This window comes from Primulina eburnea, chromosome 17 (genome assembly GCF_022965805.1).
Source record: "Primulina eburnea isolate SZY01 chromosome 17, ASM2296580v1, whole genome shotgun sequence".
In the NCBI taxonomy this organism is placed as follows: domain Eukaryota; kingdom Viridiplantae; phylum Streptophyta; class Magnoliopsida; order Lamiales; family Gesneriaceae; genus Primulina; species Primulina eburnea.
Window position 1 is genome coordinate 23,983,894 of NC_133117.1, and position 144,179 is coordinate 24,128,072.

General features: G+C 39.5%; 1 protein-coding gene across 1 annotated transcript; it reads left to right on the forward strand.

Moving 5' to 3' along the window:
- The first annotated feature begins 13,360 nt into the window (after positions 1-13,360).
- On the forward strand, positions 13,361-14,443 carry LOC140817968 (uncharacterized). Its single transcript, XM_073177762.1, has one exon. It carries the CDS (start codon positions 13,361-13,363, stop codon positions 14,441-14,443), a length of 1,083 nt encoding a protein of 360 aa, XP_073033863.1.
- Positions 14,444-144,179: the final 129,736 nt, after the last annotated feature.

Below are 144,179 nucleotides of genomic sequence, written 5' to 3' on the forward strand. Positions count from 1 at the left end.
TTTGGCCGCCCTAGCGAGGTACTTCGAATAAAACTCCTCGGCAAGACTAAAATGCTCGCTGGGGCGGTCACTTTTGGCCGCCCTAGCGAGGTACTTCGAATAAGCTGCTCAATTCCTATCCACTTTTTGGCTCAATTCCTACAAAATGACCACAAAATATACGAGATCAGTCATATGCTACATAATGCTAGAAAAATGCATAATTAAACTAAAATAAACTAATATGATGCATGAATGCGACTCAAAACCAATACTAAAAATACGTAAAATCGAGTCCTATCAAGCGGTTGTTTAGGTTTGTGGTTTTTGGTGAATGATCAACACACAAAATTCTTATATAATTAATAATTTTTTTCGAGTACTGTTAAAATAATATATCTATATTTTTTAGATGTATTCACTAGTAGAAAAATCGCTTTTTACTTCGCGTATTCAATGAAGTAATAAGATAGTTAATTGCCGAAGTATATGGACGTAAAGTAATAGATGTACCTTTTACTTCGTATAATAACCGAAGTTGTATGTTTGAAAAATACTGAAGTCTTTGGCTGATTTTCGAAGGAAAACCGGTCCAGAATTGGACCGGTAGTGAAGTAAGAAATGTGTTTTACGTCATCGATTATTGTAAATAATGAAGTAATATATTATATATAGCTTCATCTTAATTACTATTTAGCGAAGTAGTTTATAATATTTTACTTCATTATTTACAACAATCGACGAAGTAATGCATCTGAAAGACTTCGTAGTTATGTATTTTGAAGAGGTAATAGACACAAACAACTTCACAATTTATCCTATTTGTCGAAGTAAATATTATCTATAACTTCAGCATTTATCCTATTTGTTAAAGTATTTTATATTATGTTACTTCACAATTTGCATTTAGTGACGAAGTAAGTGGTTCGAAAGACTTCAGTAATTTGTGTTTTGGTGAAGTAATTGCGCAAAACAACTTCGTTTTTACAGAAAAATGTTGAAGTAAATTAATTCTATGACTTCGTCTGATTTCTTATTGACGAAGTATTTAATATTATGTTACTTAACAATTTGCAAATAACAACGAAGTAATTTACCTGTTACACTTCATTATTTTTTATTTTGATGAAGTAATTGTTAAAAAAAGACTTTGTAATATATGACTTAATACACTAATATAATTAGCGTATTAATAAATTACACTAATATATGACTTAATACACTAATATAATTAGTGTATTAAAAAAAGACTTCGCAATATATGACTTCGCAATATATGACTTAATACACTAATATGATTAATATCCACGAATCCACAATTACATATTCATCAATCTACAAGTAACCCAAAAAATGTATCCACAAAACCAAAAGTATATCCAAAAATCCACAATGACAAACAAAATATTTATCCCAACACACACCATCCATCTAAGCACCTACATAGGAGTAAACAAATTCACTCCATTCACTTCTGACCTCGTCATATTGACATTGAGTGTAATATTGGTTCTTGATGCATCCTGCAAACTGAAATTTGAAAAAGAAAATACATTAGATTTTTCTATTTCAAATAAAAATTGACAGATATAAAATATATCAGTACTGGTAGAGGCATGTTTCATTTGAAAGTACGAACTTATTTCATTTGCATCTTGTAATAACACCAGATAAAAATTCATTACAGATTACCCCAATTGCATGAAGACAATTGCACTTACTAAACCAAAAACACACCCCATTTCTTGACAAGACAAGCCTTCATTTCTCATGACATTGCACACATCTGTTCCTCATTCAAACCCACCAATATAGCCTTAACCAGAAAAACAAAACAAACACCACCGCATCCAAAGCACACAAAATTTACATTTCCATACAGACGAATCAAAATTAGCTTAACTCAATCAATTCAACAACAAGACACAAGAAAAACAAGATTTTCACAAAATGGGAAGTGCCTGATTAATCTGAAGATCAAAGAACTAAAGCTGAATTTGAGTTTGCTGCTTAATTTGAAGATGATAAAAATGTAAGAGGGAACCAATGTTAAGTACCAGTCAATTCCTTCAAGAGGGTTAGTTGCATTTACATTTGCGTGAGGATAGATATAGACCAAAAAAACAGGAAAAGACAAAACCAGATCACCTTAAACTCCAACAAAATCTGAAGCAACCCAACTTCTTGTTTCAAGAAGCAACATCAACTTAAAAGCAAGAACATATTGAATTTGTGCCACTTGGAAATGATACAAGAATCTTGAAAAAAAGACAACACTTACAGGAACAAAGTTTCCTTTTTTTATCACTAATATAAAATATATCACAATGACAACAATTCATCTCAAGCAATTATCTCAACAATAAAATATATCCCGATGGCAACACATTATCTCAACAATAAAATATATCCCAATGGCAACACATTATCTAAAAAATAAAATATATATTAATGACAACAATTCATCTCAGTCAATCCACAAATTTATCCCAAGAAGAAACTCACCATCTTCTCCAAGTGTGGATCATCGCAATCGACTATCTCTTTCATGTACCTCATGACACAATATCCACACTCAACCGGAAGTACACTGGTCCACATAATCGAACTTCTCGAACAAGATGAACTGTTAAGTGAAGCATGACATCGAAGAAAGAAGGGGGGAAATACTGCTCCAATAAGCAGAGTGTAACAACCAAGTCAGATTGCAGCTTATCTAACTTGGCTACATCTATCACCTTGCAACAAATATCTTGGAAGAAGAAGAATAATCTTATGATGGCATATCTAACATGTTTTGGTAACGCTTCACATATGAGTATTGGCAGGAAATGCTGCATTAGAACATGACAATCATGAGATTTCTAGCCAATCAATTTCAACTCAGACAAGGACACGAGATTTTTCAAGTTCAATGAGAAACCTTCTGGGACTTTTATATCCATTATCGACTGAAAAACTTGTAACTTTTCTTTTTTTGTGAATGAGCATGCATCAGGAGGAAGATATGTTCTTTTTTCACAAAATTTAGGTGCCAATTCAGGCCTAACTCCCATTTGAACCATGTCCAACCTAGCTACCACATTGTCCTTGGTTTTTCCTTTAAAATTCATCAAAGTATTAATGAGAGATTCGAAGACATTTTTCTCTATGTGCATCACATCGAGACAATGCCTAACATGCAGGTGTTTCCAATAAGGAAGATTGAAAAAAATTGATTTCTTCTTCCAAAATTTTCTGAAATCTGTTGATCCGAAATCTTTTTCTTCTTTATTATCTTCCAAATTATTGTCCTTTGCATTCTTTCTCTTTTTACCTTTCACAGTAATCTTCTTTCCGAAAACACACCTTATGTTAGAAATCTTGTCAAACAAAGCAACCCCAGATAATGGTGTAGATGATTCTCCATGTTCTTCCATACCATCAAACTTGTTCATTTGCCTCCGATATGGATGAAACCGTGGTAGGAATCGTCTATGACCAACAAATGACATTTTCTTCGCATTTTCCAAATGCTTTGCACAAGTATCTTCTTTGCATACTGGGCATGCATAATAACCATGTGTAGTACTTCCACTAAGGTTACCATAGGATGGAAAGTCATTGATGGTCCATAGTAAGACTGCTTTAAGAGTGAAAAATTGTCTTCGATAAGCATCATAGACACCATCAACTCCATCCCACAATCGTTGCAAATCTTCAACTAACACATCAAGATAGACATCTATATTGTTTCCTGGCTGTTTAGGCCCTGAAATGAGCATAGTTAGCATGATGAATTTTCTCTTCATACATATGTTTGGAGGCAGATTATAGGTGACCAACATAATTGGCCAGCAAATGTACCGACTACTAAGGTTGCTATAAGGATTAATGCCATCAGCTGCAAGTGCAAGGCAAGATTTCTTGGTTCACTTTCAAATTCGGGCCACATATGATCCACAAACTTCCAAGATGGCGAATCAGCTGGATGACGTAACTGACCGGGAACTCCTGTGGTTTCTGCATGCCATGTTAAATTTTTCGAGGTATGTAGAGATTTAAACATGCGCTTAAATCTTGGTATGGGAGGGAAATACCACAAAACCTTTGCAGGAACACCTTTCTTCTCAATGTTCTTCTTGGTTAGCTTCCACCGTGACAAGCCACATTTTGGGCAGTTTACGCAGTCTTTATATTGCTTCCTATAAAGAATGCAATCATTGGAACAAGCAAGAATCTTTTCATGACTCAACGCCAAACAACTCAATGTCTTTTTTACATCATACATTTTAGTTGGCAGGTTGTGATTATCTGGTAGCATATCCCCAAAATCCATTAGTGGCTCGGAAAATAGAGCGTCAATCATCCCATGCTTTGCTTTGGTGTTGTATAGTTCACAATTGCACTCAACTTTGTGTAACGCTTACATCCATTATACAAAGGTTTCTCTGCTTCCTCCAAAAATTCCATAAACGCTTCTGGATTTTCTGTATAGTTATCATATGCTGCCTCACACATATTAGTGGTTTCAAAGTGTCCGTGATAGTTACCAATTGGCTTCTTGTTCGTGCTCCAATTTACTTTGTCACTTTCAGCAGACTCACCGTGCCAAATCCAATTCACATAATTTTGACTAAAACCATGGAAATAAAGATGCTCTCGAATGGACTTAGCTGGTCTTTTTTTAAGATTTTTACATTTGCAACAAGGACAATGAATTAAATTGGGGAATATGGGGATTCTCTAAACAACCTCTGATAAAAAGTTCCACACCCTCCTCGTACTGTTTTGACCTTCTATACGAGTGAATCCAAGATTTATCCATTTCAATACTGCAAATTACCAGAAATATATAACAATAAATTTGATCTAAACCTGAAAATATTACATTTAAAAATGTCATTTTAAATTTAATTTGTTGAGCGCAAAAAAACGAAAGAATACTACCTATTGACTAACAAACGAAAGAAGACTACACAGATGCATATAAGTTAGAAAAACAAAAAAATTCGACGGAGACAATGACTAACAAACACTGTCATGTCCAGTCCTCAACACACAGTGCATATAAGTTAGAAAAACCGAAAATTAGACAATGCCTAACAAGAAGGGGACAACAAATATTTTAGACAATGTCGAACATTAAGAACCTAGAGACGGACAACCAAGGCCTTAGAAACCAACATGCACCTCCAAAGAAATGGTGTGTATCTCAACCACCAACCTCATCAGAAACTATTGAATCATACAGAAAGGGACTTCTCAACTAGTAGCTCTTGATAATACAAGAAAATAGACTACTGAGTCTTTGAACACAACAATATATCAATTACAGTACCGAAAGACCTACCAATCGCTTGCATTAATTCTGTCAACACGTGAGCCGCATAGAAAACATGCAACCCACTATTCAGGGGAAAAAAGAACACCGAAGAAAAACAAACCATTTTCCGTCAAGCCAGTAAATCTGCAAGTTTTTTGAAAATTTGTAGCATATTTTCGACTAAGATCATAATGCCTCAAATCGAGAAAACAAAAGATCAATGCAGGAGAACATATACGTACCTGTTTCTTGCTAGAGAAAAAAATTCCCAGATACGTATAGAAAATTAGAAATCAACGTGGAAAATGAAAAATGAAAGGGAACGGTGGTGTTTTGCTTCCCTCTCGGTGAGTGGAACGGTGGTGGTGTTAGTGGTTCAAAGCGACCGGCGGTGAGTGGAACGGCGTGGTGTTAGGGTTAATCTTGAAGGAAAATGTGGATCGATCTAATGAGCTCGTCTCTGAAGGATATGTGATATAATGGATATTAATCAGCGATGGTTTCTAAAAACCCGTCGCTAATAGCGACGGTTTTTAAAACCCGTCGCTGATTAAATCGGCGAGGTATAGTTTACTTTCCTTTGTTAATCTGTGCTCTTTATCTTATTACTTCAGCATGAACTTATTTTTCTTATTTTTTACTTCATAAACATTGATATGCCGAAGTAAAATATAATAAAAAAATATAGTGAAGCCCGTGTTTTTAAACATCCGAATTAAAATATATTATTTTACTTCGCTTGTGTTATTACTGAAGTTATTGGTAATGTATTACTTCGTAATTTATAATTGCCGAAGTAAAGCCTGCCGAAGTAAAATCCGATTTTTCTACTAGTGATTTAATAATTAGTTAGTGTCATACACCGAGACATGTTATTAGTATTGTTTAACAATTTAAAATCGTAAAATAATAAGTCTCATAGTACAAATCTTGCAAAAACTAAATATATTATTTCATAATGAAATTTTTTCTTCCATCCCAAAATACAAAACATAAGCTAAGTATATCAACGGAAGCTCAAAATTCATAAACATAATGGTAGCAAAAAATAGATAACAACAATTATTCCGAATTTCTATTGTTGAGAAACCTCAAAACTAGGGATGTTTTTACTTTTCATGCTCCTCTTCATTCTTATCTTATGAGGAGAGTATGAGGTGAATATTTGGGAAATACTCATCAAGTGGGGGGCGTTCAATCACCTACAACATTATTTTCGAAAAAATACAAGGCTTGAGAACATAATCAAATCATCATAACTGTAGCGTATCGAGTGGGGTTAGAGTCTTAGGTTAGAGTCTTAGGAGGTCAACTAGGGTCTGAACCGAGTGGTTAAAGGCTGGAATCGAAATAGCATAGGATTGAATCACACTAGAACTAGGACTCCATGTGTAGAAAAATTCAGTAGCTTCTTAGGCTTGTTCAAGGGTCTTTATTGGCTTGAATTGGATTGAATATGGTTTAGTTATGTGTTAGGAAGCTTTGGTTCAAGTTTGGTAAATTTTGGTTAAGTTTCGAGTCAATACGAGTCAAAACAGCGATGTATGTCTAAGCTTTAAAAACGATTTGAGAAATTAGTCAAGGGGCATAAGTTTACGTCTAAAGAATATTTATGGGAGTGTTTTAAGGTTATGTGTTAAGTTTGGAATGATTTGAGACGTCGTTTCGATGTCTAAGGATAATACGAAAAATTATGCTTCTAGGGGTATAATGGTCATTTTACACTTGAAAAGTGTTAGGCGTCCTGACAGTGCCCTGAATGATATAAATAATTATAATATGCTTATTTTAAATGTTTATGGAATTTTATGATAGAACGTTTAAGCTAAAAGATATGATACATGCTTGGTTTAAAAGGAAAAATGATTATTTTATGCATGAATTTTATAAAGTAATGAAAATATGAAATGTTGAAGTGAATTAATTGTGACTAATACGATGATATGATGATACCATAATACGATGATATGTAAGGCCAATGCTCAGTTGACGGGTGATAGTGTCGTTGATGTCTCTGCCGCCCATTACTGTGGTTACACGTAGAACCATCTACCTTCAGCTAATACGAAAGTCAAAATTAACGATCTGAATTCAACGAAAATGAAAACGTATACGTATATGATGAAATGAAATATGTTTATGATAAAATAAAAATGTTTATGTTTATGCATATTCATGAAATGTTATGTTAAGTAAAAGTATTTTTATTGTTGCATGTGATTGTATACGTATTACTAGTTATTATGGTTTTGATTTGCTGAGTCAATAGACTCACTAGGTGTGATCGATGTAGATGAGCATGATGTAGATGTTGTTGAGGGACTTGATGGTTGATCTTGCTGGACTGAAGGTGCACATAACCCGAGGACCATCGCTATTTTTTCCGCAGTTATGATTTTAAGTATATGTTAAAAAAATTTACGACTTTTGTTATGTTTTTGAGTGGTTTTTGGAGAGGTTGTTAGAGTTAGCTTTATTTTGAAATATTGAGAATTTAGGGTTGGCAAATATTACGATTTTGCTGTTTTAAATTCTTTCCTTTGAATTTTAAAATATATATAGTTAATTTATTTTTAAAATGTGTCAAAAATATTTCAAGTATATGTGTATGTATTTGGCCGAGCTCTAGTGTAGGAGTAAAAAAATTTCTAGTACTTTTAAGAAAAACGAGTAGTGGACGTTTTAGTTGGTATCAGAGCAACGTTCCTGCAAATGGCTGTGTCACCACCAGTTCCAGAAAGCTCAGTCGTTAAGCCTCAAGTCTGTAAATTTAAATGTTTTGAATGTTTTTAATGTTATCACATGCATGTTCACATGGTTCATACGTTCAATTTACATGTTTAAACACTTTTTGAAGTTAAATGACATTTATGTTTAAGTTTGCCCGATAAATGATTTTTATGAATAAACCTGCATTGTCGCATGATTTTTCTCACGCTAAAATATTAGAAGCTTTAGAATTTTTATGTATGTTATGATATAGAATAAGAAATTATATGAATTTCATGCATGTTGGCTTTGTGGTGGAATTGGACATGTTTAAGAATTGGGGTTAACGGTCGTTAGGAAATGTTGAAAATGATTTGAACATATTGATTTTTGGGTTTTAATACCGATGTTCTACTTTTGGGTCATGCATTAAGCATGAAGATTATTAATGCTTTTGGAACATTTAGATTTTCTAAGAAAATATCGATGATTCGTGGTTACAAGTTGAGTTAATTTTTGAGAATTGCATCTAAGGAATAATGATTCGAAGACTGTGGTGATCTTTAGAAGTATAAAAAATGTATAATTTGGGATTTTAGGTTTTGATAGAAAGGTCAGATTGGTTATGAGAATTAATTTTGGGTTTAATAAGTTTAAATTATTGACCGTTCTGTGACGGGAAACCTGTAGAATGGATAGGAATGACAAGAACTTATGCGTTAAATATATAATTTTCAAAATTTAGGACCAATTGGATAATTTTCGAGGAAATCAGGAATTTAATTTTGCAATTTCTAAGAAATTTGGGGACTAGTTTAGCCATAAGCGAAAATTAAATGGTTTAAATGATAGGAGTTTTCGATGATTTAGGCTTGAAGGGATATATAGAACATTTAAATATCTTGGTTATAATGTTATAAGAAATGGTAATCAACGGCATCGTAGGATGAATCAATATTTGGCTTAAAAATTTAAGTGTTAGTAGAATAATGTTGTGGCAAATTAAAATTTAGATTGTGGACAATTTATGGTAAATTTGATCAATTAGTTAAGTTTAGAGTTGAAAAGTTATGTTTAAAATTTTGGGAAGAAAATATTAAGTTTTGAATTTATTTCGGTTAAAAACACTTAATGGTTTAGTCATTAAGTTATTAAATTGAAAGGCTCGGGTTTACGTCTAAGAAAAATATTAGAAGTCAAATTTAAACTTATATGATACTATGGGATAAGCTCGAGTCAATAAAGGTTGGAGGAAGTCAAAATCTGGAATTTTTCTAAAGTCATTAAGAAATTTGAGATTAAGTGGTTATGTGTGTTGAAATATGTTGTGTAAAGACTATTTGGGTTGTGTAATTATGGATTACAAGTTTATGAGAGGTGTTTATACGAAAATTCGGGGTGTAATTTAATATTTGCAACAATTTTATATTTTGGATGTAATTGTAAATAGTTATGTTATGTTAGTTGGGTGTCGTAAGATAAAGATCGAATTCAAGGATCTTAGACTAATATTATTATGAGGTTGAGATAATGTTTAACTATTAAATGTATTACCCAAGATAGAAGTAGATTGGAAAATTTTTGTGTTAAGATCTCGTAAGTGACATGCATAAATGCTAATATTTGGATTTTAAGCCTTAGCACACATTGAGTTCAATAAATTTAAGAAAGGATGCTTTCGTGATTTTAATGTTGAAATATAATAGGTTGATGAACATCTTGGGTATAATATAAGGAAAATAAGATACGATAAGTTTGGTCATCCAATTCTAATATTAGAAATTGTGAGAGAAGTCAAAATTCGAGATTATAATAAAATAGAACGAATTCACCATTGATTTTTGTAAGTTGCGGTTCGCAAACGATGATCTTGATGGCAAATTTAATTAAGATTGAGGAGACATAAGGATATTCTAAAACTTATTTTATTAGAGCGGCGCACTGGAAGCGTGGATTATTGGATACTAGAATTAAGTCTAAACTTTTGATTGTCGAGGATAAGTGAATTTCGGGGACGAAATTCAATTTAAGAGGGGGTAGATTGTAGCATCCCGAAAATTTGAAGGTTCACGTGAACCACATGCATGCAAGCTATTAAATTTCTTATTTATTTTAACTAAATTGTTTTAATTGCATGAATTGATTATGGTAGACATGTTTACATGTTTAAAATGTAGTTTTATTTTAAAATGCACAAAACGGTGATTTTAAAGGTTATTCGAGACACGATCAAGGAACGGAGACCGATGAACATTTAAGGGAAAATATTTTTATTAAACAATTATTTTTAATTGTTTAAAGTGTGGTGTATTTAAATGGAACTTTCGAAAATGAGTTGTTTTCTAGTGATTTTATACGTCGAGTCGTATTTTTATACGGTATTCGATTTTCAACGAAAATATGAACTTTTTGAGAACTCGGAAAATATTTTCACGAATTTTTCCTAAGAAAAATATTTAAATATTTCTTAATGGACTTAGTGGGCTTATTATACCTTGATTAATGGGCCTAGGCTTGCACTTGCATTTTAATAAAAATAAAAAGTCCTAAACACCTAAAACAAAACCTCAAAAACTCACGTCTCTGCCCTCACACACACACACAAGTACTTTACCATCAGAATTCAGCACACACCACACGTGAGTTTGAGGAGGAAAAACACGCATTTGAGAGAAAAGCAAGCATGTGTTTCGTTCGTCGCCGTTCTTCGCATCTCAACTTAATTTTCGTGCGTAAAATACGCAAAGGCATGCCTTAACTTTCTTTCAAACATCTTTGAAACCATATTATGTGTATTTAATTATCTTTGCATGAAAAACGTGATGCATTTCTTTTATTTTCGTTTTTTGACATGCCATGGCTAAAAACTCATGTTTTAATGATCCAAAACTCTTGTTAATGGTGCATAAATAGTCTGCCATGCTAGGGCAAGAAAAGTGGATGAATTTCAGAGGGTTTATGAGGCTAGACACGGTTGCACAAGGCTGGACATGATTAGGTATCATAAGAAACAAAATTGACAGTCCTAGAGGGTTGGGACTCTCCGGCTAGGGTCTCCTTGGTGGGCCACAGCTGTAGCTACTATTAGGGCATGACTAGGAGTCCTACGAGGACTGTATGTTGGTCTTAGGGTGGCTGTACAAGGGGTGGTTCGAAGGCTAGGATATCTCTTAAGGGCAAGTGGCATGCATGTGCATGTGTGGTCGGGTTTGAGCGGCCGAGATTTGGGTAAGGAACGTGCACGTTTACGTGCATGGGTCAAGGAGGCTGGTCTAATATGGTCCTAGAGGGTCCGGTTAGAGTCCTAGGAGGGTCGAATAGGGTCTGGAACGAGCGGTTAAAGGCTGCAATCGAAATAGCATAGGATTGAATCACACTAGAACTAGGACTCCAAGTGCAGAAAAATTCAATAGCTTCCTAAGCTTGTTCAAAGGTCTTGATTGGCTTGAATTGGATTGAATATGGTTTTGTTATATGTTAGGAAGATTTGGTTCAAGTTTGGTTAAGTTTCGAGTCAATACGAGTCCAAACCAGGATGTACGTCTAAGCTTTAAAAACGATCTGGGAAATTAGTCGAGGGGCATAAGTTTACGTCTAAGGAATATTTATGGGAGTGTTTTAAGGTTATATGTTAAGTTTTGAATGATTTGGGATGTCGTTTTCAGGTCTAAGGATAAATACGAAAAATTATGCTTCAGGCGTAAAACGATCATTTTACACCTGAAAAGTGTAAGGCGTCCTGGCAGTGCCTTGAATGCTATAAATAATGATAATATGCTTATTTTAAATTTTTATGGAATTTTATGTTAAAACGTTAAATCTAAAAGACATGTTGTATGTTTGGTTTAAAAGGAAAAATGATTATTTTATGCATGAATTTCATAAATGATGAAAATATGAAATGTTGAAGGAAGTGAAGTAATTGTGGCTAATACGATGATACGTAAATACGATGATATCTAAGGCCAAGGCTTTGTTGACGGATGAGAGTGTCGCTGATGTCCCCGTCGCCCAGTACTGTGGTTACACGTAGATGGATCCATCGACTTTCAGCTATTGTGAAAGTCAGAATTAACGATATGAATTTAACGAAAATAAAAACGTATACGTATATGATGAAATAAAATATGTTTATGATAAAAGAAAAATGTTTATGTTTATGCATGTTCATGAAATGTTATGTTAAGTAAAAGTATTTTCACTGTTGCGTGTGATTGTATATGTATTACTCGTTATTATATTATGGTTTGCTGAGTTAATACTCACTAAGTGTGAACGATGCAGGTGAGCATGATGTTGATGTTGTTGAGGGACTTGATGGTTGATCTTCCTGGACTGAAGGTGCACATAACCCGAGGACCAGCGCTAGTTTTTCCGTAGTTATGATTTAAGTTTATATTAAAGATTTTTTCGACTTTTATTATGCTTTTGAGTGGTTTTTGGAGATGATGTTAGAGTTAGCTTCATTTTGAAATATTGCTAAGTTAGGGTTGGCAAACGTTTGACGATTTTGAGGTTTAACTCTTTCCTTTTAATTTTCAAATATAGCTGGTTGGTTTATTTTTAAAATGGTGTCAAAAAATTTAAGTATATGTGTATTCGGCCGAGATCTAGTGTAGGAAAAAAAAAATTCTGGTATTTTTAAGAAAAACGAGTAGTGAACATTTCAATAACATATCTTAAATTTGAAACATGAATCATGAACTTTCATAACACGAGCATAAGTATATTAATATAGGGGAGGGTGAATAACATATCTTAATCTAATGTCCCTTCTTGTGCCTTCTTGTGCCCCCGAGACTAAGACAACTACATTCACCCAGGGGTTGAGGGAGGGTGAATTTTTCCGGTCGCTAAAAAAGAGGACGCCCGGGGACTTTGAAGATTTGCTGGCCGGGGCAAAAAAGTATATTAATATAGGGGAGGCCCAGAAGCAAAAGACAGAGTCGATAAAGAGAGAAAGGAGACCAGATTTCTAAGCCCGAGGAGAGGGGGCCGAGAAGGAGTAAACCGGGACATTTTTCTCATCATGTGCCCTTGAAAATTATCTGGTACCTGGAGATCCAAGAGTGTAGCAGGGACTTGCCTCCATCTCAAAAGTATACCAGGCCTGAAAAGAAGGGGTTTTGTACCCTTCATAAAGTGTGTTATCACAACACGGAGGATTGCAAAACACTCAAGAGAGATTATGTCCCTCCCTCTGTCCAGGGACATAATAAACCTAGCAAGAGGCCGAGGTTGCCACCATGGGCAGCTCGATATCCCCGTCCCAGTGCCAAGGAAGATTCAAGAGATGTCCCGAGGGGGAGGACAGATTCAAAGCCCGAGAGGAAGAAGTCTTCGCCTCCTGTCTTGTGAGTAATTACAATGATATATGGAGGATCTACTGAAGGTGATTCTAATTGGGCTTGTAAGTCTAGAAGCAAAAGAGATTGTATGGAGATGGAAGGGGAGAGGAGGAATGAGGCATTGATTAGTTTTGGCCCGGAAGATTTGAAGGGTGTCAATCTTCCCCACAACGATGCCCTGGTAATTCAAGCCAGGGTAGCAAATTATGACATTATGAGGGTTTTCGTGGATTCGGGCAATTATGTAAATGATATTTTCAAGGAGGCCCTTGTACAAATGGATTTACAAGGATATCATTTAGAAGCACTGGACACAACACTTTTTGTCTTTGCTGGCCATGCTGTTTATCCAGAAGGAGAGATTGTCCTGCCCTTATCTTTGTGCACCGAGGATCTGAAGAAGACGGTGATGACTACTTTAACTATGGTGGAAGTACCGTCATCATATAATATTATTTTGGGGCTGCTGGCCATGAACGAGCCAAGGGCTGTAGCATCCACCTACAACCAAAAGATTAAATTCCCGGTGGAAGCCAAGTGGGTGAAGTCCGGTGAGATTAGCCTTCTTCCCAGAAGTGTTATGTGGAAGCGGTCCGAGTGGACCAGAAGAGGGCGAGGGAGGAGGGGAAGAGACATAGTGGTTGTGGCAGAGGAAGAGCAGGAGGTGTTGGAGATTGGGCCAGGCAAAGAAATTTGGGTGGCCCGAGACCTTGACTTATCCACCCAGGTTAGTTTGATAAATATTTTAAAAACTAATCTTAATGTTTTTGCCTGGTCCCAGCAGGAGCTGATAGGGATCTCAACCCTGATAGCGGAGCATCACTTGAACATCCTCCCGAGATCTCGACCAGTGAAGCAAAAGAAGAGACACTTTTGTCCTCAAAAAGACAAAGTGATTGATGTACATGTTAAAGATTTGCTGAAAGCCGGCCACATTCGGGAAATACAATTTCCTACTTGGCTCTCGAACGTGGTACTGGTGCCAAAACTTATCGGGAAGTGGAAGATGTGTGTGGACTTTAGGGATCTCAATAAAGCTTGCCCCAAAGACCATTATTCACTGCCCAGAATTGACCAGTTGGTGGATTCCACCTATGGATAGGAGCTGCTCAGCTTTATGGATGTTTACCACGGGTATCATCAAATTCCCCTGGCCAAGAAGGATCAAGACAAAGCCAGCTTCATTACCTTTAGAGGCACATTCTGCTATGTTGTCATGCCTTTCGGGTTAAAGAACGCATGGCCGCTTATCAGCGTCTCATGAACAAAGTCTTTGAGGAGAAGTTGGGCAGGAATGTAGAGGTGTATGTGGAAGATATCTTGGGTAAGTCCAGGGAGGTTTCTGATTTCATCTTCGATTTGGATGAGACTTTTTCCACTCTTATGCAGTATGGAATTAAGCTTAACCCGACCAAATGTATCTTTGGCGTGAAGAGTTGTAAATTTTTGGGATTTGTGGTTACTGATCGGAGGATTGAGGTAAATCAAGAAAAAGTGAAGCCTGTATTGGATATGACATCTCCTCGGTTTGTTTGAGAAGTTCAGAAGCTGATCGGGAGAATTGATTCTCTTTCCCGGTTCATATCCCGGTCAGCATATCGAAGTTAACCATTTTTCCAGGTCTTTTGGAAGACACAACAATTCGGATGGGATGAGAAATGTGAACAAGCCATCCGGGATCTGAAGAACCATCTAGCAGAGCTTCTTGTTTTAGTGAAGCCAGAACCCGGGGAGAAATTATTTTTTTATCTGTCCACTACAGAGTATGATGTCAGCTAAGTACTGGTAAAAGAATAAGGCTCAGATCAGAAGCCTGTCTATTATTTCAGCCATGCTCTAAGAGGCCCCGAGCTCCGCTACAGTGAGGTGGAGAAGATAGCCCTTGCTCTTGTTGTGACTGCCCGGGAACTGCGACCTTATTTTCTGTTGCATCAAATTATTGTGTTTACTAATAGTCTTCTTGGGAGAATTATGACTCATTCGGAAGTATTCGGAAGTATGATCAAGTGGACAGTGGAGCTGGGAGAATACGATATTGAGTATAGGCCCCGGGTTGCCATCAAAGCACATGCCTTGTCAGATTTCTTATCAGAGATGGTCCAACCTGATGATGTAGTAGCCTGAATTCCAAATTGGGTAATTAACGGATTAATGGTGATTAAGAAGGTTTAATGTGTGATTTTGACCATGGTCATGATCGGACGGACCGAAGATGGTTTGGTAGCACCGAAGAGTTCGGACGATCCGAAGTGGGTTCGGTGGATCCGATCATGAGGTGTCAAGAGTTGATCGACACGTCAGTTTGCATGCAAGTTCGGATGATCCGAAGTGTAGGTTCGGTGGATCCGATCATGAGGTGTCAAGAGCCGATGGACACGTAAGAGTTCGGACGTTCCGAAGTGTGTTCGGTGGATCCGAACATAGCCTATAAATAGTGCTCGGAATTCCTCATTTTGGATTGCAAATTCTTGAAGTTGTGTCTCCTAGTTGAGAGGTTTGGAAGGTTTCTAGGGTTAGTTGTTGGTCGAGCGATAGCCAAGAGCTGCCAGGATTGGTAGCGTAGCGACGCCTGAGTTACGAGGCAATCGACATCAAAGGGCTGTCGACGGACGAAGGTAAACCCTAAACCTTTGGTAGTACTGGTTTTGCTAGTCTAGCATGGTAGTATTGTTCATTGGGTATGCTTTTGATGCGTAGGCTTGTTCTAGACCTGATTAGCGGTGTTGCGTAAGGCTAGGCTTGCTGTGATAGAGGTACGAAAGTACTATCCGAGATATCCTGGTCGAGTATACATCCTTATATGTGTTGCATGATTATGTGGTGCATTGATATATGTCATATGATACATGCTATTATGTCACGTTTTATGATGCATGTTGCATTTCATGTTGAGCCGTATCTCCTTCGAGATAGCCTTTACTGTTGAGCTGTATCTCTTTCGAGATAAGCTATATCTTGTGGGGTCGCTCAGCCCTGTCTTATCTTGTGGACGCATGGACACCGAGAGTACACAGTGGCCGACGGGTCCGGAGGGCTTCGGTGATCCGGGACATTTTAGGTCCACGTCTGTTCTTGTAGTGGATGCAGTGACCCAGAGGAGTACCGCGCGGCACTATCCACTTGGCGCCTCTAGACTGAGCATTTTGAGATCCTTTGTTATTCCTGTTTCTTGACTACCCTGGTATCATATCATAGCATGTGCATTTCATATAGGCTTGTATACTCATGCTTTTGTACTGGGCGTTCTTATCGCTCACGTCCTCGGTTTTGTTTATCTTGGACACCCCATTCCCACGGGGCAGGCCTCAGGTTGGACAGCTCAGGAAGAGCAGGAGGAGGACAGTGAGTGGCTGGTTGGTTTAGTTTTCAGTACTATTCTTTTCGATATGGTTGTACCGTATATTTCATTTTAGTTCGAGTTGTTCTGGATTTCGATTGGGTTGTATAACTATCGTTTGTTGGCCTTTTCCGCAATTATCTCTGATTATTATTAATTAAGTTAGTTGCATGCTTAGTTCTTGATTAGTAGGTGATTCTGGAACGGGTCACTACATTTATGGTATCAGAGCATGCTTACGATTTTGGGATATAGATTCTGTTTTGGGATTTTCGTTGACCATTTTACCATTTTCCCTATTCTATCTTGTAGCGATAGCTGACCACTTTGGTGATGAGAGTAGTCAGGGAAGTGTAGGTCGTTGGGGTGACCAGGACGATCGTAGGCGTCATCGTGAACATCGTCATCGTCGGGATGGTCTTAGGCGTTTTGATTTGCACCGTTTCATTCAGATGGGGCCTAAGCCTTTAGTCGGCGGTGAGACTCCCGATGATGCTGAGGATTGGTTAGAGCGCATGGAGAGTTGTTTCCGTGCATTCCAGTGCACCGAGGAGCAGCAGATGGAGACCCTTAGTTTTCTTCTCGAGGGCCGTACGCGCAAGTGGTGGCGATCGACTTCTGCACCGATAGTCCAGTCTCAGGGTAGGGTGACTTGGGCCGATTTCCGTGCAGCTTTCATGCAGCTGTATTTTCCTCCAGCCCTTCGCCAGGCAAAGACGATTGAGCTCCTGAATCTTAAGCAGGGGAGTATGTCTGTTGATGAATATCAGCAGAAGTTCTTTGAGTTGTTACCTTTTGCCCCTCATATCAGTGGCAGTTCTGAGGCCAAGTATGACCATTTCCTCCAGGGTCTTAACCAGGAGATTTTTGATCGAGTCACTGTCTGTGATAATCCTACTTCGTATGATGGATTAGTGAACCGGTGTCGCCAGGCAGAGATCAGTCTCCAGCGTGGTAGGGCTATTCTTTCCTCTAGACCTCCGAGTACTTTAAGCCCTCGATCTCAGTCTTTCAAGAAATCTGGTTCTTCTTCTTCTGGATCTGGATCACGGTCTAGCGGTGTTTTCCGCTTTGGTAAGAAGAAAGTTTCTTGTGTGCATTGTGGGAAGAACCATCCATCGGAGCAATGCCGATCAGCCGCGGGAGCTTGTTTTCAGTGCGGAGAGATGGGTCATCTCAAGAAGAATTGTCCTCAGTTGCGAGGTGGAGCAGGATCTGGTTCCGGATCTCAGACGACTGTTCAGCAGAGGAGGCAGGGTCAGGCAGTGGGTAGTTCAAATCTTCGACCTCGTGCCCAAGGTCAGGTTTTTGCGCTGAACCAGGATCAGGCTGCAGATGAGACAGAGAGAGTCATAGCAGGTACTTTTCGTTTATGCGGTATTCCTGCTGTTGTTCTTATTGATACCGGAGCATCACATTCATTCATTTCTGCACGATTTGTTAAGCGTCATAAGTTACCGTATGTTTCTCTAGACGTCATTCTTTCTGTTTCTACTCCGATGGGTCATTCGGTGTTAGCGAAGCGTCTAGTGATGGGTTGTCCCTTAGATTTTGAGGGTAACGAATTGATTGCGAATCTTATGATCCTGGAGATGGAAGATTTTGATTGTATTCTAGGTATAGACCTATTGACTACCTACCGAGCTACCGTGGATTGTTACCAGAAGCTTGTTCAGTTTCGTACGACTGAGAGCTCTAGTTGGTTTTTCTATGGTGAGGGAGCGCGACCTCCGATGCCAGTGGTATCTGCTCTGAAAGCCTGTCGTGCTTTAGAGTCGGGCGGGGAAGGCTACCTCATCTATGCGATTGATTCGTCCACAGGTAGTGTTGGTATAGAGGATATTCCAGTGGTTTGTGAATTTCCTGATGTCTTCCCAGATGAGATTCCTGGTTTTCCTCCGGTTAGAGAGGTGGAATTTGGCATTGAGTTAATGCCAGGGACTGCACCGATTTCTCGTGCCCCCTATCGTCTTGCTCCGTCAGAGATGAGAGAATTGAAGCAGCAATTGCAGGATCTTCTTGATAAAGGTTATATTCGTCCAAGTGTTTCACCTTGGGGAGCTCCAGTCTTGTTTGTCAAGAAGAAAGATGGATCTATGCGATTGTGCATTGATTATCGCCAGCTGAATCGTGTGACGATCAAAAACAAGTATCCATTACCTCGTATTGATGACTTGTTCGATCAGCTTCAGGGTACCTCTGTTTACTCCAAGATTGACTTGCGATCGGGTTATCATCAGATGAGAGTTAGAGATGATGATATTTCCAAGACTGCATTTCGTACTCGATATGGGCATTACGAATTTCTAGTTATGCCATTTGGATTGACGAATGCGCCAGCGGTGTTCATGGATCTGATGAATCGAGTCTTTCGGGATTTTCTAGATCAGTTTGTTGTGGTTTTCATCGACGATATCTTGATTTATTCTCATAATGTGGAAGAGCATATCCAGCACTTGAGGATTGTGTTGCAGATTCTTCGCGAGAAGCAATTGTATGCTAAGCTGAGTAAGTGCGAGTTCTGGATTGATCGTGTAGTATTCCTTGGTCATGTGATTTCCAAGGAAGGAATTTCTGTGGATCCCAGCAAGATCGAAGCAGTGCTGAATTGGTCACGTCCTACGACGGTGGCTGAGATCCGTAGTTTTCTAGGTCTGGCAGGGTATTATCGTCGCTTCATCGTGAATTTCTCTCAGGTAGCTAGACCATTGACGCAACTTACTCGGAAGGATGTTCCATTTGAGTGGTCATCTGAGTGCGAAGATAGTTTCAGAGAGCTTCGTCGACTTCTGACTTCTGCACCTGTTTTGGCGTTACCGTCAGGATCTGATGGTTTCAGTGTTTACACCGATGCCTCTTTTCAAGGCTTAGGGTGTGTGTTGACGCAGAATGATCATGTGATCGCTTACGCATCCAGGCAGTTGAAACCTCACGAGGAAAAGTACCCTATTCATGATCTAGAATTAGCTGCTATTGTGTTCGCGCTGAAGATCTGGCGTCATTACTTGTACGGAGTTAAGTTTGAAATTTTTACTGATCATAAGAGTCTGAAGTATCTGTTCACTCAGGCTGAGTTGAACATGAGACAACGTCGTTGGATGGATCTACTGAAAGATTATGACTGCGAGATCAAATACCATCCAGGTTCTGCGAATCTTACAGCCGATGCTCTTAGTCGCAAGGTGAGAATCTCTGCACTTCAGACCAGTGCTATGATTAGTACTATCCAGGATTGTTGTTCATTGGGATTTAATTTCAAACATCGGAAAGGTATGGAGAGCATTCGTGTTGCTACCATTTTATCTGAGCCAGCTTTGTTCGCTCGGATTCGAGATGCACAGATGTCTGATCTCAAGACTCAGAGATTAGCCCGATTGGTTGGTGGAGATAGCAATTTCCATTATCAGTCTAATGGTCTTCTGTGTTTGTCTAATCGGGTTGTGGTACCAGAGGATGATACTTTGAGGGAAGAGATCTTGGCTCAGGCTCATCGAAGCAAGTTGAGTGTCCATCCAGGAAGCAACAAGATGTATAAAGATTTGAGGACACGATTTTGGTGGAAAGGGATGAAGCGCAGCGTTTATCAGTTTACTTCCAAGTGTCTTGTTTGTCAGCAGGTTAAGGCAGAGCACCGTCGACCGGGAGGATTATTGCTGAACTTACCTATTCCCGAATGGAAGTGGGAGCATATCGCGATGGACTTCATTACTCACTTACCATTGTCTTCGAGGAATAGTGATGCTATTTGGGTAGTGGTGGATCGACTCACCAAATCTGCTCATTTTCTGCCATATAACCGTGATTTCACTTTCGATCGTATGGCTCGATTGTACATTCAAGAGATTGTACGTTTGCATGGGGTACCAGTCAGTATTGTTAGTGACAGAGATCCTCGTTTTACCTCACGATTTTGGGGTAGTTTTCAGTCGGCATTGGGTACTTCACTAAGTTTGAGTACGGCTTATCATCCAGAGACCGACGGTCAGACGGAGAGGACTATCCGTACACTTGAGGATATGATGCGAGCTTGTGTGATGGATTTCGGAACCGCTTGGCAGGATCATTTGCCTTTGATTGAGTTCGCGTACAACAACAGCTATCATCGTAGTATTGGTATGGCACCATTTGAGGCGTTGTATGGGCGACGTTGTCGTACTCCATTATTTTGGGATGAAGTTGGGGAACGACATGTTGAGGGACCGGAGTTAGTCCAGCAGGCTATTGATAAGGTTGCAGTAATCAAGAAACGGATTAAGATCGCTCAGGATCGACAGGCTAGTTATGCGAACACCAAGCGGCGACCTCTTTATTTTCAGCCAGGTGAGAAAGTGTTTCTCCGAGTTTCGCCTTTTCGCAGGATTTTGAGATTTGGTCTCAAGGGTAAGCTATCTCCGAGATTTATTGGTCCTTTTGAGATTCTGGAATGTGTGGGAGATTTGGCTTACAGGTTAGCATTACCTCCGTATCTGTCTGGGATTCATGATGTGTTCCACGTATCTTTGTTGAGACGATATGTAGCAGATGAGTCTCACATCTTGCATCCATCTGAAGTTCAACTAAATTCGGATTTGTCTTATGTGGAACGACCAGTTCGGATTCTAGATCGCAAAGACAAGGTGTTGCGGAATAAGATCATTCCTCTTGTCTTAGTTCAGTGGCAGCGCAGAGGCACTGAAGAAGCCACTTGGGAGCTAGAGAGTCGTATGCGTTCGGAGCATCCAGAGCTCATTTGAGTTGTACTATGGTTGTAATATGGAGGTGTGTGTGTTTTTCTGTTGTAATCCAAATATCAGTTGTATTTAACAACAATTGAGATATAATAACAAGGTTGTTACTCCTTTTTGTTCATCCTCTAAACTTGATTTCGAGGACGAAATCTTTTTAAGGGGGGGAGAATGTAGTAGCCTGAATTCCAAATTGGGTAATTAACGGATTAATGGTGATTAAGAAGGTTTAATGTGTGATTTTGACCATGGTCATGATCGGACAGGACCGAAGATGGTTCGGTAGCACCGAAGAGTTCGGACGATCCGAAGTGGGTTCGGTGGATCCGATCATGAGGTGTCAAGAGTTGATCGACACGTCAGTTTGCATGCAAGTTCGGATGATCCGAAGTGTAGGTTCGGTGGATCCGATCATGAGGTGTCAAGAGCCGATGGACACGTAGGAGTTCGGACGTTCCGAAGTGTGTTCGGTGGATCCGAACATAGCCTATAAATAGTGCTCGGAATTCCTCATTTTGGATTGCAAATTCTTGAAGTTGTGTCTCCTAGTTGAGAGGTTTGGAAGGTTTCTAGGGTTAGTTGTTGGTCGAGCGATAGCCAAGAGCTGCCAGGATTGGTAGCGTAGCGACGCCTGAGTTACGAGGCAATCGACATCAAAGGGCTGTCGACGGACGAAGGTAAACCCTAAACCTTTGGTAGTACTGGTTTTGCTAGTCTAGCATGGTAGTATTGTTCATTGGGTATGCTTTTGATGCGTAGGCTTGTTCTAGACCTGATTAGCGGTGTTGCGTAAGGCTAGGCTTGCTGTGATAGAGGTACGAAAGTACTATCCGAGATATCCTGGTCGAGTATACATCCTTATATGTGTTGCATGATTATGTGGTGCATTGATATATGTCATATGATACATGCTATTATGTCACGTTTTATGATGCATGTTGCATTTCATGTTGAGCCGTATCTCCTTCGAGATAGCCTTTACTGTTGAGCTGTATCTCTTTCGAGATAAGCTATATCTTGTGGGGTCGCTCAGCCCTGTCTTGTCTTGTGGACGCATGGACACCGAGAGTACACAGTGGCCGACGGGTCCGGAGGGCTTCGGTGATCCGGGACATTTTAGGTCCACGTCTGTTCTTGTAGTGGATGCAGTGACCCAGAGGAGTACCGCGCGGCACTATCCACTTGGCGCCTCTAGACTGAGCATTTTGAGATCCTTTGTTATTCCTGTTTCTTGACTACCCTGGTATCATATCATAGCATGTGCATTTCATATAGGCTTGTATACTCATGCTTTTGTACTGGGCGTTCTTATCGCTCACGTCCTCGGTTTTGTTTATCTTGGACACCCCATTCCCACGGGGCAGGCCTCAGGTTGGACAGCTCAGGAAGAGCAGGAGGAGGACAGTGAGTGGCTGGTTGGTTTAGTTTTCAGTACTATTCTTTTCGATATGGTTGTACCGTATATTTCATTTTAGTTCGAGTTGTTCTGGATTTCGATTGGGTTGTATAACTATCGTTTGTTGGCCTTTTCCGCAATTATCTCTGATTATTATTAATTAAGTTAGTTGCATGCTTAGTTCTTGATTAGTAGGTGATTCTGGAACGGGTCACTACAGATGAAGAGGAGGTTTGGAGGGTATTTGTGGATGGGACATCAAGATTTTCGGGATGTGGTGTACGAGTTGTGATAATAGCTCCCCCGGGAGAGAAGATTAAACTAGCACTAAGAATAGACTCCCGTGTCACTAACAATGAGGCAGAGTACAAGGCTGTTCTCCCCGGTATCTGAGCTGCCCGGGAAGTTGGAGCTTCTTGGATCATTTTATATTCTGATTCACAACTGATTACTCAGCCGATAAAGGGCATTTATGAAGCTACGAATGACAGGATGCTTAAATATCTCAAGCTCATTTAAGCCCAGGAAGAAGTTTTTATGGATTGGAGTATTGAGCAGATACCCCGAGACAAGAATGGGGAAGCAGATACTTTGGCAAAGATGTCCGCCTCTTTATCAGAGTTCAGTACCCGAGAAGTATTGCATGTTTCTCTGCTAATTCTCTCCACTGAAGAAGAGACACTACCAGCACCAGAGGATTCGTGGATGACACCCCTGATAAAATTCATTGTAAACAATGAATTGCCTAAAGATAAAGCTCAATCTCAAAAGATCAATAGACAAGCTCCTAGGTTTGTTCTCTTAAATAATATCTTGTACAGAAGATCATTTCAGGGACCTCTACTAAAGTATTTATCTCTGAGAGAGGTGGATTATATCCTCTGGGATATTCACGAAGGATGTTGCGGAGAGCATATCGGAGGAATGGCATTGGCCCGGAAAGCAGTGCTTGTTGGATTTTGGTGGCCCACTATTAGCCAAGATTCTGCCCGAGTGGTTCGGACTTGTGAGGGTTGTCAACAACATTCAAATTTTTAACACAACCCGGCCACTCTCATGAAGCCTATCTGGGCATCTTGTGTAACGACCCGTATTTTCATACTCAAAATTTGCGGAAAAATTAAAAATTTTCTTTAATAGAAACGCCCATACGGTCGTCACTCATTATTCATAAAGTATCTTTGAAATCAACCATCACAATTAAGATTTGCTAAAAGAAAAAGCTGTCTCAAAATGTATCGCAATCCACTCATAAAATCAGAGTATAAATGTTTTTATGCTTAAAATCTTAAAATAACTGAGGCGGTCCTCGGGTCTAGCCTCCCACTCAGTCCAAGCCTGCCCCTTGGTCACCACCTCCTGTCTCCTCATCAACATACTCACCTGCATCGATCAAGTCTAGTGAGTCTAAAGACTCAACACGTATAAACTGGTAGTAACGAGTAGTACATAATAAAATCACATGCAACTTTAAAATAGGACCTACATACTTAAAACTTGACTTGCGTATTAAAACTTGAACATATGTACATACATACTTAGACGTGCCATCAACTTAAACTTTCATAAACATACTGCATACTTGAACATACATAACTTCATCATTTTGCGTAGAGGCATGTTTCAAAGCAAGTGACCCATACATAATAAACGCCTGATCAGACACACCACAGTACTGGGCTGACAGGGACGTATCCACTGCCACATACATGAGATCCCTGTTCATAATTTAACAGGCCAGTTGATCCACGTTCATAATTTAACGCTTCACAACCACGATCTAACCCGTTCATAATTTAACGGACGGATTGGTCCCCGTTCATAATTTAACGCTTTCCAATCCTAACTTCAAACCCGTTCATAATTTAACGGGGGGGAGAGGTCCTCGGCCACGTTCACCGACTTCCAAACCCATTCACTTTTGGTCACAAGACATTTAGCATACCTCAAAAACTTCAAATATTTTCTTTGCACGTCAACATGCTTACTTGGCGTTGAGGGATTCGTTGGGACTTCGATCGGGGCCGTTGCTGCACACTAACCTGAATTTGCATAACTTAAATGTAGAAATCACACTTACTCTCAAGTTCGATCATTACTTAGTGCATTCTAAAATTTCCCATAGCACGACCCTGGATAATCCTTGCACTAAACCATGACATCAAACCCCGAAAATAACTTACAAATCCTTCCCAAACAGTGAGTACACGGATCCCTACCCCGGGTCCGTGTACGGGTCCGTCTAGGTGCGGTGAAGTGATACTCAGAAGGAAGGAGGGACACGGACCCCGTGCCTACCTCCGTGTAGGGGTCCGTGTAGACTCGGGTGAAAAACTCCAGGAAAAAGGGTGGACACGGACCCCGTGCCAGGGTCCGTGTAAGGGTCCGTGCAGACTCTGGAAAGAAAACACTCCGGAAGAACAAAGGCACGGACCCCGTGTCAGGGTCCGTCCCCGGGTCCGTGTACCTGCGGGACCTCGAAGTTACGTAAAATTTTGTACATGTTTTGCTCAACTTTCTAGACTCGGTTGCACGGACTATGCAACGACACCCCGAGACCCATCCTAGCACGCTATGACATCAAAACATTATCGTATCAGTTCCCAAAGCGACGACGCTCGCCCTACGACACATACCATTCAAAACGTGGCATTTGACATTAAAACGTTACCTACGACTTCTAGAGTGTACGAGTACCTATCGACACGATACGACAAGTCAAATAACAACCCAACGTCATAATAATCATACCTAGGTGCAACAACGATCGCCCGTCGATCTCCAACGAAGCCTGCAACAAATAAACTCGAGAACACATATTTTCATAAAAGTCGCAGTTTGAGCAGTCCCACGAAAAATGCCATAACTCACTCAATTGTCGTCCAAAAATTTCGAATCATATATCAAATCGAAGGTATCAAAAAGTTCTACAATTTTGTAAGTGAAAGTTTTCTCAAAAGCTCGACGGAAAATTCGCAGTTTTAAGAAGAACAGCAAAAACGAGTTTTGGATCTAAAAAATCTTTCTTCAAAGTCGATCCAAACGAATAACCGCTCAAACTACTACACTTCATACATGGTTTTACGCATAAAAACAACGCAACACATATTATGACATGATCGATGCATCAAGAACAGAGTATACGAGCCTTTTGAATCTTAAACGTTACCGAACGGCGTCACCGAAGCGAGAAAGGAGCGAAGGATGATCCGGGACGAACGAGGCACCGATTTCTTGCGATAAACTGAACGAAATCTTGCTGGGAAATACAGGGAAGGGGGCGGCTGCTATGCTAGTGAAGAACCCTAGCTTTCTTTCTCTCCAAATAATAAAACTAGAATGAAACTTGTGTCTGTGTGTTTAGGCATGTATTACTGTGCGTAAAAGTGTGTTTGTGTGTGTGTAGCGTGTGTTTTAATTAAATTAAAAGACTAACTTTTTGCTTAATTAAAATAATTATCTACTAAATAAACACTAACTCCCCTCTACCTTTTTAAATAAAACTCTTTAGTTAAAATATAACACACACCATACTAGACTTTAAAAGTTCTAAAATCATAAACTCGCAAAAATAATTAATTTAGGATTCAAACTACTAACATCTCATACAAATACTAATTTAAAATAAAACTTCTCAATTAAAACAACACACACAAAATACTAAATTTTAAAAGTTTTAAACTCTTAAAATTTCTAAATAAATACCTTAGGCTTAGAATACTAAAACTTAAAATTTTATTAAAATACCCCCAAACTCAACTTAAAATAAAGTACCACGTTTTGAATTGCCAAAAGCGTCACTGGGTCTTTTCCTCAATCCCGCTTCGAATAAACGCCTGAAACACGAAACTCGAAAAACATCTTAACGTGCATCACGCAACATAATTAATTTAAAGATAATGCATTTAAATAAATCATGCATGGCTAAAAACTCCTTTAAAATTAATTAAATGCTTTAATAATTAAAAAAATGCAAGGGTTTTACGTGTACGAAATTGGGCTTTACAGTTCCTCCCCCACTTATATAAATTTCGTCCTCGAAATTAAGTCTTACCGAACAATTCCGGGTAGCGAAGTCTCATATCTGCCTCTGACTCCCAAGTGGCCTCTTCCACTGATTGATTCAGCCACTGAACTTTGACTAGCTTAGTCACTTTGTTCCGGAGTCTGCGCTCCTGTCTGTCGAGGATTTGAGTCGGTTTTTCCTCATAAGACAAATCTGGAGCAAGCTGCAAAGGCTCATAACTCAGAATGTGCGAAGGATTAGCCAAATATTTCCTTAGCATCGAGACATGGAACACATTGTGTACCCCGGCCAGATTCGGCGGAAGGGCTACACGATAGGCTAGTGTCCCAATTCTGTCAAGAATCTCAAACGGCCCAATGAACCTCGGACTCAGTTTGCCTCTTTTTCCGAACCTCATAACACCTTTCATAGGTGCTATTTTGACGAATACGTGATCACCAACGGCAAATTCGAGGTCTCTCCTCCTCTTATCGGCATAACTCTTTTGACGACTTTGGGCAGTCTTCATTCTCTCACGAATCCTGACCACCACGTCTGCAGTCTGTTGAACTATCTCTGGACCTAGATCTGATCTCTCACCCACTTCATCCCAATGAACTGGTGATCTGCACTTCCGACCATACAACGCCTCATAGGGAGCCATACCAATAGATGCTTGGAAACTGTTGTTGTATGTGAACTCCATTAGAGGTAGTCTAGACTCCCATGTTCCCTGAAAATCAATCATGCAAGATCTTAGCAAGTCTTCTAAAATCTGTATCACTCGCTCAGACTGGCCATCTGTCTGCGGGTGAAAAGCTGTACTAAAAAGCAACTTCGTCCCCATAGCTGCATGTAAGCTCTTCCAGAAGGACGATGTAAACCTCGGGTCCCTATCGGACACAATAGAGACTGGGAAACCATGCAACCGGACTATCTCCCGGATATAAAGCTCCGCATACTGCGTCATGGAGAAAGTCGTCTTCACTGGCAGAAAATGCGCTGACTTAGTGAGTCTGTCTAATATAACCCAAATGGAGTTCGATCCTCTGACTGATCTCGGTAATCCAACCACAAAATCCATAGTAATGTTCTCCCACTTCCACTCGGGAATGGGAAGTGGCTTAACCAATCCTGCTGGCCTCTGATGTTCAGCTTTTACTCGCTGGCAAGTGAGACATTCTGATACGAATCTACGGATGTCTCGCTTCATCCCTGGCCACCAATACAATATCTGGAGGTCCTTATACATCTTGGTACCTCCCGGATGGATAGAATACGGAGATGCGTGTGCCTCTGTCAAGATATCCTGTCTGATCGATTCACCACTAGGCACCCACATTCTACCTCTGTATCTCACAACGCCGTCTGTCACTGTGTAAAGAACATTGCCCTTGGCTTCATCTTTCAGTCTCCATTTCTGTAGCTGTTCATCTGAAGACTGTCCTATTCGGATGCGGTCTAGCAAATCAGATTTGACTATCAGATTAGACAGTCTAGGGGCTCTGCCCTCAGGATAAATCTCTAGACCAAATCTCTGAATCTCTGACTGAAGGGGTCTCTGAGCCGTCAACTGAGCAACAACTGCCATTTTTCTGCTCAAAGCGTCTGCGACAACATTAGCCTTTCCCGGATGGTAGTTAATTTCGCAGTCATAATCTTTCACAAGTTCTAACAACCGCCTTTGTCTCATATTCAGCTCTTTCTGCGTGAAGAAATATTTGAGACTCTTGTGGTCGGTGAAAATTTGACATTTCTCGCCGTATAGGTAGTGTCTCCAAATTTTCAGTGCGAAGACAACGGCGGCTAACTCAAGATCGTGCGTCGGGTAGTTCTTCTCGTGCACCTTTAACTGTCTGGAAGCATAAGCTATCACCCGCCTTGCTGCATTAACACTGCGCCTAATCCGAGCTTAGATGCATCGGTATAAAGCACAAACTCACCTTGCCCTGTTGGCATGGCTAGCACTGGCGCCGAAATAAGAGCTTGCTTCAAGGTATCGAAGCTTTTCTGGCATTCGTCGCTCCACACGAATTTAGCATTCTTCTTGGTGAGTGACGTGAGTGGCACCGTTATGGACGAAAATCCCCGAATAAACTTACGGTAGTAACCGGCTAAACCCAAAAAGCTGCGGATTTCAGATGCATTCCTTGGCTCAACCCATTCTTTGACAGCCGTTACTTTCGCTGGATCCACCTCGATTCCACTGCTAGACACTACATGCCCCAAAAACGCTACTTTCTCAAGACAAAATTCACACTTACTGAACTTCGCAAATAACTTACGGCTCTACAAGGTCTGTAATACTGTCCTCAAGTGCTGGTCGTGCTCTTCATGGCTCTTCGAGTATATTAGAATATCGTCAATGAATACTATGACGAACTGGTCGAGGAACGGCTGAAATACTCGGTTAATGAGATCCATGAAAATTGCTGGAGCATTAGTCAACCCAAATGGCATCACTACGAATTCGTAATGCCCATACCGGGTCCTGAAAGCCGTCTTGTTGACGTCTGCATCCTTCACTTTCAGCTGATGGTACCCTGATCGAAGATCTATCTTAGAGAACACTGTAGCTCCCTGTAATTGGTCAAACAAATCTTCGATTCTCGGCAACGGGTACTTATTCTTGATCGTTACCTTGTTCAGCTCACGGTAATCGATGCACAGTCTCATGCTTCCATCTTTCTTTTTCACAAAAAGTACTGGTGCGCCCCACGGAGAGAAACTCGGGCGGATAAACTCCTTGCCTAAGAGCTCTTGAATCTGTTGCTTGAGTTCTAACATTTCTGCTGGAGCTAATCGATACGGTGCCTTAGAGATTGGCACTGTGCCTGGCATGAGATCAATGGCAAACTCCACCTCTCTCTATGGTGGAAGACCTGAAACATCGTCTGGGAAGACGTTTGGGAATTCATTGACTACTGGCACTTCAGCTAAAGATGGAGTAGGCGCATCAGGTGCTGAAATAATACTAGCTAAAAAGGCCTGGCACCCCTTGGAAATCAGTCTCCTCGCCTGCATGCACGAAATAATGCGAGGGAAACTTCTCCATCTGTCTAGCTCAAAAAGAAACTGCTCCATACCCAAAGGTCTGACTAGTACTGATCTCTTCTGAAAGTCGATTAGAACCCTGTTATTGGTCAGCCAGTCCATTCCCAATAAGATGTCGAACTCTGGCATCGGCAAGACGATCAAGTCGGCATATACTAGGTGGCCGTGCAATTCTAGATCGATGTCCCTGACCACGCTAGTAGCTAACAGTTCTTCCCCTGATGGGACTGTCACTGAAAAATTCACGTCTAGGCCAATGGACTTGAGGTCCAAATGATTAGCGAACGACTCCGATATGAAAGAGTGAGTGGCTCTTGAGTCTATCAGTGCAGTTGTGGATAGTCTCTTAATAAAAATGTTTCCTGAGATGCGTTAGCACAATACAAACTTATATCCCCAACATGCAAACAGTAACTTAAAGCACAACAGAACTCAATATCCCAAGTCATACAAACTATCACTAGCACACTAATAGTCCCAAATGAAAATTCCACATGCAAAGCAAAAATAATACTGATCTTAGGTAGGAAAGTTTACCAGTCAGTAAGGTGGTGTCTGGATCCGCCTCCTGTGCGTGCATGGCGAATACCCTGCCCTGGGTTGGCTGCTTCCATTGCGGGCACTCTTTCAGCATGTGGTCGCTAGCTCCACACTTGAAGCACTTGCGCGATCCATATAAGCACTGCCCCGGGTGCTGACGGTTGCATTTCGGACACACGGGGAAGGCAACAGGCTTCTGAGGCGTCCCTTGCTGCTGAACTGGACCTTTGCCCTTAGGTGGTCCATGATACGGCTTCTTCGCTGGCGGCCCCTGAAACGGCCACTTAAACTGGGGCCTCTGATTCTGCTGTTGTTGGTGCTGCGGCGGTGCCTGATAGGGCATCTTGCCCTGCTTGTCCGCCTCAATATCTCGCTGATCTTGTTCTGCCGCCAAAGCTCGGGACACGGCGATTGCGTAGCTAGTAGGACCAGCTACTCAGACGTCACGGCGCAAGATCGGCCGCAACCCATTCAGGAAATGCCTCAATTTTGCCTGTACGTCATTCGCAATGAGGGGCACGAAGTGACACCCCCTCTCAAACTTTCTCACAAACTCTGCCACGCTACTGTCTCCTTGTCGCAGCGTCATAAACTCGTTGGTGAGTCTGGTTCGTACTTCCTCAGTGAAGTAATTGGAGTAGAAGACCTCCTTGAAACCATTCCAAGGTAGCACCTGTAAGTTCACCGCCACTGACGCACTCTCCCACCACAGTCTAGCGTCTCCAGTCAATAAGAAAGTGGCACAACGGACCCTGTCAGCATCTGCCAGTTCCAGAAAGTCGAAAATCACTTCGATGGACTTGATCCATCCCTCAGCCACCATCGGGTCAGTAGTACCCGAAAACTCCTTCTTACTCATCCTCCGGAACCTCTCATAAACTGCCTCTGGTTGGGGCCTCGCCCCTGCACCTACTGCTGCCGCCTGGTTCCCCGCAAACTGTGCGAAGAACTGTGTCATGCCTGCAAGCATCTGTGCCTGCATGTCTGGAGGTGGTGGTGGTGGTGGCGGAGGATTGGCCCTTTCCTCCTCTCGATGCTCCATGTTCTCAGTCCGAGCTTCCTGATTAATCATACGTCTAGGAGGCATACTGTTCCACCAATTACCCAACACGTAAACCCAACATGCATGAATAATATCGATATCATAAGATGCACGTAAATTGAACTTAAAACATAGACATGTTGAAATCATGACTTAATGCATAGTACATAGCATATAATTTTGAAGCCTTAAAACTTACAGACTTGAGGTGTGACTTCGAGAGCTTCTTGCGACTGGCAGTAGGCGTAACCCTTTACAAGAACACCGCTCTGATACCAACTGTAACGACCCGTATTTTCATACTCAAAATTTGCGGAAAAATTAAAAATTTTCTTTAATAGAAACACCCATACGGTCGTCACTCATTATTCATAAAGTATCTTTGAAATCAACCATCACAATTAAGATTTGCTAAAAGAAAAAGCTGTCTCAAAATGTATCGCAATCCACTCATAAAATCAGAGTATAAATGTTTTTATGCTTAAAATCTTAAAATAACGTAGGCGGTCCTCGGGTCTAGCCTCCCACTCAGTCCAAGCCTGCCCCTTGGTCACCACCTCCTGTCTCCTCATCAACATACTCACCTGCATCGATCAAGTCTAGTGAGTCTAAAGACTCCACACGTATAAACTGGTAGTAACGAGTAGTACATAATAAAATCACATGCAACTTTAAAATAGGACCTACATACTTAAAACTTGACTTGCGTATTAAAACTTGAACATATGTACATACATACTTAGACGTGCCATCAACTTAAACTTTCATAAACATACTGCATACTTGAACATACATAACTTCATCATTTTGCGTAGAGGCATGTTTCAAAGCAAGTGACCCATACATAATAAACGCCTGATCAGACACACCACAGTACTGGGCTGACAGGGACGTATCCACTGCCACATACAAGAGATCCCTGTTCATAATTTAACAGGCCAGTTGATCCACGTTCATAATTTAACGCTTCACAACCACGATCTAACCCGTTCATAATTTAACGGGCGGATTGGTCCCCGTTCATAATTTAACGCTTTCCAATCCTAACTTCAAACCCGTTCATAATTTAACGGGGTGGAGAGGTCCTCGGCCACGTTCACCGACTTCCAAACCCATTCACTTTTGGTCACAAGACATTTAGCATACCTCAAAAACTTCAAATATTTTCTTTGCACGCCAACATACTTACTTGGCGTTGAGGGATTCGTTGGGACTTCGTTCGGTGCCGTTGCTGCACACTAACCTGAATTTGCATAACTTAAATGTAGAAATCACACTTACTCTCAAGTTCGATCATTACTTAGTGCATTCTAAAATTTCCCATAGCACGACCCTGGATAATCCTTGCACTAAACCATGACATCAAACCCCGAAAATAACTTACAAATCCTTCCCAAACAGTGAGTACACGGATCCCTACCCCGGGTCCGTGTACGGGTCCGTCTAGGTGCGGTGAAGTGATACTCAGAAGGAAGGAGGGACACGGACCCCGTGCCTACCTCCGTGTAGGGGTCCGTGTAGACTCGGGTGAAAAACTCCAGGAAAAAGGGTGGACACGGACCCCGTGCCAGGGTCCGTGTAAGGGTCCGTGCAGACTCTGGAAAGAAAACACTCCGGAAGAACAAAGGCACGGACCCCTGTCAGGGTCCGTCCCCGGGTCCGTGTACCTGCGGGACCTCAAAGTTACGTAAAATTTTGTACATGTTTTGCTCAACTTTCTAGACTCGGTTGCACGGACTATGCAACGACACCCCGAGACCCATCCTAGCACGCTATGACATCAAAACATTATCGTATTAGTTCCCAAAGCGACGACGGTCGCCCTACGACACATACCATTCAAAACGTGGCATTTGACATTAAAACGTTACCTACGACTTCTAGAGTGTACGAGTACCTATCGACACGATACGACAAGTCAAATAACAACCCAACGTCATAATAATAATACCTAGGTGCAACAAAGATCGCCCGTCGATCTCCAACGAAGCCTGCAACAAATAAACTCGAGAACACATATTTTCATAAAAGTCGCAGTTTGAGCAGTCTCACGAAAAACGCCATAACTCACTCAATTTTCGTCCAAAAATTTTGAATCATATATCAAATCGAAGGTATCGAAAATTTCTACAATTTTGTAATTGAAGGTTTTCTCAAAAGCTCGACGGAAAATTCGCAGTTTTAAGAAGAACAGCAAAAACGAGTTTTGGATCTAAAAAATCTTTCTTCAAAGTCGATCCAAACGAGTAACCGCTCAAACTACTACACTTCATACATGGTTTTACGCATAAAAACAACGCAACACATATTATGACATGATCGATGCATCAAGAACAGAGTATACGTGCCTTTTGAATCTTAAACGTTACCGAACGGCGTCACCGAAGCGAGAAAGGAGCGAAGGATGATCCGGGACGAACGAGGCACCGATTTCTTGCGATAAACTGAACGAAATCTTGCTGGGAAATACAGGGAAGGGGGCGGCTGCTATGCTAGTGAAGAACCCTAGCTTTCTTTTTCTCCAAATAATAAAACTAGAATGAAACTTGTGTGTGTGTGTTTAGGCGTGTATTACTGTGCGTAAAAGTGTGTTTGTGTGTGTGTAGCGTGTGTTTTAATTAAATTAAAAGACTAACTTTTTGCTTAATTAAAATAATTATCTACTAAATAAACACTAACTCCCCTCTACCTTTTTAAATAAAACTCTTTAGTTAAAATATAACACACACCATACTAGACTTTAAAAGTTCTAAAATCATAAATTCGTAAAAATAATTAATTTAGGATTCAAACTACTAACCTCTCATACAAATACTAATTTAAAATAAACTTCTCAATTAAAACAACACACACAAAATACTAAATTTTAAAAGTTTTAAACTCTTAAAATTTCTAAATAAATACCTTAAGCTTAGAATACTAAAACTTAAAATTTTATTAAAATACCCCCAAACTCAACTTAAAATAAAGTACCACGTTTTGAATTGCCAAAAGCGTCACCGGGTCTTTTACTCAATCCCGCTTCGAATAAACGCCTGAAACACGAAACTCGAAAGACATCTTAACGTGCATCACGCAACATAATTAATTTAAAGATAATGCATTTAAATAAATCATGCATGGCTAAAAACTCCTTTAAAATTAATTAAATGCTTTAATAATTAAAAAAAATGCAAGGGTTTTACGTGTACGAAATTGGGCTTTACATCTTGCCCCTTTGATCAATGGGACATGTATATTGTTGGTCCTTTTCCAGTTGCCTGGGCTAAGAAGAAATTTATGTTGGTGGCTGTTGATTATTTTTCTAAATGGGTAGAATCCGAGCCACTGGAAAATATTACTCAGCAGAAATTTTTGAAATTTATGTGGAAGAATATTGTATGCCAATTTGGAGTCCCCAAGAGACTAATCTCAGACAGTGAGAGGCAGTTTCAGGGAAAGGAGATCAAACCTTGGTGCCAGGAAATGAAAATTACCCGGTCTTTCACTTCTGTTGCTTATCTTCAAGCTAATGGTCAAACAGAGGTTGTTAACAGAATTATTATGCAAGCCTTGAAACTAGGCTACAGGGTAAAGGAAAAGATTGGCTCAAAGAATTGCCTAGTGTTTTCTGGGCATACAGAACTACTCCTCGAGCACCTACTCAAAAGACTCCTTTTAATTGGTATATGGTTCTGAAGCAGTTCTTCTGTTGAAATCGGACAATCTTCTGCCCAAGTAGAATCTTACCCGAATGATAATTATCAAAGTCGGACAATGGAATTGGATTTACTGGAAGAAAAGAGCTCTGATTCGAATGGAAGCTTACCGAGGCCGGGTTATGAAATCATACAACAAGCGAGTCCGAATCCGATACTTTCAAGTAGGAGATCTGGTCATGATGAAAGTTAATCCAGCTGGAGATGTTGGAAAATTGGAAACTCGGTGGGAAGGACCTTTTAAAATAATCCGGAAGGTTAGCTCGGGAGCTTATTATCTAGAAGATGCCCAAGGACGCTTTCTCAAACAACCATGGAATGTATTTCATTTAAAGAAGTATGTTGCTTGAAAGATGTAATTAGATGTTTGAAGACACAATGAAAGTTCTTTTCTTCTCTGAAAGTGTATGAATATTATATCTAAAAACTGGGAAGTACAAAGCCCCTGTTAATCAATAAGCCCAAAGCTCTACACCCTGGCTCGGGGGACCACACCTCGACCATTCACAAGTCCCGAGACATGATCCCCGGCACAAGGCTCCGTACCTTGGTTATTAATAAGCCCAAGGCTCTACACCCTGACTCGGGGCACCACACCTCCACCATTCACAAGTCCCGGGACATGAGCCCTGGCCCAAGGCTCCGTACCTTGGTTATTAATAAGCCCATGGCTTTACAGCCTGGCTCGGGGCACCACACCAAGACCATTCACAAGTCCCTGGTAATGATCCCCGACCCAAGGCTCCGTACCTTGGTTATTAATAAGCCCAGGGCTCTACACTCTCGCTCGGGGCACCACACCTCGAACATTCACAAGTCTTGGGACATGATCCCCGGCCCAAGGCTCCGTACCTTGGTTATTAAAAAATCCAGGGCTCTACATCCTGGCTTAGGGGTTTTATACCTCGATCATTTATTAAGAACGAGGATTTTATTCAGCTAAGGGTTCAACACCCCGATTATTTATTTGAAGTGACCGGTTAATTTTCAACACTTAGAAAATTTATTTTATCATTTCGTGATTAAATTTTTTCTGAGGCCCGGTTGTGAACTTATGGTGCAAGGGGTATGTGGAAAAAAATAATATTTAAAGAAAAAGAAGGATTTCGTTAATAAAAGCCCAGAGGCTGAGAGTACAAGGAAACTAACAAAAGAAAAATTATAATTCTACTCTAAGTTTATTAAAGCAAGCTGCTCCCCGGCCTCCTCTTCTGTATTCTTCTCGGCCTCCGCATTAGCTGCATCGTCCTTGGGAAGGGAGTCGATGGCTCTATTGATATCCGAGAAGCCTTCCTTATCTGCAGGGAGGAGACCCTCCTTCTCAAACTGCTCCTGGAATTTTTCGAATCCGACTTTGAATTATTTGTAAGATTTTCATCTTCCACAACTGCTTGAAATTCCGGGGATTTAAGGAAGGAGGTCTGCCACCCCTACAAGTAAGCTCCAGGGCCCCCAGTTTGTCTTCGACAGCAATGCCTCGATGCTACTGTTGGCTGGCCTCATCCTCAAGATAGCGATTTCTGAACTCCAAGAAAGAAACTCGTTTCTGCAAGTTTTATTCTTGATGCAATCTATCATCCCGAGAATCTTTGGCAGAGGACAGTTGTTGAGCGGCCACTTCCAGGGAAGACTAGAGGCTGACAATTTTTTTTTCGTGTGCTCTCTTTACCCGGGCCAACACTTCCTGTATTTGCCCGTAGAGATCATGGGTGGCCCGGGCCTTACCAGTTTCTTTCTTGGCCACTAAGGCCACTTCTTCAAATGCCAAGATCAGCATTTGAACGCCCTGGTCAAAAGCATACAAAAGGAGTTAGTAAAAAAAAAAGCAAAACAAAAAAAAATCAGCATCTGAACGCCCTGGTCAAAAGCGTACAAAAGGAGTTAGTAAAAAAAACGCAAAACAAAAAAAAACAAAAAAGAAAAGGTTGTACTATACTTACAGAAAGAATGCGTTTTGAACCTTCGAAGAGCTTGGGTTTGGGGCCGGAACTCTTCAAATAAGTCTCCTTGTCAGGAAAGAGCATACTCTTGAGAAGGCGGACCCCAGTAGGAGAAGGACCTTCAATAAAGATATTGGCCTAAGGGGCTGGTTGCATGGAAGTTTGGGAGGAGGAGGGAGCCTGTTTTGTCCCCGAGGGGTGTAGCTCAGAAGCTTGATCAGCTGGAGGGGCCTCCTCTTCAGGGGCAGCCATTGCTTTTCTCTTGCGATGCCGCAGAGGGATGTAGTCCACATCCTTTCCAAAAGACCGGGGCGGGGTAGTAGTCTGGGGGAGTGGCCCCGCTCCACTTGGATCGGCCACTTGGGTAGTGACCGGGACTTCAGTTTCTTTGGCCTATCGGGCCAAGGCTTTTTGAGCACCTGCTTCCTTAGCCACTTTCTTCTTTTCGGCCGTTGCTTCCTTCTCAGCCGCCCTTTTTTTGTGCAAAAATGGCCTGCATCTCGGTCTCACATGAAAAACAAGTTAAAATTAAGTATTGTGGTAAACAAGAGGTGAAATAAAGTAAAGAGTAAAAGAGGATTACCCGGTTGAGCACCCGAGCCAGCCACCTCATCAATTACCCTATCCATAGGGTACTCATTACGGGCACTCAACCCATATGTAACAAAATTTTCCTCCTCCAGGAGGACAGAGGAGGAGAATTTTCTTTCCCCAACCAGATCGTGGCTCCGGGTGTAGGGTTCCTCGAGTTTGTAGCCGCGAGGAAGCTCGGGTTGGGTAGGGAGAGTGGGTAAGAAGCCGGTTAGATAGGGAGGATGAGAAGGAAGGGTTATGAAGAAGAATCTTCCTTTCCACCCTTCAGAGAAGAAGGGATGTCATCAATGTATCAGCTCTTCTTCCGTACTGAGATTGAAAAACATCGTCATCGTGACAAATAAAAAAGTAAAAAAGGATGAGAGGGTTGATAAAGAAGTTGTGCATTTTAAAAAGAATGAATACCGAGGCCATTATACGGAAGGAGAGGGGTGAAGTTGGTTAATAGGGGCCTTAAAGAAGTGGGCCACATCAGTGTTGAAAGAAGGGATGCGAAATCTAAGACCACTACAAAGCTGGTCCTTCAAGAAAGTATAGAAACCCTTCGAGGGCTTGTCTGCCCTATCCGAAGGGCTGGGGATATGAATGGAGAAAGAAGAAGTGATAAAGCCTTGGGTTATAAGCTCCTCATCGGCCCCAGGACGAAGAGTGCAAGCCATGGTAGAAAACCACGGGGCACTCAGGGCCTCAAAGGAGGGTGGGCTGGAGGCATGGGCTTTTCCTTTCCCTTTCTTAGAAACCCGAGAGGGGCCCGTAGCAGAAGGCTTAACCCCCGATTTCTTCAATTTCGGAGGAGGGATAGTCAAAGAAATTATGGGTGGAGGGAAAGAGGAGGAATCGGAGCGAACCGCCGCTGATTCATACTCCGATGAATCTTTCACATTCGCTCATGAGGTAGAAGATGTAGAGTTTGAAATTTTTTAAGTAGAAAGTAAAGAAGGGACTTACGTGAGTAGATCGGAGATGAAGATGACGGTGGTTGAAGTTCATCGGAGACTAGAGGAAAACGCCATGCGTTGGAGAGATCTGGAGAGAATTTGAATTTCAGAAAGTGACAAATGAAGAGGGCGGAAGTCCGGGAGACATGAGGCTCCGACATCTTATTTAAAGTCCCGGCGACATAAGACCTTGGAATCTTATCTGCAACCTGGGAAATTGAAGTTCCCGGCACCTCATCCCATCTCTGGGATATTTGAAGCCCCAAATGCTTTTATAATTTGGAACTGATAATCTTTTTTTTAAAGCCCAAGCGTGACTGATCGGGACATCGAGTAAGACTCTAGCATGACTATTTAAGGGATGGGTGGTGATACCCCCATAAGAGCCCGTGTCATGGATTACTTGGGAAACTAAATGGATAGCCCAAATCAAAGTCAATCACTACAAGAAAAATAAAAATCAACAACACTCATACAACAACGGTTTGTATTAAAATCGTTGTCTTTTTTCTTTTAACAACGGTTTTAACAAAAACCGTTGCCGTAGCCTAAAAAACCCGCTTATAGACAATGGTTTTTTAAAAACCGTTGTCTTCTATGTGTCTACGAAAACAGTTTTTAAAAACCGTTGTCTTTGATGTGTCTACAACAACGGTTTTTAAAAACAGTTGTCTATGAGCGTTTCTTTTTGGGCTACAACAACGGTTTTTAAAAACTGTTGTCTAAGAGCTTTATTTTTTTGCTACAACAATGGTTTTAACAACCGTTGTCTATGAACGGTTTTTTTTAGGCTACAACAACGGTTTTCAAAAATCTGTTGTCTTTTCGGATGGATTTTTGGGCTATAACAACGGTTTTAACGTTGTCGTTTCTTAGTGTTTTATTTGGTTAAAGACAATGGTTTTTGAAAAAACGTTGTCGTAGTTTCTAATTTTTTTAAAAAAAATCGGTTAATATTTAGCGACGGTTTAAACATATTGTAATGCCCTAGATTTGAATTAATTTATAACGTGGGAAAATGACGAATTAAATGTGGAAAATTTGGAAAAGGAAGGACCGCACACGCGCTCAGGGAGGTACCGCACCCGCGGTGCATTGGCAGAGAGTTGGAAATTAATTACTGAAACTGCCATCGCACCCGCGGTACAAAGCTACATTTGAGTACCGCATATCATCCACAGACTGACGGACGGTCAGAGCGGACGATTCAGACGTTGGAAGATATGCTGAGAGCTGTAGTGCTTTGTTTTAGCACTAACTGGCAAGATGCATTGCCTCTTTGTGAATTTTCGTACAATAACAGCTATCTAACGAGTATTGAGATGGCTCCATTCGAAGCGTTGTACGGAAAGAAATGCAGATCTCCTCTTTATTGGGATGATATCTCTGAAGTTCCTGAGACTGGACCTGATATGATCAGAGATATGACTGAGAAAGTGAAATTGATTCAAAAGAAAATGAAGGCAGCTCAAGACCGACAAGCCAAATATGCCAACCTCAGACGACGACCGTTGGTATTTGAGGTAGGAGACCGAGTATTCCTGAAAATTTCGCCTTTCAGAGGAGTTGTCAGATTTGGCAAGAAAGGGAAACTGTCTCCAAGATATGTGGGTCCTTATGAGATTCTCGAAAAGATAGGAGATCGTGCGTATCGACTCGCATTGCCGCCTTCATTATCTGGAATACATGATGTCTTTCATGTATCGATGCTGCGGAAGTATCTCCCTGATGATTCTCATGTGATTCAGCCAGACGAGACCGAGCTGGATGAGACATTGAGTTATGTCGAGAAACCGATCCGGATTATCGATCGTAAAGAAAAACAGCTCAGAACAAAGATAATTCCTCTTGTGAAAGTTCAATGGACTCGTCATGGTGTTTAATAAGCCACTTGGGAGACTGAATCTGATATGAGACAAGAATTCCCAGCATTGTTTCACTGATGTAAAAGTTTATTACATTTCTTGGACAGTTTCTGTATATACTCCTTATGATATGACTCGACTACCTGTGATTTCGAGAACGAAATCATATCTTAGGGGGGGAGAAATGTAATGCCCGAGATTTGAATTAATACATTTGAATTAATGTATAACGTGGGAAAATGACGAATTAAATGTGGAAAATTTGGAAAAGGAAGGACCGCACCCGCGCTCAGGGAGGTACCGCACCCGCGGTGCATTGGCAGAGAGTTGGAAATTAATTACTGAAACTGCCATCGCACCTGCGGTGCAAACATTACAGCACCTGCGGTGTTATAACCGCACCCGTGGTCTCGACATGTACCGCACCCGCGGTCGTGCAAGTTCAGAAAATGAAAATGCTGCCGAAACAAGAGCATACCCGCGGTGCATCAAGGACCGCACCCGCGGTGTAACGTGCAGTGCAAAGAGCTATGCCACGTCTCATGTTATTGCATGGATATATATATATATGTTGAGTCATTCGTTTCCTTCATGTTTTAGCAGCAAGGAATCGAGAAAAGGGTTCTGGAAAAGAGTTGAAAATCCTTACGCCTTTTGCGAGAAATCCGTCCGTCTGATTTTGAATCCGACTTTGGTATTGAGTTCCTAGCAACGTAGGCTACAACTGGAAGTAAGTTTTACTACGTTTTTTGACATGCTTTGAAATTATGATATTGTTAGAATTAAATGGAACTCATATATTTTGTTCTTGACATGTTAGACATCATAGAATCGAAGTCAGATTAAGAAACAGACTGATTATGGAATTGTTATGAATTTTTAGGGTATATGTATTTATACCAGAAAGATTTGAATTATGAATTGGATTACGGATTGTGTTGGACATGGGTTATGGATTGTAACTGTGATATAAGGATATGGTATTGACGGGGGTATTGAAATTGTACCGTTATGCCGTTGATTTTGAATTAAATCAAGATTGATCAGATTGTTATTGATTTGAAAGGTATATTGACATGAGATTATTGATATTGTCATTGCCAGACGGATTGTGAGTTCAGGACTTCGACTGAGCCAGAAACCGACGAAAGAAAGGTATAAGTCAATGTGGTATTGGGAGATCGACTTGAGTCGGATTAGACTTGAGTTTCCCTAAATCACATACTTTACTTTATTGCATTGATATTTGCAGTGATTTGATTGATGTACTTGTTTTCTTGATTATAGATAGCAGGTATCAGAGGAGTAATCTTGTGACAGAAGTTCCTGATAGTGGTGGAATCGCCACGGGAACATTGCACGATGTCTCAAGATAACGATATTAGCGACAGAGCTACAGTCCATGACGGATAGGTCAGGACTCCGGATGATGGTTATATCGAGTAATTAGGATTGGAATTCTTCTATTACAGAATTCGATATAGGAACACCGGATATGGTTATATCGAGTAATAGGAACAGAGTTCCTTCTATTACGGAATTCGATATAGGAATACCACATTTGGAAACCGGGATCCCTAGACTAGGATTGAGTCTAGTCTGAATTGTAGAATTGTAATTATGTTTCAGATTTTGATACATATTACTGTTACCTGATTACATGCTTTATATTTGTTTATATGATTGCATGTTTCGTTGATTTATACTGGGATTATATTCTCACCGGAGTTATCCGGCTGTTGTCTTGTCTGTATGTGTACATGACAACAGGTGGGACAGGATCAGAGTCCAGGAGATGAGGAGAGATCGTGATAGAGTGGAGACTTCGGACTTGGATGTATATAGGGTTTTGACACTGGATATTTAGATATTAAACCTTAGTTTATTTTGAATGCATGCAGTACAGGACTTGTATTGTATTTTATACTGATATGTATATTAGTTTGATTTCACTACGTTCCGCATTTTAAAAAAAAATTTTAGACCCTGTTTTATAATTGATTAATTAGTCCCAATGATGATTAAGAACTTGATTAGCGTCCGGGTCCCCACAACAAGTGGTATCAGAGCGATAGATCCTTTAGACTGAGATAGAAGCTAGTGAGCGGGGTAGATTGAATTTTCTTTCCTGCTTTTGATTGCTAGCATGATTTACTGTTTTATAGTACATGTTTATCTGTTTATCTGACCTGATTTGAAAACATGTATTATTGAGAACGAATCAGAGCCGATTCTGGATCAGCAGTAAGATGATCGGAGGAGGACTGAAATAGAACTTTGGGTTGGGGTTGCTAATCCTTTTGATTTCAGATATGCCTCCGAGAAGAATACGGGGAGTACATCGAATCCTCCCATGGATGTGACTCCTACACCGATGGAGAAATTATTGAAAAGATTTCAATCTTTCCGCCCACCGACTTTGAAAGGTACGGAGAATTCCGTGGAATGTGAAAGTTGGTTGGACGATATTGAAGCGATGTTTGAATCATTGGAATATACTGAGGAAAAGAGGGTGAAACTGATCGGACACCAGTTGCACGATGTTGCTAAACACTGGTGGATTACGACTAGACGGGCATTGGAACAACGAGGTACGGCCATTAACTGGAATGTGTTTAAGTCTGAATTTTATCTACGGTTCTTCCCAGTATCTTATAGGAAGGACAAAGGAGCCGAGTTTGCGAACTTGAGGCAAGGCCAGTTAAACATTGAGGACTATGTGGCTAAGTTCTCTACACTGCTCAGATTTGCTCCCCACATAGCTGAACATGATGAGGCCGTTGCGGACCAGTTCATAAATGGCCTAAATCCTGAAATCTTTACCTTGGTGAATACCGGGAGGCCAAACAATTTCACCGATGCCTTGAACAGAGCCAAGGGAGCCGAAGCAGGTCTGATGAGACAGAGAGAGGCTTCGTTTGTGCTTCCAGTATCGGGACAGCAACAACCACCTCCTCGATTTGAAGGTGGCAGCAGCAGTAGCAGGAAGAGGGATTTCTTGAGGGCTAGAGGGAAGCAATTCAAGAAATCGGGAACTAGCTCGTCCAGTTTGAGTGGCTCTAGACAGACCGGTCAGGGCCAGAGCTATACAGGACCGTACTGTGGTACTTGTGGAGGGAGGCATTCCACAGATCAGTGCCGAGGAGTGGTTGGCAGATGTCGTATTTGTGGACAGCAAGGAAATTTTGCTCGAGTGTGTCCCCAGAGGAGTGCCCAGGGATCACAGACAGCTGAGTCATCGGGATCAGTGTCTCAGACCGGTAGACGACCATCTGCCATTCATACTTTTCAGCCAGTACCGTCTACTCTGTCACAGCAGAGGCTAGGAGGGGGCCAAACCGCGAGCCAGCCTCCGAGACAGCAGGCCAGAGTTTTTGCTTTGACCGAGGAGCAGGCACAGGATGCACCTGATGACCATTATGGCAGGTAGCTGTTTTATTTCTGGTTATCCTGCATATGTATTGATTGATACAGGTGCATCGCATACCTTTATTTCTGAGAGATTTGCTTGGAGTCATGCATTGCCTATTGAGTCATTGTCTGCAGTAGTATATGTCTCCGTTAGGAACAAGTTTGATATCAGTAAAATCTGTTAAATCGTGTATACTGCAGTACGATGGGCATACGATTGAGTTTGACTGTATTGTACTTGGTTTATTTGATTTTGATTGTATTGTCGGTATCGATATGTTGACCAAGCACCGAGCTACAGTCGATTGTTTCCATAAGATAGTTCGATTCAGACCTGAGATGGCTGATGAGTGGAAATTTTATGGTAAGGGTTCTCGTGCTAGAATTCCTTTGATATCTGCAATGAATATGACTCGATTATTGCAGAAGGGAGCGGATGGATTCCTGGTATATTCAGTTGATTTACTGAAATCGAGCCCATCTTTGGCGGATTTGCCAGTGGTGTGAGAGTTTGCTGATATCTTTCCAGATGAGATTCCTGTATTACCTCCGATTCGAGAGATAGACTTCAGCATTGAGTTGATGCCAGGAACAGTTCCGATTTCTAGGGCTCCATACAGGATGGCACCGATCGAATTGAAAGAACTGAAAGAACAGTTGGAGGATTTACTGGTCAAGGGGTATATCAGACCGAGTGTATCTCCTTGGGGTGCTCCAGTACTGTTCGTGAGAAAGAAGGATGGGTCGATGAGACTTTGTATCGACTACAGGCAACTGAACAAGGCAACGGTAAAGAATAAATATCCATTGCCTCGTATTGATGATTTGTTTGATCAGTTGCAGGATTCATCTGTATATTCCAAGATCGATCTGAGATCTGGATACCATCAACTGAGAGTCAGGGACTCTGATATCTCTAAGGCAGCATTCAGAACCAGGTATGGACACTATGAGTTTATTGTCATGTCTTTTGGTTTGACGAATGCACCGGCGGTATTTATGGGATTGATGAACCGCGTCTTTCAGAAATATTTGGATGACTTTGTTATCATATTCATTGATGATATATTGATTTATTCAAAGAATATGATTGAGCATGCTAATCATCTGAGGACTGTGTTGAGAATTTTGAGGACGGAGAAACTGTATGCTAAATTGTCGAAATACGAGTTCTGGTTGAAACAGGTAGTATTTCTAGGTCATATTATATCCGGAGACGGGATATCAGTTGATCCCAGTAAGGTTGAGGCAGTGATTTTGTGGCCGAGACCGACATCTGTACCAGAAATACGCAGCTTTATGGGTTTGGCAGGATATTATCGCCGATTCATTAAAGATTTTTCGAGTATTGCCAAACCGATTACGCAGCTGACTCAGAAGAATGCTCAGTTTAGTTGGTCAGAAGACTGTGAATCCAGTTTTCTTGAATTAAAGAAAAGATTGACCAGTGCGCCTGTATTAACGATTCCTTCAGGTACAGGTGATTTTGTTGTTTATTGTGATGCATCTCACCGAGGATTGGGTTGTGTTTTAATGCAACGATGGCATGTGATTGCTTATGCCTCGAGACAGCTGAAATCCCATGAAACTCGTTACCCAATTCATGATCTTGAATTGGCAGCCATAGTCTTTGCTTTGAAGATATGGCGACATTACCTCTACGGTGAGAAATTCGAAATATATTCTGATCACAAGAGCTTGAAATATCTGTTTTCGCAATCAGAGCTGAATATGAGACAGCGGAGATGGCTGGATTTACTGAAAGACTTTGATTGTGAAATCAAATACTATCCAGGGAAGTCCAATGCAGCAGCAGATGCGCTAAGTCGAAAGGTATGTGCACTATCCTTATCGACGATAGGTGTTTCGAATTTGATAGAAGACTGCTGTTTGTCTGGATTAGCTTTAGAAACAGATTACCAGCCTATGAGATTATGTGCGATTCGAGCTGAACTGACATTGATATTGAAAATCAAAGAGGCACAGAAAAGTGATCAGAACGTACAGAATTCGATTGCTATGGTTCGAGCTGGACATCGATCGGAATATCAGGTTCGGAATGGTATTTTGTATGTGAATAATCGTCTGGTTGTGCCAAATGTTTCAGATTTGAGACAACGAATACTGTCAGAAGCGCACAACAGTCGTTTTAGCATTCATCCTGGTGGCAGGAAAATGTATAATGACTTGAAGACACAATACTGGTGGAAAAAATGAAAACGGACATTGCTACATTTGTATCAAAGTGTCTGAATTGCCAACAGGTGAAAGCTGAAAGAAAGAAACCAGGAGGATTGCTACAGAGTTTGTCCATTCCTGAATGGAATGGAAGTGAGATCACATTTCCATGGATTTTGTGACACAGTTACCACGTTCCTCCCGAGGTAATGATGCAATTTGGGTCGTGATTGATCGATTGACCAAATCTGCATGTTTTATTCCATACAAAATGACCTATAGATATGATCAGATGGACGATATCTATGTGTGAGAAGTGGTTAGACTGCACGGAGTGCCGAAGTTGATTGTTTCAGACTGTGATCCTCGGTTTACTTCGCACTTCTGGCAGATTCTACAGCAAGCTCTCGGTACGAAGCTACATTTGAGTACCGCATATCAACCACAGACTGACGGACAATCAGAGCGGACGATTCAGACGTTGGAAGATATGCTGAGAGCTGTAGTGCTTGGTTTTAGCACTAACTGGCAAGATGCATTGCCTCTTTGTGAATTTTCGTACAATAACAGCTATCTAACGAGTATTGAGATGGCTCCATTCGAAGCGTTGTACGGAAAGAAATGCAGATCTCCTCTTTATTGGGATGATATCTCTGAAGTTCCTGAGACTGGACCTGATATGATCAGAGATATGACTGAGAAAGTGAAATTGATTCAAAAGAAAATGAAGGCAGCTCAAGACCGACAAGCCAAATATGCCAACCTCAGACGACGACCGTTGGTATTTGAGGTAGGAGACCGAGTATTCCTGAAAATTTCGCCTTTCAGAGGAGTTGTCAGATTTGGCAAGAAAGGGAAACTGTCTCCAAGATATGTGGGTCCTTATGAGATTCTCGAAAAGATAGGAGATCGTGCGTATCGACTCGCATTGCCGCCTTCATTATCTGGAATACATGATGTCTTTCATGTATCGATGCTGCGGAAGTATCTCCCTGATGATTCTCATGTGATTCAGCCAGACGAGACCGAGCTGGATGAGACATTGAGTTATGTCGAGAAACCGATCCGGATTATCGATCGTAAAGAAAAACAGCTCAGAACAAAGATAATTCCTCTTGTGAAAGTTCAATGGACTCGTCATGGTGTTTAATAAGCCACTTGGGAGACTGAATCTGATATGAGACAAGAATTCCCAGCATTGTTTCACTGATGTAAAAGTTTATTACATTTCTTGGACAGTTTCTGTATATACTCCTTATGATATGACTCGACTACCTGTGATTTCGAGGACGAAATCATATCTTAGGGGGGGAGAAATGTAATGCCCGAGATTTGAATTAATACATTTGAATTAATGTATAACGTGGGAAAATGACGAATTAAATGTGGAAAATTTGGAAAAGGAAGGACCGCACCCGCGCTCAGGGAGGTACCGCACCCGCGGTGCATTGGCAGAGAGTTGGAAATTAATTACTGAAACTGCCATCGCACCTGCGGTGCAAACATTACAGCACCTGCGGTGTTATAACCGCACCCGTGGTCTCGACATGTACCGCACCCGCGGTCGTGCAAGTTCAGAAAATGAAAATGCTGCCGAAACAAGAGCATACCCGCGGTGCATCAAGGACCGCACCCGCGGTGTGACGTGCAGTGCAAAGAGCTATGCCACGTCTCATGTTATTGCATGGATATATATATATGTTGAGTCATTCGTTTCCTTCATGTTTTAGCAGCAAGGAATCGAGAAAAGGGTTCTGGAAAAGAGTTGAAAATCCTTACGCCTTTTGCGAGAAATCCGTCTGTCTGATTTTGAATCCGACTTCGGTATTGAGTTCCTAGCAACGTAGGCTACAACTGGACGTAAGTTTTACTACGTTTTTTGACATGCTTTGAAATTATGATATTGTCAGAATTAAATGGAACTCATATATGTTGTTCTTGACATGTTAGACATCATAGAATTGAAGTCAGATTAAGAAACAGACTGATTATGGAATTGTTATGAATTTTTAGGGTATATTGATTTATACCAGACAGATTTGAATTGTGAATTGGATTACGGATTGTGTTGGACATGGGTTATGGATTGTAACTGTGATATAAGGATATGGTATTGACGGGGGTATTGAAATTGTACTGTTATGCCGTTGATTTTGAATTAAATCAAGATTGATCAGATTGTTATTGATTTGAAAGGTATATTGACATGAGATTATTGATATTGTCATTGCCAGACAGATTGTGAGTTCAGGACTTCGACTGAGCCAGAAACCGACGAAAGAAAGGTATAAGTCAATGTGGTATTGGGAGATCGACTTGAGTCGGATTAGACTTGAGTTTCCCTAAATCACATACTTTACTTTATTGCATTGATATTTGCAGTGATTTGATTGATGTACTTGTTTTCTTGATTATAGATAGCAGGTATCAGAGGAGTAATCTTGTGACAGAAGTTCCTGATAGTGGTGGAATCGCCACGGGAACATTGCACGATGTCTCAAGATAACGATATTAGCGACAGAGCTACAGTCCATGACGGATAGGTCAGGACTCCGGATGTTGGTTATATCGAGTAATTAGGATTGGAATTCTTCTATTACGGAATTCGATATAGGAACACCGGATATGGTTATAGTAATAGGAACAGAGTTCCTTCTATTACGGAATTCGATATAGGAATACCACATTTGGAAACCGGGATCTCTAGACTAGGATTGAGTCTAGTCTGAATTGTAGAATTGTAATTATGTTTCAGATTTTGATACATATTACTGTTACCTGATTACATGCTTTATATTTGTTTATATGATTGCATGTTTCGTTGATTTATACTGGGATTATATTCTCACCGGAGTTATCCGGCTGTTGTCTTGTCTGTATGTGTACATGACAACAAGTGGGACAGGATCAGGGTCCAGGAGATGAGGAGAGATCGTGATAGAGTGGAGACTTCGGACTTGGATGTATATAGGGTTTTGACACTGGATATTTAGATATTAAACCTTAGTTTATTTTGAATGCATGCAGTACAGGACTTGTATTGTATTTTATACTGATATGTATATTAGTTTGATTTCACTACGTTCCGCATTTAAAAAAAAAAAAATTTAGACCCTGTTTTATAATTGATTAATTAGTCCCAATGATGATTAAGAACTTGTTTAGCGTCCGGGTCCCCACACATATCCATCGCAAATGTTAGCGATGGTTTTCGTTTAACCGTCGTGCATATTAGCGACGGTTTCTTCGATATCGTCGTCGATTTAATTTAGCGACGGTCAATTTTAAATTCTTGACGTTTTAAATTAGCGACACAACAACCGTCGCTAAGTTAATATATGCGACATGTTTTTGAAACACCGTCGCTCATAGCAACGGTCTATGTAACGGATGCCACTAGCGACGGTTTTATTATAGTAGTCGCTATTTGCGACGGTTTGCTCAAAAACTATCTCTACTTGCATATTTTCTATAAATACCTGCATCCTTGGTCATTTTCTTCCCACATCAAAGTCTTCTCTCTTTTTTCATTTCACTTTCACAAATTTTCTTCCCACATCAAATTTCTCTCTTCCATAAATTTCTTTTTTCTTCCACGAGTTGTCCACGATTTTCATTAAACTTCAATATTAAGTGTTAAAGATTATAAATATATTAATGTATTAAGATTGTTAGATTTATAAAATTAAAACCGTAAATTCTTTTCATTTTACGAAAAACAATAGCGACGGAAATCATACGAAAAACTGTCTCTAATTAGAGATGGTTATCATAATACAAACCGTCGCTAAGATGCGAAGAAAACAAACCATCGCAATTACGACGGAATTTTAAAGAAAAACCGTCGCAACATTTTTGTTTTACAACAATTCTTCAATGCTACGACAACGGTTTTTCACCGTCGTCTTTAGACGTCTACGACAACGGTTTTTCACCGTTTTCTTTGAGCGCACCCTTTTAACCACAGTGCCTTTAACAACGGTTTTACAAGACCTACGACAGCAGTTTTTCACCGTCGTCTTTGATGTCTACGACAACGGTTTTTCACCGTTGTCTTTGAGCGCATCATTTAACAACAGTGGCTTTAACAACAGTTTTTTTGACCTACGACAACGGTTACAAACCGTTGTCTTTCGCCTTTTTTCTTGTAGTGAATATGCAAAATCCTATCTTCAGTAGCCGGGCATGAGGATGCCCGAGATATTTTCTCCCCGAGCAATCAATAGCCCGGGCTCTCATACAAGCTCCCGAGAACTTTCTAGCCGGGATACCTCGACAAGTATGCCACACTCGAGTGTATCACTATGGGCTACCATATGCTTGACAATTATTATTGTCAGAACTACATGTGTTTGACGTGTCAGGGAAGTAATCAGAAGTAGGGTATGGGCAGCCTTCTTATCATACTTAGCAGGTGAGCACTGAAAACAAGGTAATCATGTGATTTCCTCTTATAAATAGCATGTATCAATCTCATTTACGGATTCTGGAACTTTGAATTCTTAAACACTCACATATATTCATACATATACAAGCCATTTCACCTTTTTTCTTCACCTGCTAACTTAAGCATTGGAGTTGATACGCTGGACACTCTTCCGGCGTCCATTCACGAGTTCATTTCATTGTTTGCAGGTCACCATAGAAGCTCAAGATCAGTGAGATATATTTTCCTCACAAGATATAACCTTTCCTTAAACACTATCTCACCATCCGGTGGATCGCCCCCACTTTGCTCACCCGATTTACACGGATAAGATCATATATATGTATCTATATATATGTCTAATTTAAATAATGTAATCTTAATTTCCTTTGTTTGATTTGTTTGAATGTCGATCATCAAACGTTCCTATTGAATTGTACATTGTTTTATTCTCAGAGGCTTTTCCGTTTGAGGCGTAGGGTGAAATGAAAAGAATTCAAAAGATATTTTGCTTGACAGTGGAAGAATATCACTAAGACAATCTTAAAATGAACGTCCCAAAGCATATGGTTGTTAAATTCATGAAAAACTAGAGCGAAATCGAGTACCATGATTATATAAAGTTTTAAGGTTGCTAAATGCTTGAGGTGCATTGCAAAAATCAAGATTTAGTGGTGTGTAAGGTTAAACTCTAAGATCCACTTCATATTCTCCAGGTTTGGATGGGAATGGTTCCAAATATGCATTACGGCCAAGGCCTAATTCAACGCTTCCTAATAACCCAAAAATGGCTAAATGAAATTCATTACTATTAGATGTCTAAAAATTAAAAAAAAATATTTTGATCTGTCCAGGGAAAATGGCAATGGAGGAGATAATTGTGCTACCGGGTGTGCAGTGGATACGGAGGATAGAGCCAACATGGAAGTGAAATTGCGCGATTTGAGATAAAAATTATTTTGCATAAAAAAAAGTTAGCGTTGAAATTAAATAACTTTGTTTCTTTTACTATTCGCATAGTTTTGATTTTAATGCTGCAATAACTCCATTTCTTTTAATATTGTTTTTTCGACCAAGTGCTAACGTAATGCTATATATTACCAACATGCTCATTGACCAATTTTTTAAAAGAATGCTAACATAATGCTAGATATTGTCAACATGTACGCTAACATAGTGCTAGATATTTCTAACTTGCGTGCATATCATTGTTGAAATTATACAAGAAGCAAATATATTAGATGATGTCTGACCAATTATGGTACCAAAACTATAGGACTTATTTTACATAAAGTAAAGCTAAAATTGAAAAGTAGGTATTTTGTGAGACGGTGCCACGAATCTTTATCTGTGAGACGGGTCAACACTACTGATATTCACAATAAAAAGTAATACTCTTAGCAAAAGTAATACTTTTTCATGGATGACCCAATAAGAAATTTGTCTCACAAAATACGACCCGCAAGACCGTCTCACACTAGTTTTTGTCAAAATTGAAAGCACTAATTAGGGGCGATCACAATGTTGTTTTCCAGTTTTTTTTCTAAAACAGTTCAAACTGCATTACTATCATTGTCGGTAGGTCTATATTTTTTTTAAATCAATGCTTTGCATGTAGAATCAGATTTAAAGTTTTGAGCGGTTTCTTTTGAATTGTGGTTTTTTTATGAATGATCAACTAGAATAAAAAATTCTTACATATATAAGCTTATACAATTTGAAAGGAATTTTATTCCTTGATTTATTTCTTGATATATTTTCCTTATCAATTACTTTCCTTTTGATAATATCCGTAGTATTTTTGCCTTTCTGGAGTATGATTTCGTGTGGATTCAAAAGACTCAAGATATTATCTATAAGATATATTATGCTTATTTTCAATAGAGTTTGTTTCCTAATGAAATTGGTTTTCCATGTTTAATAGGAAAAAGGATGAAGTGGGTATAAATAAGAGGAGACGATATTGAACTCGTGCTGGTGATTTTTGGGAGTCAGAGACGAATTGATACGCAGAGACGGTTTCCGAGAATAGCAAATCTCGTGTCGTTGAAAGCTTGTTGCTGTGAAGTGCTGACAACATCTAAAGACAACACCTAATCACTGTTTTGATTAGAGTGTTGAGTTTTGAAGATCTTTCACTTCTCAGTTGATGCATCTCATATTGTTTTGATTATACGGTTTGTTAGAGGTTTATGATGCAATTTGTTACTCACCGTGTTAAGGGAGTTGTTTTATTCTTTCACTAGTATTGGTTTTTGTAAACGTACAAGTTTTTCTAGTGAATTATTTTGCCCTAAGGCACCGCACAAGTATTTTATACTTGTGCATAATTAACTGACTCGTCTCTCGTAATACTATTGTTCCAGTTACTTGTTAGTGTGTTAAAAGTATAATTTCCGCTGCATGTTGTCGTGGGTGTTACAACACCTACGAACAACACCTACATTCTGATACACACAACATTCACCCTCGTCACGTTCACACTGTGGAAACTCAACTTTCAATTGGTATCAGAGCTTCCACTTGACGTTACTAAGTGAGATCCTGTTTTGTTTTGTTTTCAGAGTGAAAAAGAATTATGGAAGGATCAACAAATACTGTTTTTAGGCCTCCCGTGTTGGATGGATCAAACTATGCACTGTGGAAAGTTAAGATGAGGGTTTTTATTAAATCCATTGATGAAAGAGCTTGGCAACGTGTACTTGATGGTTGAAGTCCACCGAAACTCGAGGATGCTGATGGAGACACACGGCTCAAACCTGAAAGTGCATGGACTGTCGATGAAGTGCAATCTTCAAACTACAATTCCAAGGCTCTCAATGCTATATTTTCATCTGTTGACACAAGGATGTTTAATTTAAACACCAACAGTGTATGCGCCAAAGATGCTTGGGAGATACTCCAGAAACACTGTGAAGGATCTGCAAGTGTGCGAAAAACTAGGCTAAGAATGGTGACATCAAATTTCGAAAGTTTGAGAATGGAGGACAAGGAGTCCATTCTTGAGTATGACTGCCGGTTGAGACAACTCTCAAATGAATCACATGGCCTAGGAGATCCCATACCAAACAAAAGATTGGTAAACAAGGTTCTGAGATCTCTTCCTGAGAGATTCAATGTCAAAGTTTGCGCCATTGAGGAATCTAAAGACACTTCAAACATCAACCTGGATGAACTCATGAGTTCTCTAAGAACTTTTGAAATGAATCTTGATCTGCAGAAAAAGGATAAAGGGAAGACAATAGCCCTTGAAGCCTCAACCGAATCATATGATGAAATTCTTCAACTATCCAAAGAAGTGGATAAGTCTGATTTAGGTGAAGAATCGATCTCTCTGTTTACTAAGAAATTTGGTGATTACTTGAAGACCATGAGAGTAAAGAAGAGAATTGGGCAAAAATCTGAGCTGCCCAATAACACCATTTTTACAAAAGCTCAAAAGTTTACTCCTATGAAAGGACAGGTTCGACCAAAAACCGAAGTGCAAGTTCAATCTAATGTCAGAAACCTGGACTCAGTGCAATTTAGAGAGTGTTCGGGATATGGACACTATGCCAATGAGTGTGCCAATCGTCTTAGGAAAAACAAAGACATGACTGTCACCCTGAGTGATGAAGAATCTGAAGATGATCAAGGATCAAATGAATCTGAAAATCACACATCATTATCTACTGTGATCAAGGAGAAACGCTCAATGCAAATCAATCCGTTGGGTGTTGCCACAGGTGTTGCAATACCTGGTCGCAACACCGCTTCGAATCCTGTATGCCTTAATTCGACAGTCCTTGGGGAGTCAAGTCAGTCCGAAACACAAGAGGTTGATGATGATGAAGTCACCCTAGAAAGTGTGCAGTCAATGTACGAAGAACTGTATGAAGACTGGATCAAAAGAACAAAAGGAAATGCAATTCTCTCCAAAGAGAACGTTGAGCTGAAGTCTCAAATATCACGACTTGAAGTAATCCTGAGCAAGAAAGATCTGGAATTATGCAAAGTCAAGGAAGAACTGAGAGAAGCAACTCAGGTACTTGCCAAGATGAATTCAAGTTCATCCAAGCTTGACTCACTTTTGATGATTGGACAGAATGATAAGGCTGGACTTGGTTATTCGAATAGTCTGTTCGAAACTGGAGAATCTTCCAATGCAAAGGAAAAACCAACTGTTTTTGTGAAAGGAAGTGTTGAAACCCCCAATACCACACATACTGAAAAGAGTGCACCATCAAAAGTGCGAATGTCTATCAATAAGTCTAAATCCAGAAAACGCCACTTTATCTGCCACTACTGTTTCAGACCTGGACACATCAAACCCTACTGTTTTAAACTGAGAGAGGATTACAAGAGATGGGAATCTGAACAGGTGTCGTCACAGGTGTTGTACAACACCCGGCGCAACACTGCCAACAGAAAACCGATGGTAAAAAAGGTTTGGGTACCAAAGGCACAGATTCAATGCTCTGTTATTTATACTTCATTAAAGACTAACATTGCAGGAATATGGTACTTTGACAGTGGCTACTCGCGCCACATGACAGGTTCTAAAGACCACTTGATTGACTTTGTTGAACTAAGGAGTGGTCATGTGACATATGGTGGTGGTGCTAAAGGAAGAATTGCTGGGAAAGGAACCTTGAATGTTGATGGATTGCCTAATCTACACAATGTGCTCTATGTCGAAGGGCTTAACTCAAACTTAATAAGCATAAGTCAACTTTGTGACGACGGTTTGCATGTTAAGTTTGATAAAGACAATTGTGAAGTGTTTGATAAGACTAATACTCGCATTTTGACAGGTACTAGGTCTGTTGATAATTGCTAACAACTTGGAGAAGACATAGTGAGCAATCATTCAAAGGTGAGCAAAATAAACATGTGGCATCAAAAATTAGGACATGCAAACTTCAAGACATTAAAGAATCTTGGTAAGTACGATGCTGTGAGAGGTATGCCTAATTTATCCTCTGGAATTCCGTATGTTTGTGGTGCATGTCAAAAAGGTAAGCAAACACGTGTTCCCCACCAAGTGTTGCAACACTTTGGGACAACACGGTGTCTTGAGCTCTTGCACATGGATCTTATGGGTCCAATGGAAGTGGAAAGTCTTGGAGGTAAGAAGTATTCATGTGTTTGTGTGGATGATTTCTCTCGCTTTACTTGGGTAAGATTTCTTAGAGAAAAATCCGATACATTTGATGCTTTCAAGAAATTACATGCTAAGATTACTAATCTACATAATCTGAGGGTTGGTAAGATAAGGACCGATCATGCTAAAGAATTTGAAAACTCTCACTTTGTATCATTTTGTGAAAAGAGAGGGATAACCCATGAATTTTCGGCCCCTAAGACTCCTCAACAGAACGGAATAGCCGAAAGGAAGAATAGAACACTGCAAGAAATGGCTAGGGTCATGTTAAGTTCTAAGAATATTTCAAAGAGATTTTGGGCCGAGGCCTTGAACACAGCATGTCATATTTCAAATCGTGTGTACTTAAGGAGTGGTTCTACTATGACATCCTATGAAATCATCATGGGAAAGAGGCCAAACCTCAAGTATTTTCATGTCTTTGGGTGTGTATGTTATGTTTTGAATGATCGAGAACATCTTGCAAAATTTGACTCTAAAAGTGACAAATGTTTATTTCTTGGTTATTCATCCAATAGTCGTGCATATCGCATGTATAATCTGAGAACAAGAACGACTATGGAATCTATTAACGTTGTGTTTGACGATCTTGCAGATCTAACAGGAAAAACAATCGAGGATCAAGTTGATGGGCTCCTGAATACAAGTGAGACACTGCCTAACAGAGATGTTGGACCCGGTGTTGTAACACCTGAGACAACACCTGCATTGGCAGAATCAAATGATGAACCAGAAGAGAATACTGAAAATGATGATGGTATAACCGATGATGGGATTGACATTCCCACCAAGATTCAGAAAAATCATCCATCATCTCAGATCATTGGAGAAACATTTGAAGGAATGCAAACTAGAAGAAAGGAGAAGGTAGACTATCGGAAATTGATGGGACTAGTATGCATGACTTCCGTGTACTCTCAAGTAAGCCACTCTTGTTTTGTTTCACTCGTTGAACCCAAAAATATAAGTGAAGCCTTAAAAGATGAATTTTGGGTTGATGCGATGCATGAGGAACTTGAACAATTTGTTAGGAATGATGTGTGGGATTTGGTCCCCAGACCCGACAATGTGAATGTTATTGGAACAAAATGGATTTTTAAAAACAAAACTGATGAATCTGGAATTGTTGTAAGAAATAAAGCTAGGCTAGTTGCTCAAGGGTATACTCAAATTGAAGGAATTGATTTTGATGAGACATTTGCCCCTGTTGCTCGAATTGAATCAGTCCGACTGTTGCTTGCTATTGCGTGTCACATGGACATAAAATTATATCAAATGGATGTGAAAAGTGCATTTTTGAATGGCATTTTGAAAGAAGAAGCGTATGTAAACCAACCTAAAGGATTTGAAGATCCACACCACCCGAACCATGTCTACAAGTTGAAGAAGGCACTGTATGGGCTTAAACAGGCTCCACGGGCATGGTATCGTAAGCTTACGGAATATTTGCTTGACTTGGGCTTCAAACGAGGTGAGGTTGATAAAACCCTTTTTATTAAAAAGTCAAAGCAAGATATACTTGTGTGTCAAATTTATGTGGATGACATAATTTTTGGTGCTTCCTCTCAAAGGCATGTTACTGAGTTTGTTAATTGTATGTCTAACACATTTGAAATGAGCATGGTAGGGGAATTGAGTTTTTTCTCGGCCTACAAATTAAACAAATGCATGATGGTATCTTTCTATGTCAATCCAAGTATGCCAAGAATGTGGTAAAGAAATTTGCTGCTGAGAACACTAAACACATGAAAACTCCAATGGGATCGTCTGAAAAATTATCAAAAGATGATGTTGCCGCAGGTGTTGACAACACCCAGTATCGCAGCATCATAGGCAATCTTCTTTACTTAAGTGCGAGTCGTCCCGACATCATGTTTAGTGTATGTTTGTGTGCTAGATACCAGGCTGATCCTGAAGTCACTCATCTAAAGGCTGTCAAAAGAATTTTGTGATATATATCTGGAACAGTTGACTTAGGTCTATGGTACACCAAAGAAACAAACACCAATTTAGTGGGATTTAGTGATGCTGACTGGGCTGGAAACTTAGATGATATGAAAAGTACCACGGGTGGGTGTTTTTATCTTGGTAACAATTTGGTGTCATGGTATAGCAGAAAGCAAAATTGTGTGTCTTTGTCCACTGCTGAATCTGAATATGTTGCGGCTGCTAGTTGTTGTTCACAACTTTTGTGGATGAATCAAATGATTAGCGATTATGGATTCAGCAGTGACACCTTAATTGTATACTGTGACAATTCGAGTGCAATTAACATTTCAAAAAATCCAGTACAACACTCTCGAACGAAACACATTGACATTAGACATCATTTTATTCGAGATTTGGTTGAGAAGGGTATGATTCGAATGGAATTTGTTGGAACTGAGAACCAACTGGCTGATATCTTTACAAAACCATTGGATTTTGAGAGATTCTCCAATCTAAGGAAGTCTCTCAGCTTGTGTACACAATGATCACTCACAGATGTTGTCCTGGGTGTTACAACGCCTATGGACAACACCCAGCATGCATGTGCATTTTATTTTTAGGATGCTAGGCATATTTCATTCATTCTGTTTTGTGTGAAGTCTGTACAAAGTGTCGGTTACTGAATGGTGTGCTCTCAGTTGAGAATCAAACTTTCTAACAAAATCCTTTAAGGTGTGGTGTATGCTCAATCGAAGTCACTATGCTACCCGCATATCACATAGTCATGACTGATGTGAAAATGACTTGGAAACTTGGTGAGCAAGAAGGTGAAAAACAGAAAAGGGAAGAAAAATGAAACTAAATGTTTAGAAGAAAATGGAAAAAGCTACCTAGAGGAGTCCAATGAAGACTGTTCTTCTAGAGTGGGAGCTACCACTTCTAAGTCAAACTACAGACGGAAAAAGCTACCTAGAGGAGTCCAACGAAGACCGTTCTTCTAGAGTGGGAGCTACCATATCTGATGTAAACATTCTCAAGAAAGTTTGAGTCAAAACAGTGAGTGTTGCCTAACGGTGTTACCAACACCCACGTACAGACAGACCACAATTTGATCACATGCTTGTGGTGTTTCATTTTTGATCATATTTTAGGCATAAATTTTAAGTTACTCATATCGCTGTTATGTAAATTCATCATGTCCAGTGGGCTATCAGTTCTTGACAAATGAAATTCGAACAAAAACCCCGACCAACCCAATCTTGAAATACATTGCTATCTAACGGTTAGTGGGGTTAATTCGATGTGGCGTTTCACACTGCTTGATTTTTTTTATGATTACACCGGCTCGGAAAGTTACCGTTGGATGAGCGTAAATTCTGATTTGGAAAGAGGCTGCGGTTACGGGTCAAGAAAATGTTACCGTTGGAGGAATATGCTTAAATACTTAGGAATGGATGATGTACAACTTTACTGACTGATATTTCCTTGCACAGTATAAATTTTTGTCCTGCTCTCATTACTCATTTGTTGCGAAAAGTTATCTCTGTCTTCGGATTTTCTTGTGTCCCTTCAATCCACACTATTTCTTGTGTTCTTTATTCGACAGATGGCTGGGTTCGATCGTCACGACATCAGAAATGAAATGGCTGCAAGTTTGGGGGAAAAATCACCTGACTCAACACCCGCAGCCGAAACCAATGTGAGAGGGATGGCAATGGTCAGTGTACCAGAAGAACCAGTGCCACTGGAAACTATTGCCCCTGGTGAACCCGGGAATGCAATCGACATTGAAAATCCACCAGATTTTGAGGCTGTGAAGAAAGCTTTCCCCCGTGTCCCTATGCGTCGCACGTCAAAGAGACAAGCAGGGTTTGACCCTGACTTTGTTCCTACAAAGAAACCAAGGGCATCCACCGTCCCATTTATTCTGGATCCGGATTTCTCATCTGGAGACGACTCCAACGATGAGGATTTTGAGTTGGTGGCTCGCCCCAAACCAACTGTTACTACAAAGGAAAGTGGTTCTTCTACTGGTGCCCACAAGCAACACCCAGTCACGGACAATCAAGTTGCTTCTGAAGAAAGGGTTCCTGATAAGCCTGAAGACGATGAGCAATCACTGGCCGAGTTTCTTGCTCAGCTTAAAGAAGATAAAGCGGCCAAGAGACAAATGGCTCAGGAGGAAGAGCCTGATTCAGAAATGATGAAGGAGTTTGAACAAAACCGGCCTGGCGCTTCTGACGACTCCTCCTCTTCGTCTGTGTCTGATTTTGAGTCAGAGGAACAAGGTAATGATGCATCGGAAGAGACTGACTCTGAAGCCAGCGAATCCTCTGAGAATGCTGATGTTGCTGCTGCTGCACCCGATGTTGAGGAAGATGTTGACAACACCTCCCACAACATTGACTCTGCTGATTATGATCTCAGTAAGTCCTTCTCTCCGAAGTTTTACTCAGAAGAGGCCTTGGCATTGTGGCCCATATTTATTCATCGAGAGTTGATTGAAGAGAAAAACATTGACTTTGATGCGTATGGAAAGCATAATCTGATTGAATTTTTGAAGAGCCGAAGGCTGGTCTCAACTATCACTGCAGTCATGCCCTACTGTCGCAGAGTGGTACTGGAGTTTTATTGCAATCATTTGAGGAGTGTGGCCGATGAGGACTCGGTGAAATACGGCAGAGTGTTCATTCGGGATCGTATTTACAATTTCTCGCCGACTGTGATCAATGCCTTCTATGACACCCCAGATATTGAAGAAGCTGAAGAGGACTTAGATATTCATGCTGTCACCACTGTGCTTACTGGAGGTGTGGTAAATATTTTCCCTGATCATCCCAAGAAATTGAGTGCTGCAAATCTCACCTCCTTCTTTTCTGTTCTACATAAAACTGCTATTTGGAACTGGACTCCATCAAGCAACACTACCACCGTGACTCGCTCACAGGCCATCGTGCTATTTGCTATTGGAACCGGGCGTGCTTTTAACTTTGGGAAGCTGGTTTTTCAGAATACAGTGCAATACGCTCAAGGGGATTTCAAGAAAACCAAGCTCCCTTACCCTTCGTTCATCTATGGCATCCTGGAATCTCAAGGGTTCATTCCGGATATTGATGAAGAGCTCTGCCCTGTTGGCGATTCCCTGAAGATTTCCCCAGCGTACTTCAAAGGGAACAGAAAAGTCGATCTGCCTTGGATGGGTTCGAGTGTTGCTGCAGATGTTGGCCACACTGGTGAAACAACATCTGACCCTCTGCCCGACATTTCTAGTCTGCCCCCGACACCTCCTGCTGGCTGTGTTACACTGTCCCTCTCCTACATTCGTGCTCAAATCGCCTATGGTCGACAACAGATTGATAATGCTAGGGCGACCATCGAGCATTATGAAAATCAAGTGGCTGATTATGAGCTTTTGCTAGCGGCAAGTCTCCATTCTGGACAAAAATGGGGAGTAGACACTGCTGGGACCAGTGGGACAAAAATGGCTGATGAATACCAGTGGGACAAAAATGGCTGATGAAGACGCAAACAGGAGTGAAGGAAACTGACTGATGTTTTTGTGGCTGTAATTCATAAAATTCTGACATTGGTGTGCCTTAACTGCTTCTGTTATGTTCTTAGTTTCCCCTTGATATTGAACTAATCGATGTTATAATCTGAGTGTTGCAACATCTAACCTACAACATCTAACTTGCAAATTTTACTGGGTTTGTTTTTCAGGGGGAGTCAACAACTGGTTGACTAATCCAGGGGGAGTTACCATTTTTACTGGTTTTGTCCAGAAAGGCAAAAAAGGGGGAGATTGAAAGGAATTTTATTCCTTGATATATTTTCCTTATCAATTACTTTCCTTTTGATAATATCCGTAGTATTTTTGCCTTTCTGGAGTATGATTTCGTGTGAATTCAAAAGACTCAAGATATTATCTATAAGATATATTATGCTTATTTTCAATAGAGTTTGTTTCCTAATGAAATTGGTTTTCCATGTTTAATAGGAAAAAGGATGAAGTGGGTATAAATAAGAGGAGACGATATTGAACTCGTGCTGGTGATTTTTGGGAGTCAGAGACGAATTGATACGCAGAGACGGTTTCCGAGAATAGCAAATCTCGTGTCGTTGAAAGCTTGTTGCTGTGAAGTGCTGACAACATCTGAAGACAACACCTAATCACTGTTTTGATTAGAGTGTTGAGTTTTGAAGATCTTTCACTTCTCAGTTGATGCATCTCATATTGTTTTGATTATACGGTTTGTTAGAGGTTTAGGATGCAATTTGTTACTCACCGTGTTAAGGGAGTTGTTTTATTCTTTCTCTAGTATTGGTTTTTGTAAACGTACAAGTTTTTCTAGTGAATTATTTTGCCCTAAGGCACCGCACAAGTATTTTATACTTGTGCATAATTAACTGACTCGTCTCTCGTATTACTATTGTTCCAGTTACTTGTTAGTGTGTTAAAAGTATAATTTCCGCTGCATGTTGTCGTGGGTGTTACAACACCTACGAACAACACCTACATTCTGATACACACAACATTCACCCTCGTCACGTTCACACTGTGGAAACTCAACTTTCACAATTAATATTATTTTTAGAGTAAATTTGAAAATAATATATCTATATTTTAAACTTATTTAATAATTAGTTGTTTTAAAGAAAAAATCGCTTCCGCTTAATAAATTGTCTAACTTCGTCCCTGGGAATAAGATGAAATAGTAAGTAAAAGACTGTACATAATGGTTCTCAAATAAGACCCCACTAGTACATAATTAAATAACTTTAATCAGCTACTCAATAATGTCGAAGATTGTATAAACTGTGAATAATATATTTGTACTCATATTTTCATAATATAACACTTTAGGTGTTTAGTGAGGTGGGATAGAACATCATTTAAAATTTTTGGCTGACTAGCTTGGCTTAGTAAGACTAATCAATTCTATATAAACCCAGCCGAGATACAAGAAAACAATGGTATAGATATGAGCGGAAATGAATTTGTGGGCTCAGTTGAATACTTAAAAGATACTTTTACCAAAATTGACAGAGTTAGACAAACAAGAATAAAGCAAGAAAACAGATTGTTTCAGGAAGTTCAAAAGTGGTGTAATCTTTGTATGTCTATCCTTCTTTTATTTCTAGGAAGATTCACACTAGAAAACTTGTGATTATAAGTAATTTGCAACTGTTAGAGTAGATGTCCTGCAAGCCAACTGTTGGTTAAGAATTTTATTGACTTAGTTGTAATAAACAATCTTTATTTTGATATAATTCATTATTTCATGGTTTGTTATTTCTTTATCTGTATACCCATGTGAACAACATAGATAAAGACCTTGATTATACTTTAATACAAATGAATCGTAATTTGATGTTGAAACAGCATCAGGCTCATCAGAAACCGGAGTACCCAGTGTGCCCGAAATGCCACCGCCAGCATCCGGGATAGTGTTTGTATGGGTCAGGAAAATGTTTCGAATGTGGAGCTAGTGATCACATGTTAAAAGGAGTGCTCACAGTGGAGGCAACCAACCCAGGGAAGAGTGTTCTCTATGCATGCTCAGGAAGCGAACCTAGACACGACATTACTGACCGGAAACATTTTCATGAAAAGAGTCGCCACGAAGGCCCTGATAGACTCAGGAGCCACCCACTATTTTATTTCAGAGACGTTCGCTAGTCACCTAGACGTCAAGTCTATTGGACTCGACGTGAGCTATCAGTGACAGTCCCATCAGGGGAAGATTTGTTAGCTACTAGTGTGGTCAGATACATCGATCTGGAACTGCATGGCCACCTAGTGTACGTCGATTTGATTGTGTTGCCGATGCCAGAGTTTGATATCATTCTGGGAATGGACTGGCTGACAAAGAACAGAGTTCTTATTGATTCCAAAAGAGGTCAGTGTTGGTAAGACCTTTGGGTATGGAGCAGTTTCTCTTTGAGCCAGCTAGATGGAGGAGTTCCCTCGCATGATCTCTTGCATGCAGGCGCAGAGACTTATTCACAAGGGGTGTCAGGCTTTCTTGGCCAGTGTTATTTCTGCACCTGACGTACCCACGCCGTCTATATCTGATCTACCAGTAGTTAGAGAATTTCCTGACGTCTTTCCAGATGATGTCACAGGCCTTCCACCAGAGAGAGAGGTGGAGTTCGCCATTGACCTTATGCCAGGCACCGTGGCAATCTCGAAGGCACCGTACCGTTGAGCTCCAGGTGAGATGTTAGAGCTAAAACAGGAGCTCCTAGACAAAGAATTCATCCGCCCTAGTTTCTCACCATGGGGTGCACCAGTGCTCTTTGTAAAGAAGAAGGATGAGAGCATGAGGCCGTGTATCGAATACCGAGAACTGAACAAGGTAACGATCAAGAATAAATACCTATTACCAAGGATCGAGGACTTGTTCGATCAGTTGCAGGGAGCTACAGTGTTATCTAAGATAGATCTTCGATCGGGGTATCACAAGCTGAAGGTGAAAGATGCAGATGTTGATAAGACAGCCTTCAGAACCAGGTATGGCATTACGAGTTCTTAGTGATGCCATTCAGACTGACGAATGCTCCAACTATATTTATGTACTTTTTGAATCGAGTATTTCAACCCTACCTAGATCAGTTTGTCATAGTATTCATTGATGAAATTCTTATATACTCTAAGAGCCATGAGGAGCACAATCAACACTTGGGTAAAGTTTTGCAGGTCTTGCAAAGTCACAAGCTGTTTGCGAAATTTAGTAAGTGTGAATTTTGGTTGGAGAAGGTAGCGTTTTTGGGGCATATAATATCTAGCAGTGGTATCAAGGTGGATCCAGCTAAGGTAGCAGTAGTTAAGGAATGGGTTGAGCTGAAGAATGCGTCAGAGGTCCGCAGTTTCCTAGGCCTAGCAGGCTACTACAGGAAATTTATTCAGGGATTTTATTCGATTGCAGTGCCACTCACTTCACTGACAAAGAAGAATTCAAAATTTATATGGAGTGACGAATGTCAGAAGAGCTTCGATACTTTGAAGCAAGCTCTTATTTCAGCGTCAATGTAAGTCATGCCATCGGGGCAAGGGGATTTTGTGTTATACACCTTTGCATCTGAGCTCGGATTTGGCACAGTGTTGATGCAACATGGTCGGGTTATACCTTATGCTTCCAGGCAGTTGAAAGTGCATGAGAAGAGCTACCCGACTCATGATCTTGAGTTAGCTGCAGTTGTCTTTACGTTGAAAATATGGAGACACTATTTGTACGGCGAGAAGTGCCAGATATTTACTGATCACAAGAGTCTCTAATATTTCTTCATGCAAAAAGAATTAAATATGAGACAGAGACGGTGGTTGGAGTTAGTAAAATACTATGATTACAAAATTAGCTACCATCCAGGGATGGCTAACGTTGTGGCAGATGCTTTGAGTAGGAAAGTCACGGTCATAGCACAGTTGTCAGTGCAGAGGTCTCTTCAGTCAGAGATTCAGATTTTTGGGTTAGAGGTTTATCATAAGGGCAGGGCTCCTAAGCTGTCTAATCTGACAGTACAGTCTTCTTTGCTAGACCAAATCCGTAGGGGTCAATCTTCAGAGGAGCAGTTACAGTAATGGAGACTGAAGGATGAGGCCAATTGCAATGTACTCTACACAGTGGCTGATGGTATTGTAAGATACAGAGGTAGAATGTGGGTTCCTAGTGTTGATTCGATCAGAGAGGATATTCTGATAGAGTCACACACATCTCTGTATTCTATTCACCCAGGTGGTACCAAGATGTAGAAGGATCTGCAGATTTTGTATTGATGGCTAGGTATGAAGAGAGACATCTGTCGGTTTTTGTCTGAATGTCTCACTTGTCAGCAGGTGAAAGCAGAGCATCAGAGGCCAGCAGGGATGCTTAAGCGACTCCCTATCCCCTTGTGGAAATGGGAGAACATCGCCATGGAGTTCGTTGTTGGCTTGCCAAGGTCAGTCAGAGGATCCAATGCTATTTGGGTTATAGTGGATCGACTTACTAAGTCGTCACACTTCTTGCTAGTGAAGACGACTTTCTCCATGACGCAGTATGTTGAGCTCTATATCTGGGAGATAGTTCGATTGCTCGAAATCCCAGTTTCTATTGTGTCCGACAGGGACCCGAAGTTTACATCTTCCTTTTGGAAGAGTTTCCATACAACCATGGGCACGAAGTTGCTTTTTAGTATAGCTTTTCACCCTCAGACAGATGGCCAGTCTGAGCGAGTGATTAAGATTTTGGAGGATCTATTGCGAGCCTGTATGATCGATTTCCATGGGACATGGGAATCAGAGCTACCTCTAGTGGAGTTTACCTACAATAACAGTTTTCAAGCATATATTGGTATGGCTCCTTACGAGGCATTGTATGGGAGGAAATGCAGATCGCCGATTCATTGGGATGACGTCGCTGAGAGATCAGAACTTGCTCCAGAGATTGTTCAGCAGACTGCAGATGTGATGGTCAAGATCCGAGATAGGATGAAGACCGCACAGAGTCGTCAAAAGAGTTATGCTGATAAGAGGAGAAGAGATCTAGAGTTTGCCGTAGGTTATCACATTTTCGTGAAGATAGCACCCATGAAGGGTGTTATGAGATTTGAGAAAAGAGGCCAGCTTAGTCCGAGGTTTATTGAACCGTTTGAGATTCTTGACAGAGTTGGCACACTAGCTTATAGTGTAGCCCTACCGCCGAATCTGACCAGAGTACATAATGTATTCCACGTCTCGATACTGAGGAAGTACCTAGCTAATCTTTCGCATGTTTTGAGCTACGAGCCATTGGCAGTTGGCTCCAGATCTATCATATGAGGAAAGACATGTCCAAATCCTAGACAGACAGGAGCGTAGACTTCGTAACAAGGTGACCAAGCTGGTTAAAGTTCGGTGGCTGAATCAATCAGTGGAGGAGGCCACTTGGGAGACTGAAGCAGCCATGAGGAGTTGCTATCCCGAATTGTTTGGTAAGAGTTAATTTTGAGGACGAAATTTTTATAGTGGTGGAGGAACTGTAGAGCCCTAAATCACTACACGTATAACCCATACTCTTATTTAATTGTTAAATCATTTATTTATTTCTCAAATGATTTTTAGCGATGCATGTTTTATAAAATTGTATTATTTTAAATTATTTATGTTTATGTGATCCACGTTAAAGGTTTTCTCGAGTTTCATGTTTCAAGCAATTACTCGATACAGGATCGAGGAAAAAATCGGCGACGGTTTTTGGCAATTTTAATGATGTATTTTATTTTAAGTTAGGATTGGGGCATTTTAAACAATTTATTTAATTTTTAGCATTTTAAAAGCCTAATTGATTTATTAGGTGATTTTATGACTTTAAAGTTTTAAAGATTGGTAACTTGTACGTTTTATTTTAAATTAAGAGATATTATTTAAAGTTAGAGGAAGGTTAGTATTTTAATTAGTTGTTAATTATTAATTAAGCATTAAATCAATATTTATTCCTTAATTATTAAATACCACACACACACACATACACGTTTTAATACGTATGCACACACACCATCTCTTTTCTTTTTTTTTTTTATCAAAAAGAAGAAAAACCTAAGGTTCTTTCCTAGAGAGCAGGCCCATCCACTTCAGATTTTAGCATATTTTCTTTGAGTTTTCTTCAAAGGAAATCGTTCCACGGTCGTCCCGGATCAACCCTCACTTCCTTCCCGCTTCGATATCGTCGTTTCGGTATTTCAAATCTTCAAAAGGCATGTATATTCTTTCTTTTCTGCATCGATCTTGTCATAGTAAATATTTTGATGTTTATTGTATGAAAACCATGTGAATTTTATGCAAAAGTTTGAGAAAAAATGGTTGGATCGATTTTGAAATGTTTTTGGATCTCAAAACTCGAAGTTTGTTGTCATTTTAAATAATGCAGCTTTCCGTCGACCTTTTGGAAAAACTTTCAACATTTAAAACGTATAACTTTTTGATACCTTCGATTTGACAGTAAATTCGAAATGTTTGGATAAAAAATGAGTGTGTTATGATCGTTTTCGTGAGACTGCTCAAACTGTGATTTTCTGAAAATGCGTTTTTTTGACGTTTTCTTAAAGTTTTATTGTTGCATGCTTCATTGTGGGTCGACGGGTGATCGCTGCTGTGTTTAGGTGTATCGGGAATGATGTTGGGATGATTGTTGGTTTTTCGTTTTGTGTCTTTAGGCACCGGGTTGAATTAGAAGTCGTAGGAATGCTTTTGGTGTCAAAGGTCGTGTTTACGGATTTGTTGCTTGTTTGGTGTGCGTCGTCGTTTGGGACGTTTTTTTGGAATCGAGTCAGTGCCATAGTGTCCTAGGACGAGTTTCGAGGCGTTTTTCACTGTCTGTGTAATCGAATTTGGAGAGAATAAGCTTCTAAGTCGCGGAGTCCAGGAGACTCGGCGCCCGAGCGGTAATGTTTTACCGCCTGAGCGCCACTCCTTCTGTTTGAGGATAGGCTTCCAGTAGTCCTGGCGCTCGAGCGGTGATATAATACCGCCCGAGCGCGGCCCCATCTGTGAGAGTGTTTGGTTTCCACTTCTTTTCAAGTTCAAATAGTGAGTTCATGTCTTCTATTGTTGGGAATTTTCACACATCACTTTAGAGATTTTTCGGGCTTTGATGTGATGGGTTAATACGAGGAATTAACGAGGTCAAGTCCCGAGTGATCTAGAACGTCTTAAGCTATTAATGTACTTCGGTGGTGAGCACGATTACCTACCTCTAAGTTATGAAAGTTAAGTGCATGTAATCATGTTAGTATGTGCAGCAGTGGCCCCAAGCGAGATCTAACGAATCCCTCAACGCCAAGTATGTTCGACGTTCCAAGAAAATATTTTTAAGTTTTTGAGGTATGCAAAATGTCTTGTGACCAAATTATGTATGGGATTGGAAAGCGGTAAAGTATGACCAGGGACCAATCCACCCCGTCAAATTATGAACAGGTTTAGATCAGGATTGGAAATAGGTAAAGTATGACCAGGGACCAATCCACCCGTTAAATTATGAACGGGGATCTCATGTATGTGGCAGTGGATCTTCCCTGTCAGTCCAGTACTGTGATTTAGTCTGATCAGCCGTTTTATGTATGAGTCCCTTACTTTGAAACATGCCTCTATGCAAAATGATGAAGTTTATGTATGTACAAATAAGCTAGCATGTTTAAGAAAAGTTTTATGTTGATGGCATGTCTATGTATGTATGTACGTATGCTCAATCTTATCTATGCAAGTTCATGTTCCAGTATGTACGTTTTATTTTAAAGCTGCATATGATTTTATTACGTAGTACTCGTTACTTCCAGTTTATACATGTTAAGTCTTTAGACTTACTAGACTTGATCGATGCTGGTGAGGATGAGTTTGAAGAGACGAGAGGTGGGGACCAGTGAGCTGGCTTGGACTGAGTGGGAAGCTAAACCCGAGGACCGCCATATTTTAAGTTTTTGTGAAATGTTCAAAATACTCTGATTCATGTTACTGGTTCTGAAATTTTAAACAAATAATTTTGGCAAACTTTATTTTTGATCTTTTTGCAATTATTGGTGGATGAACAGTTTATTTTAAATCTAAATTTGAGAGTTATTTCCTATTTAAGAAAATTTTAATTTTTCCGTAAATTTCAAGTAGTTTAAAGTACGGTATGTTACAGGAACTATCAGTGATATCTAGAGAATCATGGGCGATGCTACTACCATGGTTCGATGGGTTTAATCAGAAATATGATTTCTTATATTCTTAAGATCAATTATTGATACATAGAATGGGGAAAATAAGGGTAAACCTGAATAAAAGATTATGTCCCGAATCACATGGAGTTTTGAACACACGGTAAGCTGTACCCCTGAACCATTGAGGGTCACACAAGGACTGGATCGTTTGTTCCTGTTGAGAGAATAAATTCAAGGAGTTGAATTTATATTATGATATAGTAAATTCAAAAGGAGTTGAATTTATGATAATTAAATTTTTGAGAGAATAAATTCAAGGAGTTGAATTTATATTATATAGTAAATTCAAGGAGTTAAGAAAAATTAAATTTTGGGAGAAAAATTCAAGGAGTTGAATTTATAAAATCTGAGAATTTAATTTATTAAATTCAAAAGTTGAGTTTGTTAAATATTAAATTTTGGAGGTAATAAAATTCAAGGAGTTGAATTTATAATTTAAACAATAAATTCAAATGTTTAATTTATAATCGATTTATTTATTAAGCTCAAAAATTGAGTTAAATAAATATCAAATTATAATTGGTGGGAAGTATTTTTAATGGGCTTGTAGGAGTACAAGTCCAACATACTAAATAACTAAAGTTCTTAATTGACTTTGTTTAATTAATTAAACTAGTTGGACTAGCTCATTTAATTAATCAAGCCCATTAATATTAATTATTGTTATTAGGTTATGACTTAATTATAAATAGGTGTTAGCATGACATAACCCTAGCCTCCACCACCATAATTTTGAAATCTCCTCTGCCAGAAAGGTTGAAAATTTCGGCCAACCCTTTGCCAAAAAGAATTGAGCCGTCTCTCGATATTTGATCTCTAACGCAAAACTTTTCTAATTTTTCTAGTGCAAATTAGAAGAGGAACAAATCATATAGTCGTGGACCTGATTAGAAGAATAAAAAAAAGAGTTCTGAAAGAAAGTTCGTATGGAATCATCAAGAGCTATATCCGCCTGTATCGAATTAATTCGAGCCAAGTGTTTTAATTCACCAAAGGTATAATATTCAAACCCCCTAGGAATGTTTAATCATAAAACCATACGAGTGCTCAAAGAAATTGATAAGATCGGTTAACTCAACGTGAAAGTGTTTAGAAGGGGGGGGGGGGGGGTTGAATAAACACTTTCTAGATTAAAACTTCTTCGAAAGGTTGGGTACATTTTTGTTACAAATTGACTCAAGTATCTCGTCGGTCGATAACAATCAGTTAAACTGAATAAAACAGTTGCGGAAAACTAACTGACTGAAAGATAGAATGAATAACTGAAAGTAAATAACACAGGAAATGTTTCTGGATGTTCGGAGACTTGAATAACTCCTACGTCACCCCTTCTATCACAAAGATAGGATATTCACTAAAAGACTTTGATCAAATACAATAACGTGTACTGACCCACTTCAGTTTGGACTTATCTATTGCCAAAACTGAAACTCTTAGTTAACAACTCTTTTACAGATCACAACTGATCTTAGCACAACTTGTACAATTTATCAAAGATTACAAAGTGCTTTTTCTAGCTCAAAACGTAGCCTGAATGCTACTGATAAAACTGATAAGCTTGAGCTTTGATTTGACGAAGTTGAGAGAATATTTTCGCAGAGTAACAGCAAGTAAAATGAGTAGTTCAGAATCGGTAGTTCTTCAGCTGCTCTCTTCGACTATTTATAGGCTTCTGTCAACGGTAACATTTATTTGAATAACAGCCGCTGTTTGCCACGTCAATATTCCCTGATAGATCGTACACTGCAACTTCTGAAATGCGGCGATCCACTACCAGTTCACAGAAGACTGTACTATTTGTCGGTTGTCGTTTTCACTTTATGACGTGTACAGCTGAAAGATCAGCTGATAACAAATCAGTTGGCGAGAATGAACTGGCGAGAATATTTGCTGAAATATCAGTTAAGCTAGGTTCAGTTAAGTCGATCAGTTGGTAGCTTTTAGTTGCTGAATTCAGTTGAGTCTTTTGTCAAACGCCGGAATTAAGTTTCCAACAATTTCCCCCTTTATGGTGTTTTGACAAAACTTGGAATAAATAACTGAATTCTGCATAGTAGATAAAATAAGATCAACAACTGAAATAATAGAAATCTGATACAATCAATACTGCTGTACTACTAAGAATTCTTCTGCTCTTCCCCCTTTTTGTCAAACTGCTCCATCTTGTCAGATAGCTTGCGAACGTGAGAAGAAAGAACCGTGACAGAGCATGACATATTTTCAATAGCAGTAGACAGTGTGACTTGCAGTAGATCAAATTTCCGAGACATAAGCGATTCCACATTGTTGACGCGTTGATTAATGAGTTCTTGAGTGGCAGTCAGACCGGATATGATACCTCTATTTTTCTGAATGTCACTGACTGCAAAAGAAAGAGCGGTAACAGCAGATTCGATGGCCTTCAGTCTTTTGATGGATTCCTGAGTATCGTCTAACTTCACACTGTGCGAAAGTTGCGTATTTTGAATTTTGGAAATGGCCGAAATTATTTGATTCATGCTGTCCTGCATATGTTGGACTTCCTCAAAAATGAGATCAAAATCTGCTGAAGATGGAGGGTTGGATTGATGAGAAGTGCTTGGTTCACTTGTTGTTTGCTGAGTAATGACCAAGGCTTGGTCAGTTATCTTGGTATCAGCAATTGGCTGAACTGAAGTATCAGTTCCAGTTATTGTCCCTTGAACCGGAGTCTCATCAGCAGTCTTTTCTTCTTGATCTAAAGATGGTGAGGGAGGATGTTGTACAGTTGATGGTGACACAACCTGAACTGATGCCTCTAGTGAATGATCAATTGATTCAACTGGCATATCAATTTGTAAGCCCTGATCAGCAGATTGGTCTGGTGGAACAATTTCGACTGAAGAAATAGTGACCTGTAGATTGGTTTGATCAGCAGAGCGATCAACTGGATCATTAACTGGTGCACTAAAGTGGGACTCCTCTACCACTGCTTGAATCACTTCATCAATATGAGCAAGAGATAGCTCCGCTTCAGTATATAGTAGTTGTTCAACAGGTGGTGAAGGAAGCTTATCAGAAACTGGTTCTCCAGTTGGAACCAGAACTAAGGCGGATGATGGTGCTGTTTTGTCAGAGAATGCTGTTTCAACTTGTTCCTCATTTTCATCATCTGAATCTCCTTGGTAGACCACGAGTTCTTGATCCGATTCCCAAAATTTGATTCGAGATAATATCCCCATCAGATCAGTGTCAAGCTGAGTGATTACAGCTTGATCAGCATATGCAGTAGGGGCAGTTGGCAAGTAGTTGTTCTTAAGTTTAGCAACAATTTGAGCCAACTTCTTTGCTCTCAGCTGATCAAAGAAATAGCTTTTTCTCTCCAAGGCTTGAGCAATAGTTGCAGCTTTGACCGTGCGGAGAACGAGGGCCTCCAACTTGATGAATTTTCTCAGTTCGGACTTCTCCTTCAGTTGCTTGGCAAAAACTTCAGTACGATAGGCTACCCAAGCGTCATAGGACTTAGTCTTTGCAGCAGCAAAACTGTTCACTTTTGCCCATACGAGATCAATATGAGTCTGAATTGGGTTTGAGGGTCTGGGTTCCACAATCAATTTCTCTTTTCCTTTATCACTACTCAAGATATGAGGGATTTCCAGTCCTGTTCGAGTTGATTCCACCGGTTCTATATACTTTATCCCTTTAGGTCTTGCAGGTGCCACACCAATTGGTCGAGATATTTGAGTAACAGGAGCTTGCGTCCTAACCGATTTTTTTATGGTACTTGCTGAATCATCTTGTGGAATAATCTGCAGAGGAACTGCTTCTATAGGTTGCTGATCAGTGAAGGAAATCATTTTGTCAGTCGGACTGGTTACCTCAGAAGTTGTTTTAACCCTTTGAGTTCTTGGCTTCTTCACAATGTGAGGAGATGGAGTCTTTTCTGATTCTGATGAACTCAAAACCAACTTTCTTTTGGCAATCTGCAGTTGAGCCAACGTTTTGGTTTTCTTGACTGATTTGGGAGCGGCTAACTGAGTCCCAATTTCCTGTTTGATTTTCACAAACTGAGTAGTGGTCAAGTCCATTTTGGATTTGATTGGCATTGTGTTCTTTGCATTGAACACCTTAAATTTCGATGTTCTCTCAGAGTCCTCAGCCACTAAGCCTTTAGCTTTCAGTAAATAACTGATTTGAACTGCAAAGCCCTTGGATTGTTTAGAAGACAGAAACATATTCTTCAGAACATTAAAAATGAGACGCTTCCAGTTAAATTTTTGACCAGCCATAATAACGGTAATGGCCTGAAATTTCTCTAAAGTTAGAGCAGCGAATGATCCTGCTTTTGCCAAAATTCCTTTTGCAATAACATCAGCTAGCAATTGAACTTCATGTTTCAGTTCTTTCTTAGGATCTGAAACCTTAATCTTTCGTCCATCAATAGAAAGAGAGACTTGCATCTCTTCAATATCAGACGCCTTGACATCTGAGAGTTGTGCCATACCTTCAGAAGGTAAATGAAAGAAATCACCAAGAGAATCTTCAGAAATGATCAGCAACTGATCATTGATAGTAGACTTGATATTTCCCTCAGAATCAATCACGCCAGAAGAGTAGAAATCCTGAAGTTCTTTGGGATAGATATCCTGAGAAGATTGTCCCAAAAATGTTCTTAGACCAGCAACTTCAAGCTTCTGAAATACTTTCTGAACTTCAGCATCGCCGAAGGATAATATAGATCCAAAGTTGATGGTCATAGAATTTAGCATGAAAGCGGGAATTTGGGTTGCCATTGATAACTGATAAATTGCCTGAAAGAAAATTCGAGGAATGAGGTAGTTCTTGCCGTAAGGAGAATTTGACGTAGTCGAAAAGTAAGACTGAAAAGAGGCGGGTAATAGTACATATGTACGTGACCATTCAAACTCTGGACACGTGTTAGTCCAAAGAATTTTGAAAGAAACAAAGTAGTACGTGTGCTACAATCGTGTGTACGAATTGAGTGGTGAAGATAACTCCACGTAAAGAAAATCAAGAGTCATGATTAGTTTAGCAGACGGTCACGTCATTTGATTTGGAATAAAATTGGGTTAATTAGTTAACTTATATGAGAAGATTAGTGAAAAAGTCGACTGATAGGTCAGTTGATAAGACTGAGTTCTTTTAGTCGAGAATTTACTAACGACTGTCTTCTCAGTTAACCTCTTGAACCATTATTCCCCCTTAATCTATTAAAGCAAAATGACGGCAATAGACAGAGAATATTAATAATGAGTATGGTGCTGGGTATAGCAAACGTCACAGAGAGATGTCCTTTCGTATCCCTCCTTTGTTTTGCCCTATAAATAAGAGTGAAGGGGTTAGCCAAAATTCATCTCAGCAAGTAATTCTACACAGATAAAGATAATGGCAGAAGCTGGAAGCTCAAGTGACGCTCAGTTTACTCTGCAAGCTAGGAAGCAGTTCATAGAAGATGAAGTCTTCTACACTAGCCTTCGTTACTGGGAAGAGATGCAGGAGCTGGAGTTCCTGTATTACTCTGGACGGGTCTCCACTTTCAGGCGGAAGGCCCAACTACAAGAGGTGCGGGAGCTCCTAGAGGTTCCTGCGGGGGTGGACCTTTTTAAAGAAGGTTATCTCTACAAGCTCTTTCTTCTGAAGGAGCTGGAGATCCTCCGCCGCATCGCTGTCTCCCATGATTTCTGCAAAACTTCTTCCTCAGCACTAGCTGCATGGATGAGTTTGTGGATAGATTCTGTGGAGGAAAATATTGTGACAATGTAACCGGCTCCTGTCCTGATTAATGAAAATATTTATTATGTTTTATCGTCGTTGTTCTTTTATCTCTGCCTGCAATGATTTGTTAGAAACATAACCATAAGAACAATACAAACACTTGCTGACATCAGTTAAGAGTTCATAAGAATAAGCAACTCACTTAAATATTCAGTAAAACAACAATAAAGCTTAATCAACAAATTACGAACAATGATCATTAATTAAGATAAATCAATTAATCCAAGTATATTGCGGAAGTGAGAAAACTTAGTCTCAGCCAGTGGCTTGGTGAAGATATCAGCTGCTTGTTGTTCAGTTGAGACGTATTCCAGTCTGATTTCCTTCTTGAGAGCATGATCTCTGATGAAGTGATGTCTGACATCTATGTGTTTGGTTCGAGAGTGAAGACTGGATTGTAGGTTATAGCAATTGTGCTTGTGTTGTCACAAAATATAGGTGATTCTTTAGCATCAACTCCATAATCTCTCAGTTGTTGCTGAATCCAGAGCTGTTGGGCACAACAGCTTCCAGCAGCAAGATATTCTGCTTCAGTTGTGGAAGTTGCTATGGATGTTTGCTTTTTGCTGAACCAAGAAATCAGTCGGTCTCCTAGAAACTGACATGATCCACTTGTACTTTTTCGATCAAGTTTACATCCTGCATAGTCTGCATCTGAATAACCAACTAAATTGAAAGATGAGTCTTTAGAATACCATAACCCAACATTTTGTGTGCCTTTAAGATATTTCAAAATACGTTTGGCAGCAGCAAAATGGGATTGCTTAGGATTTGCCTGAAATCTAGCACACATACAGACAGCAAACACAATATCAGGACGACTAGCAGTTAGATACAATAATGAACCTATTAAACCTCTGTAAAGCGTCGTCTCAACTGATATTCCCCCTTGATCAGTGTCTAGTTTAACTGATGAGCTCATGGGAGTGCTTGCAGCTGAACACGATTCCATGCCAAATTTCTTTAGTAATTCCTTTGTATATTTTGTTTGACTGATGAAGGTGCCTGAATCCAATTGTTTCACTTGTAATCCAAGAAAGAATGTCAGTTCACCCATCATGCTCATTTCGAATTTTTCCTGCATCAACTTAGCAAATTTCTCACATAATTTGGGGTTAGTTGACCCAAATATGATATCATCAACATAAATTTGAACAAGTAAGATATGATCATTCTTAGAAAATTTGAACAACGTCTTATCAACTGATCCAACAGAAAAATCATAATCAGTTAGAAATTTTGAAAGAGTTTCGTACCAAGCTCTTGGAGCTTGTTTAAGACCATATAAGGCTTTGTTCAAATGATAGACATGATCAGGAAGGTGATGATTAACAAAACCTGGAGGTTGTTCAACAAAGAATTCTTCCTGCAACTGTCCATTCAGAAATGCGCTTTTAACATCCATCTGGTACACTTTGAAATTTTTGAATGATGCATAGGCCAGGAATATTCTTATTGCTTCCAGTCTTGCAACTGGTGCATATGTCTCATCATAATCAATTCCTTCTTCTTGCCTGTATCCTTGTGCAACTAGCCTTGCTTTGTTGCGCACAACTGAACCATCCTCGTTTAGTTTGTTCCTGTATACCCATTTTGTACCTATAACAGTTTTGGAAATTGGTCTTGGAACTAAGTTCCAGACATTATTATGGATAAACTGATTTAGCTCTTCTTGCATAGCATTTATCCAGTTAGGATCAGCAAGAGCTTCATCAGTTTTCTTTGGTTCCAGTTGAGATACAAAAGCTGAATGAATGAATAAGTTAAGCATTTGATTTCTCGTTCTTACCGGATCAGATGGATTACCTATCACCAATTCTGGAGGATGTGATTTCTTCCATCTGAGTTCAGCATTTGTTGATTCCAAATTGGTAACTGCATCAGTAGGTAACTGATTGGTTTCAGTTTCAGTTGGAGCTATTTCAGTTGGCAACTGAATCTCATTTGTTTGTTCTACTAACTGATTAGCTTCCAATTCAACAGCCTGATCTAATATCTCAGGTTCAGGTGTTTGGAGATTGCTTTGATTAATATGAGTATCTTCTTCATCATCATCCTCCAAACTGATATCTGTAAATCTGTCAGCTAGCTCAACTGTATCAGTTGGCTTATCAGTTAGTACAGTTTCATCAAAAACAACATGAATAGATTCTTCAACATTTAAAGTGTTTTTGTTGAAGACTCTGTAAGCTTTACTTACTGATGAATAACCAAGAAATATTCCTTCTGCAGATTTAGCATCAAAAGCTTTTAAATGAGTTTTACCATTGTCGAGTATAAAACATCTGCAGCCGAATATTTTAAAGTAAGAAACCACACTTTTTCTTCCATGCCAGATCTCATACGGTGTTTTCAAATGATTCTTATTAATCATTGATCTGTTTTGAGTGTAACACGCAGTGTTCACTGCTTCTGCCCAAAACCTTTGAGAGATACTAGAATCAGCAAGCATTGTTCTAGCAGCTTCCTTAAGTGTTCGATTTCTCCTTTCAGCTACACCATTTTGCTGAGGAGTTCTTGCTGCTGAGAGCTCATGTTTGATTCCAGTATTCTCTAAATAGTTTGAAAGAATTTTATTGATAAATTCAGTTCCTCGATCGGATCTGATTCTGTCAATTCCAACTGATTTTTAATTTGATAATCTTTTGAAAAGCTTGATCAGTTGAGCAGCAGTTTGGTCTTTGGTCTTGAGAAAAATGACCCAAGTGAATCTAGAAAAATCATCTACAACCACCAAGGTGTATTTCATTCCCCCTAAGCTCATCACCGGTATTGGACCAAAGAGATCCATATGTAATAGTTCTAAGCATCGGGAAGAAGATTTACGACCCTTGTTCTTAAAAGAAGATTTTATTTGTTTGCCAAACTGACATGCTGAGCAAATTTTGTCTTTTGTAAAATCCATTTTGGGCAGCCCAGTCACAAGATCATGTTTACTCAAATATGCAATAGATTTGAAATTCAAGTGGTTTAACCTCTTATGCCATAACCAGTTTTTCGAAGATTTTGAGGCAATAAGACATACTGGTGCATAAGGTTGATCATTCCAGCTGACTTTGTATGTGTTTCCACATCTTTTGCCAGTTAGAATGACCTCATCAGTTGAGTTTTTGACTGAGCAAATAAGTTTGTCAAATTGAACTGAAAATCCATTATCGCATAACTGACTGATGCTTATCAGATTATACTTGAGATTTTCAACTAATAAAACATCATTAATGATAAAATTACCATGGATAAGCTTACCCTTACCCACAGTTGTACCTTTCGAGTTGTCTCCAAAACTAATCTTTGGACCATCGTATTTGATCAGTTTGGATAGCAGTTTTGAATCACCTGTCATGTGTCTTGAGCATCCACTGTCCAGATACCAAACTGAATCTTCAGTTGTACCTGTTACCTGCATTCACATACAAAATAAGATTGTGGTACCCTTTGTTTATTTGGGTCCAAAGTTGATTAGTCCTTTAGGAATCCAAACTTGGATCAGTCTGACTGACCGTCCAGTTGCTGTATTCCATATGGTCTTTCTCGTTTTGTGTGTGCTTTGTGTGTGATGCATAGGTGAATCAATATGTGATTTTGCCTTTCCCAACTGATTGTTCGGCCGATATCGTTTCTGAACAGGCTTACAGTTATAGTAGTTGGAGTATTCATTTGAAAATCGTTTTGAAATTCTTTTCGATGTTTGACCACGAAAGTCAGTTGAAATTTTTGGACTATATCCAATACCATATCTATTTGCCTTGTTCTTGTTCTCAAAGGGCGGTTCAATCAGTTTACTTGGTTCAAGCTGTTCTTGTTCCACGACTGATTTGACAAAGCGAATGAATTTTCCTTTGTCCATATTCAGTTGTGGCTGAGTATCATTGGAAGACATCTCACTTTGACTACTGAACCCTAGTCCAGTCTTGTCAGCAACTGATTTTTGCGAATTCTGAATATCAGTTAGAGCTGCTGAAGATTTATTCCAAGCCTGAATGAGCTCGTTGTGCTTTGCATTTTCAAGCATCAATTTTTGAATCAACAATTGATTCCTGCTCTTTTCAGCATTGAGCTCAGCAATTTCCCTTTTTAGACTCAACATATCAACTGACTGATCAGTTTTAGTATTGTTGTCCAAGGGATCATCTTGCTTTGCTCTGGCTTTATCAAATGATAGAGCAAGCTTTTGATACTCGCTGACCATGTCATGAAGAGTCGAAATAAGCTCTTCTCTAGTGAAATCAGTTGAGCTAAAGTCGAATACCTGCTGATTGTCTGATTGATCTTCTGTCTCATCAGCCATCAGACACTTGACTTCTTCCTCTTCTTCACTAGAACTGTATGAAGTTTCAGCTTCTGACTCATCACTGTCAGTCTCTGCCCATTTGGCTTTGCTTTCTTCAGCTACTAGCACTTCATGCTTCTTTTTATAGGTTTTCCTTTCATCCTTAGGTCTCCTTTTGTGCTCATATGATTTCTTTTTCCGTTCAGTTGAGACTTGACTGTCCTTCTTTGGTTTTGGGCAGTCAGCAATGAAATGTCCTGGCTTTCCACAGTTATAGCAAGCGTTTGAATCTTCTCTGGAGTTATTTCTTTGGTAGCTCTTCTGAAAATTTCCCTGATTCTTCCTCATGAATCTACCAAACTTTCTGATAAACAATGACATAGCATCATTGCTCAATTGATCTGCAGCTTTTTCAACTGAACCAGTTGGTTCTGTTCTTATAGCAGTTAGAGCAGTAGTTGATGAAGGTGTTGATGGTTCTGCTTCTCCTCGAGTTTGTAACTCAAACTCATAAGCTTTCAGATCAGCAAACAAATCATGAATTTCAACTTTGTTCAAGTCTTTTGATTCCCTCATGGCCATTGTCTTGACATCCCATTCCCTGGGAAGTCCTCTGATAATCTTGAGAGCCACTTCTTTATTTGTATACACTTTTCCAAGTGCATTTAGTTCATTTATGATTCCACTGGTTCTTTCATCATATTCAAGCATTGATTCTCCAGCTTTCATTTTGATGTTGTCAAACTTCTGTACAGCAACAGAAAGTTTGTTTTCCTTTGTTTGCTCATTTCCCTCGCATAACTGAATCAGCTTTTCCCATATCTCTTTTCCTGTCTTGCACATCTTGATCTTACTGAACGTTATCTTGTCCAGTGTTTTATACAGTATGTCCTTGGCTACATTGTCAAGGTTTGCTTTTCTTTTATCTTCAGCAGTCCACTCATCTCTGGGTTTTTCAATTCTATGAGGTGCCCCTTCGGTGATGGCAACTGCTGTGTTTGCTTTCAAAATTTTCATTGGCCCGTCAGTTATGACGTACTACATATCATCATCTTGTGCAGCTAAATGAGCCTGCATTCTGATTTTCCAGTCATCAAAGTCTTCCCTGGAAAACATAGGAATTTTGTTGAAAGAAGACATACTGAATCAGTTGAGAGAATATGTTCTACGACAAGATAAACTTCGCTCTGATACCACTTGATAAGATCGGTTAACTCAACGTGAAAGTGTTTAGAAGGGGGGGGGGGGGGGGGGGGTTGAATAAACACTTTCTAGATTAAAACTTCTTCGAAAGGTTGGGTACAGTTTTGTTACAAACTGACTCAAGTATCTCGTCGGTCGATAACAATCAGTTAAACTGAATAAAACAGTTGCGGAAAACTAACTGACTGAAAGATAGAATGAATAACTGAAAGTAAATAACACAGGAAATGTTTCTGAATGTTCGGAGACTTGAATAACTCCTACGTCACCCCTTCTATCACAAAGATAGGATATTCACTAAAAGACTTTGATCAAATACAATAACGTGTACTGACCCACTTCAGTTTGGACTTATCTATTGCCAAAACTGAAACTCTTAGTTAACAACTCTTTTACAGATCACAACTGATCTTAGCACAACTTGTACAATTTATCAAAGATTACAAAGTGCTTTTTCTAGCTCAAAACGTAGCCTGAATGCTACTGATAAAACTGATAAGCTTGAGCTTTGATTTGACGAAGTTGAGAGAATATTTTCGCAGAGTAACAGCAAGTAAAATGAGTAGTTCAGAATCGGTAGTTCTTCAGCTGCTCTCTTCGACTATTTATAGGCTTCTGTCAACGGTAACATTTATTTGAATAACAGCCGTTGTTTGCCACGTCAATATTCCCTGATAGATCGTACACTGCAACTTCTGAAATGCGGCGATCCACTACTAGTTCGCAGAAGACTGTACTATTTGTCGGTTGTCGTTTTCACTTTATGACGTGTACAGCTGAAAGATCAGCTGATAACAAATCAGTTGGCGAGAATGAACTGGCGAGAATATCTGCTGAAATATCAGTTAAGCTAGGTTCAGTTAAGTCGATCAGTTGGTAGCTTTTAGTTGCTGAATTCAGTTGAGTCTTTTGTCAAACGCCGGAATTAAGTTTCCAACAGAAATATATTTTGATTGTCAAATAAAAGAAATTTTTTTAAACTTCCGCTGCATTTGGGCACGAGAAAACCGGGATCCAAACAGTGGTATCTGAGCCAGGCTTTCTAAATCGTATGGTTTTAAATCATATTGAATAATTTGTTTCTAACCACATAAGAAAATTTTTAGAAAATTGATGCACCATAAAAAATTTATTTTTTAAGAAATATAAAAAAAATATTTTTCGTATCTGCCCGGAACTGTTCGAGGCAGTCCGTGCCCGCAGCGCGCACGCCCGCGCGCACGTCAGCGGGCAGCGTACACGCGGCGTCCGGCACGCCCGCGTGCACCTGCGCACGCCTGTGTGATGTTTGCTGTGCCGCCCGCCGGTGCCCGATAAGATCGGGCAGCGGGCGGGCAGCTGCCCGGGAAGGTCTCGGGAACTGTTTTGATTATTGGGCTCGAATTGTTTGGGCCTAGGTGCGATTTTCTGATTTTACAAAACTTTGGATTAAATTGATATTTTATGAAAATTAATTAAATTTATTTTTCTTTTTGAAAAATTAATTTTTGGAGAATTAATAATTTTCTTGTAAAATAATTAATTGGAACATGATTTTAATTATTTATGGTAAAAATTAGTTTTACAAGAAATCAATTTTTTTAATTGGAAATTAAATAAAGGTGTTTATTTAATTTATTAAATTCTTTATAATTGTGGTGGTTAGTGATAAAATTATTAGATATATAATTTAGCAGTTAATTAAATTTGTTTAATTAATTGATGTTAATATTTTATGTAAAAAACATGAAGGATGATCGAGAGCCTTGACCAATGTGTTAGGTGTATGTTATGATATTTGACTGTTATAATTCATTTTGTTAATATTTGATATTATTAAAGTGGGTCTGGTTTATAGCCCGTTTCCACCTCATGATATGTATCCCTTATGTGTCATGGCTATTTAAATGCAATTATTATAATAGTGAGAGATCAAGATTGGAAGATGGTGGGCCCGATGCACAAGATGAAGACATGTAAATTATTGGAAGCTCTTGTAATAGTTGCATTTGCATCCCTGCATTCACCTAGGTTTTGGACCTGGATCCATGTCTGGCTCACATGATCTACTAGTGTTGATGATCGATCATCCTTATTTATTGTTGAATGTCATATTATGATATATGCTATATATAGTAGTATGCATGTATGTATATTATTAATAATATAGTTGCATGAATCCGACAAACATACGAACATGGCACGCGATTTTTAAATTAAAATGATGAGACAATTTTAAAATTAAAATCACTCATTTTGAATATGATTCAAAATTTATATCAAACCGAAAAAGTAAAAATTAAAAGATTTTTATTTTTTCTTGCCTTCCACCAACCGTGGTTGCATGTTGATCGCTACCCGCTGACAGTGTTTGGCTCATATTATTGGGGAGGCCTGGACGCCGGAAAGCTGTGACTTCCACCAGACATATGTTGTGATGAATTGAGTGGAACTACCATGACTTCGGCTCATATTATTGGGGGAACTCATGGCGACCGTCTACTACAATTCAACATTGATAGGTTGGTTTGACACACAAAAATAAACGGCGTCATATTATTGGGTCTTTATTAAAGTGAGACAAAACACGCGGAGGTTGCATAGGAATTGCAATCGGATTCTACCTTTTAGAAATTATAATTGACTGATATTATTCGGGATTATAATTGGCTAATTGGACTCTACGTGCCCACTAAGGAAATACGATTTTCTTTTTCATCAGAGGGTGGTGAAAATGTCAAAATAGCGGGAGGGAGATTTGTAAAATAAAATCCATATTTTATATCTTAGAATTATTTTAAAATTATCGGCAACCATTATTCTGTTTCCGTATCAGTATATTTTTTATTTCATCACATAATACATTTTTATTATTAACAAGCTAATCGAATCTAATTTTTAAGACTGGTTGAAAAAATTGTTCTGAATTCGGAGAAAATGGCATACGCACTAATGTCAGTCCTGTTGAACTGACAAAGTATGCAAGATGGTAGGACCATAGTATGCAAGCTAAAGTGTAACATGCTCGCTTCTATGTCAAATGAACGGTAGGGACAATTTGGGGAAATGATGAATGTTGCTGACATTCGAATGCACGTGCAAGAGTTGCATGGTGCATGAAACTCATAAAATGATGCACACCGCTTTCAAGGATCTCATGACTACACGCATGCAAGATGTGTTTTGGCCCATGAGCGTGGTGTACATATGAATGGGCTTATTGAGAATGTGGTGGGCCTGGAATATGCGATTCCTAATGAGTGACTTGATGATATCAAATTGTTGTCTTTCTCTTCTTCATTTGATGGGGTTATGGTGAACTTCAATTTGAATAAGATACATGATAGCCTTGAAGAGCTAGTCAATACGCTTTTGACTTACGAGATCACCATAAAACATGAAAATGTTGTTTTTCAAATGGGTCTCTCTTCAGGACGAAAAATGGACCACAAGGTAAGGGAAAAAAATGTTCTGCCATTCACAAGAAAAACAAACCCGATAAGAGGCAAATTTTGAAGGACACTTAAATGGCCTACAAAGCCTGATAAGTCAGAACATATTTATTTCACTGCAAGAAGCAAGGACATAAGAAATTATATGCGCCAGAAATGTTCTGGAAATGATAAGTGAATGTTCAAAGTAAACAAGATTTCAACAACAAACAAAATAAAATTAGATGATCCAAATCCACACAAATGTGGCACGCTAGACTAGGTCACATTTCCGAAAGAAGGATGCACAAGATAGTGGGAGAAGGCATATTTGACTTGTCAGACATAAATTCTGTACCTACTTGTGAGTACTGTCTAAAAGAAAAAATGACCAATGCTCCCTTTTAAGGAAAACGTGGAACGTGCACGTGGTCTACTGGATATGATCCACACAGACGTTTGTGGCCCGCTAAGTGTTAGCACAAAACATGGGCAATCCTACTTTATTACCTTTACTGATGACCATTCAAGGTATGTGTATGTTTATATGATGAAACACAAATCTGAAGCATTTCAATGGTTCAAAGAATTCAGATCTGAAGTAGAAAACCAACTAGAAAGAAATATTAAGACACTTCGATCTGATCGTGGGGAAGAATATTTGAGTGCTGAATTTTGGGTTATCTAAAAGAAAATGAGATACTCTCACAGTGGATTCCACCAGCGACACCACAATTGAATGATGTTTCTGAACGTCGTAATCGAACCCTGTTGGGCATGGTTCGATCCATGATGTGATTCACTGAATTGCCTACATCGTTTTGGGGCTCTGCGCTTGAAACTGTGGCAATGATGTCGAATAATGCCCATACTTAAGCAGTAGATAAAATACCATATGAGATATGGATGGAAAAAACTCCCAAATATTCCTATTTGAGAATATGGGGATGTCCTGCTTATGTGAAGTAGACAGTGGTAGATAAAATGAATAGTAGATCCACTTTGTGCTATTTTCTAGGATATTCAAAGAATTCTGTTGGATATTATTTCTATTGTCCCAATGAAGCAAAAGTGTTTGTTTCAAGAAATGCCACCTTATTGGAAAAGGAATTTCTATTAGATAGAAAAAGGCAAGATGATAGAACTTGAAGAAATTCAAGATACTCCCTCAACTATAGATGTTGAACCTAATCCCCAACACCCAGTAGTTGAAGTACACGCTCCTAGAAGGTCTGATAGGGTTTTCAGACCACCTGCAAGATATATACTTCTTCATGAACAAGGCCATGATGAGCCATGTGTTGGATGTGATCCAATGAACTTAAAAGAAGCAATATCTGATACTGATTCATCTAAATGGCTTGAAGCCATGCAGTCTGAAATGCACTCTATGTATTCAAACCAAGTCTGGACATTATTAGATCCACTTGAGGAAATCATTCCCATAGGATGCAAATGGATCTAGAAAAGAATGCTTGAGGCGGGGATGGGAATGTATTGATCTTCAAGGCAAGACTGGTTGAAAATGTTATACTCAAAGGCAATGAATTGACTATGAGAAAACTTTTCTTTCACCAATTGCTATGTTTAAGTCCATTTGAATACTACTAGCCATAGCAGCATGGTATGACTATGAGATATGGCAAATGAATGAGCATTCCTCAATGGAGACATCAATGAAGAAATTTATATGTCTCAACCTGAGGGATACACATTAGTAGGAAGTGAGCATAAGGTATGCAAACTTCAGAGATCAATATATGGTCTCAAGCAGACGTCAAGGAGTTGGAACCTCAGATTTGATAGCACTATCAAAGAGTTGGGTTTTACTAAGAATCCTGATGAACCATGTGTGTACAAGAATGTTCGTGAGAGTGCAGTGACATTCCTTATACTTTATGTTGATGACATCCTACTCATTGGGAATGATGTAGGACTACTGCAATCAACTAAAGTATGGTTAGCAAGTAAATTTTCCATGAAAGACTTAGGTGAAGCATCATATGTATTGAGAATACAAATCTATAGAGATAGATCAAAGAGGATGCTAGGACTCACCCAAGCTACTTATATCGATACCATTTTGAAACGATTCTCTATGGAAGAGTCCAAGAGAAGATACTTACCAATGTGTCATGGTATTACTATATCTAAAGCTATGTGTCCCAACACTGATGAAGAGATATAGATGATGACATGTGTTCCATATGCGTCAGCTATTGGTATTATCATGTATGGTATGATGTCGACACGTCCTGATGTTGCTTACGCTCTGAGTGTTACAAGCAGATATCAGGCGAACCCTAGTTCAATGCATTGGAAGGCTGTGAAAGATATTCTTAAGTACTTGAGAAGGACTAAGAACTCGTTCATGGTCTATGGGGGTGGAGAATTGAAATTGGAAGGCTACACTTATTCTAACTTTCAATGTGACGTAGATGATTCGAAATCGACCTCTGAATTTGTATTCATGATTAATGGTCTGGCTGTCTCTTGAAAAAGTTCCAAGCAAGACACCATTGCAGATTCCACCACTGAAGCTGAGTGCATTACAGCATCTGCTGCAGCTAAAGATGCAGTTTGGATGAGGAATTTTTTCCAAGAGTTGGGCGTCATTCCTAATAGAGTTGATCCAGTCCCCGTGTACTGCGACAACACTAGTGTCGTTGGCAAGCAAAGAAACCAAGGTCTCATCAACGATTCAAACATATACTGAGGAAGTTCCACATCATCCAGGAGATTGTGGGAAGAGGAGATATATCGGTCGAAAGAGTTCCTCTGCAGATAATGTTGCTGATATACTTACAAAGCCCTTGCCAGGACCATTGTTTGAAAAACATCGCAAAGCAATGTAATTAAAGTTTATGGGTAGTTGGCTCTAGGGCAAGTGGAAGATTGTTAGAGTAGATGCCCTGTAAGCCAACTGTTGGCTAGGGGTTTTATTGACTCAGTTGTAATAAACAATTTTTATTTTAATATAATTCATTATTTCATGGTTTGTTATTTCTTTATCTGTATACACATGTGAACAATATAGATAAAGATCTTGATTATACTTTAATACAAATGAATCATAATTCGATGTTGAAACTCGTTTGTAAACATTGTATGATCTAAATTCGTTCGTAGTCGATTCAACGTCCTAGAACATGGATAAAGGTCGCTTGAGCTCGAGACTAGCATATGTGATGTTGTATACTGCGTTTCTTGGTAAGGGCATAGAGATGTCCAAACATGCAGATGGGTAGTCATATGATGATTATACCGAACAATCCTCCCTCGGACTTTCCAAGTGGTTATCATTCATCGAGAGGATAAGTATGTGGTTATGATTGTACAACATTAGTCCTTACGACCCAGGACAACACTGAGGCTCTATATGCTAGGTTTGTGATTTGACTCGTTTACCGGCTCCAGAAGAGTCATCAGGTGGCGAGATTGGGTACAGTTGCGACACATATAGGAGCCAGTGCATTGTAGTCGTGGATTCACCGCTCACCTGCGGGTGTGGATATCCTATGTGATCTGATGAAGTAATAATGCGTGGAATCTATGGCCAGAGTATGAGATGTACATTGGAGAAGGAATTCTCCAATGGTACAAGCGATGTCTCTATTTATATGTATCACATAGTTATCGAATTATTATGTAACCCTCGATTAACCAATGGTTGCAGATTCGATCGGGATATACGAGATGAAAGGACTGTACTGTATGCTAATCATAATCGATTGGTTCATGCAGGCACTATCAGTGATACCTAGGGAATCATGGGGCGATGCTACTAGACGCTCTTACCATGGTTCGATGGGTTTAATCAGAAATATGATTTCTGACATTCTTATGATCAATTGTTGACACATAGAATGAGGCAAATAAGGGTAAACCCGAGTAAAGGATTATGTCCTGAATCACAAGGAGTTGTGAACCCACGGTTAGCTGTATCTCTGAACCATTGAGGGTCACGCAAGAACTGGATCTTTTGTTCCCGTTGAGAAAAAAAATTCAAGGAGTTGAATTTATATTATGATATAGTAAATTCAAAAGGAGTTGAATTTATGATAATTAAATTTTTGAGAGAAAAAATTCAAGGAGTTAAATTTATATTATATAGTAAATTCAAGGAGTTGAATTTATTATAACTAAATTTTTGGAGAATAAATTTCTAGGAGTTGAATTTATAAAATCTGAAAATTTAATTTATTAAACTCAAAAGCTCATTTTGTTAAATATTAATTTTGGAGGTAATAAAATTCAAGGAGGTGAATTTATAGTTTAAACATTAAATTCAAATGTTGAATTTATAATCGATTTATTTATTAAGCTCAAAAGTTGAGTTTATTAAATATTAAATTAAAATTGGTGGGAATTATGTTTAATGGGCTTGTAGGAGTACAAGTCCAACATACTAAATAATTAAAGTTCTTAATAAGCTTTGTTTAATAAATTAAACTAGTTAGACTAGCCCAATTAATTAATCAAGCCCATTAATGTTAATTATGGTTATTAGGTTATGAATTAATTATAAATAGGTGTTAGCATGGGATAACCCTAGCCTCCACCACCATAATTTTGAAATCCCCCTCTCCCAAAAAGTTTGAAAATTTCGGCCAACCCTTTTGCCAAAAAGAATTGAGCCGTCTCTCGATATTTGATCTCCAACGCAAAACTTCTTCTAATTTTTTTAGTGCAAATTAGAAGAGTAACAAATCATCTAGTCGTGGACCTGATTAGAAGAATAAAGAAAAGAGTTCTTGAAAAAAGTTCGTAGGGAATTATCAAGAGCTATATCTGCCTATATCGGATTAGTTCAAGTCAAGTGATTTAATTCACCATTCGTATAATATTCAAACCCCATATGAATGTTTAATCATAAAACCATACGAGTGCTCAAACAAATATATTTTGATTGTCAAAATAAAAGAAAATTTTTTATACTTCCGCTACGTTTGGGCACGAGAAAACCGAAATCCAAAAAGCAAAAACTCACTTCGACTTTGTCTTATCACACTTGCCAACATAAACATCTGGTCTATCTGTCTTAGCTCAATTTATGCAGAAGGACTCCTCACACAAGTATTATGAAACAAATTCAACTACACACAAAGATCCTCAAATGATCAGATATTACAAAGTGGTGTGTTTTAGAATTTAGCTTGGTTGCTCTTCGGCTTGGTTCACATAAATGAATCGATATAGTATATTTTGAAACTTTTTAGTGATTCACCAGACCCTTCAAAGGTTGAATGTCAATCCTGTTTATAGGAGAAAATCAAATGTTCAAATTTGAATGGTTCCTTGGGCCGTACACTGTCCATTGCCACAAATAGTATCAGGTGCCCCGTGTCCCTAAAAAAAAATCCAAAAATAGTACTGTCTATGAGTGCGTGGGATAATGATATTTAACGGCTGTGTACTATTTGTTTTTATCAAAAACATTATCAGTTATTTTGATTTGCTTCTCTGATAGATATTTTTTGTAGTAAATATCGGCTTGGATAGAAGAGCTGTCTCGACCAAGAATCGACAAGGCTTGACAATTTGGCAAGACTGAAGAATTAGCTATGCCGAGTTCCCTAAAAGAATATATCCTGTTGATTTTTATACTTGGTCATTTTTCCTATTTAGAATGATTGGCAGGGTTCCTATCTGTCATGGTCAAGATTTTGTAAATTCACTATCAATTAATTGTTAATCAATTTTCCCTGTTTTGGTGATGTCAAAATATTGTATTTAAGGACTTATATAAGCCCAATACTTAACCCAAAAGTTGCTTCAATAAATTTTAAATATAATTGAACTTAATCACTTTTTACCAATAATTGGCTCGACTCAATTTTTTTTTATCTCTACCATGCTGACTCTTGCCGCTCTTGACTTCCCCATTTTGCTTTCTTACCCTTTTTTGACAGCAGAAGAATGTCCTTGAACTTTTTCTTGTGGAATCCACTTGGCTTGTTGAGTGAGAATGGTCATTACATCCTTTGGTTGATCACTCAATTACTCAATTTTTGTTTCCAGCAGAGAGTTATTCATGTCAATCAAGTCAGTAACAGCAATGGATTATTTGTTCTGAACCTTTGATAGAATGGCAAAATCTCTGATGACCATGTCCTTAAACAGCTCAAAGTCCCTAAAAAAAAAAAAAAAACTCAAAGTCCCTAAAAAAAAAACAGCTCAAAGTCCCTAGCAGCATTCCTTTGTGAAAGGCTTACTATCCTCATGTTATGCACAAGAGTACTCAGTTGTTCCGATATATCATCCAGTGGTAAGTTCCATCTACTTCTTCAATTGGGGGTTTTCTTGAAGCAAACTCAAAAGCTTAGGGATTCTTGTAGATGGCTAGAGTTAGTTTAGAAGAGGTGGAAGCTTCAGTAGTGTCTTTCTATTGTGAAATTATACCGAAACGATGTCGATCACGATGATACTATAGTACCGAAAATTGCGGAATAACATCAAGAACACAAAGATTTACGTGGTTCACTCATAATAGGCTACGTCCACGGAGCTGCTGCTGATCTTTTATAACAAGAGAAATATTACAACAAGTGTATACAACAATTAATATACTAAATATCTCACACTCCCAGCCCGAGTATAACCGAGAAAAATAATTTCTCCAACTCACACAAGAGAATACTCAACATTCAAATGCTCTCTCTATTTTTCTAAGCTTTGAAAGCTTTTGATTTTGGGATACAATAACTGAAGGAATTGAGCTCTATTTATAACTAATTCTCGTTCAGTTTTATAAATAATTCGATGTGGGATATGGTGGTTTTTATTATCTTATTTAATGTGGGCCCCACCGCACTAAATTAAATCTCACCTTACAATTCTCCTAATTTAATACTTGATTTCAATCATGTCTTCGCACCATCAGTGCAGCAGCTCAAATCTCTTCATTTATACTAGCAGACCAATTGAAGTTGAACACAACTTCAGTTTGTAAATGATTACTGTCTTCGTTAGCGTATCGGCTGGATTCTTACTTCTATGCATCTTCTCAAGCAACAAGATCCCATCTTCCAGTACTGATCTGGTGAAATGGTACCGAACCTGTATATGCTTTGTCCTAGCACGATAAACATGATTTTTTGCTAAATAAATAGCACTATGACTATCACAGTGTAACGTGCTACCTTCAAGCTTCTGACCCAATTCTTCCAGGAAGGATCTTAACCATATCATCTCCTTGCTAGCTTCTGTGACTGCAACGTACTCAGCCTCAGTAGTCGAAAGCGGAACTATTTTTTGCAATTTAGACTCCTAGCTTACGACCGTACCACCTAATGTGAACACATACCTAGTAGTACTTTTCCTGCCATCTAGGTCACCACTCATTTCGGCATCAACAAAACCTTGTAAGGCTAAATTTGATCTTCTGAAGCATAAAGATGAACTAGCAATACCTTTCAAATACCTCAGAATCCATTTAACTGCTTCCCAGTGCCGTTTTCATGGATTGCTCATAAATCTGCTTACAACTCCCACTGCATGTGCTATGTTTGGTCTAGTGCACATCATTGCATACATGAGGCTTCCGACAGCAGAAGCATAAGGAACCTTGTTCATATGAGCCAGCTCCTGTTCTGTCGAAGGTGATTGTGCTTTGGTCAGTTTAAAATGACTAGCCAAAGGAGTACTCATAAGTTTAGCTTCATTCATGTTAAATCTGTTAACCACCTTTTTCACATACTCTTCTTGAGATAACTTCAAGATTCCGTTCACCCGATCTCTTAAGATCCTCATTCCAAGGATTTGCTTTGCAGCACCCAAATCTTTCATAGCAAATTCTTTTGATAAATCTTTCTTGAGTTTATCAATCTCCTCCAGACAAGCTCCTACTATCAACATATCATCTACATATAGCAGTAGAATGATATAAGAACCATCAAACTTTTTCACGTAACAACAGTGATCAGCCTGACACCTCAGGAAACCATTATTACTCATTAATCCATTAAACTTCTTGTACCAATGTCTTGGAGCATGTTTGAGACCATATAATCACTTCTGAAGTTTGCACATCATTTTCTCTTTTCCCCGTACTTCAAAGCCCAGTGGTTGTTTCATATAAATTTCTTCATCTAGATCACCATGAAGAAACGCCGTCTTTACATCTAACTGCTCCAGATGTAATTATTCTTTTTCCACTAATCCGAGTACAGTCCTAATTGTGGTTAACTTAACAACTGGCGAGAAAAACTCATTGTAATCAATGACTTCCTTTTGTTGAAAACCTTTTATAACAAGCCTGACTTGTACCTCTTGCTACCATCGCGTTCTTCTTTTAACCGGTACATCCAGTTGTTATGTAATGCCTTTTTACCTTGCAGAAGTTCTGTCAACTCCCACGTCTGGTTGGATGACAGTGAATCCATCTCATCTTCCATGGCTAACTTCCAATTGATTGATCCCCATTTTTCATAGCCTCTTCATAGGTCCCCGGTTCACCTTTTTATGACAGTAAAATATAGTGAAGTGCATGGAATATCTCTCAGGTGGTCTAATTGGTCTCGAAGAACTCCTGAGTCAATCACCAGAGTTTGTGGGTCATCATCTTGTGCAGTTGATTCTTCATCTTCCTAGTTATTGCTTTTTGATTCATTAACAGGAATATCTGTCAATGACACTTCATCTTTATTCTTGACTTCAGAACTTTCATCTTCAGTTCCAATATCTAACTTGTCCTTGTAAAGAACTTGCTCATTGAAGATTACATCTCTACTACGAATGATTTTCTGTTTTGGTCATCCCAGAAATGATAACCAAACTCATTATCTCCATAACCAAAAAAAAAACACTTCTTTGATTTCGGATCAAGCTTTGTTTTGCTAGCTGAGTCAATATGAACATAGGATAAACATCCAAACACGTTCAAGAAAGAAAGATTTACTTCTTTGCCGCTCCATATCTCTTTGGGTATTCCGCAGTCAAGCGATATCGAAGGTCCTCGATTGATCAGATATGCTGCAGTGTTAACAACATCAGCCCAGAATGAAGTCTCATGCTCCTAGCACGTTCATTCAGGGTCATGTTCATCCTTACGGCTACATCATTCTGTTGAGGTGTACCAAGAATGGTTTTGATAGGATCGATTAGGGGGGTAATCGTTGAGCTAAAATAGCTCGGTTCTTGAAATATTGAACACCGATGAATTAAATCGAGTTTGGTGTTCAAATCAAGCGGAAAATACTCGAAATAATCCTTCGTAGAAACCGAATAAATATTTTGTAAACTATTTAAAATATATGCACGTTGAATGAGTTAAAATATTCAGTTGAAGCATTTTATCAAACACTTGGTGTAAAATATTTTGGTATTTGAAGAACACATAAAATGCTTCAACAATGCATCTTTAAAACTATGAAATGATAAGTAAATGCAATAAAGAAATAGACACGAATTTGTTTATGGATGTTCGGAGATTTCAAATACTCCTACGTCACCCCTTCTTCCCCTTGGGAAGGATCCACTAGAAGACTTTGATTTATACAACTCATTGTACAAACCCATTCAGCTAGGACTTACCCACTGCCTAAAACTGAACTCCTAGCACTCAAGATTGTAGGCAGCACCTCACAATCAGCATATTGTTTAATGTCTCATATGCAAAGACTACAAACACAATGTTTTACGTCTTTGTGTAAATACTCACTCAACTAAACTTTTCAGCTCAAACTCTCTGTATATGTGTGAGTGATTGTGTGTGAGGAATTTATCAGTTACAGTGTACATCTCAAATGTTTCCTCACAAAAGGGCTTGTGCTCTCAACTAGCTGATATATTCATGCTAAGTGCCCATGCTTTGAATCCACTTCAAAAGCTTTTGTTTGATCTTCAATTTGTTGTATTTATAAGCCCCAACAATGATATATACGTTAGACACAAGAATATGACCGTTGGGAATGTTTCTGTACTGTTTCAGGAAGTGCAACGGTCAAATTCGTCTTGCTGGAAAATTTCCCGACTGGTCAACTCTGGTCAACTCAACTGGTCAATCAGTTCAACAGGTTCAGTTGGTCTGGTTCAGTTCAACTGGTTCAGTTGGACTGGTTCAACTGGTCTGGTTCAGTTCAACTGGTTCATTTCAGCTGGTCTGGTTCAACTGGTCTGGTTCAGTTCAGCTGGTCTGGTTCAACTGGTCTTCAGCTGGTCTGGTTCAGTTCAACTGGTTCAGTTGGTTGGTCAACTGGTCAGCAGCTGGTTCAGTTTCAGCTGGTGTGCTGAAATCAGTCTAGCTGATTTCAGTTTGTGCAAAACCAGTAGCTTCATCGTCATTTATCAGTATCGTAAGCTTCGATTCAGACTTTGACTTATAAGAATGATTTGTATATCTTTGTCTTATCTTTCCAACGCATACTTAATCTCTTCGTTTCGTTAACCGAGCTGAGAGATATGACCAAAATACCGCAGCTGCTCAAACCCAACTGATTGCTGTTTTCGTGCAGTCAGTTCGTCATTTCAGCGATCAGTTAGCCCTTGATAACATTCGATTTTGCCCAACTGACGTGAAATATGACTTGTTCCAAATTGAGTTTCCTGCTCAGTCCAGTTAGCGGATTGTCGTTTGGATCATCCAGCTGAGAGATATCATCAAAATACAGAAGCTTGCCAGAAATTCAGTTTGTGCAGAATTCAGTTTCAGCTTGCTTCTTGTGTTTGCAACTTCACACTTGAGTAAATATGTTAGAAACACAATAACAAGTTTTGTTAACTTCAAAATCAAGATTACGAACATGAAATGTTCCAACAATCTCCCCCTTTTTGATGATCACAAAACTTGGATATACAATCAACTCAACTAACATATTTCTCCCCCTTTTTGTGTGAATCAAAAAGTCATATTTTCAAAAAAAAAATTAAACAAATTTTCTCCCCCTCAATAAATAATCTACTCATTAAATTTATAATGAGTTCTCTCCCTATATTTTTGAAATTTTGAAAAATTTAAAAGAAGAGGGGTAACTAACCAATTTTCTTCATGGCTCATTTTCTGCTGCAGCACATATGCTCTGTCTTCCACGAATAAACTGTATTTTCTCGTGCATAATTAGGCTGCAAATTTTATACCGCTGTAAACCTCTATGAGTCTAGTTTGCAACGCAAAAAGCGGTTTGTCATTTGGACACTCGAGCAAGGAGATATGCCATTTTTCCCACGGTCGCTGCAAGCTGCGCGAAAATTCAGTTTTGCATATATATGTGTAAAAAATCTGAAATTTTGAATTTTAAACATCAAAATCAGTTTCAATGTTCTTTCAAGAACAACCCGCTCTGATACCAATTGATAGGATCGATTAGGGGGGTAATCGTTGAGCTAAAATAGCTCGGTTCTTGAAATATTGAACACCGATGAATTAAATCGAGTTTGGTGTCCAAACCAAGCGGAAAATACTCGAAATAATCCTTTGTAGAAACCGAATAAATATTTTGTAAACCATTTAAAATATATGCACGTTGAATGAGTTAAAATATTCAGTTGAAGCATTTTATCAAACACTTGGTGTACAATATTTTGGTATTTGAAGAACACATAAAATGCTTCAACAATGCATCTTTAAAACTATGAAATGATAAGTAAATGCAATAAAGAAATAGACACGAATTTGTTTATGGATGTTCGGAGATTTCAAATACTCCTACGTCACCCCTTCTTCCCCTTGGGAAGGATCCACTAGAAGACTTTGATTTATACAACTCATTGTACAAACCCATTCAGCTAGGACTTACCCACTGCCTAAAACTGAACTCCTAGCACTCAAGATTGTAGGCAGCACCTCACAATCAGCATATTGTTTAATGTCTCATATGCAAAGACTACAAACACAATGTTTTACGTTTTTGTGTAAATACTCACTCAACTAAACTTTTCAGCTCAAACTCTCTGTATATGTGTGAGTGATTGTGTGTGAGGAATTTATCAGTTACAGTGTACATCTCAAATGTTTCCTCACACAAGGGCTTGTGCTCTCAACTAGCTGATATATTCATGCTAAGTGCCCATGCTTTGAATCCACTTCAAAAGCTTTTGTTTGATCTTCAATTTGTTGTATTTATAAGCCCCAACAATGATATATACGTTAGACACAAGAATATGACCGTTGGGAATGTTTCTGTACTGTTTCAGGAAGTGCAACGGTCAAATTCGTCTTGCTGGAAAATTTCCCGACTGGTCAACTCTGGTCAACTCAACTGGTCAATCAGTTCAACAGGTTCAGTTGGTCTGGTTCAGTTCAACTGGTTCAGTTGGACTGGTTCAACTGGTCTGGTTCAGTTCAACTGGTTCATTTCAGCTGGTCTGGTTCAACTGGTCTGGTTCAGTTCAGCTGGTCTGGTTCAACTGGTCTTCAGCTGGTCTGGTTCAGTTCAACTGGTTCAGTTGGTTGGTCAACTGGTCAGCAGCTGGTTCAGTTTCAGCTGGTGTGCTGAAATCAGTCTAGCTGATTTCAGTTTGTGCAGAACCAGTAGCTTCATCGTCATTTATCAGTATCGTAAGCTTCGATTCAGACTTTGACTTATAAGAATGATTTGTATATCTTTGTCTTATCTTTCCAACGCATACTTAATCTCTTCGTTTCGTTAACCGAGCTGAGAGATATGACCAAAATACCGCAGCTGCTCAAACCCAACTGATTGCTGTTTTCGTGCAGTCAGTTCGTCATTTCAGCGATCAGTTAGCCCTTGATAACATTCGATTTTGCCCAACGGACGTGAAATATGACTTGTTCCAAATTGAGTTTTCTGCTCAGTCCAGTTAGCGGATTGTCGTTTGGATCATCCAGCTGAGAGATATCATCAAAATACAGAAGCTTGCCAGAAATTCAGTTTGTGCAGAATTCAGTTTCAGCTTGCTTCTTGTGTTTGCAACTTCACACTTGAGTAAATATGTTAGAAACACAATAACAAGTTTTGTTAACTTCAAAATCAAGATTACGAACATGAAATGTTCCAACAATCTCCCCCTTTTTGATGATCACAAAACTTGGATATACAATCAACTCAACTAACATATTTCTCCCCCTTTTTGTGTGAATCAAAAAGTCATATTTTCAAAAAAAAAATTAAACAAATTTTCTCCCCCTCAATAAATAATCTACTCATTAAATTTATAATGAGTTCTCTCCCTATATTTTTGAAATTTTGAAAAATTTAAAAGAAGAGGGGTAACTAACCAATTTTCTTCATGGCTCATTTTCTGCTGCAGCACATATGCTCTGTCTTCCACGAATAAACTGTATTTTCTCGTGCATAATTAGGCTGCAAATTTTATACCGCTGTAAACCTCTATGAGTCTAGTTTGCAACGCAAAAAGCGGTTTGTCATTTGGACACTCGAGCAAGGAGATATGCCATTTTTCCCACGGTCGCTGCAAGCTGCGCGAAAATTCAGTTTTGCATATATATGTGTAAAAAATCTGAAATTTTGAATTTTAAACATCAAAATCAGTTTCAATGTTCTTTCAAGAACAACCCGCTCTGATACCAATTGATAGGATCGATTAGGGGGGTAATCGTTGAGCTAAAATAGCTCGGTTCTTGAAATATTGAACACCGATGAATTAAATCGAGTTTGGTGTCCAAACCAAGCGGAAAATACTCGAAATAATCCTTTGTAGAAACCGAATAAATATTTTGTAAACCATTTAAAATATATGCACGTTGAATGAGTTAAAATATTCAGTTGAAGCATTTTATCAAACACTTGGTGTACAATATTTTGGTATTTGAAGAACACATAAAATGCTTCAACAATGCATCTTTAAAACTATGAAATGATAAGTAAATGCAATAAAGAAATAGACACGAATTTGTTTATGGATGTTCGGAGATTTCAAATACTCCTACGTCACCCCTTCTTCCCCTTGGGAAGGATCCACTAGAAGACTTTGATTTATACAACTCATTGTACAAACCCATTCAGCTAGGACTTACCCACTGCCTAAAACTGAACTCCTAGCACTCAAGATTGTAGGCAGCACCTCACAATCAGCATATTGTTTAATGTCTCATATGCAAAGACTACAAACACAATGTTTTACGTCTTTGTGTAAATACTCACTCAACTAAACTTTTCAGCTCAAACTCTCTGTATATGTGTGAGTGATTGTGTGTGAGGAATTTATCAGTTACAGTGTACATCTCAAATGTTTCCTCACACAAGGGCTTGTGCTCTCAACTAGCTGATATATTCATGCTAAGTGCCCATGCTTTGAATCCACTTCAAAAGCTTTTGTTTGATCTTCAATATGTTGTATTTATAAGCCCCAACAATGATATATACGTTAGACACAAGAATATGACCCTTGGGAATGTTTCTTTACTGTTTCAGGAAGTGCAACGGTCAAATTCGTCTTGCTGGAAAATTTCCCGACTGGTCAACTCTGGTCAACTCAACTGGTCAATCAGTTCAACTGGTTCAGTTGGTCTGGTTCATTTCAACTGGTTCAGTTGGACTGGTTCAACTGGTCTGGTTCAGTTCAACTGGTTCATTTCAGCTGGTCTGGTTCAACTGGTCTGGTTCAGTTCAGCTGGTCTGGTTCAACTGGTCTTCAGCTGGTCTGGTTCAGTTCAACTGGTTCAGTTGGTTGGTCAACTGGTCAGCAGCTGGTTCAGTTTCAGCTGGTGTGCTGAAATCAGTCTAGCTGATTTCAGTTTGTGCAGAACCAGTAGCTTCATCGTCATTTATCAGTATCGTAAGCTTCGATTCAGACTTTGACTTATAAGAATGATTTGTATATCTTTGTCTTATCTTTCCAACGCATACTTAATCTCTTCGTTTCGTTAACCGAGCTGAGAGATATGACCAAAATACCGCAGCTGCTCAAACCCAACTGATTGCTGTTTTCGTGCAGTCAGTTCGTCATTTCAGCGATCAGTTAGCCCTTGATAACATTCGATTTTGCCCAACGGACGTGAAATATGACTTGTTCCAAATTGAGTTTTCTGCTCAGTCCAGTTAGCGGATTGTCGTTTGGATCATCCAGCTGAGAGATATCATCAAAATACAGAAGCTTGCCAGAAATTCAGTTTGTGCAGAATTCAGTTTCAGCTTGCTTCTTGTGTTTGCAACTTCACACTTGAGTAAATATGTTAGAAACACAATAACAAGTTTTGTTAACTTCAAAATCAAGATTACGAACATGAAATGTTCCAACAATCTCCCCCTTTTTGATGATCACAAAACTTGGATATACAATCAACTCAACTAACATATTTCTCCCCCTTTTTGTGTGAATCAAAAAGTCATATTTTCAAAAAAAAAATTAAACAAATTTTCTCCCCCTCAATAAATAATCTACTCATTAAATTTATAATGAGTTCTCTCCCTATATTTTTGAAATTTTGAAAAATTTAAAAGAAGAGGGGTAACTAACCAATTTTCTTCATGGCTCATTTTCTGCTGCAGCACATATGCTCTGTCTTCCACGAATAAACTGTATTTTCTCGTGCATAATTAGGCTGCAAATTTTATACCGCTGTAAACCTCTATGAGTCTAGTTTGCAACGCAAAAAGCGGTTTGTCATTTGGACACTCGAGCAAGGAGATATGCCATTTTTCCCACGGTCGCTGCAAGCTGCGCGAAAATTCAGTTTTGCATATATATGTGTAAAAAATCTGAAATTTTGAATTTTAAACATCAAAATCAGTTTCAATGTTCTTTCAAGAACAACCCGCTCTGATACCAATTGATAGGATCGATTAGGGGGGTAATCGTTGAGCTAAAATAGCTCGGTTCTTGAAATATTGAACACCGATGAATTAAATCGAGTTTGGTGTCCAAACCAAGCGGAAAATACTCGAAATAATCCTTTGTAGAAACCGAATAAATATTTTGTAAACCATTTAAAATATATGCACGTTGAATGAGTTAAAATATTCAGTTGAAGCATTTTATCAAACACTTGGTGTACAATATTTTGGTATTTGAAGAACACATAAAATGCTTCAACAATGCATCTTTAAAACTATGAAATGATAAGTAAATGCAATAAAGAAATAGACACGAATTTGTTTATTGATGTTCGGAGATTTCAAATACTCCTACGTCACCCCTTCTTCCCCTTGGGAAGGATCCACTAGAAGACTTTGATTTATACAACTCATTGTACAAACCCATTCAGCTAGGACTTACCCACTGCCTAAAACTGAACTCCTAGCACTCAAGATTGTAGGCAGCACCTCACAATCAGCATATTGTTTAATGTCTCATATGCAAAGACTACAAACACAATGTTTTACGTCTTTGTGTAAATACTCACTCAACTAAACTTTTCAGCTCAAACTCTCTGTATATGTGTGAGTGATTGTGTGTGAGGAATTTATCAGTTACAGTGTACATCTCAAATGTTTCCTCACACAAGGGCTTGTGCTCTCAACTAGCTGATATATTCATGCTAAGTGCCCATGCTTTGAATCCACTTCAAAAGCTTTTGTTTGATCTTCAATATGTTGTATTTATAAGCCCCAACAATGATATATACGTTAGACACAAGAATATGACCCTTGGGAATGTTTCTGTACTGTTTCAGGAAGTGCAACGGTCAAATTCGTCTTGCTGGAAAATTTCCCGACTGGTCAACTCTGGTCAACTCAACTGGTCAATCAGTTCAACTGGTTCAGTTGGTCTGGTTCATTTCAACTGGTTCAGTTGGACTGGTTCAACTGGTCTGGTTCAGTTCAACTGGTTCATTTCAGCTGGTCTGGTTCAACTGGTCTGGTTCAGTTCAGCTGGTCTGGTTCAACTGGTCTTCAGCTGGTCTGGTTCAGTTCAACTGGTTCAGTTGGTTGGTCAACTGGTCAGCAGCTGGTTCAGTTTCAGCTGGTGTGCTGAAATCAGTCTAGCTGATTTCAGTTTGTGCAGAACCAGTAGCTTCATCGTCATTTATCAGTATCGTAAGCTTCGATTCAGACTTTGACTTATAAGAATGATTTGTATATCTTTGTCTTATCTTTCCAACGCATACTTAATCTCTTCGTTTCGTTAACCGAGCTGAGAGATATGACCAAAATACCGCAGCTGCTCAAACCCAACTGATTGCTGTTTTCGTGCAGTCAGTTCGTCATTTCAGCGATCAGTTAGCCCTTGATAACATTCGATTTTGCCCAACGGACGTGAAATATGACTTGTTCCAAATTGAGTTTTCTGCTCAGTCCAGTTAGCGGATTGTCGTTTGGATCATCCAGCTGAGAGATATCATCAAAATACAGAAGCTTGCCAGAAATTCAGTTTGTGCAGAATTCAGTTTCAGCTTGCTTCTTGTGTTTGCAACTTCACACTTGAGTAAATATGTTAGAAACACAATAACAAGTTTTGTTAACTTCAAAATCAAGATTACGAACATGAAATGTTCCAACAATCTCCCCCTTTTTGATGATCACAAAACTTGGATATACAATCAACTCAACTAACATATTTCTCCCCCTTTTTGTGTGAATCAAAAAGTCATATTTTCAAAAAAAAAATTAAACAAATTTTCTCCCCCTCAATAAATAATCTACTCATTAAATTTATAATGAGTTCTCTCCCTATATTTTTGAAATTTTGAAAAATTTAAAAGAAGAGGGGTAACTAACCAATTTTCTTCATGGCTCATTTTCTGCTGCAGCACATATGCTCTGTCTTCCACGAATAAACTGTATTTTCTCGTGCATAATTAGGCTGCAAATTTTATACCGCTGTAAACCTCTATGAGTCTAGTTTGCAACGCAAAAAGCGGTTTGTCATTTGGACACTCGAGCAAGGAGATATGCCATTTTTCCCACGGTCGCTGCAAGCTGCGCGAAAATTCAGTTTTGCATATATATGTGTAAAAAATCTGAAATTTTGAATTTTAAACATCAAAATCAGTTTCAATGTTCTTTCAAGAACAACCCGCTCTGATACCAATTGATAGGATCGATTAGGGGGGTAATCGTTGAGCTAAAATAGCTCGGTTCTTGAAATATTGAACACCGATGAATTAAATCGAGTTTGGTGTCCAAACCAAGCGGAAAATACTCGAAATAATCCTTTGTAGAAACCGAATAAATATTTTGTAAACCATTTAAAATATATGCACGTTGAATGAGTTAAAATATTCAGTTGAAGCATTTTATCAAACACTTGGTGTACAATATTTTGGTATTTGAAGAACACATAAAATGCTTCAACAATGCATCTTTAAAACTATGAAATGATAAGTAAATGCAATAAAGAAATAGACACGAATTTGTTTATGGATGTTCGGAGATTTCAAATACTCCTACGTCACCCCTTCTTCCCCTTGGGAAGGATCCACTAGAAGACTTTGATTTATACAACTCATTGTACAAACCCATTCAGCTAGGACTTACCCACTGCCTAAAACTGAACTCCTAGCACTCAAGATTGTAGGCAGCACCTCACAATCAGCATATTGTTTAATGTCTCATATGCAAAGACTACAAACACAATGTTTTACGTCTTTGTGTAAATACTCACTCAACTAAACTTTTCAGCTCAAACTCTCTGTATATGTGTGAGTGATTGTGTGTGAGGAATTTATCAGTTACAGTGTACATCTCAAATGTTTCCTCACACAAGGGCTTGTGCTCTCAACTAGCTGATATATTCATGCTAAGTGCCCATGCTTTGAATCCACTTCAAAAGCTTTTGTTTGATCTTCAATATGTTGTATTTATAAGCCCCAACAATGATATATACGTTAGACACAAGAATATGACCCTTGGGAATGTTTCTTTACTGTTTCAGGAAGTGCAACGGTCAAATTCGTCTTGCTGGAAAATTTCCCGACTGGTCAACTCTGGTCAACTCAACTGGTCAATCAGTTCAACTGGTTCAGTTGGTCTGGTTCATTTCAACTGGTTCAGTTGGACTGGTTCAACTGGTCTGGTTCAGTTCAACTGGTTCATTTCAGCTGGTCTGGTTCAACTGGTCTGGTTCAGTTCAGCTGGTCTGGTTCAACTGGTCTTCAGCTGGTCTGGTTCAGTTCAACTGGTTCAGTTGGTTGGTCAACTGGTCAGCAGCTGGTTCAGTTTCAGCTGGTGTGCTGAAATCAGTCTAGCTGATTTCAGTTTGTGCAGAACCAGTAGCTTCATCGTCATTTATCAGTATCGTAAGCTTCGATTCAGACTTTGACTTATAAGAATGATTTGTATATCTTTGTCTTATCTTTCCAACGCATACTTAATCTCTTCGTTTCGTTAACCGAGCTGAGAGATATGACCAAAATACCGCAGCTGCTCAAACCCAACTGATTGCTGTTTTCGTGCAGTCAGTTCGTCATTTCAGCGATCAGTTAGCCCTTGATAACATTCGATTTTGCCCAACGGACGTGAAATATGACTTGTTCCAAATTGAGTTTTCTGCTCAGTCCAGTTAGCGGATTGTCGTTTGGATCATCCAGCTGAGAGATATCATCAAAATACAGAAGCTTGCCAGAAATTCAGTTTGTGCAGAATTCAGTTTCAGCTTGCTTCTTGTGTTTGCAACTTCACACTTGAGTAAATATGTTAGAAACACAATAACAAGTTTTGTTAACTTCAAAATCAAGATTACGAACATGAAATGTTCCAACAATCTCCCCCTTTTTGATGATCACAAAACTTGGATATACAATCAACTCAACTAACATATTTCTCCCCCTTTTTGTGTGAATCAAAAAGTCATATTTTCAAAAAAAAAATTAAACAAATTTTCTCCCCCTCAATAAATAATCTACTCATTAAATTTATAATGAGTTCTCTCCCTATATTTTTGAAATTTTGAAAAATTTAAAAGAAGAGGGGTAACTAACCAATTTTCTTCATGGCTCATTTTCTGCTGCAGCACATATGCTCTGTCTTCCACGAATAAACTGTATTTTCTCGTGCATAATTAGGCTGCAAATTTTATACCGCTGTAAACCTCTATGAGTCTAGTTTGCAACGCAAAAAGCGGTTTGTCATTTGGACACTCGAGCAAGGAGATATGCCATTTTTCCCACGGTCGCTGCAAGCTGCGCGAAAATTCAGTTTTGCATATATATGTGTAAAAAATCTGAAATTTTGAATTTTAAACATCAAAATCAGTTTCAATGTTCTTTCAAGAACAACCCGCTCTGATACCAATTGATAGGATCGATTAGGGGGGTAATCGTTGAGCTAAAATAGCTCGGTTCTTGAAATATTGAACACCGATGAATTAAATCGAGTTTGGTGTCCAAACCAAGCGGAAAATACTCGAAATAATCCTTTGTAGAAACCGAATAAATATTTTGTAAACCATTTAAAATATATGCACGTTGAATGAGTTAAAATATTCAGTTGAAGCATTTTATCAAACACTTGGTGTACAATATTTTGGTATTTGAAGAACACATAAAATGCTTCAACAATGCATCTTTAAAACTATGAAATGATAAGTAAATGCAATAAAGAAATAGACACGAATTTGTTTATGGATGTTCGGAGATTTCAAATACTCCTACGTCACCCCTTCTTCCCCTTGGGAAGGATCCACTAGAAGACTTTGATTTATACAACTCATTGTACAAACCCATTCAGCTAGGACTTACCCACTGCCTAAAACTGAACTCCTAGCACTCAAGATTGTAGGCAGCACCTCACAATCAGCATATTGTTTAATGTCTCATATGTAAAGACTACAAACACAATGTTTTACGTCTTTGTGTAAATACTCACTCAACTAAACTTTTCAGCTCAAACTCTCTGTATATGTGTGAGTGATTGTGTGTGAGGAATTTATCAGTTACAGTGTACATCTCAAATGTTTCCTCACACAAGGGCTTGTGCTCTCAACTAGCTGATATATTCATGCTAAGTGCCCATGCTTTGAATCCACTTCAAAAGCTTTTGTTTGATCTTCAATATGTTGTATTTATAAGCCCCAACAATGATATATACGTTAGACACAAGAATATGACCCTTGGGAATGTTTCTGTACTGTTTCAGGAAGTGCAACGGTCAAATTCGTCTTGCTGGAAAATTTCCCGACTGGTCAACTCTGGTCAACTCAACTGGTCAATCAGTTCAACTGGTTCAGTTGGTCTGGTTCATTTCAACTGGTTCAGTTGGACTAGTTCAACTGGTCTGGTTCAGTTCAACTGGTTCATTTCAGCTGGTCTGGTTCAACTGGTCTGGTTCAGTTCAGCTGGTCTGGTTCAACTGGTCTTCAGCTGGTCTGGTTCAGTTCAACTGGTTCAGTTGGTTGGTCAACTGGTCAGCAGCTGGTTCAGTTTCAGCTGGTGTGCTGAAATCAGTCTAGCTGATTTCAGTTTGTGCAGAACCAGTAGCTTCATTGTCATTTATCAGCATCGTAAGCTTCGATTCAGACTTTGACTTATCAGAATGATTTGTAGATCTTTGTCTTATCTTTCCAACGCATACTTAATCGCTTTGTTTCGTTAACCGAGCTGAGAGATATGACCAAAATACCGCAGCTGCTCAAACCCAACTGATTGCTGTTTTCGTGCAGTCAGTTCGTCATTTCAGCGATCAGTTAGCCCTTGATAACATTCGATTTTGCCCAACTGACGTGAAATATGACTTGTTCCAAATTGAGTTTTCTGATCAGTCCAGTTGGCGGATTGTCGTTTGGATCATCCAACTGAGAGATATCATCAAAATACAGAAGCTTGCCAGAAATTCAGTTTGTGCAGAATTCAGTTTCAGCTTGCTTCTTGTGTTTGCAACTTCACACTTGAGTAAATATGTTAGAAACACAATAACAAGTTTTGTTAACATCAAAATCAAGATTACGAACATGAAATGTTCCAACAGGTTTTCTCCATCTTGATCTCGTTTTGTGCACAATATTTCTTGAACTCATAATCTTCATATTCACCATTGTTATCATATCGTAAGCACTTCACCTTCAAGTTGGTCTCATTCTCAACCATTTTCCACCTTTTAAAGGTCTCATAAACATCAGATTTATTTTTCAGAAAATAAACCCAAAATTTATGGCTCGAATCGTCGATAAATGTGACATAATATCTTGAGCCTCCAAGAGATTTCTCAGGAGATGGTCCCCATACATCAATATGAACCAGCTACAACTTTGCAGCTTTTGGTTCTCTACCGCCTTTTGAAAAGCTCACATTTTTCTGCTTTCCAAAGATACAGATTTCACATAGCTTGTGTTCAACGGTCTTTAATTCAGGTAGCTTCCCATTTGATACAAGCATCTTGATTCCCTTCTCACCCATATGCCCAAGCCACTTGAATTAGCTCTAGCATCCACAGCTGCTAATGTATCTCTGCAACTGGAAGTCATATATAGTGTTCCAGTTTTCTTTCCTCGAGCAACAATCATGGCTCCTTTGTTTACTTTCCAGGAATCATCACCAAGGTTCACATTATGGCCTTCGTCGTCGAGCTATCCCACTAAGATCAAATTGCGTGTCAATTTTGGTACATGTCTGACTTGTTGATTTTCTAGACAGATCCATTTGATACCTTCATCCGGACATCACCCATACCAACTATTTCCAAAGGTTTCCATCAGCCAAGAAAATTATTTCATAATCTCCATCGATGTAATTATCGAATACATCACGATTACCAGTGGTATGAAATGAAGCTCCTGAGTCCATAACCCAATAATCAACTGGGATTTCCATGGATAGTAATAGCATCATGTACCTCCTCAGTAACAGCATTTGCATTATTATTTTTTGATTTGCACTTCTTTTTTAAGTGACTAGTTTCACCACAGCTCCACCACTTCAAATTCTTTCCAAAAGTCTTTTTGTCTTTTCCATTTCTTGACTTGGACCTACCGCGCCATCGATTAGAACTCTTTTCGCCACTCCTGCCCCTTCCTCTGTTCTCGAGATTTAGAGCAGATCTCGATGATGTTCCTTCACCAGAATCCATCTTGTGAACTTCTTCAGCAAGAATTTAATTTCTGACATCATTGAATTGTAGCTTTCTTTTTCCAACAGAGTTGCTAACCGCTGCCCGCATTGGTTCCCAAAAATTTGGTAAAGACGCCAAAAGAATAAGTGCACGAATCTCATTATAAAAATTAATTTCAACTGATGTTAGCTGAGAAACAATCAAGTTGAACTCATTGATGTGTTTAGCCACCGAAGCACCTTCTCCCAATTTCAAGTTGAATAACTTTTTCATGAGATGCACTTTGTTGTTTGTTGATTGCTTCTCGTACATGTCCGATAAAATGGACATCATATCTTATGTGGTTTGTGCCTTCGCCACTTTAGGTGATACATTCTTCGTTAGGGTCAATCGTATCACACCTAACACCTGTTGGTCAAGGAGCTCCCAATCATCATCCTCCATCTTTTCCGGTTTCTTTCCTGATAGAGGTTAATGCAGTTCTTACTGTACAGATAAGCTCTTATCTGTAACCGCCAGAACGAAAAATATATTCCGTCGAACTTGTTGATTCCCAGTCCCGGTCCATCATCTCCAGCCATCACTTCTCTAGCTTTAGCAAAAAATCTAAAAAATCTTTTCTGATGTGGAAGATCAGACAAAGCTGCAACTACAGAGAATGCTCAGAATTCTTAGGAATTTTCAAAACAAGGCTCTGGTACCAGTTGTTGGGAAATTATACCGAAACGATGTCGATCACGATGATAGTATAGTACCGAAAATTGCGGAATAATCAACAAGAACACAAAGATTTACGTGGTTCACCCAGAATAGGCTACGTCCACGGAGCTACTGCTGATCATTTATAACAGGAGAAATATTACAACAAGTGTATACAACAATACACTAAATATCTGACACTCCCAACCCGAGTATAACCGAGAAAAATAATTTCTTCAACTCACAAAAGAGAACACTCAACACTCAAATGTTTTCTCTATTTTTCTAAGCTTTGAAATCTTTTGATTTTGTGATACAATAACTGAAGGAATTGAGCTTTATTAATAACTAATTCTCTCGTTCAGTTTTATAAATAATTCGATGTGGGATATGTGGTTTTATTATTTTATTTAATGTGGGCCCCACCCCATTAAATTAAATCTCACCTAACATCTTTCATCAAGGTGTAGTAGCAGGTTTTTCCACATCGCAGATTCTGACTCATCGATTGTTCTATTAAAATGATCGGTTTTGTTTGCTCAGCCGATTTTCCTTTAGTGGTCGCTTGTTCTATTTCTTCAGGTTGGTAGGTGAATTCAGGAGGAGGTTGTAGTATGGAAGATAGGGGTTTGGCTACCTCATCCAAGGTTTGCAATCATCCACATTGCATTGGTCCATGTTTCTGATTGGTGGTGACGAGACTGGTTGGACAGAAGCTGATAGAATTGGAGGGCTTATTTTGGATGGAGAAATCGGCGGAGTAAAAGAAGTGTGAGAAGAATCGAGGGCAAGGGCTTGGGTTTAATTGGATGGTTTGGCATAGGAGCGCTAGAAGAAGTTGCTTCTAGATTTGGTATAGAAACAGAAAAAGTCTTCTCTTGAGTCGGCTCGACAACCTCGGAAGATGTAAGCTCGTATTCTTCCTCTGTTTTTTTCGCAGAGACTAATTACAGAAATAGAAGCTTAATGATGTATTCCAATTTGAGCATATCCATTTCCAACTGACTGACCACAATAATATCCTTTAAAAACAGTAGGGATCTCTACAATATAATTTTCTCTCAGCCCAGTTATGATGCTCTTCAATCTGATTATCTTCAATTGATACAATGTGTAACTTCTTCGGTTGAGAGTTTCCCCTAGTGACTTGGTCTTGACATATTTAAGCACATGCTGCTCTTCATGTGAAACGTCTACTACTTAAAATACTGCTAATTTTTTCCTTTTGTAAGCTAAATCTCAAAACTGTATTTAAATGCATGCATGCAATACTGCTGTAAAACACACAATTTAAAATAAAAAGATTTGAACACTGGTAAAAATATTGCAGTTAAAAACATGTCAAAAACCACGTCGAACCAACAACATGCAAAGTCCTGACAATCATCGACATATATAACGAAAGTGTAAAAAAAAATATTCACGGTTCCTCTTAATTCATAAACGTAATGTGCGGAAAAATATAGTCATCGGGTCAGCATGCGCACACCCAGCCTCGCCTACTCAGCCTTCGGCTCCTCCATTCTCCTCATCAATATGCTCACCTGCATCATTATCACCTAGTGAGTATAAAGACTCAACACACCATAATCATTACAACAAGTACATATACATAACACGCAACAATGAAAATTACTGTAATAACATACATTTCATGATCTTAAAAGCACGAATTTAAACATATTGTGTCAAAGCGTAACGTGTCCAAAACCTGTATCAACATATCAGCATATATGTATTCATTTTCTTTCTTTGAATTTCATTCATTAGTTATGATTTAGTATCATCGTATTAGTCGATAGAACCATCTACATATAACCGCGGTACCTCGCGGTAGAGACATCAGGGACAGTATTATCCATTCACTGAGCCTTGGCCTTATATGTCATCGTATTATCGTGTTCGTATTAGTCAAAACCAACTCCATTCCTTCAAAACATATCCTCATATTCATCACTTAAAAAAATCATGCATATACGTAAATTTTTCTTAAAATCAAGCATGCAACGTATTTTTCATATTTCCATAAAAGGTCATGTTCATGATAGTATATGCATTAAAAACATGTAATTTTGTTATCAGGGCGCTGCTAGGACTGCTAACTTGACACAAAGCCAACCAAACTCTAAATTGACCATTTTACCACTTTACCCAAAGCATGCAACACTAATTGACCATTTTATCACTGAACCTCAAAATTTCGACCCAATGCCAACGAAACTCTTAAAAAAACGTCAAAACATATTTATAATCATCTTCCAGACGTAAAATCGAGCATGTTTCATAACTTATTCGCTTCGTTTTAAAACTTGACCGAAGTCCCAGTTTTAACCCGAATCAACCTAACCTAACCAAATCTTTCCAAACTTAAACCACAACATAATCACTAACTACTAGCCCCTAGACCACCCAATTCCAGCCATTTTGAACCCAATAAAAGACGCTGCCGCTTGTTGGAATTTTCAGCACACAAGCACTGAAAACCCTAGCGTATCTATCCTCCATAATTTCGACCCTAGCCCGAACCAACGAGGACAGGACCAGAACCAACTCTTCCTAGCCAACCTCTGGACCCTCCTAGACCGACCTAGCCCTAACCCTTGGCCCCATGCACGCTGTTAAGCGCGACCACCTGAGAGCCCTCGCAACAATCTCCATCCAAGACACCCTTCACTTATCTTCCTCGTTCGGCTCTACGACAAAGACCAGCGGTGTTTGAGCCATCCTAGGCCATGAATCAGACCCACCAGGGTTAACTATGTAACTCCCCCGATTCGACGACTGACCTCACTGTACCAAGACGAGTCTTTCCAGCGTGCTTATGTCCTCACTCACACGCACCTTGGGAAACTTCCCAGGGGTCACCCATCTCAAAATTGCCCCAAGCCAAGCACGCTTAACTTTGGAGCTCTTTTGTGATGAGCTACCGAAAAGAAGATGCACCTTATTTTCGGTAGCTCATCACATAAAAACTCCAAAGTTAAGCGTGCTTGACTTGGGGTAATTTTGGGATGGGTGACCTCCTGAGAAGTTTCTCGGGGTGCGTGTGAGTGAGGACATAATCACACTGACAGTGAGGACATTCGTCGAATCTGGGGCATTATAGTTGGTATCAGAGCGGTGTTCTTGTAAATGGTTATGCCTACTGCCAGTTGCAAGAAGCTCACGAAGTCACACCTCAAGTCTGTAAGTTTTAAAGTTTCAAATTTATGTTTTGTAGTTAGCATTAAGTTATGATTTCAGCATGTCCTTGTTTCAAGTTCAAATTACGTGCATCTTATGCTATTGATATCATATTCATGCATGTTGGTTTTACGTGTCGGGTAAATTTTGGAACAGTATGCCTCCTAGACTTCTGGTTAACCAGGAAGCAAGGGATGAGGACAGAGAGGCCCGAGTTGAGTGGGGAAACGCTCCTCCTCCTCCACCCCCAGATATGCATGCGCAAATGCTTGCGGGTATGACTCGGTTCTTCGCACAGTTTGCGGGGAACCAAGCTGCAGGTGATGCGGGGGCTAGGCCCAGACCAAAGGCAGTCTATGAGATGTTCAGGAGAATGAACCCAAAGGAGTTTTCGAGGACCACTGACCCGATGATAGCGGATGGATGGATTAAGTCCATTGATGTAATCTTGGATTTTATGGAACTGACAGATGCAGATAGAGTCAGGTGTGCCACATTCCTTCTGGCAGGGGATGCCAGACTGTGGTGGGAAAGTGCATTAGTGTCAGTTAACTTGCAAACACTGACGTGGAATGGATTTAAGGAGGTCTTTTACTCCAAGTACTTCACTGAGGAAGTACGCTCTCGCCTAACCAGGGAGTTCATGACGTTGCATCAGGGGGATAGCAGCGTTGCGGAGTTTGTGAGGAAGTTTGAGAGGGGGTGTCACTTTGTGCCCCTGATAGCTACTGATGCCCAAGGGAAGCTGAGGCATTTCATGGATGGGTTGAGGCCGATCTTGCGCCGTGATGTCAGGGTTGCTGGTCCGACTACGTATGCCGTGACAGTATCTAGAGCCTTGGCGGCAGAGCAGGACCAGAGAGATATTGAGGCTGATAGGCAGGGCAAGAGGCCCTATCAGGCACCTTAGCAGCAGCAGCAACATCGACCTCAGTTTAAGAGGCCGTTCCAGGGTCAGCCAGGGAAGAAGCTTTATCAGGGACTGCCAAAGGTCAAGGGTCCTATGCCACAGCAGAAGGCGCCACAGAGGCCGAGAGAGCACCCGGTGTGCCCGATGTGCAACTGCCAGCAATTGGGACAGTGTTTGTATGTGTCAGGAAAGTGTTTCAAATGCGGAGCAAGTGACCACATGTTGAAGGAGTGCCCACAGTGGAGGCAGCCGACCTAGGGGAGAGTGTTCGCCATGCATGCTCAGGAGGCGGACCCAGACACGACACTGCTGACGGGTAAACGTTTCTACTCAAGCTTAGTATTATTTCTCCATGCATGTTTCGAATTTGAATTGGGATTATTAGTGTGCTAGTTAGTAATTTTGTGACTGGGTGTAGAGATTTCTATTATGTATGAGGTTAAATTTAGAAATTTTGGAATATAAGTGTTGTGTTGTGCTAACATCTCTCAGGAAATATTTTCATAAAGAGGGTATCCACGAAGGCCTTGATAGATTCAGGAGCCACTCACTTTTTTATTTCATAGACATTCGCTAGTCACCTGGACGTCCAGTCTATTGGACTCGACGTGAGCTATTCAGTGACAGTCCCATCAGGGGAAGAATTATCAGCTACTAGTGTGGTCAGAGACATCGATCTCGAGCTGCAGGGCCACCTAGTGTATGCAAATTTGATTGTTTTGCCAATGCCGGAATTCGATATTATCTTCGGTATGGAGTGGCTGACGATGAACAGAGTTCTGATTGATTTTCAGAAAAGGTCAGTATTGGTTAGGCCGTTGGGCATGGAACAGTTTCTATTCGAGCCAGCTAGGTGGAGAAGTTTCCCGCGCAAGATCTCTTGCATGCAGGCACGAAGACTTATGCACAAGGGTTGTCAGGCCTTTTTGGTCAGCATTATTTCCGCACCTGACATACCCACTCCATCAATATCAGATGTGCCAGTAGTCAGAGACTTCCCAGACGTCTTTCATGACGATGTCACAGGTATTTCACCAGAGAGAGAGGTGGAGTTTGCGATTGATCTCATGCCAGGCACAGTGCCAATCTCTAAGGCACCGTACCGATTAGCTGCAGCTGAAACGTTAGAGCTCAAGCAGCAGATACAGGAGCTTCTGGAAAAGAAATTCATTTGCCCTAGTTTCTCACCATGGGGCGCACCAGTGCTCTTTGTGAAAAAGAAATATGGGAGCATGAGGCTGTGTATCGACTACCTAGAATTGAACAAGGTAACGATCAAGAATAAATACCCATTACCAAGGATCGAGGACTTGTTCGATCAGTTGCAGGGAGCTTCAGTGTTCTCTAAGATTGATCTTCGAACGCGGTATCATCAGCTGAAGGTGAAAGGCGCAGATATTCACAAGACAGCCTTTAGAACCAGGTATGGGCATTATGAGTTCTTGGTGATGCCGTTTGGACTGATGAATGCTCCAGCAATTTTAATGGACCTCATGAACCGAGTATTCCAGCCTTACCTAGACCAGTTTGTCATAGTGTTCATTGACGACATTCTTATTTACTCAAAGAGCCATGAGGAGCACAACCAGCATTTGAGGACAGTTTTACAGACCTTGCATAGTCGCAAGTTATTTGAGAAGTTCAGTAATTGTGAATTTTGGTTGGATAAAGTAGCGTTTTTGGGTCACATAATATCTAGCAGTGGCATCGAGGTGGATCTAGCTTAGGTAGCGGCAGTTAAGGAATGGGTTGTACCGAAGAATCCATCAGAAATCCGCAGTTTTATGGGTTTAGCCGGTTACTACCATAAGTTTATTCAGGGGTTTTCTTCGATAGCAGTGCCACTCATTTCATTAACCAAGAGGAATGCTAAATTCATTTGGGGTGATGAATGTCAGGAGAGCTTCGATACCTTGAAACAAGCTCTTATATCAGCGCTAGCCTTAGCCATGCCATCAGGGCAAGAGAACTTTGTGTTATATACCGATGCTTCTAAACTCGAGTTAGGTGAAGTGTTGATGCAGCACGGTCGGGTTATAGCTTATGCTTCCAGACAGTTGAAGGTGCATGAGAAGAACTATCTGACTCACGATCTAGAATTAGCAGCTGTTGTCTTTGCGTTGAAAATTTGGAGACACTACTTGTACGGCGAGAAATGCCAGATATTTACTGATCACAAGAGTCTCAAGTATTTCTTCACGCAGAAGGAGCTAAACATGAGGCAAAGACGATGGTTGGAATGGGTAAAAGACTACGATTGCGAGATTAGCTACCATCCAGGGAAAGCTAACGTCATACCAGATGCCTTGAGCCTAAAAGTTGCAGTCATAGCACAGTTTTCAGTGCAGAGACCCCTTCAATCTGAGATTCAAAGTTTTGGTCTAGAGGTTTACTGTAAGGGTTGAGCTCCTAGGCTGTCTAATCTGACAGTCAAGTCTGATTTGCTAGACCGTATCCGTCAAGGACAGTCTTCAGACGTTCGGTTGCAGACATGTAGACTGAAGGATGTAGCCAAGGGCAGTGTACTCTACACAGTGTCTGATGGTATTGTGAGATACAGAGGTAGAATGTGGGTGCCTAGTGTTGATTCGATCAGAGAGGATATTCTGATAGAGGCACATGCATCTCCGTATTCCATTCATCCAGGAGGTACCAAGATGTACAAAGACTTGCAGATTCTGTATTGGTGGCCAGGTATGAAGAGAGACATCCGCAGATGCGTATCAGAATGTCTTACCTGTCAACAAGTGAAAGCTGAGCATCAGAGGTCAGCAGGGATGCTTAAGCCACTCCCTATCCCCGAGTGGAAATGGGAGAATATTACCATGGACTTCGCTGTTGGTTTGCCAAAGTCAGTCAGAAGATTCATTGCCATTTGGGTTATAGTGGAACGACTTACCAAGTCAGCACATTTCCTGCCAGTGAAGACGACTTTCTCCATGACGCATTATGCGGAGCTTTATATCAGGGAGATCATTTGATTGCACGGGATCCCACTTTCCATTGTGTCCGACAGGGACCCGAGGTTCACATCATCCTTTTGTAAGAGTTTACATGCAACCATGGGAACGAAGTTGCTATTCAGTACAGCTTTTCACCCGCAGACAGATGGCCAGTCTGAAAGAGTGATTCAGATTCTAGAGGATTTATTGCGAGCCTGTATGATCGATTTCCATGGGACTTGGGAATATAAACTACCTCTAGTGGAGTTTACCTACAACAACAGTTTTCAATCATCCATAGGTGGCTCCCTACGAGGCATTGTATTGGAGGAAGTGCAGATCACCAATTCATTGGGATGAGAATGGTGAGAGAGCAGAACTTGGTCCAGAGATAGTTCAGCAGACTGCAGATGTTGTGGTCATGATCTGAGACAGGATGAAGATAGCCCAGAGTCGTCAGAAGAGTTACGCTGATAAGAGAAGGAGAGATCTCGAGTTTTCCGTAGGTGATGACGTTTTTGTAAAGATAGCACCCATGAAGGGTGTTATGAGATTTGGGAAAAGAGGCAAGCTGAGTCTGAGGTTTATTGAACCTTTCGAGATTCTTGACAGAGTTGGGACACTATCTTATCGTGTCTCCCTTCCGCCGAATCTGGCCGGGGTATACAATGTGTTCCATGTCTCGATGCTGAGGAAGTACCTAGCTAATCCTTCGCACGTGTTGAGCTATGAACCGTTACAGTTGGCTCCAAACCTGTCGTATGAGGAAATACCTGTCCAAATCCTAGACAGACATGAGCGTAGATTTCAGAACAAGGTGACCAAGCTGGTCAAATTCAGTGGCTAAATCAATCAGTAGAGGAAGCCACTTGGGAGACCGAGACAGATATGAGAACCCGCTACCCTGAGTTGTTTGGTAAAATTTAATTTCGAGGATGAAATTTATATAAGTGGGGGAGGAACTGTAAAGCCTAAAATCAGTACACGTAAATCTCATGCATTAATTTAATTGTTAAATATTTTATTTAAGTTTAAAATGAATTTTAGTGATGCATGATTTATTTAAATTGCATTACTTTAAACTAATTATGTTTATGTAATGCACGATTTAAAATTTTTTCTTGAGTTCACGTTTCAGGCGATTATTCGAGGCGGAATAGAGGAAAGGAGACCGGTGATGTTTTTGGGAAATTTTTAAATATGATATTTTATTTTAAGTTATGTATGGGACAATTTAAATAATTTATTTCGTTCTAGCATTTTAAAAGCCTAAATTATTTAATTAGGAATTTTTGAATTTGTAAAACTTCTCAAGTTTAGTCATGGTGTATTTCATTGTTGCTAATTAGGGGATTAAATTTTAAGTAACATTTTATTTATCATTAAGCAAATTAAAATCCCTAATTAGAACACACACACATGTTTTCACTCAAAACACACGAACACACACCTTTTTGCACACACTGAGATTGGCAAAACACACACACACTATCACAATTCAAATTTTAATTATTTTTGAGAAGAACAAAACCTAGGGTTCTTGAGGGTAAAGCAGCCGCCCCTTTCCTTCAAGTTTTCCAGCAAGTTTTTGTTGAATTTTAGTGCAAGAAAACCGTCCCACAAGCGTCCCGGATCAACCCCGAATCTTTTCCTGCTTCGGTGTCGTCGTTCGGTAACGTTAAGGATTTAAAAGCATGTACATTCTGTTTTTTCCTGCATCGATCTCGTCATATTATACGTTGTGTTATTTATTATGCGTAAAAATCCATATGTGATGTGCAAAGTTTGAGCAGAAAATTATTGGATCGATTTTTTAAATAATTTTTATATCTAGAAATCGAATTTTACTGTCAATTTATGTAGAAGCCCGTATTTTGTATTTGAAAATTTGCGGAATAATTTAAAATTTTTCTCTTTAAATAAATAACATTCCTCATTCGTAAATAAACTGGTAAAAGATTTAATGTTTAAAGTAGCGACGGAAGTAAATAATGTTTTCAAAACCACAACTTAAAATAATTCTTCAAAGTAAACATTGAGTTTGAACATAAATAATAAATGATAAAAATAAGTTCCTCGGGTTCCTACTACTGCCGACCCAAGCTAGCTCACTGGTCCCCGCCCTCGGTCCCGACCTCATCAGTACCTACAACAATCAAGTCTAGTGAGTCTAAAGACTCATATTGCATATATCGTGAATAACAAGTAAAATATATCATAAAATTTGGCGTAACGTAAAAATATCGTATCGTAAAGCGTAACGTGAAAATCCTGTCATTGATAATTATAAATACGTGCATAACTGAAAATCGTACGTAAAATGTTTGCTCGATAGAGCCCTGTCATAAAATAGCATATCATAATTTTCTGTTGAGATAATTTTCTACGCAAGTGGCCCATAACATAACATGAATCGTCTGATCAGACTAAACCACAGTACACTCAGCAGTAGAGATCATCACAGCCCTTGGACTTGATATCCGTACCCATGCATGGACATGAACCGGTTGTAATTCACCGGGTGAAGTAATAATCCCATAAGCGTGAGGTGGCCACAAGACATGTCACATATAACTCAAAAATAAACATTTTCTATTTTTGCACGTAATATAATTATAATCATGTTTTTACCAAATGGGTTGGATCGTTCCCAGGCTCGCTGAAACCTAATTCTAACATGAGAAACGTGCAAATGAACTTAACTTGACCAACACTTCATAACCAAACAAAAAACGAGACAATTTTACCCAACAAACTTAGTATCTAACCATGAATCCGCACCAACCCGAACCATTAGTCATTATTAAAATACACCTGAAATGATGGAAAATAAATACCAAGGGCTGTAATACACGAAAATTGTGCATGGAGGCCAAAATCATGAAACGCTCTTTCGAGAGTCACTTTGGCACATCGCACCGTAAATTCTCGTACGACCTCTAAACTTAACCGAATCACAAACGGCCAAAACCATGACCTTCCCAACTCAATGAGGTACTGTCCAGTCCAAGGCCATAGGCTAAAAGCCAACCAAGAACACAAACATGACCCCTGAACCGAAGACAAAGTTGCTGTAAAATTCCAGTGGCGGCAGCTTTGCTTGAGTTGCTTCGTTTAGAAGGCTAATGTCGATTGGGGCTTGAACAACCGACCAGATCCTCTTCCCAACATCATAAGGTGTGGTTTGAACCATGGCTAAGGGCCCTAGGCCAAATACAATCCAAACAAACACCTACGACAATCCGAAGCTTCACCCGAGAACGTCACTTTGCACGCATGGGGTGTATTGCTTCACTCGTTGTCTTGGTCATTCCAATGGTCATGTGATTGACCATGGCTTGACTTCGACATCATGAGATATTGTGTGAACCATGTCTAAGGTTTAGGAGCCAAACAAGATCCAGACAACACCCAATAATTCGAAACTACTCACACAAACTCAAAAAAAGAAAAAATGAAAACCGAAGGGACTTGTCTTGTTTGTTTAAAAAATTCGATGGGACCATGAACCAAACCATGAAAGATCATCTTGGTCACGTCCTAGACATGCTAAGGAAGTGTTAAAACCATGGTTATAGTCGCTAGGCCAACTAAGATCCGAACCCTCGCCTTAGACAAACAAGAAGAGAGATCGAGACTCAACAATTGCAACTATGAGAGAGTTGCTGTCAAATCTCTTCCGTTAGCATGTAGGGGCTGGAACCAATGGACTACCATGACTCTAACATGCCCTAGTACATGTCTAGATGAAGCCTTGCTCGCCTGGAACCGAGCCAACCCCCTGAAATCGCAAAACAATACCAAACGTGAAGCATGAAGGTAGCCGAAAAATCTGTGCAGAATTTTGTGAAATGTTGCTTTCATAATTTCGGTTTTCACCTTTAAATCATGTTCATGTGATGTTTAAAAATCAGTATATGACTTGATTGAAGAGAAAAGAATAACATATACATGCCTTGAATTTGTTTTGAAAGAAAACAAACGATTACGACGAACACGGCGCGGCGGAGACAGGGTTCTCTTTCTTTCTAATTTTCTCTCTTATTTATTCTTGGTGGCTCACGATTTTTCCTCCTGGTTTTCTTCTGAATTTCGGTGGAATGGTGAGGGAGAGAAGGCTAGGAAATGAATGGGAAGGTTGCAAGATAATTGGAAATTTGAATGGCAAGATACAAACTTTTCTATCCTTAAGTTTGAGAGATAAGGAAATGATTTGATATTATTTGATTTGATGGGTGAGATGGCCGAAAATTTCTTATCAAATAGGGTAGAAATATTGCTTAATTATTAATTAGTGGAGATTTAAATTGATGGAATCATTCTACCATGAAGGTTTAAGGAAAGAAATTGAAAATGGAGATTTGCCAATCATTTTAAATTTCTAAAGGAGGTGGTCGAAATCTTGCTATTAAATAGAGGGAAAAATTGCTTAATTATTGAATTTTATCTCCTTAAAGTTTTAAATAATAATTATGTATTTTAATGAATTAATAAATTAATTTGGGATAATAATTTTCTTGCATGCATGGCTAATTCTTAAAATAAATTACTAACATGTTAATTTAAAATTTCTTAAATAAAATAAGCCTAGATTAACTTATCTCAATTGGTCACACATTTTAATTTAGGCTTTTAATTAAATTATCGGGCATAAAGGAACTTATTTACTACTTATCTCTAATTAATTAAATAAATCCTTAGACATTCTTTTATATTAAAATAATTTATTCTTTATCTTAAATTGAGTCTAGGAATATTTTCTTATTATTAAATTTTATCTTAATACTCCGACTCCAGTCTGGCCTCTCTTATTTAACTGAAAAGACAAAAATAAACATCTGCGATTTAAAATAAATAACCATGACTAAACAACTTTAAAATGCCTTAAAAATAAAAAGAAATCATTTTCAATTTAAATACTAGTAATTATGCATGGCTTATACGTAATCTGATTTATCGGGTTCTACAACTCTGCCCCTTAAAAGAAATTTCGTCCTCGAAATTAAAACTTACCGAATAACTCGGGATACCGACTCCTCATCTTTGGCTCAGAATTCCCGTAGCTTCCTCCTCTAAATGATTAAGCCATTTGACTTTCACTAGCTTAATCAGCTTGTTCCGAAGCTTCTTCTCCTGTCTGTCTAAGATCTGGACTTGTCTTTCTTCATAAGACATGTTCGGAGTGAGCTGCAACGGTTCAAAATTCAAGACATGTGAAAGATTCGCCATATACTTCCTCAGCATAGAGACGTGGAACACATTGTGTACTCCGGCCAGATTCGACGGGAGAGCAACACGATAAGCTAACGTCCCAACCCTGTCGAGGATCTCAAATGGTTCGATGGATCTCGGACTGAGCTTTCCTTTCTTCCCGAATCGCATGACACCTTTCATAGGTGCTACCTTCAAAAAAACATGGTCGCCAACGGCAAACTCTAGATCTCACCTCCTCTGATCCGCATAGCTCTTCTGTCAGCTCTGAGCAGTCCTCATCCTATTACGGATCTTGACTACTACATCGGCAGCCTACAGAATGATCTCCGAACCCAATTCTGATCTTTCTCCTACTTCATCCCAATGAACAGACGATCTGCACTTACGACCATACAGTGCTTCATACGGAGCCATACCTATAGACGACTGAAAACTATTGTTATAGGTGAATTCTACCAATGCCAAATTTGACTCCCAACTCCTTGAGAAATCGATGACACAAGCACGGGGAAGATCCTCCAAAATCTGGATAACTCTCTCTCACTGCCCATCTGTTTGAGGGTGGAAAGTTGTGCTAAACAACAACTTCGTACCCACTACTGAATGCAGACTCTTCCAAAATGTGGAAGTGAATCTTGGATCTCGGTCAGACACTATAGGAACGGGAATACCATGAAGTATGAATATCTCTCGCATATAAAACTTTGCATACTGAATCATGGTGAAAGTCGTCTTGATAGGCAAGAAGTGCGCTGACTTGGTAAGGCGATCAACAATCACCCAGATAGCATTTGATCCTCTGACTGACTTCGGAAAACCTACCACGAAGTCCATAGTAATATTCTCCCACTTCCACTCGGGAATAGGAAGAGGCTTGAGCAAGCCTGCTGGTCTCTGATGCTCCGCTTTCACTAGCTAGAACCTCAGACACTCAGATACAAAACGTCTGATATCCTTCTTCATCCCAGGCCACCCATACAAAAACTGCAGGTCTTTATACATCTTTGTACTCCCAAGATGAATAGAGTACGGCGATATGTGGACCTCGGATAAAATATCTGCTCGAATAGAATCACTGCTAGGAACCCACATTCTGTCTCGGTATCTTACAATACCGTCGCTAACTGAATACAAGATACTGCCCTCGGCCTCATATCTCTGCTTCCACTTTGCCAACTGTTCATCTGCTGACTGTCCAATGCGAATACGGTCTACAAGAGAAGACTGAATCGTCAAAGTAGATAGACGGGGAACTCTACCTCGAGGATATGTCTCTAGATCAAACCTCGGCATCTCAAACTGTAGAGGCCTCGAAATCGCTAGTTGAGCCATCACTGCGACTTTCCTGCTCAGTACATCCGCAACTACATTAGCTTTGCCCGGGTAGTAGGTAATGTCACAGTCATAGTCTTTCACTAGCTCAAACCAAAGCCTCTGACTCATATTCAGCTCTTTCTGCATAAAGAAGTACTTGAGGCTCTTATGGTCGGTAAAGATCTGGCACCTCTCTCCGTACAAATAATGCCTCCAAATCTTCAAGTCAAATACTACGGCTGCCAACTCTAGATCATGGGTAGGGTAATTCTTCTCATGGATCTTAACTGTCGAGAAGCATACGCTATCACCTTCCCATGCTACATCAACATTGCGCCTAAACCGAGATTTGAAGCATCGGTATACAAAACAAAGTCTCCAGGCCCTGACGGCATGGCCAATACCGGTGCTGAGATAAGAGCTTGATTCAAAGTATCTAAGCTCTTCTGACACTCATCGCTCCACACAAATTTAACATTCTTCTTTTTCAACGACGTGAGTGGAACTGCGATAGAGGAGAATCTCTGAATAAACTTCCGGTAGTATCCTGCTAGCCCAGGGAAACTACGGATCTCTGATGCATTCTGCGGCACAACCAAATCCCTGACTGCTGCAACTTTCGCTGGGTCTACCTTAATACCGCTGCTAGAAACGATGTGGCCTAAGAACGCCACTTTCTCTAACCAGAACTCGAACTTACTGAACTTTGCGAATAACTTGTGCTTTTGCAAGGTCTGCAAAACAGCGGTCAGATGTCTGCGGTGATCCTCTCGATTCTTTGAGTAGACGAGAATGTTGTCTATGAATACTACCACGAACTGATCAAGATACGGCTGAAATACGTGATTCATGAGATCCATGAAGATCGCTGGCGCATTCGTCAAACCGAACGGCATCACAAGGAACTCGAAGTGGCCATATCGTGTCCTAAAAGCAGTCTTGAGAACATCGGCGTCTTTCATCCTAGTGATAACCAGAACGCAGATCAATCTTTGAAAACACTGAAGCTCCCTTCAACTGATCAAATAAATCTTCAATCTTCGGGAGTGGGTATTTGTTCTTCACTATAACCCCGTTCAATTCCCGATAATCAATGCAGAGCCTCATCAAACCATCTTTCTTCTTCACAAACAAGACTGGAGCGCCCCATGGTGAAAAACTCGGGCGAATGAACTCCTTGTCAAGAAGTTCCTGAATCTGCTTCTTGTGTTCTGCCATCTCTGTCGGTGCTAATCGGTACGGTGCTTTCGAGATCGGTTCCGTACCTGGAATAAGCTCAATAGAAAACTACACCTCTCGCTCGAGTGGCATACCAGAGACGTCCTTAGGAAAAACGTTTAGAAAATCCCTAACAATTGGGACATCGGAAGCTGACTGACTGGGTGGTTCGGGAACAGACACAAAAGTCGCTAAGAACGCTCGACACCCTCTATGCATGAGCTTCCTAGCCTGGACACAAGATATCAAATGCGGTAAATGAAAGTACATGTCTGGTTCGAATAAGAACTACTCCATCCCAAGCGGTCGGACTAGAACAGATCTCCGCTGAAAGTCGATCAAAATTTTGTTCCTTAGTAGCCAGTCCATACCCAGAATGATATCAAACTCTGGCATCGGCAAAACAATAAGATCTGCATAAACAAGATTGCCATGAAGCTTGAGGTCTATGTCTCGGATCACATTAGTGGCTGTCAGCTCCTCTCCAGAAGGTAATACTACTGAATAGGCTATATCTAGCCCAATGGTTTTGACCTTGAGAAAATTAGCAAAGGTTTCCGAAATTAATGAATGAGTAGCCCCTGAATCTATCAAGGCTTTTGTAGGTGAACCAGCTATAAAAATTCTCCCTGAAAGATTGGAACACTAAGCTGGACCAAATAGTTACAAGAACTAAACTTATAGACATGCGAAGGTCAAAGTTCTTCTAATCTAAATTCCCGAAATAACGCTGATTAGAGCATGCAACCCTATCACAAATTCTAAGTTCAGAATCTCAACCCAAGCCCCCGAAACAACTTTCAAATACAAACTTAAAGCTTTAAGATACCTGTCAAGAGCATCGTCTCCGGGTTTGTCTCTGCTGCATGGAGAGCAAAAACTCTACCTTGAGAAGGGAGACTCCCCTGAGGGCAATTCTTCAGCAAGTGGTAAGGACTCCCACGCCTGTAGCACTTACCTGAGCCATACATACAAGCTCCAGCATGGCGGCGTGTGCACTTGGCACAGACTGGATACTCTGGGGCCCTCAGGACTACACGTCCCTGCTGCTGCTGTCCTTTGTGCTTGGGTGGACCGTAGAAAGGCCTTTATTCTGATGCTGCTGCGGAGGAGGGTGGTGTGGCACTTGGACTGGTCGCTTGCCCTGGGGGTCTCTCTCAATATCAATCAGATCCTGCTCTGCAGCTAGAGCTCTGGAGACAGCGACGTCATAGGTAGTAGGGCCAGCCACCCTAACATCACGGCGCAAGATCGGCCGCAGACCATCCATAAACGGTCTCAACTTGGCTCCCGCATCATTTACAATCAGGGGCACAAAATGGCAACACCTATCAAACTTACGGATGAACTCCGTAACTGTCATATCTCCCTGCCTCAGGGTCATGAACTCCCTGGTAAACCTGGAACGCACCTCGTCAGTAAAATATTCAGAGTAACCAAGTTCAAGGCTACGGATGCTCCTTCCCACCATAAGCGGGCGTCTCCTACAAATAGATAGGTTGCACAACGAACACTATCTTCATCTCCAAGATCCATGAACTCGAAAATTGAAAGGGATCGATTTTAGGTGTTCTAATACGCAACGGAAGTTCAAAAATAATTTTCAAGATGAAAAATCGAACACCTCTACTAAGATGTGTAGCAAATACAAAACACAATATGTCATACATATGGTGTTTATAGAAAATATACCTATCAATCTCTTGAGATTGATGTTTGGCTCCAACCAAGTTGTAAACAACTTGGCTCTTCAATGGTAAACAATCTACAAGCTTCACCTAGATTTTGGACTCCTTTCTTCAAATCAAGCCCACCACCAACAAGCTAGAACCCTTCTTATTTTGCACTAGAAAAATAAGAAGATTTTTCTTTGAGAAGTGTAAGAATCCTCAACAAAAAATGAAGAGAAAAATTGGAGAGAAATGTGATACAAATTTCGGCCAAGTGAGGAGATTGAAGGGGAGGATGAGTTGTCTAGGTTGTGTAAAAAGCTAAAACCACTTTTAGCATGCCAAGTCTTGGAGATTGAAAAAGTAATCTCCAACCCTTCACCTCCCATGCATGAAATTTTATTTGGTTTTTAATAATTAAAAAACCCATTGACTTAATTTAATTATCTCAAACAAATTTGAGACTAATTAAACATTACTTGAATTTACTCAAGCCACTAGTTGAATAATTGTTTTACTATTGGGCTCTACAAGACCCAATATGATTTAATTTATTCAACACTTGAATTAATTTAATTATTTGGACTCTACTAGGCCCACTAGTGTTAAATTAATTCAACACTTGAATTAATTTAATTTAATCAATAATAATGTTTATGAAAATCACAATTTTCAAATACATTATTTGTTTGGCCAACTTTTAATTTAGGAATAATTCCACAAATTAAAAGTTACATTTCCCTCATAGAAGTCATACTTCTATTTTTCCTTACGCTTACAAACTCCTTTATAAGCCGTTCAACACATTGAACTATTTTACTTCTCAGTAGGATCTAGAAAGCTAGTACTTGTGTGACCTTCAATGGTTCATTGATACAACTAGCCGTGGGTTCACATCTCCATGTGATTCGGAATAAACATGTCCTTATATGAGCATACTCCAATTGCTCAATTCTTACTTATCAACTCGTTGATAACAAGAACGTCAGAACTCAAGTCTGATAGTACCCAACCAATCATTTTAAACGCCTAGCAGCATCGCTTACATGATTCCCTAGGTATCAAATGATAGTGCCTGCAAGAACCATTCAATTATGGTTAAGCGTACAGTACAGTCCCTTCAACTCATATATCCCGACTGATTCGACAACCATTGGTATATCGAGAGTTGTCAATGAATCGATACTATGTGTCATGTCATAGTTGCATCGATGATGTAATCTAAGAAACCCCTTTCTTAATTACCACCATACTCTGATCAGAGATTTCAAACTACATACACATGAGATCACATATGATATCCATACCCGAAGGTAAGCGGTGAATCCCCGACTACAATGCAACGACTCCTATATGTTTCGACAAAACACCCAACTTCGCCACCTGATGACCCCATGAGAGTCGGTACACAAGTCCAAGTGTAATGCTAGCAGATAGAGTCTCAATGTTGTCCTGGGTCATAAGGACTAATGGTGTACAACCATAAACTAGGACATTTCCACTCGATAAGTGAGAACTACTTGGAAAGTCCTTTATGGAGGGTTGTTCAGCACTCTACAAGAAGCACCCATCTGCATGTTCGGACATCACAATGTCCCCTACCAATGAAAAATTATACTCACATCGCAGATACTAGTCTCGAACTCGAGCGGCCTATATCCTTCTTAGCGGCGGCTGAATCGACTAGGAACTGTTTAGAATATACAGTATTGCAAATATGAGTTTCATGAAACTCATCATATGAGCATCTCATATTATTTCTACTATTTGTATATTCAAGGATTTTATCTATGCAACTAGAATGGGTATACAGATAAAGAAGTACCAAAATAATAATTTCAAATATTATAAAAATAAAGATTGTTTATACATAGAGTTTAAACATGAACCCTCGGCAAACACTTGGTTCGACGGGAACCTACTCTAACAATCTCCCACTTGCACTAGAGCCAACTACCCATATGCTTCAAACCCATCGATTTGCGATGCTTCTCGAATAATGGTCCAGCTAAAGGCTTAGTTAGCGGATCAACAACATTATCTGCGGAGCCGACTTTTTCGATCGACACTTTTCCTCTTTCCACAATCTCTCGAAGGATGTGGTACTTTCTCAATACGTGTTTGGAATTTTGATGAGACCTTGGCTCCTTTGCTTGAGCAATGGCTCCCGTGTTGTTACAAAACACCGGGATAGGAGCAACTCCATTAGGAATCATGCCCAAATCTTGGACGAAATTCCTTATCCAAACAGCATCCTTTGCTGCAGCTGATGCAGCAATGTATTCTGCCTCATTGGTGGAATCTGCTGTACTATCTTGCTTGGAACTCTTCCAAGAGACAGCAGCACCATTGAACATGAATATGAATCCAGAGGTTGACTTCGAGTCATCGATATCGCTTTGGAAGCTAGAGTCGTTATAGCCTTCCAATTTTAGTTCTCCACCCCCATAGACCAAGAACAATTTATTGGTCCTTCTCAAATACTTGAGGATGTCTTTTACAGCTTTCCAATGTGTAAGACCAGGGTTCGATTGATATTTACTCACTACACTTAGTGTGAAAGCCACGTCATGACGTGTAGATATCATCCCATACATGATTCTACCAATGGCAGATGCATAAGGAATGCTCGTCATCACCGCTATCTCTGCATCAGTCTTGGGAGACATAGACATGGATAGGGACACGCTATGACACATTGGTAGATGTCCTCTTTTGGACTCATCCATCGAGAACCGCTTCACGATGGTATCAATGTATGTGGATTGGGTGAGACCAAGCAATTTTTTTTATCTATCTCGATAGATCTGTATTCACAATACAAAAGATGCTTCACCCAAGTCCTGCATCGAGAACTTACTTGCTAACCATATTTTAGTTGATTGCAACATTCCTACATGATTCCCAATGAGTAGAATGTCATCAACATAAAGCACCAGGAATGTCACAGCACTCTCACTTACCTTCTTATACACATAGGGTTCCTCAGGATTCTTAGTAAAACCAAATTCTTTGATTGTACCATCGAATCTAAGGTTCCAACTCCTAGATGCCTGCTTTAGACCATAAATAGATCTCTGAAGTTTGCATACCATATACTCACTTCCGACAGATGTAAACCCTTCAGGTTGAGACATGTAAATCTCTTCATTAATATCCTCATTAAGAAAGACTGTCTTGACATCCATCTGCCATATCTCATAGTCATACCATGCAGCTATGGCTAGCAATATCCTTATAGACTTGAACATTGCAACTGGAGAAAAGGTTTCCTCAAAATCAACTCCTTGTCTTTGAGGATATCCTTTTGCCACCAATCGCGCCTTGAATGCCAATACCTTCCCATCCGCCCCAAGTTTCCTTTTGTAAATCCATTTACATCCTATGGGAATAATTCCCTCAGGTGGATCTACGAGATTCCACACTTGGTTCGAATGCATGGAATTCATCTCAGATTCCATACAAGCCACTTGGATGAATCGGCATCAGATAACTCTTCCTTGAAGGTCCTTGAATCACATCCATGGTTAGGCTCACCATTGCCCTCTTCAAGAAGCAGACCATACCTCATAGGTGGTCTCGATACTCTCTCGGATCTTCTAGGAGCTTGTATCTCCTCTCTTGGCTTTTCGGGTGTGGGTTCTATAATTGTGGGTGTCTCTCGAACCTCTTCGAGTTCTATCATCTCCCCTTTTCTATCTAATAGAATTCTTTTTCCAAAAAGGTTGTATTCCTAGAAACAAACACTTTTGTTTCTTGGGGATGATAGAAATAGTATCAAACTGAATTCTTTGGATATCCCACAAAGTAACATAAAATGGATCGGCTATCCAATTTATCTCCCACTACCTGCTTCACATAAGCAGGGCACCCCCATATTCTAAGATAAGAATAATTGGGTGGCTTACCCATCCATATCTCATATGGTGTCTTGTCAACTGCCTTTGAATGGAAATTGTTCAACAACAGTGCCGCTGTCTCAAGAGTATATCTCCAAAAAGATGGCGGCAACTCCGTGAACCCCATCATAGATCGAACCATGTCCATCAAAGTACGGTTACGACGCTCCGAAACACCATTCAACTACGGTGTAGCGGGCAGAGTCCACTGCAAGAGAATCCCATTCTCCCTAAGATACTCTTGGAACTCGGCACTCAAGTACTCACCATCTTGATCCGATCAAAGTGTCTTGATGCTTCGTCCCAACTGCTTCTCTATTTAACATCTGAATTCTTTGAACCTTTCAAAGGCTTCAGACTTGTATTTCATCAAATACACATACCCATACCTCGAAAAGTCATCGGTAAAGGTGATGAAGTAGGCATGTCCATGCTTAGTGGTGATGCTAAGCAGACCGCACACATCGGTATGGATCAAATCCAATAACCCTTTGGCTCGCTCCACATGGCCCATAAAGGGAATTTCGGTCATATTTCCTTTCAGACAGGATTCACAAGTCGTGAGAGCATTAATATCAGACATATCAAACATGCCTACTCCCACTAGCTTCTTCATTTTTCTTAGAGAAATATGTTCTAATCGAGCATGCCATAATTGTGCCGAATTTAGAGTATCTTGTTTTCGCTTGTTTGTTATTGTTATTGCTTGGACATTGTTTAGTGGAATATCTTTGTATTTTAAGGTGTAGAGATCGTTTTCAAGTTCTCCAGTACCAATTAAACATTCATTCTTGTAAATGTTGCAAACACCTTTGCTAAATAAACAAGAAAATCCATCTTTATCAAGCATAGAAATGGAAATAATGTTTTTCACCAAATCTGGTACAAACAAAATATATCTCAAAATTAACTTAAAATTATTGTTCAACAATAAGTAAACATCTCCTACGGCCTTGGCAGCAACTCTTGCTCCATTGCCCATCCTCAAGAAGGTCTCACCTTCCCTGAGCCTCCTACTTCTTCCCATCACCTGCAAATCATTACAGAGATGCGAGCCACAGCCGGTATCCAATACCCAAGAAGTAGAGTTAATTGAAACGTTTACTTCAATATAGAACATACCGTTTCCAGAACTCTTCTGGGCAAGATATTCCCTGCAATTACGCCTCCAATGTCCAGGATTATTGCAGTGATGACAGATGTCAACAGTCTTGTCAGCCTTCATTGGTGTGGCTGCCACAGCGGGACTCGGAGTCTGCCTCTTAAAGGGCACGTTCTACTTGGGACGCTGGAAAGAACGCTTTTTTCCCTTCCCATGTGGGCCAGTCTTCGCACCAGATGAAGAACCCACATAAAGAACCGGCTTCTCTTTCCTGATAGTGGATTCAAACGTCACAAGAATATTCACCAACTCCTCAAGGGTCGGTTCCAGCTTATTCATGTTGAAATTCACCACAAAAGGATCAAATGAGCTAGGCAGCGATAAGAGCAACACGTCGGTGGTCAGCTCCGATGGCAATGTAAGATCCATGCCCACAAGCTTATCCACAAGCCCAATCATCTTTAGGCCATGCTCATGGACCAAGGCCCCATCTCGCATGCGCAAAGTGATCAGCTCCTTGACGGTAGCATGCATAAGAGGCCGTGTTGCTCACCAAAGATCTCCTTGAGATGCAAATGAATGTCAGCAGCATTCTTTGCATCCTCAAAACGCCTCTGCAGCTCATCATTCATAGAAGCATGCATATAACACTTGACTTTCAAGTCGTGGTCACACCAATCCTTGTAAGTCTGCAATTCCTCAGGAGTGCAGCTAGTCGGAGCCTCAACAGGAGGCGACTCAGTCAGTGTATATGCAATCCTTTCGGAGTTCAAGACAATTTTCAGGTTTCTTAGCCAAGTGAGGTAATTAGTTCCAGTTAATACGTGTTTTTCGAGTATGGCAGATAGCGGATTGCGAATCGAAGACATTGTCAAAAAGTACTGAAAAGTAAAACAGATAAATTTTAATGACTATTTTAAAATATTTAGTAAGATATAAAGTATGTACTTTGACTTTGTAAATTTTCGCTCCCACTGTTTTGACATATTTCACTACCCTCTAGTGAAAACGGGAAACTCCTTTCCTCAGTAGGTACGCAATGTCCAATTAGCGAATTATGATCCCGAATAATATCAGCCAATCACAATTCCTAAAAGGTAGTTTCCAATTACATCAGCATGTAACCCTCTACGTAAACTTTTGTCGCACGTTTGATTAGAACCCAATAATATGACGTCGTTCATCTTTACGTGTCAAGCTTTACCCATCGATGTTGAACCTTAATGGACGGTCGCCATGAGTTCCCTCAATAATATGAGCCGAAATCATGGGAGTTCCATGTATTTCACATCACCATGTCAATGCATGTCACAGCTTTCCAGCACCCAGGGCTCCCCCAATAATATGAGCCGAGCCTCGAGCACGGGTAGCGTTCATCATGCACCCATTGTCGATGGAAGACATGGAAATTATAAACAAATTTATAATTCCCCTTTTCGGGCTTGATATTAATTTTGAATCTTATTCAAAATGAGGGTTTTTTAATTTTGAAAGGTCTCATCATAAATTTTATTTTATCGTATGTTTGTCGGATTCATGCAACTTTGTTATTATCATAATAACAATGCACATACTCATTATTTATAACATATCATGGATATATTATAAACAGTAAACAAAACAAGGATGATCAATCGTCCCAAAACTAATGGCTCGTGTGAGCTAAACACGGGCCTAGGTCCAACCCTAGGGAAATGCATGGGATGCAAATGCAACTATTACATATGCTTCCAATATTTACATTCTTCGATCTTCATAATTATCAAGGCCACCATCTTCCAATCTTGATCTTCCAATGTACTAATATTTACAAATAAATATCCATGGCAAATAGGGATACATCTCATGGGGTGGGAACGGGCCATAAACCAAGCCCACTTGAAATTTGATAATTATTACAATCATTCAACACAAAATATCCTAACATACACTAGCAAATTGGGCTTGGGCTTTTGATCATCCTTCATGCATAATATCACATATCATACACCATCAATTAATTATCACAATAAGTAATTGATCCAATATTATATATGTTGATCCAATCACTAACCGCCACGATTATAAACTAAATTAACAAAGTATACAAACACCTTTGTCTACTTTCAAATTAATTTATTTATAACCGAATTTCTTGTAAATCACCATTTACTATAAATAATTAAAGTCCAACTTAAATTATTTATTTAATGAGAAAATATTCGCAACTTTGTAAATTTAAACTCAAGGGCCCAAAAAAAATCATTTTTCACCAAAAAAAATTTTAGCTCATTTAAATTTCACAAATATGTTAGCCATCTAATGGCCCAACAACATCAAGGCCCATGACACTTTGATAATCCAAAACACTTTTGGAAACCCTAGTCGTCATCGCTGTCGCCGGATTCCGGTCAACAAATTTTTTTTATTTTTATATCGATCGGGCAGCTCCTTGGGCAGCTCCTCGGGCAGCTTGTGCTGCCCAAAATGGGCTGCTTGTAGCATCCCGAAATCCCCTCTCAAAAACCTTGATTTTTGTTGCAAAAATTTGTCTCATACTGTTAGAAATTGACCTCAATATAATATTATGTATATGCTACACAAAATAGTATCTTTAGCTCATGATACCACTTGAAATGGATTGATTTTAGGTGTTCTAATACGCAACGGAAGTTCAAAAATAATTTTCAAGAAGAAAAATCGAACGCCTCTACTAAGATGTGTAGCAAATACAAAACACAATATGTCATATATAGGGTGTTTATAGAAAATATACCTATCAATATCTTGAGATTGATGTTTGGCTCCAACCAAGTTGTAAACAACTTGGCTCTTCAATGGTAGACAATCTACAAGCTTCACCTAGCTTTTGGACTTCAAATCAATCCCACCACCAACAAGCTAGAACCCTTCTTATTTTGCACTAGAAAAATAAGAATATTTTTCTTTGAGAAGTGTAAGAATTCCTCAACCAAAAATGAAGAGAAAAATTTGAGAGAAATGTGATACAAATTTCGGCCAAGTGAGGAGAGTGAAGGGGGGATGAGTTGTCTTGGTTGTGTAAAAAGTTAAAACCACTTTTAGCATGCCAAGCCTTGGAGATTGAAAAAGTAATCTCCAACCATTCACTTCCCATGCATGCAATTTTATTTGGTTTTTAACAATTAAAAACCCATGGACTTAATTTAATTATCTCAAACAAATTTGAGACTAATTAAACATTATTTGAATTTACTCAAGCCATTAGTTGAATAATTATTTTACTATTGGGCTCTACAAGACCCAATATGATTTAATTAATTCAACACTTGAATTAATTTAATTATTTAGACTTTACTAGGCCCACTATTGTTAAATTAGTTCAACACTTGAATTAATTTAATTTAGTCCATAATAATGTTTATGAAAATCACAATTTTCAAATACATTATTTGTTTGACAAACTTTTAATTTAGGAACACTTCTACAAATTAAAAGTTACATTTCCCTCATAGAAGTCATACTTCTATTTTTCCTTATGCTTATAAACTCCTTTATAAGCCGTTCAACACATTGAACTATTTTACTTCTCAACGGGATCTAGAAAGCTAGTACTTGTGTGGCCCTCAATGGTTCATTGATACAACTAGCCGTGGGTTCACATCTCCATGTGATTCGGACTAAACATGTCCTTATATTAGCATATCCCAATTGCTCCATTCTTACTTATCAACTCCTTGATAACAAGAACGTCAGAACTCAAGTCTGATATTACACAACCAATCTTGTTAAACGCCTAGCAGCATCGCTTACATGATTCCCTAGGTAACAAATGATAGTGCCTGCAAGAACCATTCAATTATGGTTAGCGTACAGTACGGTCCCTTCAACTCATATATCCCGACCGATTCGACAACCATTCGTATATCGAGAGTTGTCAATGAATCGATACTATGTGTCATATCGTAGTTGCATCGATGGTGTAATCCAAGAAACCCCTTTCTTAATCACCACCGTACTCTGATCAGTGATTTCAAACTACATACACATGAGATCACATATGATATCCATACCCGAAGGTAAGCGGTGAATCCCCGACTACAATGCATCGACTCCTATATGTTTCGACAAAACACCCAACCTTGCCACCTGATGACCCCATGAGAGTCGGTACACAAGTCAAAGTGTAATGCTAGCATATAGAGTCTCAATGTTGTCCTGGGTCATAAGGACTAATGGTGTACAACCATAAACTAGGACATTTCCACTCGATAAGTGATAACTACTTGGAAAGTCCTTTATGGAGGGTTGTTCAGCGCACTCTACAAGGAGCATCTATCTACATGTTCGGGCATCACAATGTCCCCTACCAATGAAACATTGTACTCACATCGCAGATACTAGTCTCGAACTCGAGCGGCCTATATCATTCTTAGCGGCGGCTGAATCAACTAGAAACTGCTTAGAATATACAGTATTGCAAATATGAGTTTCATGATACTCATCATATGAGCATCTCATATTCTTTCTACTATTTGTATATTCAAGGACTTTATCTATGCAACTAGAATGGGTATACAGATAAAGAAGTGCCAAATAATAATTTCAAATATTATTAAAATAAAGATTGTTTATACATAGAGTTTAAACATGAACCCTCGTCCAACACTTGGCTCGATGGGCACCTACTCTAACAAAAATAACCTCGAGGGACTTAATCCATCCCTCGGCAATCATGGGATCTGCCGTCCCTGAGAACTCCTTCGGCCTTGTCTTCATGAACCGCTCATAGGTAGCCTCAGGCCCCGCCTGCCTGGCTACCCCAGCATTGTTCCCCGCAAACTGCGTGAAGAACCGATTCATCCCAGCTAACATCAGGGCGTTCATGTCCGGTGGAGGGGGTGAGGTACATCTCTCTCCTGCCTATGATCCTCACCGTCCTCATGACGATGTTCATCATCTCTCACGCACTCAGGAATGCGTCTAGGAGGCATACTGTTCCATACATACAACCCATACATAACCAACATGCATAATTTCTATTATTTCTTTAAATTTAAATAAATACTGCATAATCATAATTTGAACAGAAAATATTTCATGAAAACATGATGTTAAAATATTTCATGCTTTAAACGAAATGCGTAAGCGTAAAACTTACAGACCGAAGACGTGACTTCGTGAGCTTCTCGAGATCAGTAGTATTACAACCCTTTATAAGAACAAAGGCTCTGATACCAACTGAAACGCCCTAGATTCGACGACTGTCCTCATTGTACCAAGACGAGTCTTTCCATCGTGCTTATGTCCTCACTCACACGCACCTTAGAAAACTTTCCAGGGGGTCACCCATCCCAGAATTGCCCCAAGTCAAGCACGCTTAACTTTGGAGTTCTTATGTGATGAGCTACCGAAAAGAAGATGCACCTTCTTGATATGAGTAGTACCAATCAAATCTTATAAGCTCTCTTCAAGTGTACATTCCATTACATTGAACAGTTTCGGAATCCCTCTCATTCTGGCGTGGGATCGGTTCATTCATGTTACCTCCACCTAGAAGCCTCTCAGGAGCCGCTCATTGTCCGTGCAACCTCATGGAACCGGCGATCACCCCCGCCCTCTTCGGCCCCGGGCCTTACATGCCCACGAGCTTCCGCTTGGTTCGTCCCCGAACCACACCGTACTCAGAGAGGTCGGCTCTGATACCAACTGTAGAGGCCCGTATTTCATATTTGAAAATTTGCGGAATAATTTAAAATTTCTTTTTAAATAAATAACATGCCTCATTCATAAATAAATTGGTAAAAGATTTAATGTTTAAAATAGCAGCGGAAGTAAATAATGTTTTCAAAACCACAACTTAAAATAATTATTCAAAGTAAACACTGAGTTTGAACATAAATTATAAATGATAAAAATGAGGTCCTCGGGTTCCTACTACTGTCGACCCAAGCTAGCTCACTGGTCCCCGCCCTTGGTCCCGACCTCATCAGTACCTACAACAATCAAGTCTAGTGAGTCTAAAGACTCAGCATACATATATCGTGAATAACAAGTAAAATATATCATAAAATTTGGCGTAACGTAAAAATATCGTATCGTAAAGCGTAACGTGAAAATCGTGTCATGGATAATTATAAATACGTGCATAACTGAAAATCGTACGTAAAATATTTGCTCGATAGAGCCCTGTCATAAAATACCATATCATAATTTTCTGTTGAAATAATGTTCTACGCAAGTGGCCCATAACATAACATGAATCGTCTGATCAGACTAAACCACAGTATATTGGGCGGAAGAGATCATCACAGCCCTTGGACTGGATATCCGTACCCATACATTAACATGAACCGGTCATAAGTCACCGGGTGAAGTAATAATCCCACAAGCTGAAATCCCATAAGCGTGAGGTGGCCACAAGACATGTCACATATATCTAAAAAATAAACATTTTCTATTTTTGCATGTAATATAATTATAATTCTGTTTTTACCAAATAGATTGGATCTTTCCCAGGCTCGATACGACCTAATTCTAACATGAGAAACATGCAAATGAACTTAACTTGACCAACACTTCATAACCGAACAAAAAATGAGACAATTACGCTCAACAAACTTAGTATCTAACCATGACTCTGCACAAACCCGAACCAACCTCGAACCATCGTTTATATAATGGCCCGAAAATTCGTGTTTGAAAAATTGCGGAAAAATTAAAATTTTTTTTTAAAATAATTAAAATGTCTCATTCACAAAATAAATTGATAAATCAAGTTTAATGTTTAAAAATAGCAGCGGAACAAATTATTGCTCACAAAGTAACAAGTAAAGTAAACCAAAAACTGATAAAAATGTTTGAGCATAAAAATGACAAGTGATGTAAATGAGGTCCTCGGGTTCCACTACTGCCGACCCAAGCTAGCTCACTGGTCTCCGCCCTCGGCTCCGACCACATCAGTACCTACAGCAATCAAGTCTAGTGAGCCTAAAGACTCATCATGCATATATCGTAAATAACAAGTAAATAATATAATAAAGTTGCATGGGTGAAAATATCATGTCATGAGGCGCAACGTAAAAATATCGTGTCAAGATTAATTATAATACGTGCATAACTGAACTGAAAATCACTGTGAAAGTGTTTGCTCCTTGGAGCCCTGTAATAAAATGGCATGTCGTACATTTTCTTTTGAGATTATGGTCTACGCAAGTGGCCCCTGCACTGAACTGAACTGAACTGACCGGTAACTGGCAACCGGACCGGTAACTGGCGACCGGGTGAAGTAATGAACGTCTGATCAGACTAATTCCACAGTATACTGGGTGGTACATAACTGAACTGACCGGTAACTGGCGACCGGATAATACAATGCTCCCATGATAGTGAAATGGCCACAAGCAATATCGCATAAATCTCAAAAATGAATATTTTATATTTTTATGCATGTAATATAATTAAATGGCATACTGAAATATCCTGTATTATTTAACCACATGGATTGGATCGTTCCCAGGCTCGCTGCGACCTAAATTTACCATGAAAAATATGCAAATGGTTTTCTTGACCAAACTTTGTAATTGAATCCAAAAAACGAGACAATTACGCCCAACGACTTCGTATTTAATCATGACTCCGTGCCAACCCGAACCAACACCGAACCATCATTTAGTCATGATTAAAATACACTTAAAATGATGAAATAATGCTCCTAAAATGATGCAAGTCGAAGTTTTGGTGAATGGAGGCCGAAACATGAAACGCTCTTTCGAGAGTCAATTTGGCACATCGCACCGTAATTTCTCGTACCCCCTCAAAAATGATCCGAATCACAAACGGCCAAAAACATGACCTTAAAAACTCGATGAGGCACTTTCCAGTCCAAGGCCATAGGCTAAAAGCCAACCAAAAACTCGAACGAGCCACTGAACCAAAGCAGCAAGTTGTTGTCACAAAAATACAGCAGCTGTGCTTTGGTTTCCTTGCGTCGTTTGCGAGGCTAATGTCCATTGGTGCTTGAACCACTGACCAGAACCTCTTACCAACATCGTAAGGAATGATTTGAATCATGGCTAAGGGCCCTAGGCCAGGCACAATTCGCATCACACCAGAAACCAACCGAAAGTCCCACCCGACCAGAACCTCTTACCAACATCTTCTTGGTGGCTCACGATTTTTCCTACTGGTTTTCTTCTGAATTTCGGTAGAATGGTGGGGGAGAGAAGGCTAGGAAATGAATGGGAAGCTTGCAAGATAATTGGAGATTTGAATGGCAAGATACAAACTCTTCTATCCTTAAGTTTGAGAGATAAGGAAATGAATTGATATTATTTGATTTGATGGGTGAGATGGCCGAAAATTGCTTATCAAATAAGGGTAGAAATATTGCTTAATTATTCATTAGTGGGGATTTAAATTGATGGAATTATTCTCTCATGAAGGGTTATGGAAAGAAATTAAAAATAGAGAGTTGACAAACATTTTAAATTTCTAAAGGAGGTGGCCGAAATCTTGCTATTAAATGGAGGGAAAAATTGCTTAATTATTGAATTTTATCTCCTTAAAGTTTTAAACACTAATTATGTATTTTAGTGAATTAATAAAAAAATTTTGTATAGTAATTTTCTTGCATGTATGGCTAATTCTTAAAATAAATTATTAACATGTTAAGTTACAATTTCTTAAATAAAATAAGCCTAGATTAATTTATCTCAATTGGCCACACATTTTAATTTAGGCTTTTAATTAAATTATCGGGCATAAAGGAACTTATTTACTACTTATCTCTAATTAATTAAATAAATCCTTAAACATTCTTTTACATTAAAATAATTTATTCTTTATCTTAAATTGAGTCTAGGAATATTTTCTTATTATTAAATTTTATCTCAATACTCCGACTCCAGTCCGGCCTCGCTTATTTAACTGAAAAGACAAAACTAAACTTCTGTGATTTAAAATAAATAAACATGACTAAACAACTTTAAAATGCCTTAAATATAAAAAAAAAATCATTTTCAATTTAAATACTAGTAATTATGCATACTTATACGTAATCTGATTTATCGGGTTCTACAATTTAAATACTGCGACTTTTCGGTCAATTTGGAAAACCTTTCAACATATAAAACGTAGAACTTTTTGATACCTTCGATTTGACAATAAATTCGAAATATTTGGATGAAAATTGAGTGAGTTATGACCGTTTTCGTGGGACTGCTCAAACTGCGTTTCTGGAAAAAAAATATGTTATTAATGCGTCTTGAAGTTTTATGGTTGCAGGTCTCGTTGGAGATCGACGGGTGATTGCTGCTGCATTTAAGTATTGTGGGTACGATGTAGGGTTGATGTTTGGTGCTTCGTCTCGGGTCGATGGCACTTGGTTGCATTAGAAGTCGTAGAAAGTATTTTGGTGTCAAAATTCATGGTTATGGATTATGTTGCGGGGTTATTGTGTGTCGTTGTTTTGGGGACAATTGTTTGAGTTGAATCCTTTTCAGAACGTCCTAAGATGAGTCTCGTTGCATCGGTTCGAGTCGGGTAAGCGTGACTTTTAAAATTGCATCAAAATGTGTTATTTTGGGTTGTTTGTGCGAAGGATTAACGCCGCAACGCTCGCCAGGGAGTGCCGCAGCTCCCGTTTTGAGCAAGCTTGGCGCTACAGCGCTGCCCTTGTGGCGTCACAGCGCTGCCCTTGTGGCGCTGCAACGCTAGGCCTGCCGAAATGTTAGCGCCGTGGCGCTTGTCCATAAATTTTTAAAAACACTAATTTAGGCTCATGTCTTCTATGTTTTGGGAAATGTTCACACATCATTGTAGGATTTGTTTCGGGAGTTGACGTCATGGTTTAGTACAATGATTAAAGGAGGTCAAGTCCCGAGCGATTTAGAACGTCATAAGAAAATTTTCATTTTGGGTGGTGAGCACGATTATTATGTCTAAGTATGGAAATTAAGTGCTTGAACTTTTGTTAATATGTAGCAGCGGCGGCCCCAAGCGAGATCCAACGAATCCCTCAACACCAAGTAAGTATGTTTGATGTGCAAAGAAAACATTTCAAAGTTTTTGAGGTATGCTAAATGTTTTGTGAACAATTTATGAATGGGATTGTAAAGCGGTAAATCATGACCAGGGACCAATCCACCCTGTTAAATCATGAACGGGTTTAGATCATGATTGGAAAGCGTTAAAGCATGAACGGGGACCAATCCACCCGTTAAAGCATGAACGGGGATCTCATGTATGTGGCAGTGGATCTTCCCTGTCAGCCCAGTACTGTGGTTTAGTCTGATCAGGTGATTTATGTTATGGGTCACTTGCTTTGAACATGCCTCTACGCAAAATGATAAAGTTTATGTATGTTCAAGTATGTACAAGTATGCAAGCATGTTTAAGAAAAGTTTCACGTTATGGCACGTCTATGTTATGTATGAAATTTCAAGCGTTTATATGCAAGTTCAAATTCCAGCACGTACGTTCTATTTTAAAGCTACATGTGATTTTATTACGTATTATTCGTTACTTCCAGTTTATACGTGTTGAGTCTTTAGACTCACTAGACTTGATCGATGCAGGTGAGGATGACTTTAAGGAGACTAGGGGTGGGGACCAAGGAGCTGGCATGGACTGAGCGGGAGGCTAAACCCAAGGACCGCCATGTTTTAAGCTTTTTGAAATGATCAAAATACTCTGATTTATGTTACTGGTTATGAGATTTTAACTAGATTTTTTTGGTGAACTTTATTTTTAGATCATTTGTTGCAACCACTTTTGGAGACGTACAGTTTATTTTAAATCGAAATTTAGAGCTATTTTATAATCAAGAAAATTTTTATTTTTCCGCAAATTTTAAGTAGTAAAAAGTACGGTACGTTTCAAAAGATATTTTCAAAAATAAACTGACCAAGACTAAGTATTGTTTGACGAAAATGGGGATGGCAAAAATACCAATTCAAAGTGAAAATTATGTTACTACATGGATCGGGGTTATAAATTTTTTCGTTTTCATCCATTAAATAATATTTAATTACTTGAAAAGTTTGTTTTAAATTGTCAAGTTGCAAATAATTATTTACCAATATCTGATCATGAGTTAGTAAATGGTAAAATGATAAACATTCAAAATTAGAAACGATGTTGCTGGTCCAAGGCTTGGAACAGCTTTGCACCGCCGGCTTTCTCCCATCTTCCGATCTAGCCCAACCGAGATCAACCACCAAGGGAAAATGCTATTGGTCTTCACCAAATAATGCCTACCTCGTGACTCCAGCCCATTGACACCAAGACTCCCAACGTGTGTAGCCCTTAAACCCTACCGTAGCAACTCCCTACACAAAAGTCATTAAAAAGGTGAGTTGCATCAAAGAACAAGTATATTTCATGTCAAAACTATACAAAAACGATACTAGAATATAAATCAAAAGATATCCCATGCATAAACACACAAACCAGCATATAGTAGCGTGAATGATGAGAAAAAATGTTTTAAGGCTCGCCTTCTCGTTTAAACACTTGAAAACATTGAGATATGCGCGTAGAACTTGCACCGGAGAGGTGGGGATGGAGTTTTTCTTAAAAAATTTGAGAGAAAATCTAAGGAAGAGCTGATGAAACATTCGGAAAGCTGTTGCTGCTGAGGGGAGGGGTAACCGTGGGATTGAGAGGTAGGTTTAGGGTTGGATAATGGTGTTTAAGTGGTATAATATTGTACTAATGGGCTCTTCATAAAAATTAAAAGGGGTTAAAAGGATTTGAGGCCCATTAAGCTATAAAAATAATCCCATCAAGCCCAATAACACTTCCAAAAAAGATTTCGTTTAGATATGTTTTTGAAAATAATGTCTGAACCCTCAAAAAGTTCTCCGACTCGCTAAAATTTGCGTACCGATTAAAATATGACCTAGCGAGTAAAAATACCCAACCAAATTCCTCATTCGCATGCGAAATACAACTTAAAACCCTAATACATGAAGCTTTAAATAAATCGTGAACTAAACCACATATCATGCAATAATCATGAAATAAAATAATTAAACACATGTTTCAGGAAAATCCTAGATTGCATGCAGTCAGGTTACGTAATTCAAATCTCATAGACCTTACAATTCCTCTCCCTTTATAAAGAATTTCATCCTCGAAATTTAAACATACCAAATAACTCTGGGTAGGGATTCTCATCTCGGTCTCAGTCTCCTAAGTAGCCTCCTCCTCAAAATGATTCAGCCACTTGACCTTGACCATGTGGATCACGTTGTTCCGGAGTCTCCTCTCCTGCCTATCTAATGTCTGAGTGGGTCTTTCCTCAAAAGACAGGTTCGACGTTAGCTACAGTGGCTCATAATTTAGTACATGCGAAGGGTTCGACATGTTCTTTCGTAGCATAGAGACATGGAACAAATTATGATCTCCCGCCAGATTCAACGGTAATGCGACTATGTAACCTAGTGTCCCCACTCTCTAGGATCTCGAATGGTCCTATGAATCTAGGACTGAGCTTACCTTCTTTCCAAATCCCATCACACCCTTCATCGGTGCAACTTTCACAAATACATGATCGTATTCGGCAAACTCAAGATCCCTACGCCGTGATCTGCATAACTCTTCTGTCGGCTCTGAGTTGTCTTCATCCTGTCTCAGATCTTGGTCACTAACTCTGCAATCTGACTGAAAATATATGGCCCCAACTCTGCCTTCTTTCCTATCTCGTCCCAATAAACTGGCGACCTAAAATTCCTCCCATAAAGTGCCTTGTATGGAGCCATGCCAATAGTTGCCTGATAATTGTTGTTGTACATGAACTCCACGAGAGGTAACTTTGGTTTCCAGCTGCTCTGAAAGTCAATCATCAAGCTCTGAGTAGGTCTTCCAATATCTGAATCATTCTCTCTGACTAACCCTCAGTCCGAGGATGGAATCAGTACTGAATAGCAGTTTAGTACCCAATGCCTGAGGTAGACGTTTCCAGAATGCATACGTGAACCTCATATCCCTATCTGACACGATGGACACTAGAATCCCATGCAGTCTGACTATCTCTCCGATATACAGCTCTGCATAATGTGTCATGATGAAAGTCTTCCTGATCGGTAGAAAGTGTGCTAACTTAGTGATCCAATCAACTTTCGCCCAAATGGCTTTATATCCTCTGTCACGAAATCTATGGTAATGTTCTCCCATTTCCACTTGGGAATAGGGAGTGGTATCATCTTTCCTTCAAGTTTCGATGCTCTGCCTTAACCTGCTGACACGTCAAACACTCGGAGATGAAATGCAGAATATCTCGCTTCATTCCCGACCACTGATAAAGAGTCTGTAGATCCTTATACATCTTCGTACTCCCAGGATGGATGGAGTACGGGGTTTTGTGGGCCTCAATCAAGATATCTGCTATCAGGGAATCACTGCTAGGAACCCACAATTGGTCACGATAACTAACTATGCCGTACTCAACTGTATACAACCTCAGGCCCTTAGACACATCCATCTGTTTCCACTTTTGTAACTGCTCGTCAGAAGTCTGTCATGTTAGGATCATGTCCCTCAGTGTCGACTGAATTTTCTGGGTAGAAAGACTAGGGGCATTGCCCCTGGCATAAACTTCAAGATCAAAAATCTGAATCTCTGCATGGAATGGTCTCTGTACCGAAAACGGAGTGATCACTGCATTCTTCCTGCTCAAGGCATCTGTAACCACATTAGCCTTACCTAGATGATAGCTAATGTCGCAATCATAATCATTCGCTAGCTCTAGCAACCTCCAATGTCTAATCCTTAGCTCTTTCTGCATGAAGAAGTACTTCAAGCTCTTGTGATCAGTGAAAATCATGCACTTCTCCCCATATAGATAGTGTCTCCAAATCTTCAGGGCGAATACCACTGCTTATAGCTCGAGGTCGTGAGTTGGATTTTTCTTCTCATGGAAGTTTAACTGTCTGGATTTGTAGGATATAAACCTATCATGCTGCATCAGTACCACGCCCAAACCGAGCTTCAAAGAATCTGTATAAAGCGAACATTCTCCTTGTCCGGATGGCATAGCTAGAACTGACGCTGAAGTCAATGCCTACTTCAACCTGTCAAAACTCTCCTGGAACTCTGATCCCAAAATGAATTGAGGCATTCTTCTTTTTCAAGGCGGTCATAAGCACCGCAATAGAAAAGAAGCCCTGAATGAACTTCCGATAGTACCCAACTAACCCCAAGAAAATGCGGATCTCAGTTGCACTTAGGCGTTGGCCAATCTCGGATTGCCTCAACCTTACTGAGATCAACATCCACTCCATCTTGGGATATGATGTGACTCAAGAATACCACTCTGTCTAGCCAGAACTCGCATTTACTGAACTTGGCATACAATTGTCTGTCCTGTAAAGTCTGCAGTATGGTCCTCAGATGTTGTTTATGCTCATCTTTGCTCTTTGAATAGATCAGGATGTCGTCTATGAAAACTATGACGAACGGATCCAAATACGGCTCAAATACGCGATTCATGAGATCCATGAAGATTGTTGGTGCATTTGTCAATCCGAAGGGTGTCACCATAAACGCATAGAGCCCATAACACATTATGAAAGCCGTCTTATGCACTTCAGACTCTCTCACCTTCAGCTTGTGGTATCCTGATTTGAGATCTATCTTTTAAAATACTGATGCTCCCTGAAGATGATCAAATAGATCTTCAATCCTAGGCAGAGGATACTTGTTCTTGATTGTGACCCGGTTCAGCTCCCAGTAAACAATGCAAAACCACATACTTCCGTCATTCTTTTTAACAAACAGTACTGGTGCGCCCCATGGAGAAAAGCTCGGGAGAATGAAACCTTTATCTAGAAAATTCTGTATCTGATTTTCAGCTCTTTCATCTATGCAAGGATTAGACGATATGGTGCCTTAGAAATCGGCACCGTACCTGGCATCAGCTCGATGGAGAAATCAACCTCCCTGTCTGGTGAAATGCCTGAAACATTGTCGGGAGAACACTGAAGAAATCCCTGACCACCTCTACGTCCTCTAGCCTCTAACTGACTGGCTCGGTCACTCTCACAATACTCGCCAAAAATGCCCTGCAGCCTCTCCTAGTGAGCTTCTTTGCACAGATGCAAGAAATGATGTGCGACATTTGCTAGTGTCTGGCTACCTCAAAAATAAATTGCTTATCGCTGGGTGGTCGGACAGATACTAACCTCCGTCAAAATTCTATAGAGGCTTAGTTCGAAGAAAGCAAGTCGATACCCAAAATAATATCGAACTCCGGCAGCAGTAGCACAATCAAATTCGCCTGCACCGTATTTTTCTGTAACCGAAGCT

Bases quoted from the DNA above. Each gene is read 5' to 3' on its own strand.
- LOC140817968 (XM_073177762.1), top strand. From the start codon at position 13,361: ATGATATATGGAGGATCTACTGAAGGTGATTCTAATTGGGCTTGTAAG.